The sequence below is a fragment of the Podarcis filfolensis genome, assembly GCF_964270895.1.
Source record: "Podarcis filfolensis genome assembly, chromosome: 13".
NCBI classification, from domain to species: Eukaryota; Metazoa; Chordata; class Lepidosauria; order Squamata; family Lacertidae; genus Podarcis; species Podarcis filfolensis.
The window spans coordinates 12,283,360-12,427,538 of record NC_139615.1 but is presented as its reverse complement, the minus strand read 5'-3'; the positions used below and the strand labels follow the sequence as shown (position 1 = coordinate 12,427,538).

At 43.0% G+C, this 144,179-nt stretch overlaps 7 protein-coding genes across 7 annotated transcripts; all 7 read left to right on the top strand.

Moving 5' to 3' along the window:
* Nucleotides 1–19,788: 19,788 nt before the first annotated feature.
* On the top strand, nucleotides 19,789–27,396 carry LOC310748543 (vomeronasal type-2 receptor 26-like; the record flags this gene model as incomplete). The annotated part of the gene is made up of 6 exons (XM_083584395.1): nucleotides 19,789–20,006; nucleotides 20,595–20,886; nucleotides 21,327–22,127; nucleotides 23,062–23,289; nucleotides 25,108–25,234; nucleotides 26,492–27,396. 6 exons carry the CDS (start codon nucleotides 19,789–19,791, stop codon nucleotides 27,394–27,396), a joined length of 2,571 nt encoding a protein of 856 aa, XP_083440521.1.
* A 44,612-nt stretch (nucleotides 27,397–72,008) lies between these two features.
* Nucleotides 72,009–72,908, top strand: LOC310748542 (vomeronasal type-2 receptor 26-like; the record flags this gene model as incomplete). Its single annotated transcript, XM_083584394.1, has 1 exon — nucleotides 72,009–72,908. The coding sequence occupies one exon, from the start codon at nucleotides 72,009–72,011 to the stop codon at nucleotides 72,906–72,908; it is 900 nt and encodes a 299-aa protein (XP_083440520.1).
* Nucleotides 72,909–81,797: 8,889 nt separating this feature from the next.
* LOC310748541 (olfactory receptor 4K15-like) lies at nucleotides 81,798–82,754 on the top strand (the record flags this gene model as incomplete). The annotated part of the gene is made up of 1 exon (XM_083584393.1): nucleotides 81,798–82,754. The coding sequence occupies one exon, from the start codon at nucleotides 81,798–81,800 to the stop codon at nucleotides 82,752–82,754; it is 957 nt and encodes a 318-aa protein (XP_083440519.1).
* Nucleotides 82,755–88,891: 6,137 nt separating this feature from the next.
* LOC310748356 (olfactory receptor 4K14-like) lies at nucleotides 88,892–89,759 on the top strand. Its single transcript, XM_083584079.1, has one exon. The coding sequence runs from the start codon at nucleotides 88,966–88,968 to the stop codon at nucleotides 89,740–89,742; it is 777 nt and encodes a 258-aa protein (XP_083440205.1). The 5' UTR covers nucleotides 88,892–88,965; the 3' UTR covers nucleotides 89,743–89,759.
* A 6,494-nt stretch (nucleotides 89,760–96,253) lies between these two features.
* Nucleotides 96,254–97,424, top strand: LOC310747136 (olfactory receptor 4K14-like). Its single transcript, XM_083581486.1, has one exon. The coding sequence runs from the start codon at nucleotides 96,403–96,405 to the stop codon at nucleotides 97,360–97,362; it is 960 nt and encodes a 319-aa protein (XP_083437612.1). The 5' UTR covers nucleotides 96,254–96,402; the 3' UTR covers nucleotides 97,363–97,424.
* Nucleotides 97,425–104,320: 6,896 nt separating this feature from the next.
* LOC310748540 (uncharacterized protein) lies at nucleotides 104,321–131,698 on the top strand. Its single transcript, XM_083584392.1, has 2 exons — nucleotides 104,321–105,290; nucleotides 130,101–131,698. Exons 1-2 carry the CDS (start codon nucleotides 104,378–104,380, stop codon nucleotides 131,066–131,068), a joined length of 1,881 nt encoding a protein of 626 aa, XP_083440518.1. The 5' UTR covers nucleotides 104,321–104,377; the 3' UTR covers nucleotides 131,069–131,698.
* On the top strand, nucleotides 112,051–130,131 carry LOC310747170 (olfactory receptor 4M1-like). Its single transcript, XM_083581526.1, has 3 exons — nucleotides 112,051–112,753; nucleotides 125,192–125,353; nucleotides 130,067–130,131. The coding sequence occupies exons 1-3, from the start codon at nucleotides 112,082–112,084 to the stop codon at nucleotides 130,085–130,087; spliced, it is 855 nt and encodes a 284-aa protein (XP_083437652.1). The 5' UTR covers nucleotides 112,051–112,081; the 3' UTR covers nucleotides 130,088–130,131.
* Nucleotides 131,699–144,179: the final 12,481 nt, after the last annotated feature.

Here is a 144,179-nt window from a genome sequence, read left to right as displayed (position 1 = left end):
CACCTACGCTCTGCTCATCTCCCTTTTGCTTTGCTTCCTTTCTGCATTACAATTCATTGGATATCCTGGCAAGGTGACGTGTCTCCTCCGACAAACTGTTTTTGGCATCGTCTTCTCAGTGGCTGTTTCTTGTGTGTTGGCAAAAACCATCACTGTGGTTCTGGCTTTCATGGCCACAAAACCAGGATCCAGGATGAGGAAGTGGGTGGGGAAAGGACTGGCAAACTCTATTGTCCTTTCCTGCTCCCTTATCCAAGCACTCATCTGCACTGTATGGCTGGTGATCTCTCCTCCATTCCCTAATGTTGATATGAAGTTGGTGGCTGAAGAAATTGTACTGGAGTGCAATGAGGGGACTGTGACCTTCTTTTACTGTGTCTTGGGCTACATGGGCTTCCTAGCTTTGCTCAGTTTCACCGCGGCTTTCCTTGCCCGGAAATTACCTGACAGTTTCAACGAAGCCAAGTTCATCACTTTCAGCATGTTGGTCTTTTGCAGTGTTTGGTTATCCTTTGTTCCTTCCTACATGAGCACAAAGGGGAAATACATGGTGGCTGTGGAGATCTTCTCTATCTTAGCCTCCAGTGCTGGCTTGCTGGGTTGCATCTTTTCCCCAAAATGTTACATCATTTTGCTGAGGCCTGAGCTGAACAGTAGGGAACACCTAATAAGAAAAACATCCTGAAGAAATGAAATGTCTGTGTCATTGGCTATAATATCTAGTAAAGCCATTTGTATGCATCTCTGAAAAGAAGCACCCAGAATGCTCTTCAGGCTACCACTCCACAGGATTTAACCCTCCTCTGGTGTCTCCTTTCCCTGCTTGCTCCCAACTCTAATTATTCTTAACACACCAATTAAATATTAGCCCTACCCCCAAATTGGTCTGAAGATGGATGAAAGGCAGGGCCATTGTTCCCTCAGCCAGCCCAATCCAGGGCCCCAGATTGCACCCCCAGGTCACATAGGCTATGCAGATGTCCACTGAGCATGCCTATTGCCTACAAATCCCCACTACTTGCCTTCTTTCAACACACTGTATTCTGCCCTGATGCTCTTTCCCACAACTTTCCCACACTAGAGATGAACAGTTTTACCCTGTCTAATCCCATATTATTTTTCTGCATGTGGCTGTGTTAATATATATCCTGCCCCACTCTGGTGGAGATTTTTAGGATAAGTCGGTGGATATCCCTTAAACTGCACATAAAAACCACCAGTACTATAAGGTTAATGAAGGACCTAGCGCTGTGATAATGAAGAAGTTCAGGAGATTCCAATGAACTCCACGTTTACATCTTCATGCATGGTAGTAGGATCCCTCTTGGAGAGTTTGGGGGTTACATTATAATACATCTAATGAAATAAAATTCCTATACAAGGATCTTCTACCATCAATTATTACTCTCTCTAATGGTATACAATCATTCATTGGACTTGAACAGCTTGTATTCTGCTATTTCTTGGTCTTGGTCTTGGTCTTGTGTATTTCAGCTTTTAATATTGTATCATTTTATACACTGTTATGAATTTGGGCTGGGACAATGGGAAGTAGGCTGCATGTAAGATCCTTCCATCACCTGGATCCAGCAAGTATTAAAATATATAAAATTTAAGCGAGGGTAGCTTCCTGTGTTGAGATGATTGCCTGGGTGATGGGCCATTAGGAGAACAAAAGAAAGGAGGCTGTATGAAAGACATGAAGTGGTTGGGTCTCCTATCTCAATTGGTTGGAAGGACAAAGCCTGGGTTTAGAGTTGGTAGTTTGCAGCAATGTGACATGGAAATAAAGCAGCAAGCTGGAGAAAGTGTCAGAGAGCAATGTTTGATATATGTTTTAATCCAAAGGCTACAGCTATGACAAAAACTACACCTTTAAGGGGTGCTAATGCTGTGAACACATCCATCATAGGCACAGGTCATATATATGTGGAAATAAACCATATATCCTAAAAACGCCACTGTCTCTGCTGTGCCTCATTCCAAAAAGAATCACAAAGGCTGGGTGAGCACCTGAAGCCCCAGGAATTTCACACCACATAGAGATCAGGGTGGTGTGCAAGAATAAGTATGTCTGCCATTAAATTGTATTCCTATTTGTAAAGCACAAAGGAAGGGAAAGGGAAAAAATAAACATGTATTTCTGGCACAACCATTTAAATTTTGGCAAGGAAAGAAATGACAAAATGAGATAAGAAAAATGAGACACAAGAACAGGTAATATTGAGCACTGCCAACGAATTAGAAATGTGTTTCTTTGTTGGTGGAGACATTACAAATACCTCATTTTAGTTTCTCCAGCATAAAAACTGGAGTTTTTCTCTCATTCATTGGCAACACAAGGAGACAAACTAATGAAGTTGCTGTACTTTCATGTGAACTTTGCATGCAATGTAAGTAAGTGGAAGAAACATCTCCGTAGGTTTCTTCTTACCAGGTCAGAATTTCAAGAGGCCAGTGCTGTGATCAAACATGTTCATTTTCTCCCTCTCTTGAGACTAAAGGGTTGTATTTCCAGCATTTTCTTTCTTATAGTTCATTACTGTAAGCCCAAATCGTACACAGCTATGAGGAAATTAAAACTTCTGTAAAGAAAGACACACAAGTGACTATCCTCCCTTCAATTATCAAAAGAACTGTAATTAATGTTCCCTCTTGTCTAACCACCCCATGGACTTGCACAGAACACTATCAAAGCTAATGAGAAAGTCTCTGAAAGGTACCATAATTGAGCCTTTCAAAGCCTGGTGCCCTTGGACAGTTTTGGATCACAACCCCATCACCTTTAGCCAGCTTTGAATGCTGTGAATTGTAGTCCAAAACATCTGAAGGATACAAGGTTGGAGAAGCCTGATAAATATAGATTACCTCCACCAATCACAGATAGACTTAGGAATCAGAAACCAGCAAGGATCCATCAGTGTCATCACTTTTCTCTCTCCAGTTTTCACAGTCTGGATTTCTGACATAAAAGCAGACTAAAAGGACAATTAGATGAGACTACTTCACTCTCAAAAGCTGTGATAGTACTAGGGGGATCTTAAGAGTATAGGGGGAAATTGTACTAAAGATGGTGGCATTATTGGTCTTACTTCTGTTTCTACCTCCTCATGTAATATGCAAACCTCAAATTCTTAAATGTCATGTCCATGATCCATATACTCCACTTCATCAGTATCATGAGGAAGGAGACCTCATCATTGGTGGCATAGTCTCTCAAAACATCATCGTCTCCAGTTCAGTACCCTTCGCTGAAAAACCCCTACCAACATTGTATGAAGGGCTAAAGTAAGAACTGAATAATTTCTCTTCTGTATTCTGATTACTTCTTTGGACACCGGAGCCATTAGTTTTAGGAGAACGGTAGCTAAACTGTGGCTCTGGACTCCATCAGTTCCCATCAACAGTGTCAATCAATAATAATGGGCATTGTAGTACCATTTTCCCCACTAAATCAAATATTCAGGTATTATATGAAGATATGTAATACTTTTGTGGAAATAACTGCATCACTTTTGCTTCCAGGTCCCAAGACAATGAAATAAGGGCAGGACTTCTACACAAATTATGAAGCCAGCCTTAAAAATGTAGACCAGGGACATTTTGAAGTCTGCATTCCCCACTCATAAAATTTCACTTCCATCTCTTTTCTACAATTGTAGGCAAGGAGGATGACTTGTAGTGATACCTGTTCAATAGTTTCCTCAACTTCGAAAATAGTTAAATAAATGCAGGAATAAATAATACTAATGAGGATTATGTGGAACTGTGTTGTGATAAATTTACAAAGTGCTACATGCCCTTCTGATAGAAAATGAAAATCTCTTTTTAGTGTGGTGGCAAAGAATTACCAGCACATCCTGGCTTTGCAATTTGCAGTGAAGGAGATAAATGAAAAGCCTCAGCTCTTACCCAATGTCACTTTAGGCTTCTGCATTTATGACAGTTATTTCAATGTGAAATGGACCTTTTATGCCACAATGTTACTCATATCCACACTGGAAACATTTGTCCCCAACTACATCTGTGACATCAACAAAAACTTGATAGCCATCATTGGGGGACTGGACTCCCAAACCTCTCTTCATGTGGCAACAATCTTGGATATCTATAAGGTTCCACAGGTAATATATATATACCTCTGTCAACTTAATTTGGATATAAACAGTTCTTTTTTTCTGGGTGGATGCAGGGGTACTCATACCCCTAAATATTTTGTGAATATTTGTACATTTGTCCATTTACTGTATTTATTGTTCTCGATTTGAAGTATAAAATAGTGATTTTCATGAGTCAAAATGACAGTAGCCATAAACTTTTCTTTTAAAAAAAGCACTGGATATATAAATGTGCACATTTCAAATAACCATGCTTATCCATGATTATCCAAGCTAAGAGATAAAGTCTTGATAGCACGTATTGTTTTGCTTCAGACGTTCCTTTTGGCCTAGCCATTGCCTGCTATATGATAACAGCTGATAGGCAGGTGAGTGTCACTTGGCTTAGCAAAAATAGCATGCACAGGCCAAATGGCGAGGATTAGAAGGCCCAGTTTGAAGTTGCCCCAATGTTCCTCTTAATACATAAATCTAAAAAATAAAAGCTATTTCTGCTTCTGTCTCTTTCTCCTACTATCACAACTATGTTTAGCTGATATATGGCTCTGCTCCAGTGATGAATGATAAAACCCCAGGCCTTTTCTTCTACCAGATGATGCCCAAGGAAGACCACCAGTATAAGGGGATCCTGTCTTTGCTTCTGCATTTCAGGTGGATATGGATTGGGATCCTTACTTTCTATGATGAGAATGCAGAAAGATTTGTGCAAACTGTAGTTCCACTTTATTCCCAGAGTGGCATCTGTTTTGCCTTCATAGAAAGAAGTGACAAATTTACTTATCTCACGGAAATGAATGATATGTTTAAACTGGGGGCAAAAATACTTGACAAAATAAATGATAGCAAAGCCAATGTGGTGTTGGTTTATGGAGAATCATATGCTCTGGCCTATTTTAGATGGTTGCCTTACCTATCAGAACTGGAACAAAGTTCAAATAAGCCAAAAGCTAAAGTGTGGATTATGACAGCCCAGGTGGAGCTCACTTCTTTTGTCTATCAACGGACTTGGGATACAGAAATACTCCATGGGGTTCTCTCATTCACAACTCACTCAAATGATCCACCAGGATTTCATCAATTTGTCAAGAGCAAAACCCCTTCCAACCCAAAAGGAGATGGCTTCATTTTGGACTTCTGGCAACAGGCATTTGGCTGTGTATTTCCAAATCAAGTTGTTGGCAGTGTGGAGGGGGATATTTGCACTGGGCAAGAGAAGCTGGAGAATCTTCCAGGTCCTTTCTTTGAAATGAGCATGACCAGCCACAGCTACATCTACAATGCTGTCTATGCTGTGGCCCATGCTTTACATGCCATGTCTACATCCCGAGGCAAACACAGACCAGTAATGATCAGGGGAGGAGTGAAGTTTCAGAATCAACCGCTGTGGCAGGTACTGGGATGAACATCCTTCCTGAAAGAGGTTCAAAAGCCTTTGGTTTTATACCTTTGCTAATTGTCATTTTTCCTAAGCAACCACAGCAGGGGTCAGCAATGTGGGTGCAGCAATGCTCTTGAAATCTTCCCCAAGTGCCCCCAAACCACTTCCTCTGTTCACTGCCCTTTGGCCATGAGATGGCTGCTTTATCTCTCTTGAAAGGCATATAAAGCCAAATGGGAACTTCTCCACCTGCTTTTCTAGGTTCAAGTTCAGCCTACTGGACTTCCCTGCCTATTGACATCAGACAGACACCTTCACTGTATTCATTTAGGGGCCTGCTTGAAATATTTTTTGCTTAGGCAAGGCACATATTTTACATTCACATATTTTAATCTCCTTGCATTTTAAGGACTATAGAGAGCAAAGTGATATATTTTAGACAACAAAATGAACAGAGCACCCACTTTCCTGTTAATAAAGTTTTTAATCGCTGTGTGTGCATTTGCTACTGGAGATCTTAAAAATCTGTATTTGAAATGAACTTCCAAATGTGATAAATTCCTGGCTTAAATCTTATATGTTGTTGCTGTTGTTGTTGTTTAGTCATTTAGTCGTGTCCGACTCTTCTTGACACCATGGACCAGAGCACACCAGGCACTCCTGTCTTCCACTGCCTCCCGCAGTTTGGTCAAACTCATGCTGGTAGCTTCGAGAACACTGTCCATCCATCTCGTCCTCTGTCGTGGCCTTCTCTTTGTGCCTTCCATCTTTCCCAACATCAGGGTCTTTTCCAGGGAGTCTTCTCTTATCGTGATGTGGCCAAAGTATTGGAGCCTCAGCTTCAGGATCTGTCCTTGCAGTGAGCACTCAGGGCTGATTTCCTTAAGAATGGATCGGTTTGATCTTCTTGCAGTCCATGGGACTCTCCAGAGTCTCCTCCTGCACCATAATTCAAAAGCTTCAATTCTTCAGTGAGCAGCCTTCTTTCTCGTCCAGCTCTCACTTCCATACATCACTACTGGGAAAACCATAGCTTTAACTATATGGACCTTTGTTGGCAAGGTGATGTCTCTGCTTTTTAGGATGCTGTCTAGGTTTGTCGGGATGTGGGTGGCGCTGTGGGTAAAACCTCAGTGCCTAGGACTTGCCGATCGTATGGTCGGCGGTTCGAATCCCCGCGGCGGGGTGAGCTCCCGTCGTTCAGTCCCAGCTCCTGCCCACCTAGCAGTTCGAAAGCACCCCTAAATGGAAGTAGATAAATAGGTACCACTTTATAGCGGGAAGGTAAATGGCGTTTCCGTGTGCTGCACTGGTGCTGGCTCGCCAGAGCAGCTTCGTCACGCTGGCCACGTGACCCGGAAGTGTCTTCGGACAGCGCTGGCTCCCGGCCTTTTAAGTGAGATGAGCGCACAACCCTAGAGTCGGACACGACTGGCTCGTACAGGCAGGAGTACCTTTACCTTTACCTTTACTAGGTTTGTCATTGCTTTTCTCCCAAGAAGCAGGTGTCTTTTAATTTTGTGGCTGCTGTCACCATCTGCAGTGATCATGGAGCACAAGAAAATCTCTCACTGCCTCCATTTCTTCCCCTTCTATTTGCCAGGAGGTGATGGGACCAGTGTCCATGATCTTCATTTTTTTTTTTTTTTTGATGTTGAGCTTGAGACCATATTTTGCGCTCTCCTCTTTTACCCTCATTAAAAGGTTCTTTAATTCCTCCTAACTTTCTGCCATCAAGGTTGTGTCATCTGCATATCTGAGGTTGTTGATATTTCTTCCAGCAATCTTAATTCCAGTTTGGGATTCATCCAGCCCAGCCTTTTGCATGATGAATTCTGCATATAAGTTAAATAAGCAGGGAGACAATATACAGCCTTGTCGTACTCCTTTCCCAATTTTGAACCAATCAGTTGTTCCATATCCAGTTCTAACTTTAGCTTCTTGTCCCACATAGAAATTTCTCAGGAGACAGATGAGGTGATCAGGCACTCCCATTTCTTTAAGAACTTGCCATAGTTTGCTGTGGTCAACACAATCAAAGGCTTTTGCATAGTCAATGAAGCAGAAGTAGATGTCTTTCTGAAACTCTCTAGCTTTCTCCATGATCCAGCACATGTTTGCAATTTGGTCTCTGATTCCTCTGCCCCTTCGAAATCCAGCTTACACTTCTGGGAGTTCTCGATCCACATACTGCTTAAGCCTGCCTTGTAGAAGTTTAAGCATAACCTTAGCATGTGAAATGCGTGCAATTGTGTGATAGTTGGAGCATTCTTTGACACTGCCCTTCTTTGGAATTGGGATGTAGACTGATCTTCTCCAATCCTCTGGCTTCTGCTGGGTTTTCCAAATTTGCTGGCATATTGAATGTAGCATCTTAACAGCATCATCTTATAAAAATTTAAATAGTTCAGCTGGAATATCATCACTTCCACTGGCCTTGTTATTAGGAGTGAATTCTAAGGCCCATTTGACTTCACTCTCCAGGATGTCTGGCTCAAGGTCAGCAACCACACTACCTGGGGTGTACGAGCCATCCATATCTTTTTGGTATAATTCCTCTGTGTATTCTTGCCACCTCTTCTTGATGTCTTCTGCTTCTGTTAGGTCCTTACCACTTTTGTCCTTTATTATGGTAATCTTTGTACGAAATGTTCCTTTCATATCTCCAATTTTCTTCAACAGATCTCTGGTTTTTCCCATTTTACTGTTTTCCTCTATTTCTTTGCATTGCTTGTTTAAGAAGGCCTTCTTGTCTCTCCTTGCTGTTTTTTGGAAATCTGCATTCAATTTCCTGTATCTTTCACTATCTCCCTCGCATTTTGCTTGCCTTCTCTCCCCCGCTATTTGTAAGGCCTCGTTGGACAGCCACTTTGCTTTCTTGCATTTCCTTTTCATTGGGATGGTTTTCGTTGCTGCCTCCTGTATAATCTTACGAGCCTCCATAGTTCTTCAGGCACTCTGTCCACCAAATCTAAATCCTTAAATTTCTTCCTCACTTCCACTGTGTATTCATAGGGGAGATGATTTAGATTGCATTTTACCAGCCCAGTGGTTTTTCCTACTTTCTTCAATTTAAGCTTGAATTTTGCTATAAGAAACTGATGATTTGAGCCACAGTCAGCTCCAGGTCTTGTTTTTGGTGACTCTATCTTATATAATATATATAAATAAAAAGATCAAAAGAAAACTGCTTTCCTCCAAGGTGGGTATTTGGAAACATGACATGAAAGTGAACATCATGATTGTCTCTTGCTGAATTGAAGCCTTTTCTATACTATCTCTTTCTTTTTCTATCAAGCTCCATTATTTTCTGAAGGGTATCTCATTTAACAACAGCGCTGGGGATAAGATTTCCTTGGACCAGAATGGGGAGATATTGGCTGGATTTGATATTACCAATTGGATTGTTTCCTCCAACCAGTCCTTTCAGAGAGTGAAGGTAGGAGGGGTGGATTCCCTGGCTCCTCCACAGCAAGCGTTGACCATCAATGAGGGAGCCATAAAATGGCACCATTGGTTTAACCAGGTAGGATGCGAACATCAGCCCTTTGTAACATTGAACACATTAACATAACAAAAAAGATAATTTCATTGTACATTGTTCAACCTTTATAACATTGGATTAAAGGTAGAACAAGCTATGAATTAATGTTATAAACTAAATGCACAGTCTCTGTACTGGTTCCAGTTACACTGAAAGTAAATATGTTAACTGACAACTTGAAGAAGTGAATCCTGAATAGATTTTGATGATATCAAATATATTGTTATGCATTTGGAGGATCAGTCTGGATGAAACCCTGGTTCACATTACAATTCTGGGGTCCTGCACCAGTGAGGGGAGAATACATAAAGGGAAGTTTGCTGGACTAGTTCCTTTGACAAGGTAATGTCTTTGACTGGCTAGTTAAGACCTATGGATTGCAGATATAAATATTTCAGTTTAAAAAGGGTCCATATGTCAATTTTCAGAACTTTCTCCACTGTGGCTCTTTTTACAAAATTGGTTTAAAGTTTTGACACATTTGAACACCTCACAAGTCAGATTATGCATGCCATGTTACAAGGTTTAAGAATGAGCACTCACACGTTACATTGTGGGTGCCCTTTGCGGGATCACATGAGGTGGTACAGTTCCCAGGGAATTTACTGGCAAACAGGGACTGGCCTGCCTCTCAGTGTTCATTTTTAGAGGTTCATGCCCAGCCTCAGTAGTCAAGTCTCATTGCCGGGAGGTGGGGCCAGTCCTATATATATAAGGGGGTGGAGCCGACAGTATCCAGGCAGTCGGCTCAGGAGCTTCACCCATGCAACCCTCCCTTAGTTTAATGTTTTATTGTTTGCTGGTTAACTTTTTCTTCCTGTTTAGTGGGTGCTGATGCAGTCTATGTCTGGTTGCTGTTGAAGGACCAGGAATAAATTTTCCTGCATTGGCAGGTTTTGTCTTCCCCGTAGCAATTAGTCACAACTTTGGAGGTTATGGCCTTGGGTGGAATCCTTTAGTCTTTTCTTCCCTATATGGCGGGGCGGGGGGCTGAAGTGGTGAGTCACACCCCTGCAGTGGCGATTCCAGGGTCCCCCTCTTAAAGGGGTTTTATATGTGGGTGTCATTGGCCATACATTGAAAGGTTGTCAGTGAACTACCCTGCGTGTGGGGATATGGGCTTGGCTGCCTGCTACACTTACATCTCGCAGAGCATCCCCATATCCCATTTACCCTGATGTGCCCCAGTTCCCCCAGCTGGGGGGCTGGGAGGGATACATGCCCAAGGTCTAAGCTAAGGTCTTTCTACATTTGGAAGTTTAATAAAGTTGTGGCCTAATTTTAATTCCATATAACAATGTCAGAGTCTTTATTCCTTCCTTATGAGCCCTGGGGGCTGGGGCTGTCGCTGCTTGGTCATACCATAGCGAGTGTGTAACACTGAGGCTTTACATTTGTAGACGTCACAAGTCAGATTATGCATGCCATGTTTCAAGGTTTGGAATAACAGGTGTATAACTCTGAGGCTTAATTTGCATTAAGTGACACCACCACAACCCATTAATGCCACTTTGGCAGAAAGAGCCCTGACTATAGAGGATATTAAAAACATTACTATCCACAACAGTAACTGCAAAAAAAAAAAACCCCACCAATTTAGTGGAGTTTGCACATTGAGTCACTGGAAAATGCCAGAAAATGAGTCAAAATGGAATTGAAACAACCTATTAAATGAATTCCTGAAATAAATGTTGTTGTTCTTTTTGCAAATCCCTTTTAAGGAAGAGCTTAGCTTCCCCTTTTAGCTTTTCTTTGAGTCCACTTATTTTAAACATCTCTCTCTTTCATTTGTGTATTAGACACAGCCTATGTCTGTATGTACTGAGAGCTGCCGCCCTGGTTTTTGCAGGAAAGTGAAGGAGGGGGAAGCATTTTGCTGCTATGATTGCATCCCATGTCCAGAAGGGAAGATTTCTGACCAGGAGGGTAAGAAATTCAGTATATATAACATGCATTCATCAAGATTCCTTTTTACTGTTCATGAAATATTGAAAAATCTTGCTGAAAGAGACCTAAGGAAAGTGTGTGTGTGATAATTTGTGATTGTAGTTGTTGAATGTTATTATTAAGTAAGAATCCTATAGCAAGATCCACCAGGTTGCACAGGATAAGTATAAAGTGGATTTTCAGATGAGCCAGGAGGTTTGTGTAACAGCTGGAAATTTGTCCTTATATCTCCCTCATGCAGGCTGAGCTGAGTGATATGCTTCTTAAACTGGTGTCAGCTTTGAAAGGGGAATATTACAGGGGTTGAAATGGGGGGGGTGCTTAGGATACAATGCATGAAGCCCATTCAACTTGGTCACTTGACCTAGAAACCCAGCATAAATTAAGCCAGTAAAACACTATTTTAAAAGCTTGTTTTCCCTCTCACAAGCTTTGGCTCACTAAACCATGCACCTGAACGGATTTTGGATCTGGTGTACTTTATGCCAGGGGTCAGCAACCTTTTTCAGCCATGGGCCAGTCCACTGTCCCTCAGACCATGTGGTGGGATAGACTATATTTTGAAAAAACAGTAATGAATGAATTCCTATGCCCCACAAATAACCCAGAGATGCATTTTAAATAAAAGAACACATTCTGCTCATGTAAAAACACAATGATTCCTGGACCGTACGCAGGCCGGATTGAGAAGGCGATTGGGCCACATCCGGCCACCAGGCCTTAGTTTGCCCACCCCTGCTTTATGCCATCTTAATTTCTGCCAGGCTTGCATTGTGTCATATTCTTGGCATGGAATTTCTCCCTAAATGTGATACGTTCTTCTACAGCAGATCTTGAAATCTGTTTTGACACTTTGGCTAGAGTTGACTCAATCCCTGTTACTTTCACAATTTTTTGTCCATGATTTGTTTGATTGATTACATACTTAATCATGCATTTTCTATCAAAATGTGTGTAGGCATGTATATTTTTCTTCACAAATAATATTTGAATGTGTATTTACGTTTGGTAGCATATTTAAATATGTATTTTGATGCCCTTAAACGTCAGAGAATTGTGCTGTAATGTTTGGATAAGTTTGAAATACATAAATCCAGGAAACAGTTGAAGGGTGTAGATTAAATCATCAAATGTAGAAATTTGCAAAGTCTCAATTACACAATCACTCCTTAACGAAGGAGTAACTAAATGTGAGCAACTTGAACAGTGATAGGAAAATTTGAGTTGGCTTCTAGTCGGAGATCAGGAAGGGTCTTTGTGGTCCTACCTCTTGCATTTTGCCTGAATCAGTATTACACATCGGATAGGTGAGAAGGGAACGGTTCCATCAGTTGTGTTTTTATTGTTTGAAACTCCTTGTACACTTTTAAAATCATTTTAATTATGTATTTACAGGCAGTGGCATGTTGCTCATATTTTTGGGATTAAGGACCATGTTTTTCTTTCACAGACATGAATGACTGCTATGAATGTGAAGATGAAAAGTATCCAAACAGAGATAAGAATATATGTATTCCCAAACGTGCAACCTTCTTGTCCTTTAAAGAACCTCTGGGCCTCAGCTTAGCCTCTTCTGCTCTTTCCTTTGCTTTCATTACAGCACTGGTATTGAAAATATTTGTGAAGCACAGGGACACTCCTGTTGTGAGAGCCAACAACCGGGACCTCACCTACGCTCTGCTCATCTCCCTCTTGCTTTGCTTCCTTTCTGCATTACTGTTCATTGGATATCCGGACAAGGTGACATGTCACCTCCGACAAACTGCTTTTGGCATCATCTTCTCAGTGGCTGTTTCTTGTGTGCTGGCAAAAACTATCACTGTGGTTCTGGCTTTCATGGCCACAAAACCAGGATCCAGAATGAGGAAGTGGGTGGGGAAAGGACTGGCAAACTCTATTGTCCTCTCCTGCTCCCTTATCCAAGCAGTCATCTGCACTCTGTGGCTGGTGATCTCTCCTCCATTCCCTAATCTTGACATGAAGTCAGTGACTGAAGAAATTATACTAGAGTGCAATGAGGGGACTGCAACCTTCTTTTACTGTGTCTTGGGCTACATGGGCTTCCTAGCTTTGGTCAGTTTCACTGTGGCTTTCCTTGCCCGGAAATTACCTGATAGTTTCAACGAAGCCAAGTTCATCACTTTCAGCATGCTGGTCTTTTGCAGTGTTTGGTTATCCTTTGTTCCTTCCTACATGAGCACAAAGGGGAAATACATGGTGGCTGTGGAGATCTTCTCTATCTTAGCCTCCAGTGGTGGGTTGTTGGGTTGCATCTTTTCCCCAAAATGTTACATTATTTTGCTGAGGCCTGAGCTGAACAATAGGGAACACCTAATAAGAAGAAAATGATGAAGAAATCAAGGGTCTGTGTCAGTGGATATAATATTTAGTTCAGGGATTTGTATGCATCCCTTAAAAGAAGCACCCAGAATCCTCTTCAGGCAACCACTCCACAGGATTTAACCCTCCTCTGCTGTCAGTCAAAAAGTGGGAAGGAGATGGTGTGTCTTCTTTCCCTGTCCACTCCCAACTTTAATCAGAATTTTAAAAATACCAATTAAATATTAGGCCTGCCCCCAAATTGCTCTAAGGATGAATACAGGGCAGGGCAGTTGTTCCCTCGGTCTGCCCAATCCAGGACCCTAGATTTCACCCCAAGATCAAGTAGGGTGTGCAGATGCGCACTGAGCATATCTATTGCCTACATATCTCCACTACTTGCCCTCTTTCACCGCACTGATGCCCCCATATTCAGTAATTCCAGACCTGATTTAACTTTTCCTCTGCTGACTATGAACTCTGCATTTGTTATCATTAGGTCATGGCAGTGTATTATTCTGCCCTTGGGCTCTGTCCCACAACTATTCAGCAGTAGAGCTGAACAATTTTGCACTGTCTAATCCCATCTTATTTTTCTGCATGTGGCTGTGTTAATGCACATCCTGCCCCATTGTAGTGGAACACACAATATGGTTACCACCTGTATACATAATTGCAACCAGCAATGACTTCGGCTGCCAGGCACTCATTAAGGCCTCGTGGGTTGGTTGCTAATATGCATGGTTTGCTGGTAAGTTGACAGGATACCAACATAAGTGACATAAGAGGTCGGGCTTTTTTTCAGCCAGAACTCACTGGAACTTAGTTCTGGCACCTCTCAGGTGGGTGCCATTGCCATTATAAGAGAACAAGGGAGGCGTTCATGCAGAGTTTGGGCAATTCTTTTTCTAGAAAAATAGCACTGAGAAGGGGCATTCGGATGGATCCTTGGTGGCAATGGGCAGGAAGAGGGGCCCCCTCCTAGTGATCCTGTGGGGTTCCCCAGGAGTGGTTCACACCATAGGGGCTTCCGTAACTAAGGGTTATGTTTCACCACTTTCTTTTCCACATTGAAGGAACTTTTATCTCTTCAGATTAAGAAGTATGAATGAATTAGAATATTAGAATTAAAATGCACCCATGTAAGTATTGTATTGCATTGATTATAACATAGTGCCTGAAATCTCATTTGCGTGGACAGGCGGAGTCCCCAGATCCCGCGCGGTCCCCCCGTCATGTGGAATAACGACTCAAGACAACGTGCTATGGGATTAAATTGGCCACAACTTTATTAAATTTCAAATGTGGGTAGACCTTGGCTCAGGCATTGGGCGTTCTCCCTCCCCAGTCCCCAGCCGGGGACCTAGGGAGCATCAGGGTTATCCAGTGTGTGTGGGGGGGATGGGCCGGCTCTGGAGAACATATGTTCAAGCAGAGATAGCCGCCCCCGTAACGCCGCCGCCGCAGGGGAGAGCAATGACGACCTTTCGGCGTACGGTCAAAGCCTCCCTTCAGAAAACCCCTTTAACGGGGAACCCTGGTATCGCCGCCGCAAAGAGGAAGATGGACAAAAGGATTCCGCCCAAGGCCTGATACCGCCAAAGTTGTGACGTTTTGCTACGGGAAAGGCGAAACCTGCCAATGCAGGGAAATTCCTTTCCGGCCCTTTAACAGCGACCTTAACGTAGCAGCGCCCGCATACCTGTGGAGAAAAGTTAACCTGCAAAACCTGTGAAGAAAAATTAACCTGTAAAATAAGACATTAACTGAGGGTAGGTAGGGTGGGAGAAGCTCTGGAGCCAAGTGAGGATTCCCAGGTAAGATCCTCCCTCTATTGTGTGGGCAGGTAATCCCTCCCCTACCTGGCCTGGTCTCCTTGGCAACGCTTCCCCCAGGTGGGATTGGACGACTGACTGAGGTAGGCGGAGACCTCCAGGCATCCCACCTGAGGGAAGGCAAAGCCAAGCCTATGTTGTTGGAGCCGCTCCAGATCTAGGGGCTGCACGCGTCCACGCAAAGGGCGCCCCCAGTTTTAAGCGGGGAGCGGTCATTGCGTGGACAGGCGGAGTCCCCAGATCCCGCGCGGTCCCCCCGTCATGTGGAATAACGACTCAAGACAACGTGCTATGGGATTAAATTGGCCACAACTTTATTAAATTTCAAATGTGGGTAGACCTTGGCTCAGGCATTGGGCGTTCTCCCTCCCCAGTCCCCAGCCGGGGACCTAGGGAGCATCAGGGTTATCCAGTGTGGGGGGGGGGGTTGGGCCGGCTCTGGAGAACATATGTTCAAGCAGAGATAGCCGCCCCCGTAACGCCGCCGCCGCAGGGGAGAGCAATGATGACCTTTCGGCGTACGGTCAAAGCCTCCCTTCAGAAAACCCCTTTAACGGGGAACCCTGGTATCGCCGCCGCAAAGAGGAAGATGGACAAAAGGATTCCGCCCAAGGCCTGATACCGCCACCCGAGACCGCAAAGATTGCGGTCTCGCCGCCAAGACTACCTACATCTGAAAAACGCCTTTGCCATCCTCCAACCAGTCAATCAGGCCATGCCTGATGTCGCTCAGCCAACGCTCATTACCAAGGTCCGATAGGTGCACGCCATCGGGCCGAAATAGCTCCTGCATGTAAACTTTAATGTTGGGGTGTTTCACGACCCGACCTTCCATGCGGGTGGTCGCAGAGCGCACTGCCCTATTGATTTTTTCCACGGTGTAATTAAGTCTAGTGGGTTTGATGTTGCCACGCCAATGCAAGCGTGGCAGAAGCTCGGACCAGAAAATCGTGATACTGGGGTGAGTGGCGTGTACGCTTTCCAGGTCTGCGATCGCTGTTTTGATCAGAATTATGCTTTTACGCACGACCAAGTCATTTTCGCCGAGGTGGAGCACAACCGCGCTTGGCGGGTGGCGGAACGCAAGTTCGTGACGCAACCGAGGGAGCAGGGCATCCCACCGCATTCCACGTTGTCCGAACCAGGAAATGGAGATCTTCGGCTGCAGACCCAGATGTTCTCCGTCTGGACCAGTAGTGGCATGGATGGCCGCCCAATGCACTATGCTGTGGCCGAAGATCCACACATGTTTGGGGGTTGAGCCTGAAAGAAAGGGTTATATGGTATCTGTCAGTGCCTGCTGGTTGTATCTAATGTAGCCTTTGAAGGCAGCTGAACGCCACCGCCCCATTGTTTTTATGTGTTCGGCCGGGAGGCCGCTCGCAGCTGCCGTGGTTGCTGCACCAATACGAAAGGAATGCCCGGAAAATTGTGCCGGGTCGCCTCCACAAGCATGTATGGCCTTACGCAGTATTGAGACAAATTGGCAACGGGTCATGGGGCGGCCTGATGCATGAATGAGGAGGGGGCCTGGTCCCGGAGGACGTACCTTCAGGAATTTGCGTGTGTCCACGACAGGGCATGGCCAAGTGAGGATTCCCAGGTAAGATCCTCCCTCTATTGTGTGGGCAGGTAATCCCTCCCCTACCTGGCCTGGTCTCCTTGGCAACGCTTCCCCCAGGTGGGATTGGACGACTGACTGAGGTAGGCGGAGACCTCCAGGCATCCCACCTGAGGGAAGGCAAAGCCAAGCCTATGTTGTTGGAGCCGCTCCAGATCTAGGGGCTGCACGCGTCCACGCAAAGGGCGCCCCCAGTTTTAAGCGGGGAGCGGTCATTCCCCAAACCGATCTGTAATAAAAGTTTGCTCTTGAAATTATCTGTGTTGTGAATTTCTGGGTTTAGAACTGTTTAGGCACATTTTCAGGGCACCATGTGTTTGACTCTCAAAACAGATCCACCTCTCATACATGCATGTTTTTAGAGGTTCATGGGTAAATTATGTGTACATGCATCTCCCAACACTTCCTGGGTATCTGCATAATAGCATAGCCAGAACTCCTCCCCCCCCCCGCCTTCTATATTGGTACATCTAGATCAAGGAAAGTAATAGTGCCACTGTATTCTGCTCTGGTCAGACCTCACCTGGAGTACTGTGTCCAGTTCTGGGCACCACAGTTCAAGAAGGACACTGACAAACTGGAACGTGTCCAGAGGAGGGCAACCAAAATGGTCAAAGGCCTGGAAACGATGCCTTATGAGGAACGGCTAAGGGAGCTGGGCATGTTTAGCCTGGAGAAGAGGAGGTTAAGGGGTGATATGATAGCCATGTTCAAATATATAAAAGGATGTCATATAGAGGAGGGAGAAAGGTTGCTTTCTGCTGCTCCAGAGAAGCGGACACGGAGCAATGGATCCAAACTACAAGAAAGAAGATTCCACCTAAACATTAGGAAGAACTTCCTGACAGTAAGAGCTGTTCGACAGTGGAATTTGCTGCCAAGGAGTGTGGTGGAGTCTCCTTCTTTGAAGGTCTTTAAGCAGAGGCTTGACAACCATATGTCAGGAGTGCTCTGATGGTGTTTCCTGCTTGGCAGGGGGTTGGACTTGATGGCCCTTGTGGTCTATTCCAACTCTATGATTCTATGATTCTATGATCTAACAACATTATTTTGTTGAGACCAGAACTGAATGATAGGGATCTATTAGTTAGAAGGAGGCCTTGAAAAAAATCACATTAGTATTTCTTTGCTTCAGTATACAGGCTGGGAATTTGAGTCCATCCATCACATTATCACAAATGTCGAGATGAGGAATGGTGGCGGGGGCTTGTATAAGACCACACTCGCTGATCAAATTTGCTGATCAAGCTGGAACAGCATGACAAGGAATTGAGCACAAAGTTATCAATGAAAAACAGAGAAAGATCTGGGGAACCAATTAGGAAAAGGCACCTCATGTGAGTTAGCAATAGGTAAAGAGAAGTCCAGAGTATCCATCACTGTTTGATGCAGAAGGTCAGGGGATTCCAATGAACTCCACATTTACACCTTCATGCATGGTAGTAGGATCCCTCTTGGAGAGTTTTGGGGCTGCATTATGATACATTTAATGAAACAAAATTCCTATACAGGGATCTGCTATCTTCAAATATTACTCTTTCTAATGGTATAAAATCATTCATCATACATGAATTACCCATATTCTGCTATTTCTTCTTCTTGCTGATGTGCAGTTTAGATTTTAATATTATATCATTTTATATACTGTTATGAATTTGGACTGGGACAGGAAGAAGTAGGCTGCATGTCAAATCCTTCTAACCCCAGGAACCAGCAAGTGTTGAAATATAAGCCAGGCTACCTTCCTGTGTTGAGGTGATTGCCAGGCAGATGGGCCATTAGTAGAACAAAGGAAAGGGGGCTCTATGTGAGACAGGAAATGGTTGGGACCCTCCCTCAATAGGTTGAAAGGAAAAAGCCCGGGTTTAGAGTTGAAAGTTTGCACTGATGCGACCCAGAAATAAAGCAGCAATCAGGAGAAAGGGTCAGAGAGCAATGTTTGAATGTCTGTTTGAATCCAAGGCTACAGCTAAGAGAGAAAAAACTAAAGACTTTAGGGGTGTTAATGCTGTGAACCACCCCACCCCCCCCCCATCATAGGTTCAGGACGTATATAATGTGTAAATAAACCATATATCCTAAAAATGCCAAACTCTCTGCTGTGCCTCATTCCAAAAGTAAACACAAATCCTGGCTGAGTGCCTCAAGTCCCATGAATCTACCACCACTTAGAGATTGGGGTGGTGGGCAAGAATCAGTATGTCCGCCCTTAAATTATATTCCTATTTGTAAAGCACAAAGAAAGGGAAAGGGGGAAATAATAATGTATTTGTGGCACAACTGTTTAAATTTTGGCAAGGAAAAAAAGTGTCAAAAGGAGAGAAGGAACGGGAGATACAAGAATAACAAGAGGTAAAATTGCGCACTGCCAACGAATTAAAAATTTGTTCCATGTTGGAGAAGACAGAATTTCAAGAGGCCAGTGTTATGATCAAACATGTTCATTTCCTCCCTCTCTTGAGACCAAAGGGTTACATTTCCAGTATTTTCTTCTTCTTCTTCAAAATCTTATGCAGCTAAGTGGAAATAAAAACGTCCATAAAGAAAGACACACAAGTTACTATCTACCCTTCAATTATCAAAAGCACTATAATTAAAGTTTCCATTTATCAAACCACCTCATGGACTTGCACAGTACACTATCAAAGTTACTGAGAAAGTCTGTGAGAGGTACTGTAATTGAGCCTTTCAAAGTCTGGTGCCCTTGGACTTTTCTGGATCACAACCTCATCACCTGTAGCCAGCTTTGAATGCTGTGAATTGTAGCCCAAAACATCTGAGGGATATAAGGTTAGAGGAGGCTGATAAAAATATATTACCTCCAGCAATCACGGCTAGACTTAGGAATCAGAAACCATCAGCAAGGATCCATCAGCGCTATCAATATTTTATTTTTTCCAGTTTTCACAGTCTAGATTTCAGACATATGAGCAGGCTAAAAGGACAATTGGGTCAAATTAATTCCATCTGAAAAGAAGTAATATTACAAGGGGGATTTTTGATTATACGGAGCAATTGTACCAAGAATGGTGGCATTGTTCCTCTTGCTGCTGATTCTACTGCCTCATGCAATATGCAAGCCTCCCATTGTTAAATGCCATGTCCATGACCCATGCACTCCACTTCATCAGTATCATCAGGAAGGAGATCTCATCATTGGTGGCATAGCCTCTCACAGCATCATCGTCTCCAGTTCAATAGCATTCACTGAAAACCCCCCACCAACATTGCTTGAAGAGATAGAGTAAGAACTGAATAATTTCTCTTCTGTATTCTGATTCCTTCTTTGGGCACTGGAGTGATCAGTTTTAGAGGGGGGGGTGGCTAAACTTTGGCCCTGCAGTGGTTGTTGGACTCCATCAGTTCCATCAATAATAATGGACATAGTAGAACAACAACATCTGGAGGGCCACGGTTCTCCGTCCTTGACCTAGAGGCAGAACTAATGTTTGGGTCGAAGGAGATATGTTATAAGAGAAATGTGATCAGGACGAATTTCCACAAATTTGAAGAAAATGTTGCCACTTCCCCCACTGATTTAAACATTCAGGTATCATATGAAGACATGTAATATTGTTCTGTAAATAACTGTATCACTTTTGCGTCAGGGCTCCAAGACAATGAAATAAGGGTAGGACTTCTACACAGATGATGAAGCCAGCATTAAAAAATGTGTATCAGGGACATTTTAAAGGCAATTTCTTCCCCTTTAAAAAAAAGTTAAATAAATGCTGTAAAATATAATACTAATGAGGATGATGTAGAACCGTGTTGTGATAAATTTACAAGGTGTTACATGCTCTTCTGATGGAAAATGAAACTCTCTTTTTAGAGTGGTGACTAAGAATTACCAGCACATCCTGGCCTTGCAATTTGCAGTGAAAGAGATCAACGAAAACCCTCAGCTCTTACCCAATGTCACCTTAGGTTTCCGCATCTATGACAGCTATTTCAATGCCAAATGGACCTCTCATGCCACAATGTTACTCATATCCACACTGGAAACATTTGTCCCCAACTACATCTGTGACATCAAGAAAAACTTGATAGCCATCATTGGAGGACTCGACTCCCAAACTTCCCTTCATGTGGCAACAATCTTGGATATCTATAAGGTTCCACAGGTGAGATATGCATCTCTTTGTCAACTTACAGGAATTTAACACATCTAGATATATTCTGATAAATGAACGCACACATTTCAAATAATCACGTGGGCCACGCTAATGGCAGATCCAAGTTAAGAAATCAAGTATAGATAGCACATATATTATTGCTTCAGACATCCCTTTTGGCCTAGCCAGTTCCTGATAAATGATAACAGCTCATTGGCAGGTGAGTATCACTTGGCTTAGCAGAAAGGGCTTAGCATGGGCAACCCAAAGGGCAAGGATTAGAAGGCCCAATTGGAAAATGCCCCAACAGTGCTCTTAATACACAAATCTAATATAAAAAAGTTATTGTTGCTTCTGTCTCTTTCTCCTACTCTCACAACTATGTTTAGCTCATATATGGCCCTGCTCCAGTGATGAATGAAAAACCCCCAGACCTTTTCTTCTACCAGATGGTGCCCAAGGAAACCCACCAGTATAAGGGAATCCTGTCTTTGCTTCTGCATTACAGGTGGATATGGATTGGGATCCTAACTTTCTATGATGAGAATGCAGAAAGATTTGTGCAAACTGTGGTTCCCCTTTTTTCCCAGAGTGGCATCTGTTTTGCCTTCATAGAAAGAAGTCACAAATCTACTTATGTCACTGAAATTAACGATATGTTTAAACTGGGGGCAAAAATAAATGACAGAATAAATGATAGCAAAGCCAATGTAGTGTTGGTTTATGGAGAATCATATGCGCTGGCATTTTTTAGATGGTTGCCTTACCTATCAGAACTGGAACAAAGTTCAAATAAGCCAAAAGGTAAAGTGTGGATTATGACAGCCCAGGTAGAGCTCACTTCTTTTGTCTATCAACGGACTTGGGATACAGAAATACTCCATGGGGTTCTCTCATTCACAACTCACTCTAATGAACCACCAGGATTTTGTCAGTTTGTCAAGAGCAAAACCCCTTCCAACCCGAAAGGAGATGGCTTCATTTTGGACTTCTGGCAACAGGCATTTGGCTGTGTATTTCCAAATCGAGTGGTTGGCAGTGTGGAGGGGGATATTTGCACTGGGCAAGAGAAGCTGGAGAATCTTCCTGGTCTTTTCTTTGAAATGAGCATGACCAGCCACAGCTACAACATCTACAATGCTGTCTATGCTGTGGCCCATGCTTTACATGTCATGTCTACATCCCGAGGCAAACTCAGACCAGTAATGATCAGGGGAGGAGTGAAGTTTCCAAATCAGCTGCTGTGGCAGGTACTGGGCTGAACACACTTCCTCACAGAGGTTCAAAACATGTTCTGTTTGCCTTTTCTATCTGTCCATTTGGTTAACTGTCATTATCCCTATGCAACCACAGCAGGGGTCAGCAACGTGAGTGCAGCAATGGTCTTGAAATCTTCTCCAGATGCCCTCAAAACCACTTCCTCTATTCACTGCCCTTTGGCCATGAGATGCACATAGAGCCAGATGGGAACTTCTTCACATGCTTTTCTAGCTTCACTTTCAGCCCACTGGACTTCGCTGCCTATTAATATCAGACAGAGACCTTCACTGTATTCATTTAGGCACCTGCTTAAAACATTTTTGTTTAGGCAAGTCACATGGGTGTTGACGTATTTTAATCTGCTTACATTATACTGCTAATTTATATTATTTTAAATATTTTAAATTTCTTCTTTTAATTGGTTTCAGCTTAAAGTAGAAATACTGAAAGAGAACTAAAGAAAATGAATTCCATCCAAGCATGATATAGCCAATTTCTAGACTTTGCCTTTATCACCATCACTTCTTTAACCTGTTTCTTCAACTATTAATAGTAACCTCTTAGATGAGCATGGGATTGTTTTCCCATTTACCTCTGAAGTCAGTGTATAAAAGGAATGATATATCACGTAGCATAGCATATAGTGTCTATAGAGAGCAACGTGATGTATTTTAGACAACAAAATGGACAGAGCACCCACTTTCCACTAATAAACTATTTAGGGCTGTGTGTGCATTTGCTGCAGGAGATCTTAAAAATCTGTAATTTGAAATGAACTTCCAAAAGTGAGAAATACCTGGCTATATATGAAAATAAATCTGCTTTTCTCCAAGATTGATATTTGGAAACCTGCCATAAAAAGTGAACATCATGGTTATCTCTTGCTAAATTGAAGCCTTTTCTATACTTTCTCTTTCTATCCAGCTCCATCATTATCTGAGGAGTATCTCATTTAACAACAGTGCTGGGGATAAGATTTCCTTGGACCAGAATGGGGAGATACTAGCTGGATTTGATATTACCAATTGGATCGTTTCCTCCAACCAATCCTTTCAGAGAGTGAAGGTAGGAGGGGTGGATTCCCTGGCTCCTCCACATCAAGCGTTGACCATCAATGAGGGAGCCATAAAATGGCACAATTGGTTTAACCAGGTAGGATGTGAACATCAGCCAATTGTGACTTTAAACACTTTAACATAACATACAAAGATAATTTCATTATACATTCTTCAGCCTTTATAAAATTGGATTGGAGTAAAGATTAAAGATAGAACAAGCTATGTATTAATGTTATAAGCTGAATGCACAGCCTCTATACTGGTTCTTTTAACACTGGAAATGAATGTATTAATTGACAATTTAAAGAAGTGAATTCTATTGAATTCTATTGAATATATTGTTATGAGTTTGGAGGATCAGTCTGGATTCAATCCTGGTTCCCATTCCGTTTCTGGGATCCTGCATCAGTGAGAGGAGAACACATAAAGGGAAGCTTGCAGAACTAGTTTAAATAAAGCCATATGTTTAAATGTTTAAATAAAGCCATATATGCTCAAGACTCTGTGGTCTCCACTGAGCTTACTTAAAAGGAAATCTAAGTCCTGATTCTCTCATTGCTCAGAGCCTGGTGTAGCATATAACAATATAAATGCAAATTACACTCAATGGGCCAACCTAGATAGTATCTCAAATACTTGGGCTGCCACACATCTGTGCCTATATTTATAACAATGCTGAGAGAAGGAAGAAACATGATGTGACATCAGCTTTTACATAACCCCCGTAACAAAAACCTAATCCCTATAACTTCTGGTTGTTATATTGCTAGACAGAACAAAAGAACAATGTAAAGTCATTGGTGTTTAATATAGTCTGTTCAATATCAACCACAAGGAAGTCCTTACCCACTTCTGTACCTCAGTACCCCTTGGCTGTCACTATGAATCATTCTCTGGGGCATCTGAATGCTCCTCCTTCGATACTGATATTAAGCCCACAAATGAATAGCTGAGTGGAGAATTAGATGCCACCATCTCCTGGATAGAGAGCAATGTCTCTCTATTGTGGCTTTGCTAAAAGACCCAAGGCAAGAATGTGGGATGCTATAATACACATTGCACAAAAACACTTTTGATCAGACCACATGGATTGAATTTTAAACAAAATATTTCGTTTAATTAAAAAGATCTTTTAAAAAATAGATGATCGCTTCTAGCTCCCATATTCTTTAATGGGCAAGGAAATCATTAATCATGTAGTTGAACTGTTCCTTTGCAGAATTCACAAATAAAAATAATAAAAAATTAAAACATTAGTCATGTTTGAACCACTCTGACCTTTGCCAAGCCAATGAAAGCGTGTCATTTTTGAGAAGCCTGAATAAATTGCATCAGTGGTTTTCACCAAAATTAGAAAGCAAACCTATGGCTTGCTGGTATAAATATTACACTAAAATAAACATTTCAGTAAAAAAAGGGGGTCCATATGTCAATTTTCAACACTTTCTAAACTGTTGCGCATTTTTAAAAATTCGTATGAATTTTTGACACATTTGTAGACCTCACAAGGCAGATTATGCATCCCACAATTCAAGATTTTAGAATAGCAGGTGTATAACTCTATCTGATGTCAGCTTTGCATTAAGCGACACCACCACAACCCTTTAATGTCACTGTGGCAGAAGAGGTGTGCATACCTAGTCAGAGCCCTGATTAAAGAGGATGTTAAAAACATTACTATCCACAACAGTAACTGCAAAAAACAACGATTTATTGGAGTTTGCACATTGTGTCAATGGGAAATGTCAGAAAATGAGTCCAATTTGGAATTGAAAAACCTATTAAGTGAATTGCTGAAATGAATGTTGTTGCTGTTTTGTAAACCCCTTTTAAGGAAGAGCTTAACTTCCCCTTTTAGCTTTTCTTTGAGTCCACTTATTTTATACATCTCTCTCTTTCATTTGTGTAATAGACACAGCCTAACTCTGTATGTACTGAGAGCTGCCGCCCTGGTTTTTGCAGGAAAGTGAAGGAGGGGGAAGCATTTTGCTGCTACGATTGCATCCCATGTCCAGAAGGGAAGATTTCAGACCAGGAGGGTAACAAATTTACTGTCTATATTTATACCTTGTTGCCTCTAATCGAGAACATGCATATAAAATTATGCAATCACCAGGGTTCCTTTTTACAGCTTATGAAATATTTAGAAATCTAGCAGAAGAGGGACCTAATGAAAGTATGTGTGTGTGTGATAATTTGTGATCTTGAATGCTATTATTAAGGAAGAATCCTATAGCAAACTCCAGCAGCTTGAACAGGATTAGTATAAAGTTGATTTTCAGATGAGCCAGAATGAGCATTCTGTAACAGTTGGATATATCATATAGGGTTGAGACCAGGGTGGGGGATGTACTTAGCATACAACACATGAAGGCTATTCAGCATGGTCACGTGATTTGGAAACCCAACCTAAATTAAGCTAATGAAAAGGGTGGTGTAACCCCAACACTATTTTAAAAGTTTGTTTTCTATCTGACAAGCTTTGGGTAGCTCAAGCAGTGGCAGCCCTGATCCTGAATGCATTTTGCATCTGGTACACTTTATGCTGTCTTAATTTATCCCAGGATTACATTTCATCATCATCTTGGCATAGTATTTGTCCTTATTTGTGAAATCATCTTCTACAGCAGTCCTTGAAATCTGTTTTGACACTTTGACTAGAGATGGCAGAATACCTTTTACTTTCACATATTTTTGCCCATTATTCGGTTGATTTAGTAAATACTTAATTCCTGCATTTTCTCTTGAAATGTGCTTAGACATTTCTTTTTCCCTTACAAACAATATTTCAATGTCCACTTACTTTCTGGTAACATATTTAAACATTTATTTTGATGCCTTGAAACTTCAGAGAATTGTGCCGTAATGTTTGGAGAAGTGTGAAATACTTAAATCCAGAAAACAGTTGAAAGGTGTTGAAAGGTCATAGAATGTTGAAATTTGCAAAAACTGAATTACACAATCACTCCTTAATGAAGGAGTAAGTAAGTGGGAGCAACAAAAACAGTGAGAGGAAAATTTGAGTTGGCTTCTGTATGTAGATCAGGAAGTGGATCTGTGCCCCCCCCCCTTGAATTTTAACACCATCAGTATTCAACATGGTTTCATCATTTTCAATATTAATTGTTTTGAACTCCTTATATGCTTTTGTATTCACAAGATCAAACCTTAATTTTTAAAAACCGGTTCAAAATATTGAAAGAAAGAAACAATAGAGGAAGCGGAGTGGCATGTTGGTCGTTTTTTTTTTTTTTGTGTTTTTTTTTTGATTGAAGAACCATGTTTTTCTTTCTCAGACATGAATGACTGCTATGAATGTGAAGATGAAAAGTATCCAAACAAACATAAGACTATATGTATTCCTAAGCATACAACATTCTTGTCCTTTGAAGAACCTCTGGGCCTCAGCTTAGCCTCTTCTGCTCTTTCTTTTGCTTTCATTACAGCACTGGTACTGGAAATATTTGTGAAGCACAGGGACACTCCCATTGTGAAAGCCAACAACCGGGACCTCACCTACACTCTGCTCATCTCCCTTTTGCTTTGCTTCCTTTCTGCATTACTGTTCATCGGATATCCGGACAAGGTGACATGTCACCTCCGACAAACTGCTTTTGGCATCATCTTCTCAGTGGCTGTTTCTTGTGTGCTGGCAAAAACCATCACTGTGGTTCTGGCTTTCATGGCCACAAAACCAGGATCCCGGATGAGGAAGTGGGTGGGGAAGGGACTGGCGAACTCTATTGTCCTTTCCTGCTCCCTTCTCCAAGCACTCATCTGCACTCTGTGGCTGGTGATCTCTCCTCCATTCCCTAATGCTGACATGAAGTCAGTGGCTGAAGAAATTATACTAGAGTGCAATGAGGGGACGGTGACCTTCTTTTACTGTGTCTTGGGCTACATGGGCTTCCTAGCTTTGGTCAGTTTCACTGTGGCTTTCCTTGCCCGGAAATTACCTGATAGTTTCAACGAAGCCAAGTTCATCACTTTCAGCATGTTGGTCTTTTGCAGTGTTTGGTTATCCTTTGTTCCTTCCTACATGAGCACAAAGGGCAAATACATGGTGGCTGTGGAGATCTTCTCTATCTTAGCCTCCAGTGCTGGGTTGTTGGGTTGCATCTTTTCCCCAAAATGTTACATTATTTTGCTGAAGCCTGAGCTGAACAGTAAGGAGCAACTAATAAGAAGAAAATTTTCTTAAACTGAACATAATACATAGATTAGTTTATATCAGAAGAGAAATTCCAATTCACATATCGAACCAATTCTTTCTCAAAAATCAACTCTTTGTTTAGAAAATGCCTTTGGGTCTCTTCAGTTCCAAGAATATCTATGCAAAAAAATGCAAATATGGATAAAATGAGGAGGATTTGGGATCCGAGTCTTAGAATTTTATCACCAAGCATATTTACTCTCAGGTACACAATTCTGGAGACCCATAACTGAAAGCAACTGTCCAAATTGGGCTGCTTTGGAATATTCCTTTCTAGCACCTCTAGAAAGATGGGCAGGACTTGAGTCTAAATACATTAATACTCGATATTCTATTGAAACAATAACTTCAATTCTAACGAAATGGCACCACATGTCCCCAAAATATACATTTTACCCTTTCTTCCACAACAAAATGCCTTTTGGGGAAACCCATCTTTAGAAATCAGGGGGGAAATGGTTGTATGGAGGAGGTGGATCAATTTGGGTATATTAACATTGTGGATCAATCTGGGTATATTAACATTAGACCTGCTAATAAATGAAGAGGATGAATTTTATACATATTCCATATTAAGAAACAAATACAGATTGCCTACAAATGCTCAATGCAATTATCTCCAGATAAAACACTTGCTAACTGCCATCTATCAACAAGCAGCTTTTACAGCCTCAGAGACCCCAGAGATATTGAAGTAGTTGATGGTTTCTTATGCAATAAAAAAAGCGGCCTTTGACTTATATAAATCTTTGTTACTAGCAAACTAATTTGATATACAGGTATTGAGGGAGGATTGGAATAAGGAATTAGAGATCTCAATTTTGATCACACAGTTGGAAACTGTTTTTACTGCTTTAACAAGGGTGTCCCTGGATGCTGAAGAAATCAAAAGTATGTGTCATTGGTTATAATATTTAGTTCAGAGATTTGTGTGCATCTCTGAAAAGAAGCACCCAGAATCCTCTGCTGGCTAACACTTTACAGGATTTAACCCTCCTCTGCTGTTAGTCAGTGGGAAATAGGTGGTGTGTCTCCTTTCCGTGCCTGCTTCCAACTTTAATCAAGATTTTTAAAACACCAATTAAACATTAACCCTGCCCCCAAATTGCTCTTTGGATGGATGCAGTGCAGGGCCGTTGTTCCCTTCGCCAGCCCAATCCAGGGCCACAGATTTCACACCCAGATCAGGTTGGCTGTGCAGATGCCAACTGAGCATATCTATCACCTGCAAATATCCACTACTTGCCCTCTTTCAACATACTGAGTCCACCATCTTCAGCAATTCCAGATCTACTGTAGCTGCTCACTGTGAACTCTGTGTTTGTTGTTCATAGGCCTTGGCACTGTACTATTCTGCCCTGATAGTCTTCCCCACAAGTATTCCACACTAGAGATGAACAATTTTACCATGTCTAATCCCATCTTACTTTTCTGCTGTGTTAATGTATATCTTGCCCCATTTTAGTGTAGATTTTTTAGGATAAGTTTGTGGAAATCTTTTAAAAACTGCACATAAAAACAGTCACAAAAGATAACACACTGAGTACTATAAGGTTTATGAAGGACCTACTCTATCTCCCCCCCCCCACTTGCTTTCTTCAAAACTGTAAATCTGACAGATAATCTGGGTAAAAATGTTTTGCCATCAGTCTCAAACCAAGGAAGACTCAAGACACCACTTTAAGTTGGGGGAAGGGGCAATGGGCTGGATCCGTGGTGGCAATGGGCTTGAAGAAGGGCCCACTTCTAGTGATCCCATGGGGTTTCCCTGGAATTGTTGAAACCATAGGAGCTTCCATAACTAGGGGTTATGTTTCACCACTTTCTTTTCCCCTTTGAATGAACTCTTATCTCTTGAGATTATGGAGTATGAATGAATTAGAATATTAGAATTAAAATACACCCATGAAAGCATTACATTGCAATGATAATAGCATAGTGGCTGAAACCTCATTACCCACCACCCTACTGTAATTAAAGGTTGCTTTTGAAATTGTCTGTGTTGTGAATTTCTGGGTTTAGAAATGTTTAGGCACCATGTGTTTGACTCACAAAACAGAGCCACCTCTCATACATGCATGTTTAGAGATTCATAGGTAGATTACATGTACATGCATCTCCCAACACCTCCTGGGCACCAGGAAAAAAGCAAAGCCATAATTCTTCTTGTTATTAACTGAGTATCCTCTCCCTCCCTCCCTTCCATATTGGTACATCTCTACTACATTATTTGGTGAAACCTGAACTGAACGATAGGGATCGTTTAATTAGAAGGACGTCTTGAAGAATGCATGAGTTTTGCTTTCCTATATTGTATTGGCCATCCATGACATTGCCACATTGTCTAAATGAGGAATCTGAGGGCGGGGGGTCATTTTATGATACCAAACTCATGGATCAAATTTGCTGATGAAGCTGAAACAGCAAGACAAGGAACTGAACACGAGGTTATCAATGAGAAACAAAGAAAGACCAAGACATACTCAAAGTGAGTTGGAGATAGTGAAAGAGTAGTCCAGCGCATCTATCACTGTTGATGCAGAAGGTCAGGAGACTCCAAAGAACTCCATATTGAAACCTTCATGCATGGCAGTAGGATCCCTGTTGGAGAGCTTTGGGGTCACATTATGATACATCTAATGAAATAAAATTACAATACAGGGATCTGCTACCTTCAAATATTACTCTTTCACCCTGTTACGCCTCTGTTCCACATCCTTTCAGGGCCAAAATGATGTGAGCATCGGCAGTCAAAAGTCCATCAGGCACACACAACATGCTCGTCGCCTGTACACTTAATTGCAACCGGCAATGACTTGGGCTGGGAGGGACTCATAAAGGCCTGGTGGGCTGATTGCTGATGTTCTAGGTTTGGTAGTAAGTTGACAGTGTACCAAATAACCACAGAAGAGACCAATACCAACTTATCACATTGACAGAAGCGTCTGGGCTTTTCTTCAGCCAGACCTCAGTTCTGCCACCTCTCAGATTGAGGTATTCATGCGGAGTTCCGCCACCTCTTTTTCTTGAAAAATAGCACTGAAAAGGAGCACTGGGCTGCGTCCTTGGTGGCACATTATTTTGTTAACAACTGAACTGAACAATAGGGATAGGAATTGAGCACTAGGTTATCAGTGAAAAGGAGATGCAGATCTTTTGAACCAATAAGAATGAGAAACCTCAAGTGAGTTGGAAACAGGGAAAGAGGCGTCCAGCACATCTTTCACTGTAGATGAGAATGTCAGGAGACTCCAATGAACTCCACATTTACTCCTTCATGCATGGTAGTAGGATCCCTCTTGGAGAGCTTTGGGGTCACATTGTCATACATTTAATGAAACAAAATTCTTATACAGGGATCTGCTACCTTCAAATATTATTTATTCTAATGGTATACAATCATTCATTGTACATAAACAGCTCATAGTCTGCTATTTCATGTTTTTGTTGTATATTTTACCATTCAATATTACATCATTTTACATACACTTATGAATTTGGGCTGGGACAGGGGAAAGTAGGCTGCATGTCAGATCATTCTAACCCCTGGATTCAGCAAGTGTTAAAATATAAGCCAGGCTACCTTTCTGTGTTGAGGTGACTGCCTGGGTGATGAGCCATTGCGAGAACAAAGGAAAGGGGGCACTATGTGGGAGAAGAAATGGTTGGAGCCCATCCATCATTTGGGTGGAAGGACAAAGCCTGGGTTTAGAGTTGAGAGTGTGCAGTGATGTGACCTAGAAAGCAGCAAGCTTTCTTTTATTTTATTTTAAAACAGAAATGTTTGATTTCTGTTTGAATCCAAAGGCTACAGCTATGAGAAAAACTAGACCCTACAGGGGTATTAATGCTGTGAATAACACCATCATAGGCTCAGGTCATATAATATTGTAACATTTATAACATTTATTAATATTATAACTTTCCAGGTCAGAATTTTAAGAGGCCAGTGCTATCATCAAACATATTCATTTCCTCCCTCTCTTGAGACCAAAGGGTTGTATTTTCAGTATTTTTTCCCATCTTGTTTATTACTGTAAGGCAAAAGCATATGCAGCTAAGAGGAAATGAAAACTTCTGTTCAGAAAAACACACAAGTGACTATCTTCACTTTAATTATCCAAAGAACTATAATTAATGTTTCCTTGTGTCAGAGCACCTCATGGACTTGCAAAGTACACTATCCAAGCTAATGATAAAGACTGTGAAAGGTATTATAACTGAGCCTTTCAAAGTCTGGTGCCCTTGAACTGTTCTGGTTTACAACCCCATCACCTGCAGCCAGGTTTGAATGTTGTGACTTGTGGTGCAAAACATCTGAAGAAGCCTTACAAAAATATACTACCTCCAGCAATCACAGCTAGGCTTAGGAATCAGAAACCTTCAAGGATCCATCAGTATCATAACTATTTTTTTCATCAGTTTTCACTGTATGGATTTCAGACATATGAACAGACTAAAAGGTCAATCAAGTCAGACTACTTCAGTCACAAAAGCTGTAATAGTTGTAGGGGCATCTTAGTGTATAGGAGAATATTGTACCAAGGATGGTGGCATTATTGGTCTTGCTGCTGATTCTACTTCCTCATGCAATATGCAAATCTCCCATTGTTAAATGCCACATCCATGATCCATACACTCCACTTCATCAGTATCACCAGGAAGGAGACCTCATCCTTGGTGGCATAGCCTCTCACAGCATCATCATCTCCATTGCAATAGCCTTCACCGAAAACCCCCCACCAACATTGCTGGAAGAACTAAAGTAAGAACTGGATAGTTTCACTTCTACATTTTGATTCCTTCTTTGCATACTGCAGAGATTAATTTTAGAGGAAGGGTGGATAAACTGTGGGTGTGCAGTGGTTGCTCGACTCCATCAGTTGCATTAATAATAATGGACATTGTTGGACAGCAACATCTGGAGGGGCACAGTTCTCCACCCTTGTCCTAGAGGCAAAACTACTATTTAGGTCGAAATATATGTGATGTGTGAGAAATGTGGTCTGGAGGATATCCACTAGAAATTGTTTCCACTTTCCACACTAAATTAAACATTCAGGTATCATATGAAGACATGTAATATTGTTGTGGAAATAACTGCATCACTTTTACTTCAGGGCCCTGAGAGAAAGAAATAAGGACAGAACTTCTACACAGATGATAAAGCCAGCATTTAAAATCTACATTAGGGACATTTTAAAATCTGTGATCCCCTCCCATAGAATTTCCCCCTATATTCCTTTTCTACCATTGTAGGCAAGGCAGAGGATCACTTGTAGTGATTCACGTTCAAGAGCTTCCTCCCCTGCAAAAATAAAAAAACCTTAAATAATTACAGTAATAAATACTACTAATGAGGATGGTGTAGAACTAAGCAGTGATAAATTTACAAAGTGTTACAAGCCCTTCTGATAGAAAATGAAACTCTCTTTTTAGTGTGGTACCTAAGAACTACCAGCACATCCTGGCCTTGCAGTTTGCAGTGAAGGTGATCAACGAAAACCGTCAGCTCTTACCCAATGTCACTTTAGGCTTCCGCATCTATGACAGCTATTTCAATGCCAAATGGACCTCACATGCCACAATGTTGCTCATATCCACACTGGAAACATTTGTCCCCAACTACATCTGTGACATCAAGAACAACTTGATAGCCATCATTGGGGGACTGGACTCCCAAACTTCCCTTCATGTGGCAACAATCTTGGATATCTATAAGGTTCCACAGGTGAGAGAGAGATATCGCTGACATGCAATGGAGAGATTTGGGTAAATAAATGAGCAGATTTCATATAATCAGGTGGGCCATACTAATGAGAGATCCAAGCTAAGAAATAAAGTCTAGGTAGCACATATGTTTTTGCTTCAGATATCCCTTTTGGCCTTGTCATTTCCTGATATATGATAAGAACTGACTGGCATCTGAGTGTAGTTTGTCTTAACAAAATAGCATGTGCAGCCAAAAATAAAGGAATGGAATCCCCAAGTGGAAATCGCCCGAGTGATGCTTATAATACACAAATCGAATATCTAAAAGTTATTGTTGCTTCTGTCTCTTTCTCCTCTTATCAAAACTATGTTTAGCTCATATATGGCCCTGCTCCAGTGATGAATGATAAAACCCCAGGCCTTTTCTTCTACCAGATGACGCCCAAGGAAGCCCACCAGTATAAGGGGATCCTGTCTTTGCTTCTGCATTTCCGGTGGATATGGATTGGAATCCTTACTTTCTATGATGAGAATGCAGAAAGATTTGTGCAAACTGTGGTTCCTTTTTTTTCGGAGAATGGCATCTGTTTTGCCTTCATAGAAAGAAGCCACAAATTTACTTATGTCACAGAAATTAACAATATGTTTAAACTGGGGGCAAAAATAAATGACAAAATAAATGATAGCAAAGCCAATGTGGTGTTGGCTTATGGAGAATCATATGCTCTGGCACTTTTTAGGTGGTTGCCTTACCTATCAGAACTGGAACAAAGTTCAAATACCCCAAAAGGTAAAGTGTGGATCATGACAGCCCAGGTGGAGCTCACCTCTTTCGTCTTTCAACGGACTTGGGATACAGAAATACTCCATGGGGTTCTCTCTTTCACAACTCACTCAAATGATCCACCAGGATTTCGTCAGTTTGTCAAGAGCAAAACCCCTTCCAGTCCAAAAGGAGATGGCTTCATCTTGGACTTCTGGCAAAAGGCATTTGGCTGTGTATTTCCAAATCAAGTTGTTGGCAGTGTGAGGGGAGATATTTGCACTGGGCAAGAGAAGCTGGAGAATCTTCCTGGTCCTTTCTTTGAAATGAGCATGACCAGCCACAGCTACAACATCTACAATGCTGTCTATGCTGTGGCCCATGCTTTACATGCCATGTCTACATCCCAAGGCAAACACAGACCAGTAATGATCAGGGGAGGAATGAAGTTTCACAAAAAACCGCTGTGGCAGGTACTGGACTGCACACCCTTCCTCAAAGAGGTTCAAAAGCCGTTCATTTTATCCCTTTGGTAATAGTCACTTTTTCTATGCAACCACAGCAGGGGTCAGCAATGTGGGTGCAGTAATGCTCTTGAAATCTTCTCCAGCTTCCCCCAAAGCCACTTCCTCAATTCACTGCCCTTTGGCCATGAGATAGTTGCTTTATCTCTCTTGAAATGCACAAATGGGACAAATGGGACAAATGGGAACTTCTCCACATGCTTTTCTATGTTCAAATTCAGCCTACTGGACTTCCCTTCCTATTGACATCCGACGGACACCATCACTATATTCATTTACACACCTGTTTAAAACCTAATTGTTTGGGAAAGCCTACGCAGTCACATGGGTGTTGATGTATTTTATTCTCCTTTCATTTCTTGCAAATTTTAATTATTTTAAAAGTTTCCTTCAACTATTCATACCAACCTCTGAGATGAGCATGGGGCTGATTTCCCATTTTTCTCTTAAGTTGGAGTAGCAAAGGAATAATATGTCGCATAGCATAGCATATAAAGTCTATAGAGAGCAAAGTGATATATTTTAGACAACAAAATGAAGAGAGCACCCAGTTTTTCATGGCTGTGTGTGCATTTCCTGCGGGAGATCTTAAGAATCTGTAATTTGAAATGAACTTCCAAATGTGATAAATTCTTGGCTTAAATCTCATATATATATAAAAAAAAGATGAAAAGAAAACTGCTTTCCTCCAAGCATGCCATGAAAGTGAACATCATTATTTTCTCTTGCTGAATTGAAGCCTTTTCTATACTTTCTCTTTCTATCCAGCTCCATCATTTTTTGAGGGGTATCTCATTTAACAACAGTGCTGGGGATAAGATTTCCTTGGACCAGAATGGGGAGATATTGGCTAGATTTGATATTACCAATTGGATCGTTTTCTCCAACCAATCCTTTCAGAGAGTGAAGGTTGGAGGAGTGGATTCCCTGGCTCCTCCACAGCAAGCATTGACCATCAATGAGGGAGCCATAAAATGGCACTATTGGTTTAACCAGGTAGGATGCAACCATCAGCCATTTGTGATTTTGAAGACTTTAACATAAGGTACAAAGATATATGCAGATATATTTTCACTGTACATTCTTCAGCCTTATAAAATTGGATTAAAGATAGCACAACCTATGAATTAATGTTATAAGCTAAATGCACAGTCTCTATACTGGTTCCAGGACTCACTCAAAGTGAGTCCAAATAGAATTGAAACAATCTATTAAATGAATTCCTGAAATGAATACTGTTGTTCTTTTGCAAATCCATTTAAGGAGGAGCTTAATTGCCACTTTTAGCTTTTCTTTCAGTCCACTTATTTTATATAATTTCATTTGTGTATTAGACACAGCCGAAGTCTGTATGTACTGAAAGCTGCCAACCTGGTTTTTGCAGGAAGGTGAAGGAGGGGGAAGCATTTTGCTGCTACGATTGCATCCCATGTCCAGAAGGGAAGATTTCAGACAAAGAGGGTAAGAAATTTACTGTCTTTATAGCTTGTTGCCTCTAATCGAGAACATGCATATGAAATCATGCATTCACCAGGGTTCCATTTGACAGTTCATGAAATATTGAGAAATCTTGCTGAAGAGGGACATAATGAAAGTGTGTGTGCGTGTGTGTGTGTGTGTGTGTGTGTGTGTGAGAGAGAGAGAGAGAGAGAGAGAGAGAGAGAGAGAGAGAGAGAATTTGTAATTGATTCCAGTTACACTCAAAGTGAATACGTTAAATGACAAATTGAAGAAGAGAATGCTAAATAGATTTTGATGATACTGAATATATTGTTATGAGTTTGGAGGATCAATGTGGATGAAACTCTGGTTCACACTACAATTCTGAGAACCCAGCCAGATGGGAGAACTATAAATAAATTATTATTATCATTTTCATTTTCATTATCATTATTATTAGTGATTGTGGGTGTTGAATGCTGTTATAAGGAAGAATCCTATAGCAAGATCCACCAGCTTGAACAGGATTAGTATAAAGTAGATTTTCAGATGAGCCAGGAGGTTTCTGTAGCAGCTGGAAATATGCCATTATATCAGGGTTGAGACCAGGGTGGGGTTAGAATACAATGCATGAAGGCTATTCAGCTTGGTCACAATACCTGGAAACCCAGCCTAAATTAAGCTAATGAAAAGGGTGGTGTAACCCCAACACTATTTTAAAAGCTTGTTTTCTCTCTGATAGCCTTTAAGTTGCTCAACCAGTGGCATCCCTGCTTCAGAATGGATTTTAGATCTGCTGTACTTTATGCCGTCATAATTTATGCCCGGCTTGAATTATGTCATCATCTTGGCATAGTATGGCTACCTAAATGTGATATCTTCCTCTACAGCAGACCTTGAAATCAGTTTTGACACTTTGGCTACAGATGGCTGAATCTGTTTCTAGTTTTTGATACTTTCACATATTTTTGCCCATAATTAATTTGTTTAATTATATACTTATTCCTGCATTTTCTCTCAAAATGTCTTTAGGAATATATTTTTTTTCTTACAAATATTTGAATTTGTGTTTATTTTCTGGTAACATATTTAAACATGTATTTTTATGCCCTTATACTTCAGAAAATTGTGTCGTAATGTTTGGAGAAGGGTGAAATACTTAAATCCAGGAACTAATTGAAAGGTGTTGATTAAGTTTTCAAATGTTGAAATTTGCAAAGACTGAATTACACAAATACAGTGGTACCTCTGGTTACGTCTGCTTCATGTTATGTTCAGGGTTACTTCCAAATTCGCCACTCACGCATGCGCAGAAGCGTGTGCTTCTACCGACCCGTGCGTGTGCAGACGCGCTGCTGCGGGTTGCACTCTTTTCATGTTGCAAACGGGCCTGCGGAACGGATCCCATTCGCAACCAGAGGTACCACTGTACTCCTTAATTAGGGAGTAAGTAAGTGTTAGCAACTAGATCTGTGACAGGTTAATTTGAGTTGGCTTCTAGCCAGAGAACAGGAAGCGTCTCTATGGCCTTGCATTTTGCCTCAATCAGTATTTTACATTTGATATGTGAGAAGGACAAGGTTCCATCATTTTCAGTTTCCATTGTTCAGAACTCCTTGTATCCTTTTTTAATCATTTTAATTATGTATTTACAAGCAGTGGCATGTTGCTCATATTTTTCAGATTAAGAACCATGCTTTTCTTTCTCAGATGTGAATGACTGCTACGAATGTGAAGATGAAAACTATCCAAGCAAAAATAAGACTATATGTATTCCTAAGCATACAACATTCTTGTCCTTTGAAGAACCTCTGGGCCTCAGCTTAGCCTGTTCTGCTCTTTCCTTTGCTTTAATTACAGCACTAGTATTTGAAATATTTGTGAAACACAGGGACACTCCTGTTGTGAAAGCCAACAACCGGGACCTCACCTACGCTCTGCTCCTCTCCCTCCTGCTTTGCTTCCTTTCTGCATTACTGTTCATTGGCTATCCTGACAAGGTGACGTGTCTCCTCCGACAAACTGCTTTTGGCATCATCTTCTCAGTGGCTGTTTCTTGTGTGCTGGCAAAAACCATCACTGTGGTTCTGGCTTTCATGGCCACAAAACCAGGATCCAGTATGAGGAAGTGGGTGGGGAAAGGACTGGCAAACTCTATTGTCCTTTCCTGCTCCTTTATCCAAGCACTCATCTGCACTGTATGGCTGGTGATCTCTCCTCCATTCCCTAATGCTGACATGAAGTCAGTGGCTGAAGAAATTGTACTGGAGTGCAATGAGGGGACGGTGACTTTCTTTTACTGTGTCTTGGGCTACATGGGCTTCCTAGCTTTGCTCAGTTTCACTGTGGCTTTCCTTGCCCGGAAATTACCTGACAGTTTCAACGAAGCCAAGTTCATCACTTTCAGCATGCTGGTTTTTTGTAGTGTTTGGTTATCTTTTGTTCCTTCTTACATGAGCACAAAGGGGAAATACATGGTGGCTGTGGAGATCTTCTCTATCTTAGCCTCCAGTGCTGGCTTGTTGGGTTGCATCTTTTCCCCAAAATGTTACATTATTTTGCTGAGGCCTGAGCTGAACAATAGGGATCACCTAATAAGAAGAAAATGCTAAAGAAATCAAAAACTCTGTCACTGGTTATAATATCTAAAAGAGCAATTTATATGTATCCCTGAAAAGAAGCACCCAGAATCCTTTTCAGCTACCACCCCATAGGATTTAAGCCGAATTTTTAAAACACCAATTAAATATTAGCCCTGCTGCCTAATTGCTCTGAGGATGGATGCAAAGGAAGGGCAGTTGTTCCCTCAGCCAGCGCAATCCAGGGCCCCAGATTTCACCCCCAGATAAGGTAGGCTGTGCAGATGCCCACTGAGCATATATATTGCCTGAAAATCTCCACTCCCTGAACTGTTTCAAAGCACTGAGTCCCCAGCAAGTCCAGATCTACTTTATATTTTCCTCTGCTCACTGTGAACTCTGCATTTGTTGTTCTTAGGCCTCGTCACTGTACTATTCTGCTCTCATGCTCTTCCCTGCAACTAATTCGCACTAGAGATGAACAGTTTTACACTGTCTAATCCCGTTTTATTTTTCTGTGTGTGGCTGTGTTAATGTACATCCCTGCATCATTCCAGTGGGAGATTTCGTAGGATTGGTCTGTAGAAATCCTTTAAAACTGAACATAAAAACAGTCACAAAATATAAACACTAAGTGCTATAAAGTTTATGAAGGACCAGCTCTGTCTCTCCTCTACCCCTCCCCCCTTGCTTTCTTCAAAACTGTAAATCTGACCGTTAGTCTGGGTAAAAATGCTTTGCCGTCACACCCACACCAAGGAAGACTCAAAACACCAATTTAAATTGGAGAAAAGGTTATATTCTTTAAATATAACATTAGGGGAAACATAACCATTTGCCCTTAGCAGCAGTGAAAGGCAATTACCATAAGTTGGCAGGATAGTAACAAAATGACAGAAGAGCCTGGGCTAGTTCCTATTCTTGCTGTTGTGTATTTTAGCTTTTAATATTTTGTATACTGTTACGAATTTGGGGTAGAACAGAGGGAAGTAGGCTGCATATCAGATCCTTCTAATCCCTGGATCCAGAATGTGTTAAAATATAAGCCAAGCTGGAGGGAATCAAAGAACAAAGAAGTTTGTAGTTGGCTCAACAAACTCAATTAAGACTTTAAGGAGCAGTTTGCAAGTATCCTGACTTTGCACCCCTCTGAGACATTTTGGAAAGTGGACAAGTGGTTTTAATACGCTTTCCATGGAAAAATACTGGATCTCCCCAGTATTTACTGGGAAACTGTACTGAATGTCCTTGGACCTAATCAGAAGTGAAAGGGGAAACTGGCTGTTCTGGAAACAATGGAAGGTTGGGGGGCAGAGATGAGCTCAGACGCTGAGACTATGGCATTTTTGTATCAATGGAAAAGAGAATTTATGGAAAGTATGGCTAAGATATCAGAGACCATCACTACCAGATTGGATCCATATAATAACACAGTGGAAGAACCAGAAACAAGAAGAATAAACTCAGGGGAGACTCTTGGGCAAAGACAGGAGGAAAAGTTTGTAAAGGGGGAAAGCCTAATGGTTATGAAGAAAACCCAAAAGGAAAGAGAAGGGGAATCTGAAGGGCAGTATACACAGAAAGCATTTGAGGAAGTATTGGTAAAATCACCATAACTTTGCTTCAGGATGAGAACAGAAATTGTGCTCTGGCGGCGCAGCAGCAGCAGGAGGCCCCATTAGCTAAAGTGGTGCTTCAGGTTAAGAACAGTTTCAGGTTAAGTACGGACCTCCGGAATGAATTAAGCACTTAACCCGAGGTACCACTGTACAGGCAGGAAATAGCTAGAGAAATTTTGGTGAAATCACAACCATGGAGGCAGAAAGAAACTTGGAAGGAAGGAAGGCTGAAATTGGGAATTGCCCTAATAGGAAGCCCCTTCCAGAGGAGATTTAAATATGCCAAAGTAAGAAAAAAGAATGGGTAAAATCTGGGGATTTTTATTTATTTATTTATTTATTAGATGCTAGCTGTTGTAAATAAATCGGGATATCAGCAGACATGGATTAAAAACTTGCAAAAAGCAACGATAAGGATAATTTTAAAAGGGGAAATAGTCTGTAAGCATAGATGTGCAATATATAAAGCAGTCTGAATGTTTAAAATATCTGTGCAGTATATCATAAGTTTAATTGTTTCGTAGTGGGGAAATTAGGTAAAAGGATCTGGAATGTAAGATGATTTGGTTTATTTAAAGAAACAGAAGAGGGGGTGGAGGGAAGTCTGGGGATTTGGGAGGAGGGAATAAAAACATTTTCTTTTTGGTTATTTTTTAATGTTACTGTGAAATGTGCAGAGTAACTTCGTATTGATATAATGTGGCATATACTGGATTTTTGTAACTGAAAATAAATAAAAATTATTTTACAAAAAAAAAAGCCAGGCTACCTTCCTGTGTTAAGGTGATTGCCTGGGTGATGAGCCATTAGGAGAATAAAGGAAAGGGGGCTCTATATGAGACACAAAATGGTTGGGGCACTTCCCTCAATAGGTTGGAAGGCCAAAGCCTGGGTTTATAATTGAGAGTTTGAAGCGATGTGACCTAGAAATAAAGCAGCAAACTGGAGAAAGTGTCCAAGAGCAATGTTTTATGTCTGTCTGAATGCAAAGGCTCCAAGTATGAGAAAAACTTAACATTTAAGGGGTGCTAATGCTGTGAACCCCTCCATCGTGGGCTCAGATCGTTAAGTACTTAATTCGTTCTGGAGGTCTGTTCTTAACCTGAAACTGTTCTTAACCTGAAGCAACACTTTAGCTAATGGGGCCTCCTGCTGCTGCTGTGCCGCCACGTGATTTCTGTTCTCATCCTGAAGCAAAGTTCTTAACCCGAGGTACTATTTCTGGGTTAGCGGAATCTGTAACCTGAAGCTTCTGTAACTTGGAGCATCTGTAACCCAAGGTACCACTGTATGTGTAAATAAACCATATATACTAAAAACGCCACAGTCTCTGCTGTGCCTCATTGCAAAATGAAACGCAAACCTGGCTGAGCGCCTGAAGACCTGGGAATCTAACACCACTTAGAGATTGGGGTGGAGTACAAGAAAAATATGTCTGTCCTTAAATTATATTCCCATTTGTAGAGCACAAAGAAAGGGAAGGGGAAATATAATTACCTAATTCTGGCACAACTTTTTATATTTTGGCAAGGAAAATAGTGACAAAATGAGTTAGGAAAATAGAGACACAAGAATAAAAAGAGGTAATATTGAGCACTGCCAATGAACTAGAAATGTCTTTTCATGCTGGCAGAGACATTACCAATGTCTGTTTTTAGTTTCTCCTGCATAAAAGCTGGTGCCATCTGTTGGCAAGACAAGGAGACCAACTAATGCAATTGTTGTTCATTCATGTGAACTTTGAATGCCATGTAAGTAGTTGAAAGCTCCTCCTCTCCCTAGGTTTCTTCTTTCCATGTCAGAATTTCAAGAAGCTGGTGCTATGATTTCCAGTGTTTTTTTCCTCTTGTTTATCATTGTAAGTCAAAATCTCATGCAGCTAAGAGGAACTAAAAACTTCTGTTAAGAAAGATACACAAGTGTCTACCTTCCCATTAATTATCAAAAGAACTGTAATTAAAGTTCCCACTTGTCAAAGCACCTCACGGTCTTGCACAGAACACTATCAAAGCTAATGAGAAAGTCTCTGAAAGGTACTGTAATTGAGCCTTTAAAAGCCTGGAGCCCTTGGACTGTTTGGGATTACAACCCCAGCACCTGCAGCCAGCTTTGAATGCTGTGAATTGTAGTCAAAACATCTGAAGGATACAAGGTTGGAGGAGGCTGATAAAAATATATTACCTCCAGAAATCACAGCTAGAGGTGGGAATCAGAAACCAGCAAAGATCCATCAGTGTCATCACTATCCCCCCCCCACCTCCCCCAGTTTTCACAGTCTGGATTTCAGATATATGAGCAGACTAAAAGGCCAACTAAGTCAGACTACTTCAGTCTCGTAAGGTGTAATAGTACTAGGGGGATCGTAGTTTATAGGGGGGAATTGTACCAAGGATGGTGGCATTAATGGTCTTGCTGCTGATTCTACTTCCTCATGCAATATGCAAACCTGCCATTGTTAAATGCCATGTCCATGATCCATACACTCCACTTCATCAGTATCATCAGGAAGGAGACCTCATCATTGGTGGCATAGCCTCTCACAGCATCATCGTCTCCATTTCAATAGCATTCACTGAAAACCCCCCACCAACATTGCTTGAAGAGCTAAAGTAAGAACTGGATAATATCTTTTCTACATTTTGATTGCTTATTTGGACACTGGAGTTATGAGATTTAGAGGAAGGGTGACTAAACTGTGGGCTTACACTGGTTATTGGACTCCATCAGTTCCAGCCAGCAATGTCCATCAATAATAATAGACACTGTAGTAGAGCAACATATGGAGGGCCACAGTTCTCCACCCTTGCCCTAGAGGCAGAACTACTGTTTGGGTCAAAAGAGATGTGATGTGGGAGAAATGTAAAATGCCAGGGACATTTTAAAGTCTGCACTCCCCTCCCATAGAATTTTCTCCTACATCCCTTATGAGCAAGTAGGAGGATTCCTTGTAGTGATATCTGTTCAACAGTTTCCTTCCCTGTAAAAAAAAGAAGAAGTTAATTAATAATAAATAATATTAATGAGGATGAGGTGTAACTGAGGTGTAAAACTCTCTCTTTAGTGTGGTGCCTAAGAATTACCAGCACATCCTGGCTTTAGAATTTGCAGTGAAGGAGATCAACGAAAACCCTCAGCTCTTACCCAATGTCACTTTAGGCTTCCACATCTATGACAGCTATTTCAATGCCAAATGGACCTCTCATGCCACAATGTTACTCATATCCACGCTGGAAACATTTGTCCCTAACTATATCTGTGATTTCAAGAAAAACATAATAGCCATCATTGGGGCACTGGATGCCCAAACTTCTCTTCATGTGGCAACAATCTTGGATATCTATAAGGTTCCACAGGTGAGATATATATATATATCTGTCAACTTATGGGAACATCCAGGTAAATTTTGATTAATAAATGTGCACATTTCAAATAATCAGATGGGCCCTTCAATTGGTAGATCCAAGCTAAGAAATAAAGTATTTATAGCACATAAGTTATTGTTTGAGATGTCCCTTCAGGTCTAGCCAATGCCTGATATATGATAACAGCTGACTGGCAGGTGGCTAAGCAGAAATATCATGAGCAGTCCAAATGGCAAGGATTGGAAGGCCCAAATGGAAATCAACCCAGTGATGCTTGTAGTACACAAATCTAATATTTAAAAGTTATTGTTGCTTCTGTCTCTTTCTCCTACTCTCACAACTATGTTTAGCTCATATATGGCCCTGCTCCAGTGATGAATGAAAAAACCCCAGGTCTTTTCTTCTACCAGATGGTGCCCAAGGAAACCTGCCAGTATAAGGGGATCCTATCTTTGCTTCTGCATTTCAGGTGGATATGGATTGGGATCCTTACTTTCTATGATGAGAATGCAGAAAGATTTGTGCAAACTGTGGTTCCACTATTTTCCCAGAGTGGCATCTGTTTTGCCTTCATAGAAAGAAGTCACAAACCTACTTATATCACTGAAATTAACGATATGTTTAAACTGGGGGCAAAAATACATGACAAAATAAATGACAGCAAAGCCAATGTAGTCTTGTTTTATGGAGAATCATATGCTCTGGCATTTTTTAGATGGTTGCCTTACCTATCAGAACTGGAACAAAGTTCAAATACACCAAAAGGTAAAGTGTGGATTATGACAGCGCAGGTGGAGCTCACTTCTTTTGTCTATCAACAGACTTGGGATACAGAAATACTCCATGGGGTTCTCTCATTCACAACTCACTCTAATGATCCACCAGGATTTCATCCATTTGTCCAGAGCAAAACCCCTTCCAGCCCAAAAGGAGATGGCTTCATTTTGGACTTCTGGCAACAGGCCTTTGGCTGTGTATTTCCAAATCGAGTTGTTAGCAGTGTGAAGGGGGATGTTTGCACTGGGCAAGAGAAGCTGGAGAATCTTCCTGGTCCTTTCTTTGAAATGAGCATGACCAGCCACAGCTACAACATCTACAATGCTGTCTATGCTGTGGCCCATGCTTTACATGCCATGTCTACATCCCGAGGCAAACACAGACCAGTAATGATCAGGGAAGGAATGGAATTTCAGAATCAACATCTGTGGCAGGTACTGGGTTGAATACCCTTGATGAAAGAGTTTCAAAAGCCTTTGATTTTATACATTTGCAAACTTTGGTTTTATACCTTTCCTATGCAACCACAGCAGGGGTCAACAATGTGGGTGCAGCAATGCTCTTGAAATCTTCCCCAGCTGCCCCCAAACCACTTCCTCTATTCACTACCCTTTGGGCATGAGATGGTTGCTTTATCTCTCTTGAAATGCATATAAAGCCAAATGGGAACTCCTCCACCTGCTTTTCTAGGTTCTAGTTCAGCCTACTGGACTTCCCTGCCTATTGACATCAGAAAGACACCTTCACTGTATTCATTTAGGCACCTGCTTAAAACATGGTTTCTTTCCGGCGTGCCTACCTAGACAAATGGGTATTGATGTACTTTAATCTCCTTTCATTTTACTGCTATTTAAATGTTTTAGATTTCTTCTTTTAAACTGTTTGAACTTAAGGTAGAAATACTGAAAGAGAACAAAAAGAAATGAATTCTATCCAAGCATGATATAGCCAACTTGTAGATTTTGCCTTTATCACTATTCCTTCTTCAACCTGTTGCTTCAACCATTCATACCAACCTCTTAGATGAGCATGGGGCTGATTCCCCATTTACCTCTGAAATTGGCATATAAATGGAATAATATATCACATAGCATAGCATATAGAGTCTATAGAGAGCAAGGTTACATATTTTAGACAACAAAATGAACAGATCTCCTACTTTTTGTTAATAAAGTTTTTATGACTGTGTGCATTTGCTTCTGGAGATCTTAAAATCTTTAATTTGAAATGAACTTCAAAATGTGAATAAAGCTTTGCTTACATCTTATATATATAAAAATAAAAATATGAAAAGAAAACTGCTTTCCTCCAAGGTGGATATTGGGAAACGTGCCATGATAGTAAAAATCATGATTGTCCTTTGCTGAATTGAAGCCTTTTCTATACTTTCTCTTTCAATCCAGCTCCATCATTTTCTGAGGGGTTTCACATTTAACAACAGCGCTGGGGATAAGATTTCCTTGGACCAGAACGGGGAGATACTAGCTGGATTTGATATTACCAATTGGATTCTTTCCTCTAACCAATCCTTTCGGAGAGTGAAGGTAGGAGGGGTGGATTCCCTGGCTCCTCCACAGCAAATGTTGACCATCAATGAGGGAGCCATAAAATGGCACCATTGGTTTAACCAGGTAGGATGTTACCATTAGCCATTTGTGACTTTGAACACTTGAACATAACATACAAAAATATTTTCATTGTACATTGGTCAGTCTTCATAAAATTGGATGAAAGATAGCACAAGCTATAAATTAATGTTATAAGCTGAATGCACAGCCCGTATACTGGTTCTTGTTTCACTGATAGTGAATGTATAAATTGACAACTTGAAGAAGGGAATTCTAAATAGATTTTGATGGTACTGAATATATTGTTATGAGTTTGGAGGATCAGTCTGGATGAAATCCTGGTTCCCTGTCCAATCCTGGGATCTTGCATCAGTGAGAGGAGAACACATAAAGGGAAGCTTGCAGAACAATAAAGCTATATATTTAAATGTTTAATAAAAGCCATGTATACTAAAGACTGTGCTCTCCACTGGCCTTCCTTAAAAGAAAATCAAACTGCTGGGAAAACCACCCCATATTTTCTCACTTCTCGGAGACTGGTGTGGCATATAACAATATAAATACAAATTACACCCAAAGGGCCAACCTAGATAGTACTTGAAATATTTGGGCCCCCACACATCTGTGCCTGTATCCCAAATTTACGACTATGCTTTAACAAGGAAGAAAAATGATGTGACATTGACTTTTACATAAGCCCCATAAAAAAAGCCTAATCCCTATAACCTCTGGTTGTTATATTCCTAGATAGAACTATGCCCTGCAGGTATAAATATTTCAGTAAAAGAGGTAAGAGCTCAACTTCCCTTGTTAGCTTTTCTTTGAGTCCACTTATTTTATACATCTCTCTCTTTCATTTGTGTTTTAGACACAGCCTAATTCTGTATGTACTGAGAGCTGCCGCCCTGGTTTTTGCAGGAAAGTGAAGGAGGGGGAAGCATTTTGCTGCTATGATTGCATCCCATGTCCAGAAGGGAAGATTTCTGACCAGGAGGGTAAGAAATTTACTGTATATATTTATACCTTCTTGCCTCTAATCGAAAACATGCATATAAAATTATGCATTCATCAAGGTTCCTTTTTACAGCTTATGAAATATTTAGAAATCCAGCAGAACAGGGACCTAATGAAAGTATGTGTGTGATAATTTGTGATGTTGAATCCTATTATTAAGGAAGAATCCTATAGCAAGCTCCACCAGGGTGAACAGGATTAGTATAAAGTGCATTTTCAGATGAGCCAGAATGAGCATTCTGTAACAGCTGGAAATATCATATAGGGTTGAGACCAGGGTGGGGGATGTACTTAGAATACAATGCATAAAGGCTATTCAGCTTGGTCACATGATCTGGAAATCCAGCCTAAATTAAGCTAAAGAAAAGGGTGGTGTAACCCTATTTAAAAAGCTTCTTTACTCTCTGACACTCTTTAGCTAGCTCAAGCAGTGGCAGCGCTCCTCCTGAATGGATTTTGCATCTGGTGCACTTTATGCTGTCTTAATTTACTCCCGGATTTAATTACACCATCACCTTGGCATAGTATTTCTGGTAACATATTTAAGCAGGTATTTTGATGCCCTTAAACTTTGGGGAAGAAGGTTTGGAGAAATATGAAATACTTAAATCCAGAAAACAGCTGAAAGGTGTTGAATTGGTTATCTAATGTAGAAATTTGCAAAGTCTGAATTACACAATCACTACTTAATGAAGGAGTAAGTAAGTGTGAGCAACTAGTGACAGGTTAATTTGAGTTGGCTTATGGCTGCAGATCAGGAAGGGTCTTTGTGGCCCTCCCTTTTGCATTTTGCCTCAATCAGTATTCTATATCAGATAGGATAAAGGGGCATGGTTCCATCATTTTCAGTCTCTATTGTTTGGAACTCCTTGTGTGCTTTTTAAATCACTTTTATTATGTATTCAAATTATCATACTTCAATTTTTTAAAAAACTGGTCCAAATCTTGAAATGAAAAAAATAGAGGAAGAGTAGTTGCATGCTGGTCATATTTTTGGGATTAAGAACCATGTTTTTCTTTCTCAGACATGAATGACTGCTATGAATGTGAAGATGAAAAATATCCAAATGAAAATAAGACTTTATGTATTCCCAAGCGTGCAACTTTCTTGTCCTTTGAAGAACCTCTGGGCCTCAGCTTAGCCTCTTCTGCTCTTTTCTTTGCTTTCATTACAGCACTGGTATTGGAAATATTTGTGAAGCACAGGGACACTCCCGTTGTGAAAGCCAACAACCGGGACCTCACCTACGCTCTGCTAATCTCCCTTTTGCTTTGCTTCCTTTCTGCATTACTGTTCATCGGATATCCTGACAAAGTGACATGTCTCCTCCGCCAAACTGCTTTTGGCATCATCTTCTCAGTGGCTGTTTCTTGTGTGCTGGCAAAAACCATCACTGTGGTTCTGGCTTTCATGGCCACAAAACCAGGATCCAGGATGAGGAAGTGGGTGGGGAAGGGATTGGCAAACTCTATTGTCCTCACTTGCTCCTTTATCCAAGCACTCATCTGCACTGCATGGCTGGTGATATCTACTCCGTTCCCTAATGCTGACATGAAGTCAGTGGCTGAAGAAATTGTACTGGAGTGCAATGAGGGGACTGTGACTTTCTTTTACTGTGTCTTGGGCTACATGGGCTTCCTAGCTTTGCTCAGTTTCACTGTGGCTTTCCTTGCCCGGAAATTACCTGACAGTTTCAACGAAGCCAAGTTCATCACTTTCAGCATGTTGGTCTTTTGCAGTGTTTGGTTATCCTTTGTTCCTTCCTACCTGAGCACAAAGGGGAAATACATGGTGGCTGTGGAGATCTTCTCTATCTTAGCCTCCAGTGCTGGCTTGTTGGGTTGCATCTTTTCCCCAAAATGTTACATTATTTTGTTGAAGCCTGAGCTGAACAGTAGGGATCACCTAATAAGAAAAAAAATCCTGAAGCAATCAAATGTCTGTGTCATTGGCCATAATATCTAGTAAAGCCATTTCTATTTATCCCTGAAAAGAAGCATCCAGAATCCTTTTCAGGCTACCACCCCACAGGATTTATCCCTCCTCTGCTGTCAGCTGGAAAGTGGGAAGGAGATGGCGTGTCTCCTTTCCCTGCCCGCTCCCAACTTTAATTAGAATTTTTAAAACATCAATTAAATATTAGCCCTACGCCCAAATTGCTCTGAGGATGGATGCAAGGCAGGGCAGTTGTTTCCCTCAGCCAGCCCAATTCAGGGCCCCAGATTGCACCCCCAGATCAGGTAGGCTGTGCAGATGTCTATTACCTGCAAATCTCCACTACTTGCACTGTTTCAATGTACTGAGTCCCCCATATCTTTTTTCCCACTTGCTTTCTTCAAAACTGTAAATCTGACAGTTAATCTGAGTAGCATTGCTTTGCCATCACACCCACACCAAGGAAGATTCATGACACCACTTTAAGTTGGGGGGGGGGGGAGTTTATATACATTAAATAACTTTAGGGGCAACTTGTTATAGTCATTTGCCCTTAGCAGCAGAGATAGACAATTACCACGACCACATTAAAGAAAGGGAAAGAGCTAAATAAATTACCAACTAATTTAAAGAGAGAGAAATATGCCAAGCACCCAAAATGTAGTTATTTAAGATTCCAATCATTTTGGTTTGGCAGGATATCACTTTTTAGCCCAACAATTATATCTGCTTCTTGACAATATGCTCCAAATGCAAATAAAAATAAAAAGAGAAAAACAAATGATAAAGCTGGAGAATTGCACGAGGAAGGAGGGGAGAATGGGAAGCTTTTTGGGGTTGTTCCCCCCCCCCCCCGCCCCGCCCAATGCCAGCTGGCTTCAAAACATTCTTAGTGTTACTTGTTTGAATCTTCAGGTTGCTTGCTTCTCTGTAGTCAGAGCCTGGATGAATGCTTCTGTGTTGCTGGGATTTTCAAACACACCCAGATAGAAGCACCCAGCACGATTAAATCCTCCTCCTCTCAGTTGGTGGTGGAGGAAGAAGATGCAGTATCTCCATTTTTTAGCAGTGAAATAAAAAATGTGTGCAGCCCAGCAACTCTCCGTTTGTGTGGAGACTGTCATTACATGAATCATGTAAGCCTGTTCCACCCCTGTTCCACCCCCTTCTGGGGCCAAAAATGACATGTGCATCAGCAGTCACACGTTCATTGGGTGCATGCAAAATGGTCGCCGCCTGTGCATGTAATTGCAACTGACAATAACTTAGACTGGCATGCAGGCCTTGTGGGTTGGTTGCTGATGTCCTAGGCTTGTTGGTAAGTTGGCAGGATATCAACATACCACAAAAGAGAACAATACCAACTTACCACAGTGAGAACAGAGGCTGGGCTTTCCTTCAGACAGAACTCACCAAAACTCAGTTCTTGCACCCCTCACATGGGTGCCATTGCCATTATAAGAAAACAAGGGAGGCATTCATGTTGAGTTTCTAAAAAATATAGCACTGAGAAGGAGCACTGGGCTGCATCCTTGGTGGCAATGTACAAGAAGGGGGCCCCTCCTAATGATCCCTTGGGGTTCCCCAGAAGTGGTTCATACTGAGATTAAGGAGTAGGAATGAATTAGAATATTAGAATTAAAATGCACGCATGAAAGTATTGCATTGCATTGATTATAAAATAGGGGCTGAAACCTCATTTCCCCACACCCAACTGTAATAAAAGGTTGCTTTTGAAATTGTCTGTGTTGTGAATTTCTGGGTTTAGAACTGTTTAGGCACATTTTCAGGGCAGCATGTGTCTTAACTCACAAAACAGATCCACTTCTCATATGTGCATGTTTTTAGAGGTTGAGGGGTAGATTATGTGTACATGCATCTCCCAACACTTCCTGCACATATGGAAAATAGAATGGCCAGAAATCTCCTCCAACCACTTCCATATTGGTACATTTGGACTTCATTATTTTGTTGAGACCAGAACTGAATGATAGGGATCTATTAATTAGAAGGAGGTCTTGAAAAAAAGCACAAGAGTATTTGTTTTCAGTATTTCAGTGTTCAGGCTGGGAATTTGTGTCCATCCATCACATTGTCACATTTACGAGATGAGGAATGGGTGGGTTCATTGTATAAGACCAAACTCGCTGTTCAAATTTACTGATCAATCTGGAACAGCATGACAAGGAATTGAGCACAAAGTTATCAATGAGAAACAGAGAAAGAGCTGGGGAGCCAATTAGGAAGAGACACCTCAAGTAAGTTAGAGATAGGGAAAGAGAATTCCAGTGCATCTATTTGATGTAGAAGGTCAGGAGACTCCAATGAACTCCAAATTTACACCTTCATGCATGGTAGCAGAATCTCTTTTGGAAAGCTTTGGAGTCACAATATGAAACATCTAACGAAACAAAATTCTTATACAGGGATCTGCTACCTTCAAATATTATCTTTCTAAAGGTATAAAATCATTCATCGTACAGCAATAACCTATATTCTGCAACTTCTTCTTCTTGCTGATGTGCAATTTAGCTTTTAACATTATATCATTTTATATACTGTTATGAATTTGGGCTTGGATAGGGGGAAGTTGGCTGCATGTCAGAACCTTCTAACCCCAGGATCGAGCAAGTGTTAAAATATAAGCCAAGCTACCTTCCTGTGTTGAGGTGACTGCCAGGGTGATGGGCCATTAGGAGAACAAAGGAAAAGGGGCTCTATGTGAGACAGGAAATGGTTGAGGCCCCTCCCTCAATTAGTTGGAAAGACAAAGCCTGGGTTTAGAGTTGAGAGTTTGCAGTGATGCAACCTAGAAATAAATCAGAAAGAGTCATAGAGCAATGTTTGATGTCTTTTTTAATCCAAGGGTACAGCTAAGAGAAAAATTAGACCCTTTAGGGGTCTTAATGCTGTGAACCCCTCCATCATAGGCTTAGATCTCATTAATATATATATAGATATATAGATATATATGCGTAAATAAACCATATATTCTAAAAACGCCAGAATCTCTGCTGTGCCTCATTCCAAAAGGATACACAAAGTGTGGGTGAGCACCTGAAGCACCGGGAATCACAAACCACTTAGAGAATGGGGTGGAGTGCAAGAATAAGTATGTCTGCCCTTAAGTTATTTTCCCATTTGTAAAGCACAAAGAAAGGGAAGGGGAAATATAATAACCTATTTCTGGCACAACTTTTTACATTTTGGCAAAGAAAGCAGTGACAAAATAAGATAAGGAAAGGGAGATGCAAGAATAACAAGAGGTAATATTGAGCCCTGCCAACAAATTAGAAATGTGTTTCCGTGTTGGCAGAGACATTACCCATGTCTCATTTTAGTTTCTCCAGCAAAAAAGCTGGTGCTTTCCCCCCATCCATTAGCAAGACAAGGACTGCATCCTTGGTGGCAATGGACAAGACAAGGACACCAACTAATGCCATTGTTATTTCATGTGAACTTTGAATGCAATGTAAGTAGTGGAAGACTCCAACTCTCCGTACTTTTCTTCTTTCCGGGTCAGAATTTCAAGAGGCTAGTGCTATGATCAAACATGTTCATTTCATCCCTAAGAGACCAAAGGGTTGTATTTCCAGGGGGGTTTTTTCTGATTGTTTATCATTGTAAATCAAAACCTCATGAAGTGTTGTTGTTGTTTTTTAAAAAAAGAAACACAAGTGACTATCTTCCCATTAATTATCAAAAGAACTATAATTAAAGTTCCTGCTTGTCAAATCGCTTCCTAGACTTGCACAGTACACTATCAAAACAAATGAAAAAGTCTGTGAAAGGTACTATAATTTAGCCTTTAAAAGACTGTTGCACTTGGACTATTCTGGATCACAACCCCATCACCTGTTTTAAATGCTGTGAACTGTAGCCCAAAACATCTGAGGGATACTAGGTTGGAGACGGCAGAGAGAGAGAGAGAGAGAGAGAGATTACCTCCAGTAATCACAGCTAGATGTGGCAATCAGAAACAAGCAAGGATCCATCAGCACCATCTCTATTCCCCCCCCCCCCCCAGTTTTCATAGTCAGGATTTCATACCTATCATCAGACTAAAAGGCCAACAAGTTAAACTACTTCAGTTTCAAAAGCTGTAATAGTGCTAGAGGAATTTTAGTGTGTATGGAAAAATTGTTCCAAAGATGGTGGGATTGTTCTTCTTGCTGCTGATTCTACTTCCTCATGCAATAAGCAAATCTCCCGTTGTTAAATGTCATGTCCTTGATCCATACATTCCACTTCATCAATATCATCAGGAAGGAGACCTCATCATTGGTGGCATAGCCTCTCACAGCATCATCATCTCCATTTCAATAGCCTTCACCGGAAAACCCCTACCAACATTGCATGAAGAGCTAAAGTAAGACCTGGGTAATTTCATTTCTGCATTTTAATTCCTTCTTTGGACACTGGAGTGATCAGTTTTAGAGGAAGTGTGACTAAACTGTGGCCCTGCAGTGGTCGTTGGACTCCATCAGTTCCATCAATAATAATGGAAATTGTTGGAGAACAGCATCTGGAGGGCCACAGTTCTCCAACCTTGTCCTAGAGGCAGAACTACTGTTTGGGTCGAAGGAGATGTGAGGTGGAAGAAATGTGGTCAGGAGGGTCTCCTCTAGTTTGAAAGATATGTTGCCACTTTCCCCATTGAATTAAATATTCAGGTATCATATGAAGACATGTAACATTGTTGTGGAAATATCTGCATCAGTACTGCTTCAGGGCCCAGGGGAGTGAAATAAGTACAGGATTTCTACACAGATTATGAAGCCAGCATTAAAAATGTACATCGGGGACATTTTAAAGTCTGCGCTCCCCTCCCATAGAATTTCCCCCTTCTTCCCTTTTCAACCTTGTAGGCAAGGAGGAGGATCACTTGTAGTGATAACTGTTCAAGAGTTTCCTCCCCTGCAAAAAAAGAAGTAATAATTAAATGAACACAGTAATAAATAATACTAATGAGGATGATGAAGAACAGAGTTATGATAAATTTAGAAAGTGTTACATGCCCTTCTGATGGAAAATGAAACTCTTTTAGTGTGGTGCCAAAGAATTACCAGCACATCCTGGCCTTGCAATTTGCAGTGGAGGAGATCAACGAAAACCCTCAGCTCTTACCTAATGTCACTTTAGGCTTCCACATCTATGACAGCTATTTCAATGCCAAATGGACCTCTCATGCCACAATGTTGCTCAAATCCACACTGGAAACATTTGTCCCCAACTACATCTGTGACATCAAAAAAAACTTGATAGCCATCATTGGGGGACTGGACTCCCAAACTTCTCTTCATGTGGCAACAATCTTGGATATCTATAAGGTTCCACAGGTGAGATATATATCTCTCTGACGTGTCATGGAAACTAGGCATATTCAGATAGATTTGGATAATAAAATGTGCACATTTCAAATAATCTGCTAATGGCAGATCCAAACTAAGAAATGAAGTATGGTTAGCACATAAGTTATTGCTTCTGGTGTACCTTTTGGCCTAGCCAGTTCCTGATACAGTGGGACCTCGGGTTGCAGACGCTTCAGGTTACAGACACTGCTAACCCAGAAATAGTAGCTCGGGATAAGAACTTTGCTTCAGGATGAGTACAGAAATTGTGCGGTGGAGGCCCCATTGGCTAAAGTGGTACCTCAGGTTAAGAACAGTTTCAGGTTAACAACGGACCTCAAAAACGATTAAGTTCTTAACCCGAGGTACCACTGTATATGATAACAGCTGATTGGCACGTGAGAATCACTTGACTTAGCAAAAATAGCATGCACAGGCCAAATGGCAAGGATTGGAAGGTCCAAATGGAAATTGCCACAGTGATGCTTGTAATACCCAAATCTAATATTTAAAAGTTATTGTTGCTTCTGTTTCTTTCTCCTCCTACCACAACTACGTTTAGCTGATATATGGCCCTGCTCCAGTGATGAATGATAAAACCCCAGGCCTTTTCTTCTACCAGATGACGCCCAAGGAAGACCACCAGTATAAGGGGATCCTGTCTTTGCTTCTGCATTTCAGGTGGATATGGATTGGGATCCTTACTTTCTATGATGAGAATGCAGAAAGATTTGTGCAAACTGTGGTTCCACTATTTTCCCAGAGTGGCGTGTGTTTCGCCTTCATAGAAAGAAGTCACAAATTTACTTATGTCACTGAAATTAATGATATGTTTAAACTGGGGGCAAAAATACATGACAAAATAAATGATAGCAAAGCCAATGTGGTGTTGGCTTATGGAGAATCATATGCTCTGGCATTTTTTAGATGGTTGCCTTACCTATCAGAACTGGAAAAAAGTTCAAATACGCCAAAAGGTAAAGTATGGATTATGACAGCTCAGGTAGAGCTCACTTCTTTTGTCTATCAACGGACTTGGGATACAGAAATACTCCATGGGGTTCTCTCATTCACAACTCACTCAAATGATTCGCCAGGATTTCATCAATTTGTCAAGAGCAAAAACCCTTCCAGTCCAAAAGGAGATGGCTTCATTTTGGACTTCTGGCAACAGGCATTTGGCTGTGTGTTTCCAGAACGATTTGTTGGCAGTGTGAAGGGGGATATTTGCACTGGGCAAGAGAAGCTGGAGAATCTTCCTGGTCCTTTCTTTGAAATGAGCATGACCAGCCACAGCTACAACATCTACAATGCTGTCTATGCTGTGGCCCATTCTTTACATGCTATGTCTTCATCCCGAGGCAAACACAGACGAGTAGTGATCAATGGAGGAATGAAGTTTGATAAACAACCGCTGTGGCAGGTAATGGGCTGAACCCCGTTCCTCAAAGAGGTTCAAAAGCCTTTGGTTTTATACAATTGCTAACTGTCATTTTCCCTATGCAACCACAGCTTGGGGCACCAATGTGGGTGCGGCCATGCTCTTGAAATCTTCCCCATGTGCCGCCAAACCACTTCTTCAATTCACTGCCCTTTGGCCAAGGGATAGTTGCTTTATGTCTCTCGAAATTGCAAATAGAGCCAAATGGGTTCTCCATTTGCTTTTCTAGCTTCAATTTCAACCTACTAGACATCCCTGCCTATTGACATCAGACAGACACCTTCACTGTATTCATTTAGGCACATGCTTAAAATATTTTTGTTTACACAAGGCACGTGAGTGTTCTCGTATTTTAATCTCCTTGCATTTTACTTCTAATTTTAAACCTTTTAAATGTCTTCTTTTAAACTGTTGGAACTTAAAGTAGAAATATTGAAAGAGAACAAAAGGAATGAATTCTATCCAAGCATGATTTAGCCAACTTCTAGACTTTCCCTTTATCACCATTCCTTCTTCAACCTGTTCCTTCAACTATTTATATCAACCTCTTAGATCAGCATGAGGCTGATTCCCCATTTACCTCTGAAGTTGGCATATAAAAGGAATAATATATCACCTACCAAAGCATATAGAGTCTATAGAGAGCAAAGTGATATAACCTGGAGAGGTACCTATTTATCTACTTGCACTTTGATGTGCTTTCAAACTGCTAGGTTGGCAGGAGCAGGGACTGAGCAACAGGAGCTCACCCCGTCGCGGGGATTCGAACCACTGAACTTCTGATAGGCAAGCCCTAGGCTCTGTGGTTTAACCCACAGCTCCACCCGCATCCCTAAATTACACACACACACACACACACACACACACACACAAAATGTGAAAAGAAAACTGCTTTCCTTCAAGGTTTATATTTGGAATCCTGACACGAAAGTGAACATCATGATCATCTTTTGCTGAATTGAAACCTTTTCTATGCTTTCTCTTTCTTTTTCAATCCAGCTCCACCATTTTGTGAGGGGTATCTCATTCAACAACAGTGCTGGGGATAAGATTTCCTTGGACCAGAATGGGGAGATACTAGCTGGATTTGATATTACCAATTGGATTCTTTCCTCCAACCAGTCCTTTCAGAGACTGAAGGTAGGAGGGGTGGATTCCCTGGCTCCTCCACAGCAAATGTTGACCATCAATGAGGGAGCCATAAAATGGCACCATTGGTTTAACCAGGTAGGATGCGAACATCAGCCATTTGTGAACATAACATACAAACATATTTTCATTGCGCGGTGTTCAGCCTTTTGAAAAATGGATTAAGGGTAGCATAAGCTATGAATTAATGTTATAAACTGAATGCACAGCCTGTATAGTGGTTCTTGTTTCACTGAAAGTGAATATATAAATTGACAACTTGAAGAAATGAATTCTAAATAGATTTTAATGGTATTGAATATTGCAATATCAGTCTGGATGAAACCCTGGTTCCCCTTCCAGTCATGGGATTCTGCATCAGTGAGGGGAGAACACAGAAGGGGAGCTTGCTGAACTAAATGTTTAAATAAAGTCATATATACTCAAGACTGTGGTCTCCGGCAATCATTAAAAGAAAATCAAACTCCTGGGTAAACCACCACAGATTCTCTCTCTACTTGGAGACTGGTGTGGCATATAACAATGTAAATTGAAATTACACTCAATGGGCCAACCTAGATAGTATCTGGAATACTTGGGCTCCCACACATCTGTGCCTCTATCCCAAATTTATGAGAATACTTTGACAAGGAAGAAACATGAAATGACATCAAATTTTACATAAGCCCCATAACAAAAGCCTAATCCCTATAGCCTCTGGCTGTTATATTCCTAGACAGAACTAAAGAGCAAAGTAAGGTCTTCAGTGTTTAAAATATTCTGTACAATGTCATCAACAAGGAAGTCCTTGCCCCCTCTGTACCTTGGTACACCCTGACAGTCACTAAGAATCATACTCTAGGACATCTGAATGCTCCACCTTAGATGAGGATATTAAACCCACAAATGAATAGCTCAGTGGAGATTTAACTGCCATCACCTGCTGGATATAAAGCAGTGGCTCTCTATTATGGCTTTGCTAAAAGGCACAAGGCAAGGATGTTGGATGATATAATGCAGATTACACAAAAACACATTGGATGAACTTTAAACAAAATTTTTTTAAAATAGATTTTGCTTTAATGGGCAAGGAAAACATTAAACATGTTGTTCAATTTTTCATTTTTCAAAATTCATAAATTAAAATTATTTAAAAAGTGAAATATTAATCATGTTTTAACCACTCTGATGTTTGTCAACCATTGAAAGTGTGTCATTCTTGACAAGCATGATTAGAGTGTATCAGTGGTTTTCACCAAAATTAGAAAGAAACCTATCTATGGCTGGCATGTATAAATATTTCAGTTTTAAAAAAGGATCCATATGCCAATATTCAGCACTTTCTAAACTGTGGATCCTTTTATAAATGACCTCACAAGGTAGATGAAACATGGAGTGCTTCAAGGTTTTAAAATAGCAGGTGTGTAACTTTGAGGCTTAATTTGCATTAAGGGACACCACCACAACCCCTTAATGTCACTCTGACAGAAAGAGGTGTGCATACCTAGTCCGAGCCCTGACTATACAGGATATTAAAAATATTACTATCCGCAACAGTAACGGCAAAAATAACAATTTATTAGAGTTTGCATGTTGAGTCAATGGGAAATGTCAGAAAATGAGTCATAATGGAATGAAAACAACCTATTAGGTGAATCGCTGTTGTTCTTTTGCAAGTTCCTTTTAATGAAGAGCTCAAATTTGAGTGGACTTTGAGTCCACTTTTTAAATACATCTCTCTCTTTCATTTGTGTATTAGACAAAGCCTGACTCTGTATGCACTGAGAGCTGCCGCCCTGGTTTTTACAGGAAAGTAAAGGAGGGAGAAGCATTTTGCTGCTACGATTGCATCCCATGTCCAGAAGGGAAGATTTCAGATCAGAAGGGTAAGAAATTTATTGTATATATTTAAAGCCTGTTGCCTCTAATCGAGAACATGCATATGAAATCATACATTCACCAAGATTCCTTTGACAGTTCAGGAAATATTGAGAAACCTTGCTGAAGAGGGACATAATGAAAGTGTGTGTGTGTGTGTGAGAGAGAGAGAGAGAGAGAGAGAGAGAGAGAATTTGTGATTGTGGATGTTGAATGTTGTTATTAAGGAAGAATCCTATAGCAAGATCCACCACATTGAACAGGATTAGGATAAAGTGGATTTTCAGATGAGCCAGGAGGTTTCTATAAGAGCTGGAAATATGCCATCATATCTGCTTGATATGATATAATAAACAAAGATTAAGCAGGCGGAGGTGAACGTGATGCTTCTTAAACTGATGTAAGCCTTGGACCCTTTTTAAATCTCTTTTTAAATCATTTTAATAATGTATTCAAAAGATTATACTTTAATTGTTTAAAAAAATGGTCCAAATGTTGAAATGAAAAAAAAAATAGAAGAATAAACGCATGTTGCTCATATTTTTGGGATTAAGAACCATGTTTTTCTTTCTCAGACATGAATGACTGCTATGAATGTGAAGATGAAAAATATCCAAATGAAAATAAGACTTTATGTATTCCCAAGCGTGCAACTTTCTTGTCCTTTGAAGAACCTCTGGGCCTCAGCTTAGCCTGTTCTGCTCTTTCCTTTGCTTTCATTACAGCACTGGTATTGGAAATATTTGTGAAGCACAGGGACACTCCCGTTGTGAAAGCCAACAACCAGGACCTCACCTACACTCTGCTCATCTCCCTCTTGCTTTGCTTCCTTTCTGCATTACTGTTCATCGGATATCCTAACAAAGTGGCATGTCTCCTCCGCCAAACTGCTTTTGGCATCATCTTCTCAGTGGCTGTTTCTTGTGTGCTGGCAAAAACCATCACTGTGGTCCTGGCTTTCATGGCCACAAAACCGGGATCCAGGATGAGGAAATGGGTGGGGAAGGGACTGGCAAACTCTATTGTCCTCTCCTGTTCGCTTATCCAAGCACTCATCTGCACTCTGTGGCTGGTGATCTCTCCTCCATTCCCTAATGCTGATATGAAGTCAATGGCTGAAGAAATTGTACTGGAGTGCAATGAGGGGACGGTGACTTTTTTTTACTGTGTCTTGGGCTACATGGGCTTCCTAGCTTTGGTCAGTTTCACTGTGGCTTTCCTTGCCCGGAAATTACCTGACAGTTTCAACGAAGCCAAGTTCATCACTTTCAGCATTTTGGTCTTTTGCAGTGTTTGGTTGTCCTTTGTTCCTTCCTACTTGAGCACAAAGGGGAAATACATGGTGGCTGTGGAGATCTTCTCTATCTTAGCGTCCAGTGCTGGCTTGTTGGGTTGCATCTTTTCCCCAAAATGTTACATTATTTTGCTGAAGCCAGAGCTGAACAGTAGGGAACACCTAATAAGAAGAAAATGATGAAGAAATCAAAGGTCTGTGTCATTGGCTATAATATCTAGTTCAGGGATTTGTATGTATCCTTGAAAAGAAGCACCCAGAAACCTCCTCAATCTCCCATATTCAGCTATTCCAGATCCACTGTATCTTTTCCTCTGCTCACTCTGAAGTCTGCATTTGTCGTTCTTAGGCCTCGGCACTGTACTATTCTGCTCTGATGCTCTTTCCCGCAACTTTCCCCACTAGAGATTGACGATCCTACCCTGTCTAATCCCATTTTATTTTTCTGCATGTGGCTGTGTTAATGTACATCCTGCTCCATTCCAGTGGAGATTTCTTAGGATAGGTCTGTAGAAATCCTTTAAAAACTGAACATAGAAACAGTCACAAAATATAAGCACTGAGTACTAAAAGGTTTATGAAGGACCTGCCCTATCTTTTTTCTTTCCCCTTGCTTTCTTCAAAACTGTAAATGTGACCGTTAGTCTGGGTAAAAATGATTTGCCGTCACACCCACACCAAGGAAGACTCAAAACACCAATTTAAACTTAAATTGCCAGCTAATTTAAAGGGAAATAAATATTCCAAACACCCAAAATGTAGTTATTTCAGATTCCACTGGGTTTGGCTGGATTTCAATGGTTTTTAGTCCAGTAATGATATATCGTGTCCTCCCTAAAAAAGGGCACGTGTTGTGGTGAGACCTGGAGACTGACCTCCTGGTTGTGGGTGGGTATATTTGACAGCTGCAACACCCAGTTGGTAGGTCCCTCATGGCTGGGTTTAATCTGGCCAGTTGGGTGCTGTCTAAATGGACTGAGGGACCTATATATACCTATGCACGTAACCCAGAACTTTCTCTTTCAGCTCGTTCATTGGAACACCCGCCCACCTCTCATTGTCATTGGGAGAGGGACACAGCAGGAATTCCCCCCACTTGGCTGATTGGCTCTTGCCATTTGGGTTTCGCTTGCCATGCAGCAAATCGTCACAACTTGTAAGGTTGTAGATAGGCTCTGGTTCAGGTGATCGCCATCCCTATGTGAAGGGTATTCCTTTAAAGGAATCCAGGGACTCAACTTGGTTTGGTCAACCCCAGAGAGGGTGTTGTGCCTGTGCCTGAGTCCAGGGAGCATCTGGGGAGTGAACAGAGTCTGTTTCACCTACCTCAGGTGTTCACCCTTGGCTGACCTATGATGAAGCTCTGCAAGGGTGCAGGGAGCTAGTCAAACCAGAGCCTATGCAACCACTCACTTTTCTGTAATCAATAAAGTTGTGGCCTAAATTCTGCAAAAAAACAAAACTAAAATTTGAGTCAATTGTGTGTTTATTTAGGGGGGAGGTCTCTGGGTCTGAACACGCAACTGCGTCTTCGCAATATGTTCAAAAAGCAAATAATAATAAAAAGAGAAGAAACAAAAGATAAAACTGGAGAATTGCACGAGGAAGGAGGGGATAATGGGAAGCTTTTGGGGGTTGTTTCCCCCCAATGCCAGCTGGCTTCAAACCATTCTTGCTGTTGCTTGTTTGAATTTTCAGGTTGCTTGCCTCTCTGTAGTCAGATCCTGGATAAATGCTTCTGTGTTGTTGCATTTTCAAACATGTTTTAGTGGTGAAATAATAGATGTGTACAGGTCAGATGGAATACCAGCAATTATCCGTTTGTGTGGAGTATGTTTTCCGGGTGATTACATGAATCAGTAGTCTCACGTAAACCTGTTCTGCCCCTGTTCCACACCCTTTCAGGGCCGAAAATGATGCGTGTATTGACAATCACAGGTCCATCAGGCACAAACAAAATGCTCACCGCCTGTATACTTAATTGCAACCAATTAAGGCAGCCACGCATAAAGGCCTTGTGGGTTGGTTGCTGATGTGCTAGATTTGGTGGTAAGTTGGCAGGATACTAACGCAAGTGAAAGAAGAGGCTGAGCTTTTTTTCCAGCCAGAACTCACCGAAAGTCAGTTCTGGTACCTCTCAGGTGGCTGACATTGCTGTTTTAAGAGAACAAAACAGGTGTTCATGAAGAGCTCTGACACCTCTTTTTTTTAAAAAAAAAAAAGTACTGAGAATGGGCTTTGGGCTGGATCCTTGGTGGCAATGGGCAGGAAGAGGGGCCCCCTCCTAGTGATCCTGTGGGATTCCCCAGGAATGGTTCACAACATGGGGGCTTCCGTAACTAAGGGTTATGTTTCACCACTTTCTTTTCCACTTTGAAAGAACTCTTGTCTCTTCAGATTAAGGAGTATGAATGAATTTGAATATTAGAATTAAAATTCACTAATGAAAGTACTATATTGCATTGATCATGACGTAGTGGCTGAAACCTCATTTTCCCGCACCCAACGTTTAAAAAAAGTTTGCTTTTGAAATTGTCTGTGTTGTGTTGTGATTTTCTGGGTTAAAAACTGTTTAGGCAGATTTTCAGGGCCCCATATGTTTGACTCACAAAAGAGATCCGCCTCTCGTACGTGCATGTTTTTAGAGATCCATGGGTGTACATGAATCAACTTACACTTCCTGGGCATCAAAATAATAGCATAGCCAAAAATCTTGCTGCTATTAGTTATGTATCCTTTCCCTCCCTCCTTCCCTCCATTCCATATTGGTACATCTGGACTACATTATGATGTGGAGGCCTGAATTAAATGATAGGGGTCTGTTAATAGGAAGGAAATTAAATAAAGGGGAAGGCTGCATGTGAGATCCTTCTAATTCCTGTATCCAGTAAGTGTTAAAATATAAACCAGGCTAGCTTCCTGTGTAGAGGTGATTGCCTCGGTGATGGGCCATTAGGAGAACAAAGGAAAGGGGGCTCTGTGCGAGACAGGAAATGGTTGGACCCTTCCTTCAGTTGGTTGGAAGGACAAAGCCTGGGTTTAGTTTGCAGAGATGTGACCTAGAAATATATCAGCAAGCTGGAGAAAGTGTCAGAGAGCAATGTTTGATGTCTTTTTTTAATCCAAGGCTAAAGCTAAGAGAAAAATTAGGCTCTTTAGGGGTGTAAATGCTGTGAACCCCTCCATCGTAGGCTCAGGTAGTATACAGTATATGTGTAAATAAACCATATATCTTAAAACAGCCCTTCATCCGGTGGCAGGATCGGACCTACAGGCCTTTTATTGGGCCACAGGGCAGCCTTCTGCCCCCCCCCCCCCCGCCTCTGGCTTCAGGCCTTCTTAGTTCTCCTGTGGCTACAGCCATTTTCCCCAAGTATCAGGTATGAATTGGGGCCACACGGCCTACTTCTGGGCTGCTTGGCAGCCTGCTTAGGCCTTCTACAACTGGCACTGCTTGCGAGAGTGTGTTTTTTTTTATTATTCGGAGGGTTCGCTGGGTTCTCCTCCCAGCGCCAGGGCAGTCCCTTCCCTCCCACCCTTGGCCTACTGTTTATACATTTGGCTTTGGGGGTGCAATTCTTGCTGCTAACTTATTGCACTACGTAGGTTACTGGTTGCTGTCTCTTAATTAATAGGATAGTGCCTCGTGTGGAGTGTTGGGAGTTTAACAACAGTTCCTGTACACGGGACAGGTGCCGTTTTTCCCATTGTGTGAGCACTGCAGTGGCTCGCATCCCCAGACTAAATGTTCTCGGGCAAGGCCCTCTTTTCGCAGCTTTCACAGCACAGGAGGTAAAAATGGATGGAAGGATCCAGAAGTGGCAAAGGAGTGTCGAAGGCAGGAGCCCAGTACTCAAGAAGCGCCATGCAGAAGTAACCCCCTTTTCCTCCCTAGCCCCCTCCCCTGTTTCTCTTGCAGCCATGCTGTCCCTGGGGGAAGCTTATCCCAAAAGGGAGGCAGAAAAATACCTTGAGGCAGGATTTCACAACGATTGCCGCTTTCCTGTTCCTATTCGCCTGTTTCTAGAAAAAAAACACCACCACCACCCCATCAAAAGCCGTTGCACTTCACATCTGGGGAAACCATTCCAGAAATTCCAGGGTTTGTTTCTGGTGGACAATAAAGCAGTGATGGAGTGGTTCCGCGAACTGGCACCCAAGGCAGCGCAGACACCAGATGCCTTGCCCTTTGACTTTTGTTGCAGGTGTGCCCGGCATAGAAGTCTGGGTTGTGGGGCATAGCATCTCTCAATGGGCCACGATCCTCGTTGCCTCGCATATGTGGGGACCTAAGCTTGACATCCACCCTAAGGTCCACATACATTGGATGGGACAACAATGCAAGTGTTGGGATGCGCTGGTGCCGATGTTGCGCAGATCTGCAAAGGTGGACCTAGATAGCGTATGCCCTATGCTTGGCAATGACCATCCTATGGTTTGAACTCCTCCCGCACCAGTGCTGGAGAGGGGCCACTAAAGTTTTACAGTGCAAAAAATTTAAAGGGCGATGCATGACACGAGGCACCAAATCGACGGTGTCTTCATTCAAGTGGCAATTCTGAGCTGTTTTTTGGTGGATGGAGTACATTTGACCCCCAATTGCAACAGACTTTGTTTGAGCAATGTGTGCCAGGGCCTCAGGGATTGGTGAGTGGCAGGGTCTAGTCCTTCTTGGTAGGAGAGGGTGTTCAGCTGTAGGTATCATGGTGGGGAGACCCCAGTTGGGGTCTCGGGTGGCGGTTTTAGGCCTTGGTTGGTATTCTATAGTCTATCTGTGAGTCGGGGGCAGCATATTGATGCACCCCCATGTGGCGGCATTTGAAGGGCCCATTAAAGGGTTGATGGTGGGAGTCACTGGCCCTAGAGCAGTGGTATATAGGTCAAACTCCTGGCTTTGGCAAAGTGGGAGGGCATGCTGCATTAGTTAATGCTTTACAGTCCCCTCCCACAACCTGACAGCCCTGCACATCCTCAGCCCCTGTTGGGTATGAGAGGGGAAACTTCCAAGGCCTAAGCCAAGGTTCCTACACCTGAATTCAATAAAGTTGTGGTTATAATTTCAAGAGGCCAGTGCTATGATAAACATGTTCCTTTCCTCCCTCTCTTGAGACCAAAGGGTTGTATTTCCAGCATTTCTTCCTCCTTCTTTATTATTGTTAGGCAAAACGACATGCAACTAAGAGGAAATGAAAACTTCTGTTAAGAAAGACACACAAGTGTCTTCCCTTTAATTATGAAAAGAACTGTAATTAATGTTCCCGCTGATCAAAGCACCTCATGGATTTGCACAGTACACTTTTGAAGCTAATGAGAAAGTCTCTGAAAGGTACTATAATTGAGCCTTTAAAAGCCTGGTGCCCTTGGACTGTTTGGGATTACAACTCCAGCACCTGCAGCCAGCTTTGAATGCTGTGAATTGTAGTCAAAAACATCTGAAGGATACAAGGTTGGAGAAACCTGATAAAAAAATATATCACCTCCAGCCATCATAGCTAGACTTGGGAATCAGAAACCAGCAAGGATCCATCAGTGTCATCACCTTTTTCTTTCCAGTTTTCACAGTCTGCATTTCAGACATATGAGCAGACTAAAAGGCCAATTAGGTCAGACTACTTCAGTCACAAAAGCTGTAATACTCATAGGGGCATCTTAGTGTATAGGGAAAAATTGTACCAAGGATGGTGGGATTATTGGTCTTGCTACTGATTCTACTTCCTAATACTATATGCAAACCTCCCATTGTTAAATGCCATGTCCATGATCCTCACACTCCACTTCATCAGTATCATCAGGAAGGAGATCTCATCATTGGTGGCATAGCCTCTCACAGCATCATCGTCTCCAGTTCAATAGCCTTCACCGAAAAACCCCTACCAACATTGCTTGAAGAGCTAAAGTAAGAACTGGATAATTTCTCTTTTGTATTTTGATTCCTTCTTTGGACCCTGGAGAGATCAGTTTTAGAGGAGTGGTAGTTAAACTGTGGCCCTGCAGTGGTTGTTGGACTCTATCAGTTCCCTCAATAATAATGTACATAGTAGTACAACAACATCAGGTGGGCCACAGTTCTCCACCATTGTCCTAGAGGCAGAACTACTGTTTGGATGGAAGGAGATGTGTTGTAAGAGAAATGTGGTCAGGAGGCTCTCCACTATTTCCCCCCACTGAATTAAACATTCAGGTATGATATGAAGACATGTAATATTGTTGTGGAAATAATTGCATCAGTTTTGCTTCAGAGCCTCGAGAGAATGAAATAAGGAAAGGACTTCTATACAGATTATGAAACCAGAATTAAAAATATAGATCAGGGACATTTAAAAGTCTGCACTCCCCTCCCATAGAATTGTCCCCTACATCCCCTTTCTACCATTGTAGGCAAGGAGGAGGATCACTTGTAGTGATATCTGTTCAAGAGTTTCCTGCCCTGCAAAAAAAATGAAGGAAATAATAAAGAATACTAATCAGGATGACGTAGAACTGAGTTGTGATAAATTTACGAAGTGTTACGTGCCCTTCTGATAGAAAATGAAAATCTCTTTTTAGAGTGGTGCCAAAGAATTACCAGCACATCCTGGCCTTGCAATTTGCAGTGAAGGAGATCAACGAAAACCCTCAGCTCTTACCCAATGTCACTTTAGGCTTCCGCATCTATGACAGCTATTTCAATGCCAAATGGACCTCTCATGCCACAATGTTACTCATATCCACACTGGAAACATTTGTCCCCAACTACATCTGTGACATCAAGAAAAACTTGATAGCCATCATTGGGGGACTGGACTCCCAAATTTCCCTTCATGTGGCAACAATCTTGGATATCTATAAGGTTCCACAGGTGAGATATGTATATCTCTGTCAAGTTATGGGAATTTAACACATCCAGATAGATTTGGATAAACCAATGTGCACATTTCAAATAATCAGGTAGGCCATGCTAATGGCAGATCCAAGCTAAGAAATAAAGTCTTGATAACACATAAGTTATTGCATCAGATGTCCCTGATATATGATGACAGCTAACTGGCAGGTAAGTGTCGCTTGGCTTAGCAAAAATAGCATGCACAGGTGAAATGGTGAGGATTGGAAGGCCCAATTTATAATTGCCCCAGTGGTGCTCATAATACACAAGTCTAATATATTACTGTTGCTTCTGTCTCTTTCTCCTACTCTCACAAATACATTTAGCTCATATACGGCCCTGCTCCAGTGATGAATGATAAAACTCCAGGCCTTTTCTTCTACCAGATGACGCCCAAGGAAACCCACGAGTATAAGGGGATCCTGTCTTTGCTTCTGCATTTTAAGTGGATATGGATTGGGATCCTTACTTTCTATGATGAGAATGCAGAAAGATTTGTGCAAACTGTGGTCCCACTTTATTCCCAGAATGGCATTTGTTTTGCCTTCATAGAAAGAAGTCACAAATTTACTTACGTCTCTGAAATTGACGATATGTTCAAACTGGGTGCAAAAATACATGACAAAATAAATGATAGCAAAGCCAATGTAGTCTTGTTTTATGGAGAATCATATGCTGTGGCCTTTTTTAGATGGTATCCTTACCTATCAGAACTGGAACAAAGTTCAAATAAGCCAAAAGGTAAAGTGTGGATCATGACAGCCCAGGTAGAGCTCACTTCTTTTGTCTATCAACAGACTTGGGATACAGAAATACTCCATGGGGTTCTCTCATTCACAACTCACTCAAATGACCCACCAGGATTTCATCAATTTGTCCAGAGCAAAACCCCTACCAGCCCGAAAGGAGATGGCTTCATCTTGGACTTCTGGCAACAGGCATTTGGCTGTGTATTTCCAAATCGAGTGGTTGGCAGTGTGGAGGGGGATATTTGCACTGGGCAAGAGAAGCTGGAGAATCTTCCTGGTCCTTTCTTTGAAATGAGCATGACCAGCCACAGCTACAACATCTACAATGCTGTCTATGCTGTGGCCCATGCTTTACATGCCATGTCTACACCCCAAGTCAAACACAGACCAGTAATGATCAATGGAGGAATGAGGTTTGACAAACAACCACTGCGGCAGGTAATGGGCTGAACACCCTTCCTGAAAGAGGTTCAAAACATGTTCTGTTTCCTTTTCTATCTATCACTTTGGTAATTGTCACTTTGCTATGTAACCACTGCAGGAGTCACCAATGTGGGTGCAGCAATGCCCTTGAAATCTTCCCCAGCTGCCCAAAGCCACTTCCTCAATTCACTGCCCTTTGGCCATGAGATAGTTCCTTTATGTCTCTTGAAATGCAAATAGAGCTACTAGACTTCCCTGCCTATTGACATCAGACAGACAACTTCACTGTATTCATTTAGGCACCTGCTTAAAACTTTTTTTTTAGGCAAGTCTACCCAGAGACATGGGTCTTGATGGATTTTAATCTCTTTTCATTTTACTGCTAATTTTAATTGTTTTAAATCTTTTAAATTTCTTCTTTTATGCTGCTTGAACTTAAAGTAGCAATACTGAAAGAGAACAAAAGAAAATGAATTCTATCCAAGCATGATATAGCCAACTTCTAGACTTTGCTTTCATCACCATTCCTTCCTCAACCTGTTTCTTCAACTATTTACACCATAGCTGTCAACTTTTCCCTTTTCTTGCAAGGAATCGTATTCGGAATAAGGGAATTTCCCTTTAAAAAAGGGAAATGTTGACAGCTATGATTTACACCAACCTTTTAGACGAGCATGGGGCTGATTCCCCATTTACCTCTGAAGTTGGTGCATAAAAGGAGTAATATATCACATAGCATTGCGTATAGAGAAAATGATATATTTTAGATAACAAAACAAACAGAGCACCCACTTTCTGTTAATAAAGTTTTTATGGCTGTGTGGGCATTTGCTGCGGGAGATGTTAAGATGTTAAGAATCTGTAATTCAAAATGAACTTCCAAATGTAAGAAAATCTTTCTATATATATAAATAAAAATATAAAAAGAAAACTGCTTTCCTTCAAGGAGTATATTTGGAAACCTGCCATGAAAGTGAACATCATGATTGTCCTTTGCCTTTTCTATACTTTCTCTTTCTTTTTCAATCCAGTTCCATCATTTTCTGAGGCGTATCTCATTTAACAACAGCGCTGGGGATAAGATTTCCTTGGACCAGAATGGGGAGATATTGGCTGGATTTGATATTACCAATTGGATCGTTTTCTCCAACCAATCCTTTCGGAGAGTGAAGGTAGGAGGAGTGGATTCCCTGGCTCCTCCACAGCAAGCGTTGACCATCAATGAGGGAGCCATAAAATGGCACCATTGGTTTAACCAGGTAGGATGTTACCATTAGCCATTTGTGACTTTGAAGACTTGTACATAACATACAAAAATATTTTCATTGTACATTTTTCAGTCTTTGTAAAATTGTATTATAGATGGCACAAGCTAAGAATTAATTTTATAAGCTGAATTCACAGCCTGTATACTGGTTCTTGTTTAACTGAAAGTGAATATAAGGACTGAAAACTTGAAGATAGATTTTGGTGATATTGAATATATTGTTTTGAGCTAGGAGAATCATTCTGGATTAAACCCTGGTTCCCCTTGCAATCCTGAGATCCTGAATCCTTGAGGGGTGAAGGGAAGATTGTTGAAATAGTTCCTTTGTCAAGGTAATGGCTTTGACTGGCTAGTTAAGTCTTGTGGCTTGCAGTTATAAATACAGGGGTACCTCGGGTTACAAACACTTCAGGTTACAGGCGCTTCAGGTTACAGGCTCCGCTAACCCAGAAATTGTGGGACGCGGTGGCGCTGTGGGTAAAACCTCAGCGCCTAGGACTTGCCGATCGCATGGTCGGCGTTTCGAATCCCCGCGGCGGGGTGAGCTCCCGTCGTTCGGTCCCAGCTCCTGCCCACCTAGCAGTTCGAAAGCACCCTTAAGTGCAAGTAGATAAATAGGTCCCGCTTTATAGCGGGAAGGTAAACGGCGTTTCCGTGTGCTGCTCTGGTGCCAGTTTGCCAAAGCAGCTTCATCACGCTGGCCACGTGACCCGGAAGTGTCTGCAGACAGCGCTGGCTCCCGGCCTCTAGAGTGAGATGAGTGCACAACCCTAGAGTCTGTCAAGACTGGCCCGTACGGGCAGGGGTACCTTTACCTGACCCAGAAATAGTACCTTGGGTTAAGAACTTTGCTTCAGGATGAAAACAGAAATTGTGCAACAGCGGCGCAGCGGCAGCAGGAGGCCCCATTAGCTAAAGTGGTGCTTCAGGTTAAGAACAGTTTCAGGTTAAGAACGGACCTCCAGAACGAATTCAGTTCTTAACCCGAGGTACCACTGTATTTCAGCCAAAAAAGTGTCCATGTTTCAGTTTTCAGCACTTTCTAAACTGTGGCTCCTTTTACAAAATTACTATAAAGTTTTGACACATTTGTACATCTCACAAGGCAGATTACGCATGCTGTGTTTCAAGGATTTAGAATAGCAGGTGTATAACTCTGAAGCTTAATTTGCATTAAGGACACCACCACAACCCGTTAATGTCACTGTGGAAGATGGGATCCTTATTATAGAGCATATTAAAAACTTTACTGTATAAACTGCAAAAAACAATAATTTATTGGAGTTTCCACTATGAGTCAATGGGAGATGTCGGGAAATGTTTCAAAATGGAATTGAAACAGGCTAGTAAGTGAATTTCTGAAATGAATGTTGTTGTTCTTTTGCAAATTCCTTTTAAGGAATAGCTTTCTTTGAGTCCAGTTATTATATTTATATACATATACATATATATATATATATATATATATATATATATATATATATATGTCTTTTATTTGTGTAATAGACACAGCCTAAGTCTGTATGTACTGAGAGCTGCCGCCCTGGTTTTTGCAGGAAGGTGAAGGAGGGGGAAGCATTTTGCTGCTACGATTGCATCCCATGTCCAGAAGGGAAGATTTCAGACCAGGAGGGTAAGAAATTGAATGTATATAGATATAGCTTGTTGCCTTTAATTGAAAACATGAATATAAAAAAAAAATGCAATCACCAAGGTTCCTTTTTACAGCTTATAAAATATTGAGAAATTTAGCTGAAGAGGGACCTAATGAAAGTGTGTGTGTGATAATTTGTGATTGTGGGTGTTGAATGCTGTTATTAAGGAAGAATCCTATAGCAAGATTCACCAGGTTGGACAGGATTAGTATAAAGTGGATTTTTCAGATGAACCAGGAGGTTTCTCTAACAGCTGCAAATATGCCAACGTATCTCCTTCATCCAGGCTGAGCTGAGTGCAATGCTTCTTAAATTGATAGAAACGTTGAAAGGCGAGTGTTACGGGGGTGAAATGGGGCAGGGGGGATTTGGATACAATGCATGAAGGCTATTCAGCTGGAATCTCAGCCTAAATTAAGTCAATGAAAAGGGTGGTGTAACCCTAACACTATTTTAAAAGCTTGTTTTCTCTCCAATAGCCTTTGGCTGGCTCAACCAACGACATCCCTGCTTTAGAATGGATTTTGGATCTGGTGCACTTTATGCCGTCTTAATTTATTCCAGGCTTGTTTTACTCCATCCTCTTGCCATAGTATTTCTCCATAAATGTGATATCTTCTTCTACAGCAGTCCTTGAAATCTGTTTTAACACTTTGGCTAGAGATGGCTGAATCTATTTCAAGACCTTGATACATAATTTTGCCCATAATTTGTTTGATTTATTTCATACTTAATCCTACATTTTCTATCAAAATCTGTTTAGGCATATATATTTTTCCTTACAAATAATGTTTGAATGTGCATTTTCTTTCTGGTAACGTATTGAAACATGTATTTTGATGCCCTTAAACTTCAGAAAATTGTGCGGTAATGTTTGGAGAAGTGTGAAATACTTAAATCCAGAAAACAGTTGAAAGGTATTGATTAGGTTATCTAATGAAGAAATTTACAAAGTCTCAATTACACAATCACTCATTAATGAAGGAATAAATAAGTGTGAGCAACCAGAACAGTGACAGGAAAATCTGATTTGGCTTCTGATTGTAGATCAGGAAGGGTCTCTGTGGCCTTGCATTTTGCATTTTGCCTCAGTCGGTATTCTACATCGGATAGGTGAGAAGGGCATGGTTCCATAATTTTAGTCTTTATTGTTTGAAACTCCTTGTACACTTTTTAAATCATTTTAATTATGTATTTTCAAGTAGTGGCATGTTGTTCATATTTTTGGGATTAAGAACTATGTTTTTTTTTCTCAGACATGAATGACTGCCATGAATGTGAAGATGAAAAGTATCCAAACACAAATAGGACTATATGTATTCCCAAGCATGTGACTTTCTTGTCCTTTGAAGAACCTCTGGGCCTCAGCTTAGCCTCTTCTGCTCTTTCCTTTGCTTTCATTACAGCACTGGTATTAGAAATATTTGTGAAGCACAGGGACACTCCCATTGTGAAAGCCAACAACCGGGACCTCACCTACGCTCTGCTCATCTCCCTCTTGCTTTGCTTCCTTTCCGCAATACTATTCATCGGATATCCTGACAAAGTGATGTGTCTCCTCCGACAAACTGCTTTTGGCATCATCTTCTCAGTGGCTGTTTCTTGTGTGCTGGCAAAAACCATCACTGTCGTTCTGGCTTTCATGGCCACAAAACCAGGATCCAGGATGAGGAAGTGGGTGGGGAAGGGACTGGCAAACTCTATTGTCCTCTCTTGCTCCCTTATCCAAGCACTCATCTGCACTGTATGGCTGGTGATCTCTCCTCCATTCCCTAATGCTGACATGAAGTCAGTGACTGAAGAAATTGTAATGGGGTGCAATGAGGGGACTGTGACTTTCTTTTACTGTGTCTTGGGCTACATGGGCTTCCTATCTTTGGTCAGTTTCACTGTGGCTTTCCTTGCCCGGAAATTACCTGACAGTTTCAACGAAGCCAAGTTCATCACTTTCAGCATGCTGGTTTTTTGTAGTGTTTGGTTATCCTTTGTTCCTTCCTACATGAGCACAAAGGGGAAATACATGGTGGCTGTGGAGATCTTCTCTATCTTAGCCTCCAGTGGTGGGTTGTTGGGTTGCATCTTTTCCCCAAAATGTTACATTATTTTGTTGAGACCTGAGCTGAACAATAGGGATCACCTAATAAGAAGAAAATGCTAAAGAAATCAAAATCTGTGTCACTGGTTATATTATCTAGAAGAGCAATTTGTATGTATACCTGAAAAGAAGCACCCAGAATCCTCTGTAGGCTACCAACCAACTGGATTTAACCATCCTCTGCTGTCAGTCGGAATGTGGGAAGGAGATGGTGTATCTCCTTTCCTTGCCTGCCTCCAACCTTTATCAGCATTTTAAAAATAACATTTAAATATTAGTCCTGCCACCAATTTGCTCTGAGGATGCATATAGGGCATGGCTGTTTTTCCCTCAGCTGGCCCAATCCAGGGCCCAAAATTGCACCCCAGATCACATAGGCTGTGCAGATGCCCATTTCTCATTACTATTGCCTGAAAATCTCCACTGTTGTTGTTTAGTCGTTCAGTCGTGTCCAACTCTTCGTGACCCCATGGACCAGAGCACGCCAGGCACTCCTGTCTTCGAAAATCTCCACTACTTGCCCTGTTTCAACACACTGAGTCCCCCATATTCAGCAATCCCAGATCTACTGCATCTTTTCCTCTGCTCAGTTTCAACTCTGTATCTCTTATTCTTAGGCCTCGGTACTGTACTATTCTGCTCTGATGCTGTTTCTCACAACTTTTTCACACTACAGATAAACAATTTCACCCTTTCTAATCCCATCTTATTTTTCTGCATTTGGCTGTGTTAATGTACGTCCTGCTCCACTCTAGTGGAAATTTCATAGGACAGGTCTGTAGAAATCCTTTAAAAACTGGACATGAAAACAGTCACAAAATATAAGCACTGAGGACTAAAAGGTTTATTAAGGACATGCTCTGTCTCCCCCCCCCCTTGCTTTCTTCAAATCTTTAAATCTGAGAATTAATCTGAGTAAAAATGTTTTGCCATTACAGCCACACCAAGGAGGACTCAAGACGTCACTTTAAATTGAGGGAAAGGTTGCATTCATTAAATATAACATTAAGAAAAACTTAATGAGGAAGGGAGGGGAGAAAAAAGGGAAAGAGCCAAATAAATTACGAGCTAATTTAAAGGGAAAGAAATATGCCAAACACTCAAAATGTAGTTATTTCAGATCCCAATCCTTTTGGGTTTGGCTGGATTTCACTGGTTTTTAGTCCAATAATGATATCTGCTTTTTGGCAATATGCTCCAAATGCAAATAAACATCAAAAGAGAAGAAACAAAAAATTAAACCTGAAGAATTTCATGAGGAAGGAGAGGAGATTAGGATATTTTGGGGTAATTTTTTTTTTCCAGTGCCGAGTGGCTTCAAAACATTCTTGCCGTTGCTTGTTTGAATCTTCAGGTTGCTTGCCTCTCTGTAGTCAGAGCCCAGATAAATGATTCTGTGTTATTGGGATTCTCAAACTTTTGTGTTTGATAGAAGCACCTGGCAAGATTAAACCCTCCATCTCTCAGTTGTTGGTGGTGGAGGAAGAAGTTGTAGCATCTCCTTTTTTTAGCTGTGAAATAAAAAATGTGTACAGGCCGGATGGAGTGCCAGCAACTCTCCGTTTGTGTGGAGTTTGTGTTGCGAGTCATTACACAAATAAGTGGTCTCACGTAAGCCTGTTCCACCTCTGTTCCACCCCCTTCCTGGGCCACAAATTGACACGTTCATCATCAGTCATGGGTCCATCAGGAGCACGTAAAATGCTCCCCGCCTACACATATAATTGCAACCAGCAAAGACTTAGGATGGCAGGCATTCATAATGGCCTCATGTCTTGGTTGCTAATATGGTTGGTTTGGTTGCAAGTTGGCAGGATACTCATGTAAATGACAGAAGAGGCTTGGCATTTTTTTCAGCCAGAACTCACCAGAACTCAGTTCAGGAAGCTTTCGTGTGGGCGCCATTGCCATTATAAGAGAACAAGGGAGGCGTTCATGCAGAGTTTTGGCATCTCTTTTTCTAGGAAAATAGCACTGAGAAGGGGCAATGGGCAGGAAGATCCTGTGGAGTTTCCCAGGAGTGGTTCACACCATAGGGGCTTCCGTAACTAAGGGTTATGTTAAGGTTACCAGATTTTTTTCAATGAATCCGGGGACACTTTTCAACTTCAATGGATTTTGTATGGGGGCTGATTTGCAAATCCAGGGACTGTCCCCGGGAAACGGGGACGTCTGGTAACCTTAGGTTATGTTTCACCACTTTCTTTTCCACTTTGAAGAAACTCTTATCTCTTCAGATTAAGGAGTATAAATGAATGCTGCTAACAATCCAGGAGACGGAAACCCCCCCTCCCACAGCTAGACAATTAAAGAGGCAAAGTGAACAAAGAAGTGGAAAGCATTTATTTCTTCCCTCACCGGTGAAAAAAAGAGAGGGAAGGGTTTGTATTTTTATTTTCTGGTGGTGTTTATGTTGTTGGTGCCCCCTAAATAGCTTTCCTCCATAGTAAAAAGGAAGGGTATTGATTGATTGATTGATTGATTGATTGATTGATTGATTGGAAACTATCTTTTTGCTTGCTTGCCCTCCCTCCCTTTGATAAAAAAGGAAAGATTGGTGGGATGTGGGTTGGGGTGGACTTCTGGGGGTGGGGATGGATGGAAGGAGATTTAGCTGGTGGCCTTATGCTGAATTGGGAGGTTGTGTATTCTGTGAGAATGATGGGGAGGGTGTTTTTCAGTAAGCAGTGAAAGCAAAAGTATGCCTACTCCCAAGCAAGCCCTACTGAATTCAGTAAGGCTTACTCCCAGGAAAGTAAGTTTAGTTGAACTCAGTGGTGCTTATGCATGCACAGATTCTACTTAGACCTCTGAGTGGGGAAACAGATGCAGCTTGACTAGTAAATCACTTAAACTACTCTTAAATTAGTTGAAAATATATTAAATATAATATATGGAAATTTATTTAATATTTTTATTAAATCTTCATTACATTTTAAGACCTTCCACCACTGCAGGGAGCCTCGTCAAGGCTCTTGGCTGCTGCAGGGAAGCACAGCGCACCTCTGCTGCCATGGGGAGGTACAGTGGGGCCCCCTGCTGCCATGGGGAGGTGAGGCAAGGCCCTCTGCTGCTGCACCAAAGCATGGCACACCCTCTATCACCACAGATATGTATTGTAGTATATCAAGATATCATGACATTTAGCTGGTGATATATTGTGATGTTGAAAATCAGATATCGCCAAGCCCTAATCTGGATAATATTCCATTGATTGAAGTAGTAAAATCACACTCCAGTTTTCCCCATCTTTCTTGATCCTGTGTCATTTACCCAGGAAACCAAATTAGAAGTCAAACTAACACAGAATGTACCCTTGAGGACAGCTCTGTAACACTTGCTTCACAAAGTTTTACTTTTTAAACTAGCTCCCCGGGACCAGATAAGGCACCAGCAAATGCAATCCCCATTGGAGGGGAAATGAGCAATTAATTACTTCCACTCTCTCTCTATCTATTTACTCTTGATTTACTGATCATCCTGCTTTTTAGGTAGATCTCATCCTCGCAACACACACAGACAGCAGATGGAACTCAACCAAACTGACGCTGAGCTGAACAGAGGTTGCTGCAGAAAACCTTAAGAAATATCTGCTTGGGTTTGCAGGTGAGTGAAAATATAGTTGAGGGTGTATTAGATTTTTCCAAAGGGCAGGTCAAGGCTCTGGGGTGAATGAAATTTTGCAGACTTCTCCAAGGAGCTGTCCAGCAGTTTCTATCTGCTGATCTGCTCTCTCCCCTTCTCTATCTCCAGCGCTCCACATGGCTTCTGGTGGCTAGATTGCTTCTGGACATAGGGGTAGCATAGAGACTGGTTATCATTGTAATTCTCCATCCAAAGCAACTGGAGACTATGTATAGTACCTCCAGGATCAGAGCTGGCATGCCTCTCTATGCTGGAGAACAAAAGTGGAAGATGGCTGCTGCTCTCAAATTCTTTTTGTGGGTTTCTCATGGGCATCTGTCAGAAGACAGAACACTCAGCTAGATTACCGCAGCCTGATCTGGAATGAATCCATCCCAGCATGTTGTTAGAATACGGAGGTTAGGGAAGTGGTGTTCCTTTCTAAGGGAGGATATAAGAAGTTGAGCAATAGAACTACCCCTCCAGATCAGACTGTGGCTCATATACACATTACAGTTCATTCCATTTTCTCACTATTTCCTGACCATCCATTTTCAAATTACATTGGATCTTTTAAGAACTAAGGAGGAAAACAGTGTAAGTTTAGCCCCATTTCCATAATATTTGCAAATGATTTTTCTGGCAGCAAATAACATGGAAATTAGCACTAAAGCTACGTTATATTCCACTATAGTTCTGGAAGTTGTTGTGTGAAAGATCAAATATAGTGTGGAAATTAACAGTTACATAAACAATGTGTGGATGCAGCCTGTGCCATCTAGCTGAGCACTCTGTCTTCAGACAGTGCCAGATGTTCTTTGGAAGGGAATCTCAAAATAGGGCATGATAGTGTCATCTGACTGTTCATAATTCTGTCAGTTATTTCCTCTGCTTCTGAACACACTATCATGCACAGGAGGCATTGAGATATCCTTGTGTGTTCACACATTTATTTCTGTAATTTATTCTTACTGAGTATCACAATGTGCTGGGGCATCAAATTTCACAGGCTACCCATGAGATGTCCAGCTGGTTCATTTCACTTTGCACAATAGAAAATCATGGGCGTTACATCTAAAGTGCCATCTACAGTAATACTGATATTGGCACCAAATGGGCTGCAACCAAAACAGGGCTGAGAAACAAGAGGGAAGAGCCAGCATCCTCAGTAGAACCTCGATAAGTCCCCCCAAAATGTTTGTTTCTAGAAAATGGCTTTGGTGGGTGTTACAATGGATTGGACAAAGTGAATACTGTTTTTATATAGCAGACAGATGAATCAGAAGTTAGTTATTTTCTAAATCTTATTTTTCTGTCTTTCTCTTTTAACCTCTTTTCCACTCTTACTCTTTCTTTCTTTCTTTCTGTCTTTCTGTTTGTCTTTCTGTCTGTCTTTCTGTCTTTCTTTCTTATTTCTCTTTCTCTATTTCCTTCTACACCCCCACCCTTTTTGTGTTTTTATCTAGATACAGTGGTACCTCTGGTTACATACGCTTCAGGTTACATACACTTCAGGTTACAGACTCTGCTAACCCAGAAATAGTACCTCAGGTTAAGAAGTTTGCTTCAGGATGAGAACAGAAATCATGCTCCGGCAGCGTGGCAGCAGCAGGAGGCCCCATTAGCTAAAGTGGTTTTCAGGTTAAGAACAGTTTCAGGTTAAGAACGGACCTCCGGAACGAATTAAGTACTTAACCCGAGGTACCACTGTAAAAGTATTGGTTTGGTGTTTTATTAAAGGGGGAGAATATTAAGTTTTGAATTTTTCTCTATTAACCTTAATAAAAACTTTTTTAAATAAAGTAAGAAAGTAATTTATTTATTTTTAATTTAGAAAACAGCAAGGAAGCTGAATGTTGGAAGATTCAGGGCAGATGAAATCATAACTTTAAAAGAGGTTTAGACATATTAATGGAAGACAAGGTCACCAATCACTACCAGCAGCAATGGCTATGTTCTGCCTCCACAGTCACAGGCAGTGATGCTTCTGAACACCCGTTGCTGAAAACCTTAGGAAGTGAAATTGCTCTTGTGCTCAGGTCCTGCTTTCCATGTTTGCCACAGGCATCTGGTTGGCTACTGTGAGAACAGGATGCTGGACTAGATGGGCTATTGGCCTGATCCGGCAAGATTTTATTACGTTCTTACAGGGGGAGAATCCTACCTCAAAACAGCCCAGTGAGGACTGAACCTGCTCAGAGTGCCAGCAGCCTGTTAATGTTTCTTCAGGGTGGCAGTGGAGAGATGGGAAGCTAGGAGATGGGGAACCGAGAGGGGGAGTACCCAGGAAGAGGAGATGGCTAGCTGGGACACTCCACAGAGCACCACTCTATGATTAGACCTTAGTGCTACTAAGAAACTCTACTTTCACTACCAGCAACCCATTATATGCAGGGAACAATGGGAACTGGGTGCAAACAATTTTGAGGAGAAAAACCAGGGCTCCTGCCCACCCCTCATTTCTTGGAAGAGATGGGTGGACAATGTATTGGAAGGGGAGAATGGAACCAAGGCCTGGGATGTATTTAAGAGAGATGTGAAAAGGAAGACCATTTTAGGGTGTTGATAAGGTGGGGAAGGGTCATAGCTCATTGGCAGAGCAATTGCTCTTCATGCAGACGGTTCCAGGTTTAATCCTCAGCATCTCAAAGTAAGGTTGTGAATTCTCTCCTGGTTGTAAACTCTGGAAAACCACTGCAAGTCAGTGTAAACAGCATTGAGGTAAATGGACTAATGGACTGCCTCAATAAAAAGCAAATTCCTATCTTAGGAAAAGACACCAAAAAAATATTAATTTCTGAAGAAAAATAAGATCTGCTTTTTCTTTCTCAACAATCTTTCTTACCTACACCTTTTATTAGGCGAATTAAACCCTTTTGTATACCCCCCTCCCAGTAATTTCATTAATTTAGATAATGTATAGTTTCTACACCTCAAAATAAAGGAAAGACCTGAAAACTTTTTTTAAAAAAAAAAGTGGAGAGAGGATGGATAAAGAAAGAGAAAAGAAAGTAAAAAATAGACAGTCTGTTGGGAAATTACTTCACTCCAAAAACTCCTGTTGTCATTTTTATCTCTGTATCTCAGTTTGGTTTTTTGTGGTGGTGTTTTCCAAAGTTCTGATAAACACTTTTGTATTGTCATGTAGTCCAGACATCTTAGCGCCATATCATCCTTGTGTTTTTTTTAACATTACGGGGCGGGGCTGGCAATAAAACGTTGAAAGTGAATGGGAAGAAAAGCAACACATATCATCATCATCTATGACCACACACTCAACCACCCTGTCCCATCCATTAGAAACTACACTAGCATAATTAAATACAAAAGACACACAAACAAAAGGGAAATCAGTAGAGAGAGGTGCACTGAAACAAAAGCAATAGTAATAACGATAATTTATCTCTGCTTTTATTATGATTATTGTCTCTGTGCCTCAGTTTTTTGTGTTTAACTTTTATATTTCAACTCCTTTTTGAACCTGCACTAGTTTCATTTGTTCATATACTTTCTGCAACATAATTTTTCTACTTCTCAAATATTGATTTTTTCTTTTTTGCTCCATAGATGTAACAAGACCTGGTCCAGAGTCCCTTCTCATTTCCCTTTGTATGCTAATAGCTCTGAATCTAAATCAGAACAAGAGAGGGAATGGAACAAGCCTCAACAGAGAGGCCTGGAGGGCTGGATTTGGTCCCTGAACCTGATATTCCTCATCCATGCTCTAACCCAGCACTCTTAACAAACTATTGTTCCCAGTATTCCCATGGTGTGTCATTTTCTGGTTCACCTCAGGCAGCAAGTTACCTTGGGCTGGTCCTGCTTTCTATAAGATTGGGAGCCTATGACCCTTCAGATATTTGTTTGGACTCTTGACTCCCATCATCCTGAGCCAGCATGCTCAGGGATGACAGGAGATGGAGTCTGACAGCATCTGAATGGCTACAGATGATACTGATTTGGATGGAGCAATAGTACGATGCAGCATATGTCACCCTATGATGTTTTTGTGGACATTGTATGAATCACTAGGACAGTAGCCTCAGGACCCAGCCAAGAATAAAAGCAGCTGATGGGGGCCACTAGGGGCGCATCGGAAGATGGCTGACAATAACATCTCTCCGACCCACATGAGGTAATTAAGAGGCTGTGATAGGAGTAAACAGCCTCCCGCCCGCCCCCAAGTGTGTGGGGGGGACTGCCCTTGCCTGCTGTGCCCTACACCACCCCCGAATTTGAGGTGGTGGGGGCCCTAGGCAGAAAGCCCTTGTGTGGATTTCGGCGCTCCTGGACGCTGTTTCTGGTTCGCGCCTCTAGCTGCAGCAACTTCAAAAGAAACAATTAGGAGGAAGCTAATACACATATTTCAATGATGAATGGGGAGTAAAGACTGCTAACCGAAGAGATCTCTGAGAAACAAGACGGGTCGGAGGAACAGGAATAAATCATGAGAAGACACACCAAGGCTCGGTATGTTCAGCAACGGGACTGGATGGGGGAGGAGAAAAAACTTTCCTTTCTTTTCTCTATGTGATTAACCAAGAATCACCCCCCCACACACACAAGTTACAAGTCAGAAATGCCGTTTAAACAACTTAAGCTGAGGATTTAAGACTGTGTGGAGATAATTTTCTAACCAAAGCATGTTTTAAGGAGACTGTGGAATGTATAAGAGCTTTGGAATGACGCAGTAAAAAAATACCGTCGCCATTTTGGCAAGCTCTGTCGAAAGACTTATGTCTGAGAGGAGGAGTAGATTTGTTTTCATATTGTGAGTGGCCTCCTCAGAGGGACTAAAGAAGGCGACAGTTTTACGAGACTGATGATGGAAAGAGAGCTTTTATTTACGAAAGTGATGATATATGGAAACCATCTCGACATGATGATTGGAAGAACGGAAAATTCACACAGGATTACAACTGGTGTTTACCTGCTTAAGGAGGTTATCAGAAGAGATCATAAAGTAAAAAAGAAAAATATACGAACAAGATGAGATGTGAGAACAGCAAGAGAGGACTGGTTAGAATTATGAACATTATTTGGACAGATTTGTGGATATTAATGCAGCAGCAAGAAGATGATTGGAATCCCCTTCGGAAATTGAAATATGGGTCCTCCCAACAAAAAATTTAAAATTCGGCTTTGTAATTCGGAATTTATGTGATGTGATGTGATTTGATTGGTCGGTTAATAAAAATTATTTTTTTAAAAAAAGCTGACAAACAGATACATCATTTGCTGATTTTACCTAAAGCTTTGATGGAATCATCTCATTACCCTTGCCTTTCTCCCTTTCCTATTTTTACAGAGATATGCACGAAGGGAATGATGTCGGCAAACCAGACAGTGGTGACCGAGTTTGCCCTACTGGGCCTCTCTGAAACATGGGAAGTCCAGCTCATCTTATTTGTTGTCTTCCTCCTTCTCTACATTGGTACACTCTTCAGCAACATCCTCATATTCTCAGCAATTTTCAGGGATCAGCGCCTTTCAGATTCACCCATGTTCTTTCTGCTAGGTCAGCTGGCTTTCCAGGACCTCTGCCTGTCCTCCTTTGCCATCCCAAGATCCCTCTTTGATTATGTTGCCAAATGCCATGTCATCTCCTTTGATGGCTGCATGGCACAAATCTTCTTTGTCCATGTCTTTACAGGCAGCGAGATGCTCCTATTGGTGGCCATGGCCTATGACCGCTACGTAGCCATCTGTCATCCTCTCCATTATATTTCACTCATGAGCCGGCATCATTGCATTGGGCTTGTGCTTGCCTCCTGGGCTGGTGGGCTCCTCCATGGCACTGTGCAACTGTGTTTCATCATTAATGTGCCTTTCTGTGGGCCCAATCAGGTGGACAGTTTCTTCTGTGACCTCCCTTTGGTCATCAAGTTGGCTTGCATTGACACCTACCCCCTGGAGGTCATGATGGTCACCAACAGTGGCATTTTATCACTGGTGTCTTTTGTTGGCCTGCTCATCTCGTACGGATTCATCCTCTACACAGTCCGCTCCCGGGGTCCCTCTGAAGGGACCACCAAGGCTGCCTCCACATGCACCTCTCACCTTATTGTGGTCACCATGTACTTTGGGCCCTGTTTGTTCATTTACCTGCGTCCATCTGCCCGGTTCATGATTGATAAAGTTCTCTGTGTCTTCTACACCTGTGTCACCCCCTTGCTGAACCCAGCTATCTATGCTTTGAAGAACAAGGAGATGAAAGCGGCCATTGGAAGCCTGTTGGCCAGGCTTTCTGGGCAGGTTTCTGCACAGGGCCGTTCCCACCATTAGGCAACCTGAGTCAGCCACATCCAGCAGCAGGTCACAAAAGGCAACAAATCATTGGTTATTTAATTTATTGTTCTCTTATGTTTATACAAGGTACAGAGAAAGTGGATAGGGAGATTTTCTCCTTTCCTAGTCCTAAAACCCAGGCTCATCCAGTGGAGCTGAGAAGGAACTATTTATTTAGAGATGGACACAGTTGAACAATGAAATTTCCTACCACAAGGGATGGCACCATCTTCAACATCTTTAGCAGATTAAACAAATTCATGGAGTATAAAGTTTATGATGGCTAATATCAGAACCAGTAAACCCGCAGTGGCTTGGGGAACAAGAGTGCTGTTGATCTCATCCGGCATGGCTGTTCTCATGACTGCTAGGGAAGGAAAATTGAGAGCTATCGAGGTCTCTTCCAACTGTACAATTCTGACTAGATTTGTCCTGGATTTAGCTGAAGGCTCAATGAAACTGGGCCAAAATGGCATTGGGCCAAGTTGGATTCAGACAGCACTGGATGGGCCCATGCTGGGCTGGGCCCCCAAGAGTCATCTAGAGTTGTGATGGGTGGGGTGGAGGGTGGGAATATTTCAAAGGACCGTTTCACCCTCCTACTCAGTTGCGGGTGGGAAAAGGCAAAGCAGCATCTCCTTTTTTTAACAATGAAATAAAAAATATTTTTAATAAATAAAATACGGATTGCTCTGCTGCAGATTTTTTATTTTTTTTATTATTTTTTTTAGAATAAATGTGTGTTATGCTATAATGACATGTTCCCGATTTCTGAATGCGGTTATCTCACACTCAAAAACCACCAAAAACCAACAACAACATCAAAACTAATCGAACTGTTATGATGAGAGTGCATGTCGGAGTTCGTCTTCAGTTTTCCTTTTCTGTGATCTGTCCCTTGGAGCTCTCCTGGCCCCAAGCTGTCACTTGGCTCTGCTTAATGACCCACCCTCGCACCGTGGTGTTCACCTCCTGTTGTCGGATATATCTGTTTTTATGTCCCTGTGTTTTTATGTTTGTACATATTTTATGGGCTAATAGCCGTAAATAAATAAATTGAATTAAATTGAATTGACATGTTCCCTTTATTCAAAAACAGTGGTGGAATTTTCTATCACAAGGGGCACTGTTCCCCATAATTGCAATGACTGGTTGGGTACAGAAGGGATGAGACAATTTTTCGGGCATCCATGTCCCAGGCTGTACGGAGCTTTGGGCACCAACAGCAGGTCAAACCATTTGGGTAGCTGAAGCAGAAAACTGCACAAATTCAAGGGCTGTGCATTTTCATTACCCCAACCTGTGTCAACCCAGGGAAAACACATCAAGGATCCAGACTCTGATCAAATTGGGGGGAGGGGTTTGTGCTAATATTGAATTAGTTTACACACACACACACACACACACACTATATGGTCAGCTATAGTAACAAACCAAGATGTATTTGTGTTTTCTTCTTATGGCAGTTAGAATGTTAATTAATAGTCCAACCTTGGAAAGACTCAAAATGGCTTACTCTGGATTACTGGGACAAGAAAGTATGGGATGTAGCCTTAATGAAAAAGCTAACTCAGCCACTACACCTGGCAATGAGTAGAAGAAAACAGACTCTTTTGCTGAAAACTACTGGAGCTTTATAACCTTCCTTAATAAAGAAAAAGCAGGCCAGCTAGTGCCTATGGCTTTTCAAAATATACGGCGTATTTAATAGACATGTGCAAGGGTGCCAGCTTGAATAAAATATTGGGAGGCAGGTAAGCCCCACCCCACATAATTGATCACAAGACACGGCGTGCACACACAATTTGAATCTAATCAATACAAATTAAATGTCCATCAACTGGGGGGAGGGGCGCCCCCCTCAAATCTTTTACTTTTGTAAGGGGCAAAGGGACCTTGGCCCCTAGGAGTTGGATCCTATCGACATGTGAATTGACTCCTTTCCAAGGATATCCATTTTAGCTTTCTTCCATGTTGCCAACACAAATTGTTAATTTATAGTTATTGTTTGCTTACATTATGTGTTTGGTCAGTGCTTAATTGAAAGCCCGTCTAGAGAGAGTAGGGGTGGAGGAAGGAGGAGGGGTGGGTGTGTGAAAAAGAAAGTTCAAGAATACGTTTTATGGATCCACATGGTTTTTCTTTATTTTCAAAGCACTCACTGTTAATGAAGCAGCTTTCATCCCCCTCTTCCACAATGTACCTCTCTCATCTTGTCATAATATTCTCCACCCGTTACTCAGGAGGAAAGATTTGCTCACCTTCAGACAACAAGAGCAGGGCACTGTGGCCCTCTAAATGTTGCTGGACCACAGCTCCCATCATGCCTCACCATTGGTCAAGCCAGCTAAGGCTGATAGGAATTGAAGTACAAAAACATATGGAACTGAAATCTGGAAGGCATCAAAGCGACATATCCACATGACCTCAGTATATTCCCATGACGCTGTTCAGAAAGCATCAATGCCAGCCTACCTGCTGGGTGACCTTGGGCTAGTCACACTTCTTTGAAGTCTCTCAGCCCAACTCCCCTCACAGAGTGTTTGTTGTGGGGGAGGAAGGGAAAGGAGAATGTTAGCCGCTTTGAGACTCCTTCGGGTAGTGATAAAGCGGGATATCAAATCCAAACTCCTCCTCCTCCTCTTCTTCTTCTTCTTCTTCTTCTTCCTCTTCCTCCTCCTCCTCCTCCTCCTAGTGGCCATTCAGTCCCATTTATTTCAGTAAGTAAATTTACTAAAATTTGTTCCTCCACATATTGCTCATGTACATTATCTCTGTTGTCTTTGCAACACCTTTGTCAAAGAATCAGCAGTATTATACTGATTTGGGGTTCGCAGATAAGCCATGTGTGCACTTATGTTCCTAAATGGACACCTGGTAAATGGAATAACCCAAAATGTTCTTGCTAATCTTATTATCCACTTCATATCTTGCACACCCTTCCTTCCTTCTGATTGGTATAGTTGGATATCATTTAATTGATGGAGGTGGTGAGCTCACACATTCGGAAAAAGGAGAGAAAATCATCCCACAGTTTCTCCCCATCTTTTTTGATCCCTTGCAATGTACCCAGGAAACCAAATTAGAACTCAAACTTAGCACATAATGTGCCCTTGAGATCAGCTGTGTAACACTTACCTGAAAAGTATTGCTTTTCTAATTAGCTGCAGAGAAGCAGATAAGGCAGCAGCAAATGCAGCCCCCATCAGAAGAAAATGAGCAATTAATTACAATTACCAACACATACGCGCGCACACACACGCTATTTACACCTGATTTGCTTGTTCATCCTGCCTTTTAAGCAAAGATCTCATCCACACAGGGATCTTATCCCCATACCACTCACAGGCAGCAGAAGGAACTGGATCAAGCAGCTCCATGCTGATACTGAACTGAACAGAAGCTGCTGCAGAAAACCTCAGTGGATATCTGCTGGGATTGGCAGGTGGGTGAAGAAACAGTTGAGAGTGTATTAGATTTTTCAAAAATGCTTATTTAGTATTTCAGTATTTAAAACGGGACTTGTTTATTCTAATAGGAGTTCTGATTTTTCAATAAGGTTTTGCAACTAAATAAGATGGATAACAATGTGTAATAGAAAAAGAAGCATGAAATTAGGTTAAAGGTGTGTGAAAGAAAGTAATAGAAGTGGAAAGAAATTGCAATTGAGTAGATTGGAAGTCTAACACAAAGGTGGGGTGAGGGGTGGTGGATGGTGATGGGAAAAGGAATTATCTGTGGGACTGAATGTAGGTATGTCTGAATATTTTTAAGGATTGTATGAAATGTATGTTTGTATGCTTGTATATTCGCAATATGTGTGTATTAATGCTGAATTATTTTAACAATAAAAACTTTTTTAAAAAAAGATTTTTCAAAAATGCAAGTGTGAAACTCTGGGAAGAATGGCATACTACAGCTCCTCCAAGAGCTCCTCAGCAGTTTCCATCTGCTGGTGTTCTCTTTTTCTCTCTCTTACTCCAGTGAGTTACATGCCTTTTGGTGGCTGGATTACAGATGGATACAGGGGTAGCATGGGGAATGGTTAGTATTATTAGGATGTAATTGTCCATTCAAAACCGCCAGTACCATAGGTGGAATACCTCTGAATACCAGGGCAAAGCAGCGGGAGAGAACTACTGTATCCATGCTCTGTGAGTTTCTTCTAGGTATCTGATTGACCACTGCCAGAAGACAGAATATTGTGCTAGATGGTCAAAGCCTGCTCTAGAATGGTTCAGTCCCAGCATGCTGTTGGAATACTGAGGTTAGGGAAGTGGAGTCCTTTGCTAAGGCAGATTGTAAGAAACTGGGAAATCAGGTATCATTCCAGATCAGGCTGTGGCTTGTATACACGTATCAATTTATTCTATTTTCCTTGTGTTTTCCTTATCATTATTAAATTTCACATTACATTGGAGCTTTCACATGATGGAAAATACACTTTTCAAATGACAAATATAGTGTGGGTTCAGTCCTCAATTCCATAGTTTGCAACTGATTTTTTTCTGGCAGCAAATAACATGGAAATTAGCACTAAAATTGTTCTATTGGCGGTGGAATAAGCTGCCATGAGAGTACATCCTCTGGCCAATTATTTGAGCAATCTGTCTTCTGACAGTGCCCCAAAAGGTGCTTCTTTGGATAGGAGTCACAAAACAGGACATGATAATGTATCTGGCCTGTTAATAATTCTGTTGAATTTTTTCTTCTGCCTCTGAACATGTTATCATGGGCAGAAGTTACTGAGAGATCTGTGTGTCTTTGTGTGTGTCTATAATTTATTCTTACTGGTTTTCATAATACAAAGAAGCAATCAATCTCACAGGCTACCCCAGAGCTGTCTAGCTAGTTCTTTTCACTTTGCACAACACACCGTCATAGTTGTAAGTTCTACAGTGCTGTCTAATAGTGATCTTGGCACCAACAGAACTGTAGCCAAAACAGGAACCCTGAGAAATACCAAATTATTAATAATAATAATCTTTCAGAAAACACCAATGAAGTTCATTCAGGGCAGATGAAAGTACTTCAGGAGTCAGTGATTGCCGCTAAGTTGAATGGTTTTTAAAGGTAAACCTTTGAACAACACAATAAGAGCAGATGCAGTTCAATTATGAAGATGACCAAAGGGGTACATTCAAAGCATCTCAGGTCTGAAACCAGAATCCTGACATGCGGTCTCTGTCACACCCACCCTAGCAGTGGAGCTGCCACTAAGTCAAGAGCTGTGTGAGAGCACTAGGCAGCTCAGGCTTTCTTCTCCGCAGTCATCTGTGGATGGTAATGCTCCTGAGAATCTCCCCCAATCTCTTCTATAGAAGCTCTGAAGAGTCCCAAAAACTTAAACTCCAGACATTACCCAGGGTTACGTTGCATTTTGGAAAGTGGTCTACTTCTTATGAAGGTGGGTCGTTGCTGAGTTGGAGGTGCGTGAATGTACAAAACATTGGGCAAAAGGTCAGTATATTTTAGGGGAACTGAAAAGATGGAGAAGGGTAATAAATCACTGGTAGAGCATAGCTTTACATTGAAAAGGTCCCAGATAGGTTTGTGAATGTTCATGTGCCTTAAGATCTGAACAGCCCCTGCCAGACAGTGTAGACTAGACTGAGCTAAATGGACCAATGTTCTGACTCAACGTACGTGTGTGTGTGTGTGTGTATGTATAGACCACTTCCAAGTGTTTTTCTGCTTCTCCCATGCTTTTTAGGCATTTGTCTAAGTGGTTTTGCCTTTGTCTGCTGCTATCCTCCAGAAAACCCACTCTTTAGCGCCAAATTGCAACAAATAGCAATCCACAGAAAACCCTATCGCTGTTTGTCACGGTTCAGTGCTAAAATACGGGTTTTCCCAGGTAAAATGGCAGGGGAAATGGAAGTGTGCATGAGCACTCAGACCCCAGCCAAGAATAACAGCAGCTAACACACGGATACACCCTTTCCTGATTTAACATAAGGCTGCGATGGAAGTATCTCATTACTGTCTCCTTTCTTCCTTCCCAGTCTACACAGTGATATGCAAGAAGGGAATGATGTGGGAAAACCAGACAATGGTGACTGAGTTTGTTCTGCTGGGCCTCTATGAAACATGGGAAGCCCAACTTTTCATATTTATCCTCTTCCTTGTCCTTTATGTGGCTACTCTCTTCAGCAACATTCTTATTTCCTCAGCAATTTTCAGGGATCACCAACTTTCAGATTCACCCATGTTCTTTCTGCTGGGTCAACTGGCTTTCCTGGACCTCTGCCTGTCCTCCTTTGCCATCCCAAAATCTCTCTTTGATTACATTGCTCAACACCAAGCCATCTCCTTTGATGGCTGCATGGCACAAATCTTCTTCATCCATTTCTTTGGAGGCAGTGAGATGCTTTTGCTGATAGTCATGGCCTATGACCGGTATGTGGCCATCTCCCATCCTCTCCGTTATGCCTCACTCATGAACCGACACCATTGCATGGCATTTATCCTTGCCTCCTGGGCTGGTGGGTTCCTCCATGCTACTGTGCAACTGGGTTTCATCATTAATGTGCCTTTTTGTGGACCCAATCGAGTGGACAGCTTCTTCTGTGACCTCCCCTTGGTCATCAAGTTGGCCTGCACTGACACCTACCCCCTGGAGGTCATGATGGTCACCAACAGTGGCATTTTGTCACTGGTGTGTTTTATTGGCCTGCTTCTCTCGTATGGATTCATTTTCTACACAATCCGATCCCGGTCCTCTTCTGAAAGAACCACCAAGGCTACCTCCACATGTACATCTCACCTCATTGTGGTCACTATGTACTTTGGGCCCATTATGTTCATTTACTTACGTCCATCCACCCAGTTCATGATTGATAAAATGCTCTCTGTCTTCTATACCTCCATTACCCCCTTGCTGAACCCAGCTATCTATGCTTTGAAGAACAAGAAGATGAAGGCTGCCATTGGACGTCTGCTCTCAAGGTTTTCTAGGCAGGTTTCCTCTCAGGGCCAGCCCTGATGTTAGGTAGCATGAGGTGCTCCTCTCTGTGTCACAAAAGAGCAGAACATTGTTAGTTATTTAATTTACTGCATCTCTAGCATTTTGTACACAGTGTTCAGAAAGTGGATGAGAGGTGGTTCTCCTCTTCATCCAGTGGAGCTGAAAAGGACATTCTTTTTTTAGACAACACACACCTGAACAACACAATTTGCTAGCACAAGTGAGGGCCATCAACTTGGAGGTCTTGTTTAGACAAGTTAATGGAGGTTAAGTATATCAATGGCTACTACTCCTGATGGCTATGCTACTACCAGTATCAGAGGCCATATGCCCTAGAATACCAATTACTTGGGGAACATGAGTGGGAGAATGCTGTTCAGCTCATGTTGTGTTTGTAGGTTTCTCCTAGACATGGCTGGCCACTGTAAAATCAGGATGTTGGACTAGATGGCTAGTGATGCGTAAGGGTACAGTAGACATCTCTGTTAGGGCTTTGCCCTGGATTTGACTGAAGGCTGAACCAGACTGGGCCAATCTGGGTTTAGGCTGTATCTGGATGAGATAGTCTCAGATTGCCCTGTATTGGGTTGGACCACCACAAGTCATCAGGAGTTGTGAGGGTTAAGGTTATATATAGGTGGGTAAGCTGCAGGGGTGTGTTCCCTGTGCAGAATGCCATGGTGAATCAGAACACTCGGCATTCATTCCAGCTGGTTTCAGGATGTTCCTATGCAAGCACCTTCCAGAAGGTAAGCAGTACGTAACAGAATTAAACTTTCCTGTTCTCAGATGAATGCTCTGCCACAGATAGCTTTTTAGAATATAAGTGTGATATGCAGTGATTTATTTTGTATCCACTGGGATCTTCACTCTGCTGTTATAGCAAATGAATCTCATGTAGTCTCCAGAGCACTGTGTAGTCCTGTTGCGTTGGACGAGTTTTAGTTAGTAAGGCTGTAGACGTGGACAAGATGCTTGGATCAGTCAGGACGACCACTTGTATTCTGGATCCTTGCTCTTCATGGATGATAAAAACTAGCAAGGAGGGGATAGCTGGCTGAGCCAGGGAGATAATAAATGCCTCCTTGTGAGAGGGGATGGTCCCTGCCTACTTGGAGAGGCAGTAGTAATACCACTCTTCAAGAAACCCTCATTGGATTCAGAAAATCTACTGGCCAGTTCTAATCTCCCCTTCCAGGGCAAGGTTTTTGACTGGGTGGTCATAGACCAGATCCAGGAAACTGATTGTCTAAATCCGTTTTACAAAAAATGATAAATCTTCAATAAAACTGTTACAACCGTAATTTAAAACAAACAGAAGGTTTAAACCACAATAGAATAGAGTCCAGGGGTCAGCAGGGGGCCGGCCCACTGTCCCTCAGACCTTGTGGGGGACTGGACTATATTTTAGAAGAAGAAAAAATGAACAAATTCCTATGCCCCACAAATAACCCAGAGATGCATTTTAAATAAAAGCATACATTCTACTCATGTAAAAACACCAGGCAGGCCCTACAAATAACCCAGAGATGCATTTTAAATAAAAGGACACATTCTATCCATGTAAAAACATGCTGATTCCCGGACCATCCGCGGACCAGATTGAGACGGAGATTGGGCCGGATCCTGCCCCCGGGCCTTAGTTTGCCTACCCATGGAATAGACTAAAACAAATTACAACTCATACAAACTTTCTATACATCTGTATAGCTTTGTCTAAATAAAAATGTCTGCACAGACAAGAGACTCTTCATATTTAAGTAGAATTTTCTATCTCAAGGGCCACAATGACCTGCAATGACCAGTTGGTACAGAAGGAATAAGATTATCAATCAGGTATCCAGGTCCCAGTCTGTACGGAGCTATGGATACCAGTGACTTTATTTTGGTACCTAAGGCAAGAAATTGCACGAATTCTAGGGCTGTGCTCAATTCTGCCCTCATCCCCCCACCTGGGAAGATCCAGAAGAAAGCCAGCCAGTATACAGACCCAAATCAACATATGGTGCAGTGGGGTTAATATTGAATTAGTCTTAATTTAGAGTCCAAGTAAATATATGGTCAGATATAGGAACAAACCAAGATGCTACTAACAAGAAATTAATTGTTTCAATACACATTGAAACAGACTTGAAGCCCATACTGAAGGGAGGTTTCAACCTTGTGGACTTTTCTCCACTCTTAGAAGGATGGATGGGGAAGTCCAAATTTGACTTCTCCATACTTATACCTCTGTAAGTCCAATACAGGTCACTGGATTCTATTCTAATTTCTTGGGGTTCCTATAACTAAGGGTTATGCACATTCGTTTTGTTTTGTCCTTTTAAATGACTCTTATTTCTTTAGATTTAGGAGTGTGCATGTATTAGGATACTAGGATTAAAAGAAACCTGTGACTGTACTGCACTGATTAGATTGTAACAACTGAGATCTCTTTTTTCCAAGACCACAGTGTAATAAAAGTTTGCTTTTGAAATTCTCTGTGTTGTGAATTTCTTGGTTTGGAATTGTTTAGGCACACATTCAAGGCATCATGTGTTTGACTCCCACAACATATCCACCTCTCACACGTGTGTGTTTTGGGGTTCATGGGTGAATCATGTATGCACATATGTTCCTAAAGGCACATGTAATATTGGTGGTGGACTGCCTGAGCACTTGGGAAATAGGATGGCCACAAATTATCTTGCTAATCTTGTCATCCACTTAATAACATGTCCTTCCTTCCTTCTTTCCTGATAGGTACAGTTGGATATTAGTCAATTGCTGGAGGTGGTGAGATCACACATTTGGAAAATTTGTGGGGGAATCAAACCCTTGCTTCTTACCACCTTTTTTGATCCCTTGCCATCTACCCAGGAAACCAAACCAGAAGTCAAACGAACACACAGTGCACCCCTGTGGACTGCTGTGTACCATGTTCCTTAGTGACAAATAATTACTTTTTTCTTTACCTCCCCAAGAGCAGAAAGTGCAGATAAGGCACCAACGAATGCAGTCCCCTTTCAAAAAGAATGAGCAATTAATCGCGCGCGCACACACACACACACACACACACACACACAATTTACTCTTGACTTGCTGTTCAGCCTTTGGAGCAGATAGATCATTACCAGAGATGTCTCATGTGCATAGCACTCACAGGCAACAGATGGAACCGGATCAATCAGCTCCAAACTGATGCTGATCCTGAGTAGAAGAAATTGCTGCTGAAAACCTCAAGAAATATCTGCTGGGGTTTGCAGGTGGGTGAAAAAATAGTTGAGGGTGTATTAGATTTTTCCAAAATGCGGGTGCGAAACTCAGCAGAAGATGACATATTGCAGACTCCTCCAAGGAGCTGTCCAGCAGTTTCTATCTGCTGATCTGCTTTCTCCCCCTCTCTGTCTCCAGCGCTCCACATGCCTCCTATTGGTGGCTAGATTGTTTATGGGCATAGAGGCAGCATAGAGACTGGTCATCATTGTTAGGATGTGGTTCTCCATCCAGAACACTGGAAACTATATATAATACCTCCAGTATCGAAGGTGGCATGTGTCTCAATGCTGGAGAACAGTGGAAGATGGCTGTTGCTGCTTTCAAGTTCTGTTCCTGGGTTTCTCATAGGCATCTGTTTGACTGCTGTCAGAAGACAGAACACTCAGCTTACCACAGCCTGATCTGGAATGGATTCGTCCCAGCATACTGTTGGAATACTGAGGTTAGGGAAGTGGTTTCCTTTCTAAGGGAGAATATAAGGACATGAGAACTCAGAACTACCTTTCCAGATCAGACACTGGCTATTATACACATAGCAGTTCATTCCATTTCCCCAGTGTTTCCCTGACTGTTAATTTTCACATTCCATTATACAATGTAAAAACCACATCCAGAACTATAGAAGGGTATAGCAGATGTTTAGCCCTCGTTTCCATATTATTTGCAAAGTTTTTTGGGGGGGGGCAGCAAACAGCACAGAAATTAGCACCAAGGTTTTGCTATGTTCAACTATAGTTCTGGAAGTAGCTTTTATGTCGTGTGAAAGCTCAAATATAATGTGGAAATGAACAGTTAGAGAAATGTCAGAGAAATGGAATAAACTGACATGTGAATGCAACTTATGACCAACTAGCTGAGTACTCTTTCAGCTGCAGGAAAATGCAGGAGGGGGGGAGAGTGCTTTTCTATGCATGTCTCCTTTGTGGGTTTCCCAAAAGAGTTTGTTTGGGCACTGTGAGAGTAGTACACTGGATTAGATGAGTCATTGACCTGATCCAAGAGGGTTCCCTGGTCTTCTTAAAGAGGGGAAACAAAATCCACCTCAAAACAGCCCAGTGAGGTCTGAACATGCCCAGTGGTCACAAGAGTTCTAACATCCTTTTCTGGGATTGTGTGGTGGCAGTGGGGAGATGGAAAACTGGGAGGGGGTGAATGGAGGGGAGAGATGGGTAGCTGGGTAGCTAAGACACTGAGATACTCCACAGAGCAACATTTTCTTCTCTTCTCTTCTATTAACGTCTACAAAATTAGATCCGTCAGAGTGTCACCAAGAATAGATAACTGTGGTAACTCTACTTTCATTTCCAACAACCTTTTATGTGCAGGGAACAAGGGGAGCAGGATTCAAACAACTGTGAGGAGGAAAAAGATCTGGGTTCAAACTCACCACCCCACATTTATTGAAATATACCTTATTAGAAAGGGGGGGTGGAACCAAGGTCAAGGATAGATGTGAAAAGGGAGGAGGAAGCAAAAGTTAAACCTCAGTTGGGCGTACAATTTTAAGGCCAATCTTTAAACAGCACAATAGGAGTGGATGCAGTTTAGTAATGAAGGTAGACAAAGGGGTACATTCAACATCTGTCATATCTTCTTCTCACAGTGCTGAGATCCACTTTTTCACCTGACCCAGTAGTGGTGGAGGTGGTGCTAAATAAAAGCTGCATTGTGAGGGCACAGCTCCTGCTTTCATCTTCATGGTCTCCTCCAGAGGCTAACATCCCCCTAGAATCTTATTCAATCTCCTCCTTCAGGAGCTCTGAAGAGTTCCAATGGCCTTTCTGTGCTCCAGGCACCCCATAGGGTTATATTGCCTTTTGGGAAATGGTCTGTTTCTTAGGAAAATGTATAGTTGGTGTGCAGACAAAACTTTAGGAAGGACAGTATATTTTAGAGGAATTGATAAGATGGAGAAGGGGCCTAGCTCAGTGATGAACCATCTGATCTGCACTCGGAAGGTCCCAGGTTTGATCCCCAGAATCTCCAAGTAGAGTTGTGAATTTTCTCTTGTCTGAATCCCTGAAAAGCCGCTTCCTGTCAATGTAGACAAGTACTAAGCTAAATGGACACTATCTGATCCAATATATGGCAGCTTCTGATCTTTCTAAAAGACAAAAAAAAACCTACACTAGTTTTCTGAAGAAATATAAAATTGACTTTCTCCTTTCTCAATGAACTTGCATTCCCACACATTTTATTATCGTAATTTCACCCTTTGGTATTTACAGGGGCAGGAATTCAATTCATTCTGTTATTGGCATACAAAAGATGAGGTGAAGTCTGTATAGTTCAACTACCCTGAGATCTTTGAATGAACGGTAGTATATAAATTTAAATATAAAGAGGGGGGAAATAAAGAAAAGACCTCAAAAGGAAAAAAAAAGAAAAGGAATAAAAGGAAAGTCAGTGGGCATGGGAGAAAGTAAAGAAATAAAAAAAATCTGTTGGGAAGTTACTTCATTCCCATGACTCCTATTACTATCTCTCTATTTCAGTTTGGTTGTTTATGTTTAACCTTTGTAATTCACCTCCTTTCGGAACCTGCACTAGTTTTATTTGTTCATCTATTCTCTGCAACATTCTTTCTCTATTTCTCAAGCATTGATTTGACATACTTCTTTTTTTACTCTAATAATGTTACAAAATGTGGTCCAGAGTGCCGTCTTTTATTCAATTCCCTTCTTTTATTCAAAACATGAGGGAGTATGATTGCAAGTTTCTCAATATGGTGTCCATTTCTAAGCAATTTCTCACTTGTCCAGTACCTAAGCCTGATGGTTTCTTTGACACACAACTGATGGACTTGAGCAAACTGCACCTTGGATAGTCAGCCTTTCTTTTTTGTGGCATGTATGATTTATTCATTGCTCCAACTATGATTCAATGTAAGGCAGTAACATATAAATAAATCAAAGACAGGAAACCTATGACCCTTCAGATATTGGTAGGACTCATCCACCGCCAGCCTTGTCAGTGGTCAAAGAGAAAGGAAGTTGGAGTTCCGCAACACCTGAAAAGCCACATATTCTCCATCCCTGGTTCCACATACAAACAATAGTAAGTTAGATCAGGGAACAGTCTGAATCACTATAAGTCCTGCAATAATGTGCTTTACATTTACACATGTACACATGTTAATGTGTTATACATTTGATGTTAGCCGCTCTGAGCCCGGCTTCGGCTGGGGAGGGCGGGATATAAATTAAAATTATTATTATTTATTATTATTATTATTATTATTATTATTATTATTATTATTATTTATTAATGTATGGAACACTCAGACTGGAGTCTCAGCACCCAGCTGAGAAGAATGACACACAAGACACACCCTTTGCTGATTTCACCTAAAACTGTGAAGCAAGTATCTCATTACTCTCTCCTTTCTGCCCAATTTCCACAGTGATACACAAGGAGGGAATGCTGTGGTCAAACCAGACCCTGACGACCGAGTTTGTCCTACTGGGCCTCTCTGAAACCAGGGAATTCCAACTCATCTTATTTGTCTTCTTCCTCTTCCTCTACATTGGTACTCTCTTCAGCAACACTCTTATCATCTTCGCGATTTTCAGAGATCACCGTCTTTCAGACTCACCCATGTTCTTTCTGCTGGCTCATTTGGCTTTCCTGGACCTCTGCCTGTGCTCCTTTGCCACTCCAAGATCTCTCTTTGATTACCTTGCCCAGCACCATGTCATCTCCTTCCATGGCTGCATGACACAAATCTTCTGCCTCCACTTCTTTGGAGGCATTGAGATGCTCCTGCTGATTGTTATGGCCTATGACCGGTATGTGGCCATCTCCCATCCTCTCCGCTATGCCTTACTCATGAACCGACGCCATTGCATGGCACTTCTCCTTGCCTCCTGGGCTGGTGGGCTCCTTCATGCTACTGTGCAATTGGCTTTCATCATTAATGTGCCTTTCTGTGGACCCAATCAGGTGGACAGCTTCTATTGTGACCTCCCCTTGGTCATCAAGTTGGCCTGCACTGACACCTACCCCCTGGAGGTCATGATGGTCACCAACAGTGGCATTTTGTCACTGGTGTGTTTCATTGGCTTGCTTCTCTCGTATGGATTCATTCTCTACACAGTCTGCTCCCGGGCCTCTTCTGAAAGGACCACCAAGGCTGCCTCCACATGTACCTCTCACCTCATTGTGGTCACCATGTACTTTGGACCTATTATGTTTATTTACTTGCGTCCGTACACCCGGTTCATGATTGATAAGGTACTCTCTGTCTTCTACACTTCCATCACCCCCTTGCTGAACCCAGCTATCTATGCTTTGAAGAACAAAGAGATGAAGGCTGCCTTGGGAAGTCTTTTGTCAAGGCTTTCTGGGCGGGTTTCCACTCAAGGCCAGGCCTGCCGTTAGGCAGCTTGCAGAGGCCCCCTGTGATGGCTGACACAAAAAAGCAGCAAACTTTTATTTTATTTACAGTTCCCCTTGCACACAAGGTGTGGGTAAAGTGGACAGGGATAAGTTTTCCTCCTTCTCTCCTAATTCCAGAACCCAGGCTCATCCAATGGAGCTGAAAAGGAAGCACTTCTTTACACAGCACACTGCTGAACAATCGAACTTACTACCACAAGTGAAAAATACACATGGACTTATAAAATTAGCATTTACTTCCATCAACCTCTCTGAACGGCCCTGCGCCCTAATGGTGATGCAAATCACCCCCTCCTTGCTGATCAGTTTGACCATCGGCAGGGAAGCTGCATGGCTGTGGAGAGGGAGAGAGTTGAAGTGACCATAGCCCCTGGTCAGTTGGCAAAGGATGAATATGGCCTTCAGGACAAAAAAGAGTCAGCTTTTTATATTTAGGCCATCTCAGTCTTTCAGTCTGCCAAGCACATCAGCTGTTTTGAAATAGGCAGTTTTAATAAATATATTATTCCTTGACTGCATTACATTGCATTGCATTTATACACCATCTTTCTGCCCAAACACCAAAAGTGGTTTGATATTTTATATAAACCATTGGTTTATTACTTAGGCATTTCAGTAGTTTGGGTTACTTATTGCAAGTACTGTTGTTTTTACTCCTAGAAGATATAATATGCTGTCACAACACAGCAGACAGCCCTAGCTGTACACAAACTCTCTTTTCATGGGTGAACATGCACTTTGACAGCATTCCCAAGGGAAAATTCACCAGTATTTTCTTTTGTGTCTGTAGGAGTAGATTTTTAAAAGAAAATTCTACCTGGACATGGAGAGCCTATTGTTTGTGAAGACAGGGAACGTTTTATCATAGATTCTTAAAATGAAATAAGGAATGTGTGGCAGTACAATCTCTCTTGTTATGAAATATTTTTTATTTTATAGTTTACAAAAAAAAAAAATAGGAGGGGTGTAACAAAACAAAGGGCCAGAAGGTTTTAATTGGTCCATTAGGTTTTTTTTATTTTTAAAGCATTTTTAATGTAACAAATATCAGCACCCTTCCATAATATACCCTCTCTTGTTTTCTCCTTTGTCATATTCTACACTCACTATTAGCGAGGAAATGCCCTTTAAGAATTGCTTGCCTTCAGGCAAGAGCAAGGAACCTGTGACCCTCCAAATATTGCTAGACCACAACTCCCATCATCTCTGATAATTGGTCATGCTGCCTGGGGCTGATGAGGCTTGAAGTCCAACAGAATCTGGAGAGTTACAGGTTCCCTGTGCCAGCCTTAGGTTACCTTCCACACCTCTGTGTTTAATGCTGGGCACAGCACTTAACAGCCAGTCAAAACCTTCTTTCCTTCACAGCCACTAGCCCAGGGGTAGGCAACCTGAGGCCCATGGGCCAGATGCAGCCCAATCGCCTTCTCAGTCTGGGCCACAGACGGTCTGGGAATCAGCATGTTTTTACGTGAGTAGAATGTATCCTTTTATTTAAAATGCATCTCTGGGTTATTTGTGGGGCGTGCCTTGTGTTTTTACATGAGTAGAATGTGTGCTTTTATTTAAAATGCATATCTGGGTTATTTGTGGGGCATAGAAATTTGTTCATTCCCCCACCCCCCCAAAAAATATATATAGTCTGGCCCATCACATGGTCTGAGGGACAATGGACTGGCCCATGGCTGGAAAAGGTTGCTGCACTAGCCTACCTAAATGGAAGTGAAATCTTTAAAAAACAGCAGCATATTCAAAGCCTTCTGACCGGCTTCTTTGTATTCCAATCTGGCCATTTACGAAGCATCAATGCCTCCTAGTGGCCATTTAGTCTCATTTATTTTTGGTCATTCCTTTGCATGAAGCTCACAAACGTTATCTCAGTTGTTTCTGCAACTGCCTTGTAAGATGGATCATTATTGTGACATTTGCGCTAAGTTTGTGAGCATGATGCTTTGAATAAAATCACTATGGTGATTTTTTGTGGATAGGCCATCAAATTCACTCCCCCAAGATGGTTATCAACCTGGATGACTTTAAAAGAGGATTATACAAATTCATGGAGGTTAAGGCTATCAGTGGCTACTAACCCTAACAAGTATGTTCTACCTCCACAGATGGAGGAAGTATGCCTCTGACCAGTTAATGGAAATAGCAAGTTGGAAGAAGGCTATTGCACCCAGGTCCTGTGCAATAATCACAGGCATCTGGTGGGCCACTGTGAGAGCAGGAAGCTTTGGGCTCATTCAGCGGGCACTTACTCCTTTTGTTCTTTAAGGGGGGGAATAACCCGATGAGGACTGAACATGCCATCAGCCACAGAATGCCAGCTGCCTGTTATTGTCAGCTAAGAGACATCACCTTGCCAATAAAGGTCCGTATAGTAAAAGCTATGGTTTTCCCAGTAGTGATGTATGGAAGTGAGAGCTGGACCATAAAGAAGGCTGATCGCCAAAGAATTGATGCTTTTGAATTACGGTGCTGGAGGAGACTCTTGAGAGTCCCATGGACTGCAAGAAGATCAAACCTCTCCATTCTTAAGGAAATCAGCCCTGAGTGCTCACTGGAAGGACAGATCGTGAAGCTGAGGCTCCAATACTTTGGCCACCTCATGAGAAGAGAAGACTCCCTGGAAAAGACCCTGATGTTGGGAAAGATGGAGGGCACAAGGAGAAGGGGATGACAGAGGATGAGATGGTTGGATGGTGTTCTTGAAGCTACCAGCATGAGTTTGATCAAACTGCGGGAGGCAGTGGAGGACAGAAGTGCCTGGCGTGCTCTGGTCCATGGGGTCACGAAGAGTCGGACACGACTAAACGACTAAACAACAACAACAACAAGCAAATGAAAGAACAGCAGACCAAACAAGACAGAAGTCAGCTCACCTATAGCCTAAGCTAAGAGTTTCCTAACTTAGAGCAAAGTCACGCTGGTAAATTTGGAAGCCCTTGGCAGGAATGGACTTTGATAGGATGGTTGTCACAGTCTGGTTCACGGGCGATCTAAGTCCCGGCTGGAGAAGTCAGGACCAGGGGCAAGATGGCAGGGTGGGAGCAGGAACGGGAGTCCAGAAGCCAGGAAGCTAAGAGTCAGAGGATCAGGAAGCAAGGAGTCACAAAGTCGGGGGTCCAAGGATCAAGAAGCAAGGAGTCAAGGAGCAAAACGCAGCAAGGCAGGGAACGTGTTGCTGTGGCAAAGAGCCAAAGGGAAATGCTGACCATATATCCCTTCCTGGCTCTTGCCACCAGGTGCTGTGAGTTACCAATTGGCTTCACCTGTGCGGCCACGCCTTGCCTCTTCAGAACAAACTTAGGAAGGCCCCAGTCCTGCAAAGTCCTACTGGTCACAGGGCCTGGCTCCTACATGTGCTCCTGACAATGGTGCCCTGAGCAATGACAAAATTTGGCGCCCCCTCTAAATATTTCTTATTTTCACAATAATTCCTTTCGGTAGAGTTGCTTTTTTGTGGATCTACTCAATAGGCTGACAAAAACAGAAGTTGTTGTTTTTGCAATGCACCCTCTTGGCTCAGCACCCTGTGCAGGGGGACTACCTACACCGCCCAAAATCCAGCACTGCCCTTGGCCTCATTTGTTTCCCTGCTCAGTTTTTCCCTCCCTTGGGATAAAAGAAGGGCATAGGAGGCGCAGATGCAATTTCTCAAGCTGATTTCTAGTTTTTAACAAGGTCCCCAAGGTATGGAGCTGGGCTCGCCTCCAGGGCCATCATGAGAACAAGTCCTGTTCTTCCTTCAGTGAGCAACATACCTCCTGGGCTCAGAGAAGATAAAGATGTGAGCAGTGATACAGACCTGAGAACGGGGCGGGGGGGATACCTTCCCTATCCCACCGAAGAATGTGGATGCTACGTTGCTTTCAAGAAACCTTCGTTCTCCAGTTCCCTTCTACTTTTCCTAATGCTTCCCATTCTCCCTTTATCAATGGGAACCAGGTAAGTGTCTGAGCTAGTTCTTGGCTTTGGTAATATTTTTAATCTCAGAAATCCCTCTGTCTGTGAACAACACCCATTATTCCAGAACACCAAACCTGTTCCCAACTGTATGTGTTTGCTGTCAAACCTGTTCCCAACTGTATGTGTTTGCTCCAATCTCTTGAGTATTTGGGCTCCTCCAGATTCCTCATTCATCTTGATTTGCTTGCACAAAGCTTATGCAGAAATTAGATTGAGCATTTTTCCTGATTTGTTGTGGGGCAGTTATATAACCACAAGCAATCTAACTTCATTTGTCTTAATTTTCTTGTGGGGCTTTCATGCATCTTCATGTTAATCATTTGTTCACCCCACACTTTTGAATGCAATTCCACACCACTTTCCAAACTGCAAACAGTCCGATTCTTTTTTTAAACTGGATTTGTTGCGCTAGGACGACAGAGCCCTTAAGTCAACTTTAGTTGTGCAAACTTAAAGTTCTGTTTTGTGTTTGTCAAAATGCTGACATTTTGGAAGTGTCATTTGTTTGGAGTGTGCAAAACAGACCTAAGCAATAAGAATGGGGAGGGAGGAAGGAAGTATTCCTCTACTCAACTCTAGTAAGTATCATGTTTGCTATGAAGATCCTGGTTTCCTGCAGCAATGGTGTAAAAGGTGGGCACATCTTAAACATGGAAGAAGAAGGCAAGGCAGAAAGAATATGATCTATTCTAGAAATGAATAGCATAAAAAACTGCTTTGACCTAATGGTTTAGTGTAAATTAATGCTTTGATACAGCCTCCTTGCTTCCTTAAAGGCTGACAGCTGAGGAGTTTTAGTGCATCTCTATCAAAAGATTTGCTTGACATCCCGACCAAAGAACAATGGCAAAATAATTTGACAGAATACGCAGAGCTAGCATACATGACAGTGAAAATAAGAAATAAAGATGAAACTCTGATAAAGGATGAATGGAAATACTTGGGAGAATATTTAAAAGATATAATATTTAAATTAACTTACAAGTAGGAATAACAGTAAGAGCAGCAGTGACCAACAATAAAGGCTATTTATAGGATAAAATGGGACATGGGTGGCGCTGTGGTTTAAACCACTGTACCGCTTGGACTTGCCAATCGGAAGGTCGGCAGTTCGAACCCCGTGACGGGGTGAACTCCCATTGTTCAGTCCCAGCTCCTGCCAACCTAGCAGTTCGAAAGCATGTCAAAATGCAATTAGATAAATAGGTACCACACTCCAGCGGGAAGGTAAATGGCATTTCCATGCGCTGCTCTGGTTTTGCCAGAAGCAGCTTAGTCATGCTGGCCACATAACCCAGAAAAACTGCCTGCGGAAGCAGACAAACGCCGGCTCCCTTGGTCTATAAAGCGAGATGAGCACCGCAACCCCAGAGTCGTTCGTGACTGGACTTAACTGCCAGGGGTCCCTTTACCTTTACCTATAGAATAAAATAGGATGGAAGAAAAGGATATGAAGCAAAATAAAGTTTGATTAGAATGCCATGGGGGGTGGACTGGGAAGTCCTGAGAAAAGAGGGGTCTTGTTTAGTTTTGTTTTGGAAAATGCATGATGTATATTCAAAGTCTTAGAAATGTATAAAATAAATAAGGAATCAATTCCAAAAAAGACTTGCTTGTCTGAAATTCAGTTTATTGAACATTCACCCTGATTGGTTTGTACAAAGCTTATGCAGAGGTTAGACTACATCCGGTCTTGATTGAGTATTCATTCTGATTTGCTTGTGGGGTGTCCTCCCTTAATTATTTGTTCATCCCACACTTTTCATGCGTTTCCATTTCACTTTCCAAATTGCAAAAAGTCTGTTGTTCAAAATGGATTTGTTGTGCAAGGGCAACAGAGCCCTTTATTCCACTTCAACTGCACAGACCTAAACTTCCAGTATGCACTTGAATCCATCCCTTAAAATACTAACAGTCCACTCATATAGTAACCTTCTCATGTTAGTTTTACATACAAAGAGACAAGCAGAACACAGTGCATACAAGTGCACAGAACCAAGCGGGCAGCTCAGACTGCATCAGGCATTCAGAGAGCGGCTAGGGCAGCCCATCACTAAATTTGCACCACACTTTAGCAAGCTATTCCTAAACTCCTAACCCACACTCCTTTTCTCTGTCTTTATCCCTGTTTCTTCAACACTGCTAAAGAAAAAAGAAACCTCACACACTATACATTTTCCCCCTTTTCAACCAAACTGTTTAGTATTTCATCCGTAGATATGGAGGAATCTGTTAATTTTGGTTTCTCATTTTTCCAATTACAAATTCTGTTCTCCATATTTCCGCAGCAATTCACACATTTAAAAAAAAAATCCTCATGAAAATTTGTCAGCTTTTCAGTGCAAATTTCTCCTAATAAACACATTTTTTGCATGTAGTTTTGAAAAACATACACATTTTTGAAGAAATTTTCCCCAATATAATGCATTTTGGTATATTTCCCACAGAGATAATCAGCTGACCATTCTGAACCACCAACCAGAGAAATGGTTGGCCAAAAGTCATAGTGTTTCGAAAAACTTAAGCTGCCACTCTGGGCAGCTTCCAACATAATAAAAACACAGCAAAGCATCAAACATTAAAAACTTTCCTATACAGGGCTGCCTTCCAATGTCTTCAGAAAGTTGTGTAGTGCTTTATCTCCTTGTCATCTGTTGGAGGGTGCCACTGCCAAGAAGGCCCTCTGCCTGGTTCCCTGTAACTTTACTTCTCTCAGTGAGGAAACCACCAGAAAGCCCTTGGAAGTGGACCTCAGTGTCCGGGCTGAACAATGGGGGTGGAGACGCTCCTTCAGGTATACAGGGCCAAGACAATTTAGGGCTTTAAAGGTCACCACAAGGACTTTGAATTGTGCTCGGAAATGTACTGGAGTGCCACTGACCTTTCCCCTGTTTTTTGTTTTTAAAAAACCAAGAAAGTGGATAATGAGTGCCTTTTAAAAATTGCAAGATTCACTCTGATTTTGCTCATATTTACTCCTTGTATCCCCCCATCCCAACTCTTGGTTGCAGCAGGTGGAAGCCGCAATATGGAACATGGGAACCAGTCCATGGTGACAGAGTTTGTGCTGCTGGGACTCTCACAGGCACGAGAGGCACAGCTCTTCCTCTTCTTCCTCTTCCTTCTATTCTACTCTCTGATCCTGCCCGGAAATATCCTTATCATTGTGACTATCCAGAGTGACCCACGACTGAGCTCCCCCATGTATTTCTTCTTGGCCAACCTGGCATTCCTGGATATCTGCTACTGTTCCGTCACCCCACCCAAGATGCTCTCTGACTTCTTCTACAACAGCAACACAATCTCCTACAGGGGCTGCATGGCCCAGCTCTTCTTTCTCCACTGGCTGGGGGGAACCGAGGTCTTCCTCCTCCTTGGTATGGCCATTGACCGCTATGTGGCCATTTGCCACCCTTTGCATTATGCCAGCCTGGTGAGCATTCCAATCTGTGGGGCCATGGTAGTGGTATTCTGGTGCTTAGGGTTTGTTCACTCCATCATCCAGGTGGCTCTCATCATCCCACTCCCCTTCTGTGGCCCCAACAAGCTGGACAATTTCTTCTGCGACATCACCCAGATTGTCAAATTGGCTTGCACCAACACCTATGATTTGGAGTTCTTTATGTTCATCAACAGTGGCCTTTCAGCTCTCATCAGTTTCACCCTCCTCATCATCTCCTACGTGGTCCTGCTCTTCAAGGTGAGGATGGGCTCCACCGAAGGGAAGAGCAAAGCTGCATCCACCTGCATCACCCACATCATCATCGTGGTTGTCATGTTTGGCCCTGCCATCTTCATGTACTGCCGCCCATTCCAGGACTCCCCTCTGGACAAGCTGGTTGCTATTTTCCACAGCACGGTCTTTCCCTTGCTGAACCCCATGATCTACACACTGAGGAACAAGGAAATCAAGCATGCCATGTGGAGGTTGTTGGGCAAACGTTGGCCTGTGGATTGGCCAGGATCAGTATAAATTCCAGGAGGATTCTGGGATCCTGGCCTATGCTCTTGCCAGGTGCACAGAGCAATGGTTCTGTTCCCCAACTCAAGCAACTGACTTGAGCATCACAAACTCATTTGGGATTCAGCATGGCCACCAAACCCCAGCATAGCCATGAGGGGTTCTCAGGGAGATGACTTATCAACAGTGAGGCCAACCTCAGTCTGCTCTCAGCCAGCCCCCACTTGCTCACTTGCAACCAGCCTACAGGGACTGACCCTTCCTAGAAGATTCATCCTCCTTAGTCTCAGTGTTACCATTGTAGATCACAAAAGGGATGAGGATGAGGACAAAACTAGAAATACAGCAGTTGGTTCTGCCTCAGCCAATCATTGGCTCTGAGTCAACGTACGCTTGGCCTCCCTGCCTTCTATCCTACCAGTTCCAGTGAGCACCAGCGGCAACTGCTTACAAAGTCCTATCCTTAAATTGGAGATACTTGAATTGTGGACATCAAAGACTTGAAATAGCACCATGACTGCTGGTGGTGGTGGTCAAGGGCCATTTTTACCAGCTGATCCAATGAGAAGTCTTCCTCTATTTTCTGAACCTACCCAGCCTCATTTTCTTTACCACGTTGCAAATGCTGAGCATCATGACGCAGACAAGGAATGGAAATTCATTTTATTTATTTTTTAATTGAATTTGTATCTCACCTCTCCTCCAAGGAGCTCAGTGTTGCATACGTGGCTCTCCCCTTCCTTGTGTTATCCTCACAACGACCCTGTGAGGTAGGTTAGGCTGAGAGGCTGTGTGCTTCATGGCTGATTGGGGATTTGAACCCTAGGAGGCCAGGTCCTGGTCTGAGACTCTAACCAGTACAGCACACTGGCTTAATAAGGGAACATTCACACCAGACTCCTCATTATTGTGTGGCTTTTGCCTTATAAATCCTTAAGCATAGGGGCAGCTATTTTGAAGAATAGTCTTCAAAAAGCGTGAATTTCAGAACTGAGCTGTGTTTTGGTTTGCATATTATTTTGGAAAACATGGATTAGGCTAGCTTTGCATTAAAATCCAATGCAAATTGAATTTCTCCCCCATCCCTACAGCGCAGACTGCTTTGCAGAGGAAAGATTCACACTTATTCTTCATCCTCTTTTCCTTACAAAATAGTCCTGTGCAATCCTTATGCTTTAGGTTTTATCAGTCCCACATAACTGAGATGAACAGGGTTAATCTTTACCAAACATCTAGTGGCAACCAAAGATGGGGGTTGGGGTGCAGGTGGGGAGGGAATTGATGAAATGTCTCCCACTTTTTCAGTATGATCTATGTGTGTCGGCCTTTGTCCATGGAGTTTGGACAGTGTTCTCGAAGCTACAAACATGAGTCTGAGCAAACTGCGGGAGGAAGTGGAAGACAGGAGTGCCTGGCATGCTCTGGTCCATGGGGTCACGAAGAGTCGGACATGATTAAACAACTAAACAACAACATGTGTGTCAGCCAGAGGTTTGGGGAAGGGTTTTGGGTTCCCTCTGCACAAGATAAAACACACTGTGTATGGTCACTTCATTCTGCGCTTGGCACCATGACAGTTGCTGGCAAGCAGGCAAACATTTGTCGGTGCTGGAAACTGTGGTTTCTTCTAAGGGGGTGGTAGTATTTATTTGTTTTTCCCTTTCTGGTTTTGTGTGTGCTGACCAGGGTGCTGAAGGAGGGAGAAATGACCTTCAGTCACATACAGTTAATAAGGGGAAAGCAAGGCAGGTGGATCTGGGATCTCAAGCGCACATTTCAACAAAGCCTTTTTGGAAGGTAGCCAGCCAACAAAGTATTAGGGGAAGGGAGAGTGTTTTCCTGAGCCCTTTCCCCTGGAAATTCAAGGAAAAAGCAGCAGGGATTGATACTGCTGCTAGCTCTACTCTCCACCTTTATTAGGAAAAGTATTAAGCCAACATAGCTCAGCACCTAAGTTTGATATTAGTATATGTCTATCCCTGTTCTCTGTATTTTAGTTTGTTCATTCTCAAAGTGGTTATAGTCTCTATGTTCTCTATATTCTCTCTTTTCTTGGTTCTCTATTCTCTAATCATGATAGCATAAACCTTTGCAGACTAGAGTCTATCAGATGCATGAACAGTTATGTTGCCTTGTTTATATGATATGCATTGGGTGGGGCAGGTGTCCATTAGTTCAACGGCCTGAATCGAGATAATGGGTGTAGTTATATATGTATCAAAATCTCCCACTATAGGTATTAATTAGCTACCAATGCCAGGATTTGGGAGTTGGTATCAATACTACTTTGTGGATAGTCACTCTTCATGATTTCACATACATTTAAGTTTGTAACAGTCTTTGTTTCAAGTACACAATCTGTATTTCATCTGCCCACACAGTTCCACCACATGCATGCACACACACACACACACACACACACACACACACACACCACTAAGGCAGTGCACCAGATTCAGCCAAATCCTGATTTGGCCAATTTGGGCTGATTTGTGCCCTGTCTGGATCCAGTTGAAGCAAATTACAAATCACTAGAGAGAAGATCAGGTTGCCTCAAATCAATTTGCAATGATTTGTGCTGATTTGAACAGTCTCTCAGAAAGCCAGACGGATAATCTCCAAACTGTTGCAATTATTAATTACAACACCATATATGTTTTGATAATTTTACCAGGCCTACTGCTTTTTGAAATCCATTTCTATTGCTGTTTTTAAGGAATATTTTATATCACTGTATGTAAGCTACATAGGAATTTGTGATTTTTTAAAATTTTCGATGAAGTGGTGTATAATTCTTGCTAAGCAAATAAAATAAACAAATGCTGCTTCACTGAGCCCAAAGCTTTCTCTTTAAACCTCCTTAACAAAATTCAGATGAAAATCCTAGTGTGACTATCAGCTGATTGACTGATTCAACCCAATTGCTATCACAAATGCTAGGGGACCTTCCAGACTGGTGTTTTATTGCAGTTGCATTCTGCAACATATTCTTGACACTATAACAATGCATTGGTTGACATATTCTGCTTCACTAGCTGCTCTGTGATGCTTCTCCAGTGCTACTACATTATTGCTGTTCAGAGGGGCTATAGTGCAGCAAGGGACGGGGGGACAGGGCCGTCTTACCCATAGGTGCTAGGGGTGCAGGGCACCCAGGTGCCGGGCTCTTAGGGGCGCCAGGCTGAGAGTGCGGGACCTGAGAATTGAGTCCAGGGAAGAGCCTGCCTGTTGGTCAGAGTGCCGTGGTGGGCTCGTCTGCTGTGGGCGGCTCTGCACTGCCAGTTCAGGGGGGACCGAGCCAGTGAGACGCTGAGGCTGCTGACCGGCTCCGCCCTCCTGCACACCTGGGAATGGGCAACCGGGGGGGCACCAGGTGGATCTTTGCATCCCGGCACCGCATATGCTTAAGACAGCCCTGGGGGGACCACTATAATTTTAAACTGAGGAAAAAGCTGAGTTGGTTAGACTAGTGTGATACTGATAATGCCAAGATTGAAGGTTTAATCCCTGTACAGGCCGCCTGCATATTCCTAAATTACAGGGGGTTGGACTAGATATCCTCAGGATTCCTTCCAACTCTATAGTTCTGTCATTCTAAGCTCTTTATTCATGTGCAGAACATTTGTGGTACAAGAAGTTACAGGATTTCAGAAAATGAAATCAAATGAATGGAAACAAAGCAGTATGTTAGCCCCAAAACGTTTGCAAGCACTGATAGCATTGATAGCAGAGTCATGTCTGATCGACCCAATTGCATCATGGGCACAAATCACCACGAACACACAATTAAAAAGATGGGCAAGGGGGGCCTAATTGGTACTAACTTTGCGATTTATGGCTATTTCCATAGACTCACTTAATTCAGGACACAGGGGTGGTCAAAACTAGTGTTCAAATAGCACCTGGTTCATGAGCAACTTTGACAGCCTTGTATGGCTATTCCCATAGGAGCTGACTCAAGGAGGTGAGCCAAGCTTCAGACCATGGGAAGAGAAAAACCTAATTGTAATCTTGATTCATTTTCCTATCTCCCTTCCCAAGGGGGTGCTGCCATCTCTTGCAAAGGCAGCCACAAACTTGTTTGTTTGTTTCTTTTAACAAGGTCCCTGAGTTCTGATCTGGGCTTCCCTCCAGGGCTAGCCATTGATATGGTCTATTCTCCCATATAGGGGTTTCTCAAGTATAGAGAGCTGTCACTGACTGTGGTCTCTCTTTTCCCATCAAGGCACTGAATGGTAAGTCAGGAAGGCTGTCTTCCCACATTCCCTCTTCATATTTTGTGGCTGTTGTTATTATCTTAATGATGCCTGCCAAAGTCCACCAGAATATGGATGGATGACTCTGTCAGTTTCCGTTTCTTTCCATTTCTCGTTTTTCTAAACTAGAGCTCTGTTCTACACATTTCTGCATTGGTCTGTGATTTATTCATTTGCTTCAATCCAGGAAATTCTTCAGCATTTTAATATGAATTTCTCCTAATATGCACCTGTTGGTATGCAACATTGCCTAATATACAGATATTGGCAAAGCAATTTCCCCTATTAGAGTGCATTTCTGTACATCAGTGGTTCCCAATTAGTTAATTACTGAGGACCCCTGTTTTTTCAAAAGCCAAGCCACAGACCCCCTACTTTTGAAAATTTTGATAACTTTATGGTAGTTACCACTGCAAAGCAATTTTTTGAACAAAATGTGGGGTAGCCCCAAATAAGCAAAGGATTTTAGGTATACCAAAAAACAGACTAGAGCTGAGCGATATCTGGTTTCCAACATCATGATACAGTGGTACCTCTGGTTACATACTTAATTTGTTCCGGAGGTCCGTTCTTAACCTGAAACTGTTCTTAACCTGAAGCACCACTTTAGCTAATGGGGTCTCCCACTGCCGCCGCACAATTTCTGTTCTCATCCTGAAGCGTATGTAACCCGAGGTACCACTTTATATCAGCAGCTAAACATCACAATATTCCAATATATCATGATGTCAGAAATTGGAGATCGGGTGTGAAGGTGAGGGAAGAAGCAGCCGCAGAGACTGGAGGGAGGGAGGGAGAAGAAGCAGAGTCAACTCCATCACAAGGTTTGAGTGGGAGAGGATGTGGATGGGGGGTGTTTCAAGCTGCCATCAGTGGGGCAGCCAGCAAAGATGCATGCCCACTGTGGCTGCTGCTGCTTTCCTGCTGACTGAGAAAAGCTGCTCCACCTCTGTGCCAGGGGAAGGGAGTGCCACAGTGCCTTGAAGTGAGGGCAATCACTGCCTTCTTCTCGGCCAGAGTGAGGGGAAGGCAGCACCTCGCAATCAGCTGCCCTGGTCTCCCTCACGTGAGGAGCAAAATATTGCTGCATATTGATGGATCAAAACCGTTATGGCAGTGTGATTTCAAAACCAGTTTCGGCCAATATATTGACAAATCGCACAGCGCTACAACAGACCATAAAATCTGGGATATTACCATGCAAAAATGCCAAATACACTGGTACCTCGGTTGTCAAACGCTTCAGAAGCCGAACAATTCGGCTTTCAAACGCCGACAACCAGGAAGTAAACGCTTCTGTTTTCGAACGCGCCTCAGAAGCCGAACCGCTCCTGGGGCATTTATCTCAATTTTCTCAATGGGAATTGTCAACTGCCCTCGGTTGTCGAACGTTTCAGAAGTCAAACAGTCTTCCGGAACGTATTATGTTTGACAACCGAGGTACCACTGTATTTAGTTGAGGGGAGGCAAGGGATGAGGCCGCAGACCCCTAACTGGGAACCACTGCTGTACATGGTTTTCACTAAGGGCTTATTCACCCTTACCTTTTGCCCTGCACTTTCCAGGTCCACGCTTTAAAGTTCCACATTTGGGCACTCCTTTTTTCACCACAGAACTTTCCCCATGAAAACCCACTGAAGTGCAACAAATGCAATTTGGGTTTTGTGTAGATTGCGGTTTGCTCCAATTCAGCGTTAAAGAAGGGATTTTCACAGGGAAATCTCCAGAGTGCTTGAACACAGAGCTTTAAAGCATGGACTGTGCCTAGGAAAATGCAGGTGTTGGATGGACAAAGCAAACTGCTTCTTTACACGGCTCATAGCCTAACATTTGCTCCCACAAGATAAAGCGGTGGTCCCCAACTTGGACAGCTTTAGATGACAAATAGCATAATTCATGGAGGATAAGGCTAGCAGTGGCTACAAGCCATGATGGTCAGATGCCTCCAACAAGTAGGGAGAGTTGCTGCATCAGGCTGGTCCCTGTGCAAACAAGATGCTGTTGGACCAGATGTTCCATTGGCCTGATGTAGCAGAGCTCTTCTTATGTTCTTACATGTCATAAGATCAGCACTGGCTTTGTAAATGACTTGTTTAGCACAGAATGTGGTGCATACAGAGGGATGCTCAGGCTGTCATTTCGTAATTAATAGAACCCATTGTTCCCTGAGCATATCCTCTTAGCATGAGAGGTGTTTTGCAGAGAAAAGCTGCAACCTGATTGCACCATGCCCACCCTACCGTTCTGCCATGCCCAAACATTTCCCCACAGTGCTGCATATATGACTCCAGAACCCTGCTTTGGCAGGAAATTGTTGTGAAGAAGGGATGTAGGAATGTAAGCAACAAGTTATGGGGGCAAAGCTCCCACCCATCCCTTCTCCACAGCAAATTGCTTCCTCATCCCCATTGCTTTGTAACTTGGAGTTCCACAAGTTCTAGTGTCAGGAGAGAAGGAGAAAAGTATTTTCTCTGTCGGCTGTCTCTATGCCCTAACGTTATAGGCTTCTGGAAGGATGCTGCAAGGGAATCATTCCATGGTGAAAGAGTTCGTTCTGCTGGGTCTCTCCCAGGCACGAGGGGCCCAGCTCTTCCTGTTCTTCCTCTTCCTTCTCTTCTACTGTCTGATCCTGCCAGGAAACATCCTCATCATCATGACCATCCGCAGCGACACCCGATTGGGGTCCCCCATGTACTTCTTCTTGGCCAACCTGGCATTTCTGGACATCTGCTACTGCTCCGTCACCCCTCCCAAGATGCTTGCTGATTTCTTCTCCAGCCGCAAGGCCATCTCCTACAAGGCTTGCATGGCCCAGATCTTCTTCCTCCACTTGCTGGGAGGATCAGAGGTCTTTCTTCTCATTGCCATGGCCATTGACCGCTATGTGGCCATTTGCCACCCATTGCATTATGCCACCATAGTAAGCAGGCCAGTCTGCAGTGCCATGGTGGTGGGATGCTGGTGCTTAGGTTTTCTCCACTCCATCATGCAAGTTCTCCTCATTGTCCCACTCCCTTTCTGTGGCCCCAATGAACTGGACAACTTCTTCTGTGACATCACTCAGGTCGTCAAGTTGGCTTGCACAGACACCTATGCACTGGAGTTCTTCATGTTTGTGAACAGTGGTGTCTCCACCCTCATTTGTTTCATCCTCCTCCTCATCTCCTATGTGATCCTGCTGTTCAAGGTCAGAATGGGTTCTGTCGAGGGGAAGAACAAAGCTACTTCCACATGCATCACCCACATCATCATTGTCATTGTCATGTTTGGTCCCGCCATCTACATCTACGGTCACCCTTTCCAGGAGTTTTCTTTTGACAAGGTGGTGGCTGTTTTCCACACTGTGGTCTTCCCCTTGATGAACCCCATCATCTACACTCTGAGGAACAAGGAGATTAAGCATGCCATAAGGAGACTGTTAAGCAAAAATGGCCCTCTGGTTTGACAAGGACTCATATAAATTCTAGGACAGGTATCAAAAACCTGTGACACTCCAGATGTTGTTGGACTCCATTTCCCATTAGCCTCAGCAGCAAGGCCAATTGTCATGGCTGATGGGATGTTAGTATGACAGCATCTGGAAGGCTGAATGCTTTCCATCTCTCCTCTAAGAGCAGCACTTACCATAGTTAAGAACCACCCTTCCTGACTTACCATTCAGTGCCTTGATGGGAAAAGAGAGACCTCAGTCAGTGACAGCTCTCCATACTTGAGAAACCCCTATATGGGAGAAGAGACCATCTCAATGCCTAGCCCTGGAGGGAAGCCCAGATCAGAACTCAGGGACCTTGTTAAAACAAACAAACAAACAAGCAAACAAGTTTGTGGCTGCCTTTGCAAGAGATGGCAGCATCCCCTTGGGAAGGGAGATAGGAAAATGAATCAAGATTACAATTAGGTTGTAATCAAAATTACAATTCTGTGCATATCCTGAACCTTCCATGCTGAAATCCTGTAAGTACTTGTACCACAAATGTTCTGCACATGAATAAATAGCTTAGAATGACAGAACTGTTGAGTTGGAAGGAATCCTGAGGATATCTAGTCCAACCCCCTGTAATGCAGGAATATGCAGCTGGCCTGTACAGGGATTAAACCTGCAATCTTGGCATTATCAGTATCATACTCTAACCAACTCAGCTGTTTCCTCAGCTCTTCCCCAGACTCAACTCTCAGGCCCCGCATTCTCAGCCTGGTGCCCCTAAGAGCCCAGCAGCTGGGTACCCTGCACCCCTAGCACCTATGGGTAAGACGACCCTGTCCCCCCCTCCCTTGCTGCACTATAGCCCCTCTGAACAGCAATAATGTAGTAGCACTGGAGAAGCATCACAGAGCAGCTAGTGTCAAGAATATGTTGCAGAATGCAATTGCAATAAAACACCAGTCTGGAAGGTCCCCTAGCATTTGTGATAGCAATTGGGTTGAATCAGTCAATCAGCTGATAGTCACACTAGGATTTTCATCTGACTTTTGTTAATGAGGATTAAAGAGAAAGCTTTGGGCTCAGTGAAGCAGCATTTGTTTATTTTATTTGCTTAGCAAGAATTATACACCACTTCATCGAAAATTTAAAAGAACCACAAATTCCTAAGTAGCTCACATACAATGATATAAAATATTCCTTAAAAACAGCAATTATCAAAACATACCGGTATATGGTCTTGTAATTAATAATAGCAGCTACATTAATAAAGATACAGAATTTGAATTCGCTGTAAACATGCAACACCAGATGGCGCCAGAGAGCAGGAAATTTTAAAGTACGGTTTTCCGTAGAGATTTTTTTCTTTTTTTATATAATGATATTATTTCTGAATTATTTAGAGCGCTTTTTTCCCTGTGTCTAGATCCATCTCCTGTTAATTATTCATTTGCAGCACACTTTTTAAGTGCCTGAAGAATACTGACTGCCTGGAGCTAACACAACACTTTATTGACTGCAATTCATGCCAAATATGATTGTGAAAATCTCCAGCACTTCTGGAACCCAGGGCAGCTGATATGCTATCCGGCTTCCCCATCTGCAGGCTCTTTACTGTAGTTCACATCACTTTTTTTTTTTAACATACTGTGGCCTGGATGATTGGATGTGTTGAATACTGCAACATTTATTCATTTTAAAGGGATATAGCTTCATCCTTCATTGGTGCCAATACTATGGCAAGATGCAACATAAAACCTCATTGATAAAACAGTTAACAGTTAACAGTTTAGGTCCCATGGGCACATTTGGAGTTCTGGCCATAGCTGCTGAGACCTGACGTCACTGACAGAGCATCACTTGAGTGTCTTTGCTCTGATTTGTTCTTGTACTGGAGGCTCTTGAACTGAGAAACCAGGGGCTGAGGTCACCTTCAGACTGTCAGTGTTTTGTGGGAGGGAATTCAAGTCAGGAATTTGGATTTTCTCCATTAAAGTGGATTGGTTTAATGGTGGGGTCTAATGAAACAAATCCACCTCTTTGGGACAGGGGGACCAGGTTTTTGCAGTTAGGGAAATGCACTGAAAAGTGTGTTAAATGAATGATAAATGGGAAGGCACAAACATCAGAATGAATCCAGGATGGATGCTCAACGCCTTCATAACCTCCCCACAAACAAATCAACGGAGAAGCTTTATAAAGGTCAGACAAGGTCATACTTCCACATAAACGTTGTGATAAGCCAATCAGGATGAATGCTCAATAAACAGGTCATCTAGGATCTTCCCTCTCATTCAAACACACAACTATAGCGTAGCTTCCTATGACTTCATTATCAGAATGGACCCATTGGAATTAATGGACCAAAGTTAGATATGCCCATTATATTCAATAGGTTTACTCTGAGTATGTTTAATGTTGGCTACTACCCCATGTCCACAAAATGGCGTTCCAGCGACCTCTCCAAAACCAGGAAACTCTCTTCTACTGGAAACTCACCAAATGTTGGAGCAAGATCATTTTGATTCTGAAACACCCAAAGCCTTTCTTGGTCAGGTTGGTCCTTCATAGATAGCATTTGAGCTAGTATGGTGTAAATTAAAATTTGAGGTTCATATTACAGTATTTTGACATTAAAAATAATGCTCTAGGTTTTTTTTCTGTCTTGTTCAGCTCAGTTTTAAGTGTTGTTGCCCACTCCAAAGCCTTCAAAGCAGAATGAGCTTTTAAAAATAAATCAGAATACAGACATTAATTACTTCATGTAATGCATATTTAGTGCACAGGGACTTCTGGCTAAGCACATTTCCAAGTGGCTGGCAGACCATGCAGCAGTGCAACATATAACTGTGAAAGTAATGTAAATTATACCAGAAATACAATTTCACAGCAGTTGACCAGAACTCCAAATGTGCCCATGGAACCATAGAGGAGTGACAACCCTCAGTTTACTGTTTTATCAAGGAGGTTTTGTGTTGCAACTTGCCGGAGTGGCTGGGGAGGCCTGGCCAGGTGAGCGGGGTATAAGTAATACATTATTATTATTATTATTATTATTATTATTATTATTATTATTATCATCATCATCATCAAATCATGTACAATTTTCAAGGGCATGGATGCATGTCACATAAACTTTTTCTTGAGCAGGTAAGCCAAGCAACATACCACTGGGATGGACAAAACTAAATGAAGTGCATCTTTCAGTCACTCTCCTATATTTCCCCATCTTCCACCCAGGATACAGCTCCATCACACGTGTGATGGGATGGTGAGCTGCTTGTGCGTAAAATCCTGATCCCTCAGAGTTTGGCTAAGTTCCCAAACCTCTGTCTGTGATGGAGCTCCTTAAGCATGGCTCCATCAATCGCTCGTTGAATCGGACAGTGGGCGTTTACGGAACTTCTTCCAGCATAAAAGCTCCTTGACGGAAACGCGTCTTCTGGACTCTCGGCGTGACAGTTTCCGCCGAGGAGTGGGTGTGCCTACGGGAGGTCCTGAAACCTCTCCACTGTTCCCGCTTGAAGTATCTCTGAGCTCTCCCTCCGACTCACTTTCCCTTGTAACTCCACTTCTCCCCCTGCTGGTCCCCTCCTCCGCTGAGTGGTCTCTCTCACCCTCCATGAGCCCTTTCACCTCCTTCGTCTCAGATGACAGTTCCCTGACATCCACCTCCCCTCTAGGGCCCCCTTCACCCCCTTCCCTCCCCTCCTCTGCGGGAGGCGAGGGAGCAAAACCCCTGAAGGAACCTCCCTCATCTTCCGAAGTTTCGAACACTTCCCTCCACCTTTTGCTGTTCCCGGTTTCCAAGTACTCCTCCTCCTCGGAGTCTGTACCCTCTTCCAACTCCGATTCCCTGAATCCCTCCAGTTCCTCCTCATCGTCGGTGGTGCCAAAGTACTCCCTCCGGAACCTCGCTACTGGTTGAGGTTTCCTGGGGAACCTTTGGTGGAACGTTTCGATCAAGACCTCGTCATGGACCTCCTCTGCCTTCACCCAGGTGTTTTCCGACTCCGGTTCCCCTTCCCACGCGACCAAATACTCCACCTGATTACCCTTCCACCTGGAGTCGATGATTTCCGCCACATAGTTGCGGCTTTCCCTTTCTTCTATGGCTGGCCCCCGTGTGGATACCCCTTCACCTTCCCCCCTGTATGGTGACAGTAATGACCTGTGGAATACTGGGTGCAGTTTCATGTGGTTCGGTAACCGGAGTCTGAAAGCCACTGGGTTGACCTGTTGGATGACCTCAAATGGTCCCAATCTTTTGGGTCTCAATTTCTTGCAACTACCCTTGAACGGCAACCCTTGGGTTGATAGCCAGACCCAACTCCCCACCCTAATCGTTTCACCTTCCCTTCTGCTCTTGTCTGCCTGCCTCTTATATTCTTCTTTGGCCCTTTCTAAGTTGTGTTGGAGTTGACGATGGATCGCTTCCATTTCTTCTACAAACAGTTCAGCGGCCGGAACACTCCATCTCTCTCCTCCTTCCCCTGGAAACGCCCTGGGGTGGCACCCATAATTAGCCAAAAAGGGGCTCATCCCGGTGGATACATTCTCTGCATTATTGTAAGCAAATTCCGCTAGTGCCAACTTTTCGACCCAATCGTTTTCTCTGTCATTGACATAACACCTCAGGTATTGTTGAAGGATACCGTTTGCCCTCTCCGCCTGCCCATTGGTCTCAGGGTGCCTGGCAGTCGAAAAGTTGACCTCTACGTGCAACAAGCTCATAAGCTTCCTCCAGAATCTGGACGTGAACTGTTTCCCTCTGTCGGAAACCAGCCTCAAGGGGGCGCCATGCAGCCTAAAAATATGTTCTACAAACAATTTTGCTGTCTCTTCCGCCGTGACTGCATGTGAGCAAGCTACAAAGTGACCCATCTTAGTTAACTGGTCTACTACGACTAGTATGGCGGTTTTCCCCTGGGATTTGGGCAGATCAGTCATAAAATCTATCGACACCGCCTCCCACGGTCGTTCTGGTGTGGGTAATGGTTCTAAATACCCCGCTGGTGCCCGCCTTTCTCCTTTGGCTCTCTGGCATTGGTCACACCTTCTCACATACTCCCGTACATCCTCCCTCACCTTGGGCCACCAAAACTCCCTGGTCACCAACCACATGGTCTTGTGTTGCCCAAAATGCCCCGCTGTGGGATTGTCGTGCAGCTGTTTGAGTACTCTCCCCCTCAATTCCCCTTCTGGTATATATAGCGCCCCTTTGTAATACAATGCCCCGTTTCTTTCTTCAAAACCTCCGGGGTCTTCTCCCTCTCCCCTTAAACCTCTGAGCTTATCCTGGGCGTACTCATCATTTACCGTTCCCTCTACCAGTTCTCTTTGCCCCACCCAGGCCGCACCACACACCCAGTGGTCCTCTGGAATAATATGTCTCTCTTCTGGCGCTCCCTCCCCCTCCAAATATTCAGGTTTGCGAGAGAGAGCGTCCGCTCTGATGTTTTCCGGACCTGGCACATAGCAGATTTCAAAATGGAATTTGGAGAACTCCTGGGCCCATCTCACTTGTCGTTGGTTGAGCACTCGTGCCGTTCTCCAATACTCCAAATTCTTGTGGTCCGTACATACTTGTACCTTATGCTGTGCACCAATTAGTAAGTGTCTCCATCTCCGGAACGCTTCGTGAATGGCGAGTAGTTCTCGGTCATATACCGTGTAGTTCCTCTCGGATTTGTTCAGCTTACGCGAAAAGAAGGCACACGGTCTCCATTCCGACTTATTGCTCCCTGGCTGAAGTAGCACCGCCCCCACCACGCGGTCTGAGGCATCAGTTTCCACTCTCATGGGTTTTTGTAAATCCACATGCAGGAGCTGTTCTTCCGAAGCGAATGCCTTTTTCAATTCCTCAAAAGCGTGCTCCGCCTCCGCCGTCCAAACGAATTTCTTCTTGCTGCTCAGACAGTCCGTGATGGGAGCCGTTAAGTGGGCAAAGTTCTTGATGAATTTACGGTAAAAGTTCCCAAACCCTAAGAACCTTTGTACATCTTTTTTCGTTTTCGGTGTCTTCCATTCCAGCACCGCCTGTACCTTGCCTGGATCCATGGCTAATCCCTTGTCTGATAGGCGGTACCCCAGGAATTCCACCTCCTTGGCGTGGAACTGACACTTCTCCAATTTCACCCACAACTGGTTTGCTTGCAGCTGGCTCAGCACTTCCCTGACATCCTTTACATGCTGCTCCTCATTCTCTGAATATATCAGCACGTCATCGAGAAAGGCCACGCAATTCTTGTAGAGCAAAGGTCCCAGTACATGGTTCATGAGCGATTGAAAACAGGCGGAGCCTGCTTGTAATCCAAAGGGCATAACGAGATATTCGAAAGCCCCTAGGGGGGTGAACATCGTTGTCTTCCATTCATCCCCCTTCTTTATTCGTATCAGGTTGTACGCTCCTCTCAGGTCCAGTTTCGTGAATATCTTTCCCTTCCTCACCCTGGTCAAAATGTCATCAATTCTGGGCATGGGGAAAGTCACTGGTTCTGACACGGCATTTAGCCGCCGGTAGTCCACGATCAATCTCGGTTTATCCGTGTTTTTTTTTGTCCACAAAAAACACTGGGCTGCCCCCCACCGCTCTGGACTCTCTGATGAAACCTCTCTTCAGGTTTTTGTCAATAAACTCCCTCAACTCCTGCATTTCCCTGTCTGACATGGCGTACAGCTTGCCCACGGGGAGCTGGGCCCCAGGGACCAGGTTAATTTGGCAGTCAAAGTCTCTATGCGGTGGTAGTTTATCTGCTTCCCTTTCGCTGAAGACCTTGCTCAGGTCAGCGTATTGTTTGGGCACCTTCCCTTTGTCCGCCACTTCCATCCCTGCTAGGGAGGCTTTTGCCCCTTCTGGCACCTTTCCCTCTTTGCAGTGTTCCAAGCAATGTGCTGACCCAAAGGAGACCACTCTCTGATGCCAGCCCACTAGCGGGTCATGCAACGCTAGCCAGCTCATTCCCAAAATGACTGGCGCCCCTCCCAGGGTGGCTACATTGAACGCTATCCTTTCAGTGTGCCTTGCCACCCTCATAACCATTGGGACGGTCTGTAGGCTAACTTCTCCCCCCAACAGCTCCCTCCCATCGATCGTGGTGACCTGCAGGGGGTTGCTTAAAGGGAGTGTCTGTATCTGGTGTTCAGCTGCAAACTCCTTGCTCATAAAATTACAGGAGCTGCCTGAGTCCAACAGCGCCTTGGTCTTTAGTGGGTATCCGTTTGCCAGCTCTAGCAGCACCTCTATTACTAGAGCTGGTCTTGGAGGTTCCGGAGTGGGCACTTTTACTGCTCCTTGGCCTGTCTGCAGTGCCCTGACAGCGGCAGACAGGCCTTGGCTTTTACTGGCTCCTGGACTTCCTCCTCCTTCCCCCCAACAGCTCCCGCCATCCCTTGCCATTCCTTTCTTTGTGGGCAGACTCTGGCAAAGTGACCTGGCTGCTGGCAGAGGTGACATTTCTTGGCGCTCTTTCCCTCCTTCTTCCTCCCTTCACTGGGATTTGAAACTGCGCGCGCGCTGTTCCAACTTCCATCGGCTCTCCGGGCGGGAAACTGGGTTCTGGAATCTCTGGAATGCGGAAATCCCTCCAACGCTCTCCTTTCCCCTCCCGCTTCTCCAAGGCTCTTGGCGCGCTCCAATGGTCAGCGCTGATTTGGTCAGCTGGTCCATAGACTCCGCCCTGGGCGCCCGGGAAAGTTCGTCTTTCACCGCCGAAGAAAGCCCCTCTTCAAAGAGCATTTGAATGGGTTCCACCGATAGGTCCCACCCCAATCTATGTATCAACATTGTAAACTCAGTCCAGTACTCACGAACCGATTGGCTCCCCTGTTTGCAAGCCATCAATTGTCTGCGCACCAGTCCCTGTTCAATCTCGCTGGAAAACATCAAATCCATGGCGCGGAAAAACTTCCTCGCGTCCTTCAGCATGTCACTATTCCCTGCCATCAGGGGCCGGACCCAGTCTCTCGCCCCCCCTTCGAGATGGCCAATCACAAACGCCACTCGCGATGCCTCATCGGGAAAGTCGTTAAACTGCAGTTCAAGAGCATACTGCATCTCTGTCCTAAAGGCTTGGTAGTTCCTGGGGTCCCCCCCAAACTTCTGCACCATTCCTGGCATCTTTCTTGCTAGTGTAGCGCCTTTTGCCTTTTCTGCATCCTGCGCCCTCCTTTCTTCTAGCCTCGCCGTTTGCATTGCTAGCTGGAGTTCCAAAACTCTGCACCTTTCTTCCAGAGTTGGACCTTCTCCAGCTCCTGCTGCTCCTCCGGCTCCAGCTGGGTTGCTCATGATGCCTCTCTGCACAAGCTGCTTTCAGGGACTGTCCGATTGCTGTGATGGGATGGTGAGCTGCTTGTGCGTAAAATCCTGATCCCTCAGAGTTTGGCTAAGTTCCCAAACCTCTGTCTGTGATGGAGCTCCTTAAGCATGGCTCCATCAATCGCTCGTTGAATCGGACAGTGGGCGTTTACGGAACTTCTTCCAGCATAAAAGCTCCTTGACGGAAACGCGTCTTCTGGACTCTCGGCGTGACAGTTTCCGCCGAGGAGTGGGTGTGCCTACGGGAGGTCCTGAAACCTCTCCACTGTTCCCGCTTGAAGTATCTCTGAGCTCTCCCTCCGACTCACTTTCCCTTGTAACTCCACTTCTCCCCCTGCTGGTCCCCTCCTCCGCTGAGTGGTCTCTCTCACCCTCCATGAGCCCTTTCACCTCCTTCGTCTCAGATGACAGTTCCCTGACAACACACAAACTTCAGCTACTAACTTTTTAACAAGTTCCCTGGTCACTGGACTGGGCTTGATTCCAGAGTAAGCTCTGAACAGGTCCCATCATCATCAATTCTCCTTATTAGGCTAGATGGGATTTTAGGGTTGCGGCACATGGAAAACACAGCATCTGACAGGCCGCAGGTCTTCCTTTTCTCAACAAAGCAGGAAACGGTGAGTTATTTTTATTTTATTTTTGTCATTCAATGTTTCCCCTCTTCATTTATTGTCCTTCTTGTTGAGCATCTGAAGTCCCCCTTGCAACATAAGAGTGGCTGGTTTCAACCTAGAGGTTCAGGATTTGGAGGTTCAGGAAAGGGCAACCAATATGATCCAAGGATTGGAGCAACTCACATGTGGTTAAAACATTGGGGACTTTTCAGTTCATAAGATAAGATGAAGGGCAAGGGATGGGGTGACAGGGGTGTAGAAGATTATGTACAGTGTGGAGAAAGCAGATATGAATAATATTGTCTCCCTTTCTCACAATAGAAGAATGCAGGGCTATCCAATGAAGAGAAATGTTAGGAGATCCAGGACAGGCAAAAGAGAGCTCCTCTTTACACAGCTCATAGTTAAACTATGAACTTGGCTCTTACAAGATATAGTGATGGTTGCCACCTGGAATGGATTTAGAAGAGGATTAGACACATTCATGGATGCAACCAGGAATGGCCCAAAGCCACAAAGGCTATGCACTTCCTCCACTGTCAGAGGCAGCTGCTGAAGCCAATAGGAAGGGAGCGAGTAGTGGTACTCAGGTCCTGCTTATTGGCTTCCCATGAACATCTTGTTGATGACTGTGAGAAGAGGATACTGCACCAGGTGGAGCTTTGGTCAGATCTGGTAGGGCTTTCTTTTTAGTCTCATGGACAGAATAGGCATTATTTGCTCTCTAACGCTTTCAGAAAGGGGGTGATAGCATATGAACAGCCTCCTAGAGATTGGGTAACCACTCTTGGGATGCCTCAAGTTTCTGTGATACTTCCTACACTGGGTTGTGGCAATGAGGCTGCTTCATGATGGGGGGGGGGGGTTGTAAAAATATTATTTTCTCAATCATCATCATTCACCACGGGACAAAGGTCCCCATAATTTGCTCCCATTTCATTTTTTGATGATTTGATGCCCCCTAAATAACAGAAGTCTGTGCTGCAGCATTTTGTGGCAGGTCCTTCAAGTCATAGTTAATGTAACAGACATAATATCTTAAGCTTTTCTTTCTTTACATGGGTACATAGGAAACTATGTTCTACTGAGTCATTGGAACATCTAGTTCAGGCATCCCCAAACTCAGCCCTCCAGATGTTTTGGGACTACAGTTCCCATCATCCCTGACCACTGGTCCTATTAGCTAGGGATGATGGAAGTTGTAGTCCCAAAACATCTGGAGGGCCGAGTTTGGGGGGTGTCTGATCTAGTTCAATATTTTCCACCCTGATTGGCTGTGCTCTCCTGAGTTTTAGACAGGATGCTTGCTGATTTCTTCTCCTACCACAAGCCAATCTCCTACAAGGCTTTCATGGCCCAGATCTTCTTCCTCCATTTTCTCAGAGGATCCGAGGCCTTCCTTATCATTGCCATGGCCATTGACCACTATGTGGCTTTTGTCACCTGCTGCACTACACCAGTCTAGTCGCCAGAGCAGTCTACTGCATTTCGGCCCTAGCATCACGGTGTCTAGCATTTGTGGACTCCGTCATCCAAATTATCCTTATCGTGCCACTCCCCCTTTGTGACCCCAATGAGCTAGACAACTTATTCTGTGACATTAACTCGTCAGGCTGGCCTGCACAGGTACCTACATCCTGGAGTTCATCATGTTCTTCAGCAGTGGTCTGGCCAACTTGATGTGTTTCATCCTTCTCCTCATCTCCTATAGAGCCCTTCTGGTCAAGGTGAGGATAGGATCTGACCAAGAGAAGAGCAAAGCTGCCTCCATCTGCATCACCACATCATCTTCATCTTCATCATGTTCATCATCTACCTCTACTGCTGTCCCTTCCAGGACTATCCCTTCGACAAGATGGTGGCACTTTACCATACTGTAGTCTTCCCCCTAATGAATCCCATGATCTACACACTGAGGAACATGGAGATCAAACAAGCCATGTGGAAGCTGATGGGCAAACACAGATTTTGGGGTACAAAATGAAAGAAAGTAAATAGCGATGGGGTTTGAAGAAGTGGGTTTGCCAATGCATAATCCCTGCAACAGGGTGAGCTCCCGTTGCTCGGTCCCTGCTCCTGCCAACCTAGCAGTTCAAAAGCACGACAAAGTGCAAGTAGATAAAAAGGTACCGCTCTGGCAGGAAGGTAAACGGCATTTCCGTGCGCTGCTCTGGTTCACCAGAAGCCGCTTAGTCATGCTGGCCACATGACCCGGAAGCTGTACGCCGACTCCCTCAGCCAATAAAGCAAGATGAGCGCCACCACCCCAGAGTCGGCCACGACTGGACCTAATGGTCAGGGGTCCCTTTACCCTTTACCTTTACCTTTAAGCCTAGGTGGACAATCTCTCTCAGGCTGAGGGCTACATTAGCTTCTGTGCAACCTTCTGGGGGCCACACACTAGTGGTGGGCAGAGCCAGAAGCAAAAGTGGGCAAAGGAATAAATATGAATTCAACTTTTGTACAATAGGCTAGTTTACACACTCACACAACCTTCTCTATTCTCCATCCAGGCATCGAAAGATCAAGGATTCATTCCAGTTAGGCAAAACTCAAGATGGGTCCAAAGCAGGGTTCGTGGTGCATGTGACCTGGGAAGAGTCCTGAGGGTCAGATCAAGAGGCCTGGAGGTCTGCATTTGGATCCCGAGCCTGAGGTTGCTATAATGGATGCATATGAGATTTTTTAATATGCTGCTCTTTCACAAAAATGGCATCTCTCATTATGCTCATCCATGAACTGAAACAACTTTTCATGTAAATTTAAAAACTGTGCAATTTTTTTGAAATTCTATATATCTGCAAGTCTTGCTAATAAATTTGACATAATTAATTTTGTTTGTTTTAATGTAGCTGCATGTTAATTTTGTTTGTTTTAATGTAGCTGCATGTATGGGTCAGAAATGCAACAAAAGGGGTCATTAAGTAGACAACTTGATTCTGGCAGTGTTAAAGAGCGAGGTGGGTGGAGCTATTGCTTAGCAACTAGGCAGATTGGCATGATCTTTAATGCTGTAGCACGTGCCCTAATTGAATGTGTCCTTTCACTAGCCTCTAAACCTCATAGCTGCATGATCATAGGACTGAAAGGGAACCACAAATGTCACCCAGACTGACCCTCCAATCCTATAACATTGTACACTGCTGCGGAAGTGAAGTCTCATTCCAATCTGGATTCATTCTTGATTCATCTCCCACCTTCCCATCCTGGGGGATGCTGCCATCACTTGCAAACCCAGCCACGATCTTTTTTCTTTTTCTTTTTAACAAGCTCCCTGAACTCCAAGTTGGGCTTCCTTCCAGGTCTAAACATGGAGCAGATCTGTTCTCCCACTCAAGGGATTCTCATGGGGCAGGAGCTGATTTAGTATTGGGAGGTGTGAAGACCTGTGGCCAACTAAGGGCATCTCTTGTCGCACCAAGATCCTGCATGGTAAGTCATTCCTGACGCTCCTCTTCCGCCTTTCCCCCATTGATTCTCTCTCTCTTTCTCTTTCTCTCTCTCTCTCTTTCTGTTCACATCCTATTCTGCTAACCAACCATGCCTCCAGTGTCTACCTGTGTCTTATTTGAACCTAAGATTGTTTGAGCTTTAAACTATTTTGAAAGGGCCAAGACTATGTCACAGCAGCCTTGTGGAAAGCAGGTCTAGGTCTGGTGCAGGAGACCCGGTGAAAATTCAGGATGGGGCTCCTGCTCCTCTAATAGGTCATAGAACAGCAGTGACGTAGCGTGGGTTGTCAGCACCCGGGGCAAGGCAAGTAATTTGCGCCCCCTAACCTGTGGATTTGCGCCCCCTAACCCTTGGATTTGCGCCCCCTTACCCTACCCCCCAGATGTTGCGCCCGGTGCGGCCGGGCCCCCCTGCACCCCCCACGCTACGCCACTGTATAACAGAGAATTTCAGCTACATATATATATATATATATATATATATATACACACACACACACACACACACACACACACATATACATATATGTATATTAAATTTTTAACATATCATTTCCAACAGTCTTTAACAAAACTTCTTATCTTATACAATATTTTAGACTTCCGTCAACAACCTCTGAAGATTTTCCGTTCTTTATCGCTTATTCTGCATTTCTTAATTTCTCTATTACTTTTAATTGCCATTAACTAATAATTCTCTTCATAGTCTTCCTTGCAATATTTCATATAATCCTCCTTACAGAACTTTCTGCAGTCCTGCTAGCGTAATCTGCTCATTACAATTGCTTTTCAAATAGTTCAGATATTTACTCCAGTCTTCTAAGAATCTCTGGTCCCACAGGTTTCAAATCCTTCCTGTTAATTTGTCTAATTCTGCATAGTCCATTAATTTCATTTGCCATTCTTTCGTCGGTAATGAGAATTTCAGCTTCTCATTCCTGCTATACCTGCTGAAATTCCCTCACCTAGGCAACTGTTAAAGATGCAAAAGCCCTGGCTTCTTTTCTTTTCCCAGATGCCCATGAGAAGGTCATAAGCTAGCTATTTATTTCTTTATTTATCTATCTATCCATCCATCCATCCATCCATGGGAGGATAAGGCTCACCCTGATGGCTGTGTTCCACTGCTGGAGACTGAATACCAGTTGCTGGAAACCACAGAAGGGGGGGGTGCTGGACTCAGGTCTTCCCTTAGACATCCACTTGAGCACTGTGAGAACAGGGTGCTGGGCTAGATATACCACTTGCCTGATCCAGCAGGACTCATCTTATGTTCATCCATCACACAATGAATAGAAGGCAAAACAATCTCCCCTCTTTGCTAGGAAGTTCATCAGACATAGGAAGATTGCGCTATATGCCCAGACAGCTCAGTTGGTTTGAGCAAACTGCTGATAATGCCAAGGTTGCTAGTTTGATCCCTGTGTGGGACAGCTGCATATTCCTGTATTGCAGGGATTGGATTAGATGATCCTTGCGGTCTCTTCCAATTCTATGATTCTATTATTTCTTTTTCTTTTTTTAATAAATATTTATTAGGATTTTACAACACATAAAAATCAAACAAAAACATATCAACACAAAAAACAAAAAATACACACTTAATAAAAAGCAAGAAAAAGAAAAAGAATCCACTTTTAAATTTCAAGGTTCTATATCCCTCTTTCCTGACCTCCTCACATCTCCCTTTTTTGTGTTCCTCTTTATTCCGTCAAATTCAGCAATTTCTAACCCTCTTTCACATCTCATTTGTAATTGTGTACTCCCACTTGTTATATCTCTAATTTCCCCTCTTTTTTAAACCCCCTTTTTTTTATACCTCTTTTAACCATGTCCCAAATGCCGTGTTACCTTTACATCCCACAGCATTCTAACATTCAAACAATTTGCTATATTTCTGTAGATAATCCTTGAACTTTTTCCAGTCCTCTTCCATCAACTCTTCTCCCAGGTCTCGGATTCTGCCGGTCATTTCTGCTATCTCCATATAGTCTATCACTTGCATCTGCCATTCTTCCACGGTGGGCAAATCTTGTGTCTTCCAATATTTAGCGAGAAGTATTCTTGCTGCTGTTGTTGCGTACATAAAAAATGTTCTGTCTTTCTTTGGCACCAATTGGCCGACTATGCCCAAAAGGAAGGCCTCTGGTTCCTTAGGAAAGGTAAATTTAAATACCTTCTTCAGTTCATTATAGATCATTTCCCAGTAAGCCTTAACCTTTGGGCACGTCCACCAAAGATGAAAGAATGTTCCCTCAGCTTCTTTACAGATAGAGTGCAAGATTGGCTTCATTACTATCAAATAAGAGAGGCCTATAATTTGGATAAAAAAATTGGTTTCCAGGTGGAAAAATCAAAGTTGGAAATAGAATTGCTAGAACCGAAAACTAAGATCTTGTCAAGAATGTATAACTTGCTGTTAAAATGGAATACACAGGATGAAACGGTCAAATCAGCTATGATCAAATGGGCGCAAGACGTAGGTCATAATATTATGTTTGCTGACTGGGAACAGTTGTGGACCACCGGTATGAAGTTTACGGCATGTAATGCCTTAAAGGAGAATATTATGAAAATGATTTACAGGTGGTACATGACCCCAGTTAAGCTTGCAAAAATTTATCACCTGCCTGATAACAAGTGTTGGAAATATGATTCTATTATTTCAATGCAACTCTTGCAAATGGAGGTTGTCAGCACGTTGCTCCTGCAATGCTCTACTGCGCATGCTGTAGCTCAATGGTTGGAGCTCATTTGAATAGGATTAAATGAAGCTCTCTTATAGTGAGAGCATTTATCCATCTGGCCTAGTGATGTCTGTTCTGGTAGGCAGTGACTCTTGGCTTCCTACAAGGGGTCCTTATCACCACTTACTACTTTACATTCCTTAAATATGCTGGGGATTGAATTCTGGGACTTTCTGCATGGGAAGCATATTGTTACACTCACCCCCCTGTCTCTGGGTGGTGAAATGTTCTCAAGGTGCTACACTTAACCTGGATTTGCTTCCCTTTAGAAGGAGGTTACTGCAGGTTTGTGGGCATTTGGTAAATATTTACAGACGTACAAGTTGCCCATAGAACCTAAGTACTTTTGAGAGCCAGTGTGGTGTAGTGGTTAAGAGCGGTGGGCTCGTAATCTGGGGAACCGGGTTCGCGTCTCCGCTCCTCCACATGCAGCTGCTGGGTGACCTTGGACCAGTCACACTTCTCTGAAGTCTCTCAGCCCCACTCACCTCACAGAGTGTTTGTTGTGGGGGAGGAAGGGAAAGGAGAATGTTAGCCGCTTTGAGACTCCTTAAAGGGAGTGAAAGGCGGGATATCAAATCCAAACTCTTCTACTTTTCACACGGCTCCCACATCCAGATCTCTAGAGCGACAGCCAAGCCCCTGAGATGCTTTCCAAACCCAGGCTGAGCTCTCTGTGCCTTTCTCTCTCATACAAATGCACTCTGTTCTGCTCGTTTCATTCGCAAACACATATCCACCCCCATCTTGAGCTGGGCGCAGGGTCTTCTCCCTTCACTGCTTGTTCTTTACAGAACACTCCCCCCACCCAATCATCCTGCATCAAGAGACAATTGCTTAACTATTTAGTTCCCACATTAATACATTTCCTGCATTTTACATCACAAATGGATATGCCTGACCAACATGCTTCAGTGGCAACTGTGGGCAAGATTCCTGTATTGCCAGGATGACCCTTGGTGCATAGCTGTCAACTTTTCACTTTTCTTGCGAGGAATCCTATTCGGAATAAGGGAATTTCCCTTTTAAAAAGGGAAACGTTGACAGCTATGCCCTTGGTGTCTCTTCCAACTCTACAGTTCTATGATTCTATGTTTGACCAACTTTAAGCAGTCCATCGAGCCCGTTAAACCTCTCCTGCCAAGCCCTCCAATCTTACAACAGATTCCATTAACAAATTCCCCCCTCTATTTTTGTCCCACTGTTGTCTGTGGTCAAACAAACCTGGCAGACAATACGGCTTGTTCTTAGCTGAAAGGAGGAGAAGTGCTAGGTGCCTGGGAAGAGGGATTGATTGTTAAACCACTCTGAGAATTGTACTGTAGCTGTGTGAAGGGAGAGGGGATAAACTCTCAGCTCCTTTAACAAACCACAGTTCTCAGGATATTGGGGTAGGGGAGTCATGGCTGTTTAAAGTGGTTTGATGTTGCTTTAAATATATACTTAAGTGGTATAATACTGCTTTAAATGATGGGTCCTGAGACTGAAGAGGAAGAAGCTGACAGCCAAGTCCATCTACTTAGTTGGTTGTAGGTAAGAAAGAAAGCAGGTGAGGGCTGGCTGAAAGCAGATTAAGGTTGGTAGGTCAATGCCCCATTCAGCCTGATGGACCAGCCATAACTGCTCAATGTGTCACTGGACTCTAACTCCCATCATCCCCAGTCAGTATGGTCCATTGTGAGGGGAAATGGGAGCTGTTGTCCAAGAACATCTTGAGACCACCAGGTTGGGGGAGCCTGGTCTACTGTTTCAAGACCAGTCAACCAGCAGAGAATTCCAAGGGCCAGATAGCGAGGCCTTGGGGTCACATTCAGTCCCCAAGCCTGAAGCTTTCCACCCTTTTTAGTTAAATTCAAAGTAAATCCCTCAAGTCTGCACCTTGTCCTCTCTAGCGGATCCAGGTTTTAGAAGCTGTTTCATGTTGGTGATTTCCGATTCGTGTACAGCTTGCAGTCCTTCCAGTGTGAGGATGTGTGTGAGTGTTTGTTGCAGGAGGCAACCCCAAGAGGATGGAGCGGGGCAACCGCACCACGATGGTGAAGGAGTTTGTGCTGCTGGGTCTCTCTCAGAGAAGGGAGGTCCAGCTCTTTCTCTTTGTCCTCTTCCTCTTCTTTGACACCCTCATCTTGCCTGTGAACATCCTCATCATCGTGACCATCTTGAGCAACCCCCGCCTCAGCTCCCCCATGTTCTTCTTCCTGGGCAACCTGGCCTTCCTAGACCTCTGCTACTGCTCAGTCACCCCGCCAAAGATGTTGTCTGACCTGTACTCACAGCGGAAAGCCATCTCATATTGGGGCTGCATGTCCCAGATCTTCTTCCTCCACTGGCTGGGGGCAGCTGAATTCCTCCTCCTCATTGGCATGGCCTTTGACCGGTACGTGGCCATCTGCCACCCTCTGCGTTATGGCAACGTGGTGAGCAAAGCTGTCTGCTGGGGACTGGTTGCAACCGTGTGGCTCCTTGGCTTAATGCATTCCCTGATCCAGTTCATTCCCATCATCCAGCTCCCCTTCTGCGGCCCAAACAAGCTGGACAACTTCTTCTGCGACATCAACCAGATCATCAAGCTGGCCTGCACCGACACATACAACCTGGAGTTTGTCATGTTCTTCAACAGCGGCTTGGCCACTTTGATATGTTTCATTCTCCTCCTCATCTCCTATGGGGCCCTTCTGTCCAAGGTGAGGTCCAGCTCCACCAAAGGGAAGGGCAAGACAGCCTCCACGTGCGTCACCCACATCATCATCGTCTTCATCATGTTCGCTCCCGCAATCTACATGTACTGCCGCCCCTTCCAGGCCTTCGCTCTCGACAAGTTGGTCGCCATCTTCCACACCGTGGTCTTCCCCTTAATGAACCCCATGATCTACACCCTGAGGAACAACGAAATCAAAGTTGCCATATGGAAGATGGTCACCAAAACCAAGGTCTGGGGTGGGAAGTGATACCGCAGGAGCAGAGCATGATCCGTCGCCTATATTAACTCTCTGTTTTTCACTGCATTGTCAGGGCCAGTCATGTGCATGTAGGGATGGGGAAGGAACTCAATTCAGTTCACATTTAAAAGTGAATCTTCCAGGGCACCTTCTATCATATGTGGTGGAACTGTAAAACAATAAAGGAATTCTGGGAAACGATATATAATAAACTTTTTAAATGTTTAGAATAACTTTTGTTTAAAAACCAGAAGCCCTTTTGTTAGGAATTGTAGGTGCAGAGATACCGAAGGAATTGAAAAGACTGTTTATGTACAGCTGCAAGGATGCTGCTTGCTCAGAGTTGGAAAACTGATAAGATACCTATGAAAGCGGACTGGCAGATGAAAATATTAGACTATGCAAAGATGGCAAGACTGACTGGGAAAATCAGAAATTGGGAGGATCAAAACTTCAATAGAGAATGGGACAAATATAGACTGTATCTAAAAGAACACTGTAAACACTTGAACTCTTTGACAGGCTTTAAATAACTCTTGCAAGGTCACAAAGACTTTGGATATAATGGAGGACTGTAATTTGGATGAGTTTATCATATGCAGTTGGCAAAGGTATTTAAATAACCCACGGAGAGGAGGAGAGAAGTCCTAAGATTCAGAAGAATCTTGTTCTAATTTTAAAAATTGCAAGAATTTTATTTGTGTGAATGAACTTGTAAAACCAAATAAAACTTTATGAAAAAATATAAATAAATAAAATTGAATCTACCAGATTTACACCTTCAGAAGCAATATGGTAATCGAAACACAGCCATCCTTCGAAATTCACACTTCTCTGAACTTTCGCAATGCAGTTCTCTGACAGACCAGGGCTTGCAAAAATGCATACACTAGGGTAAAGAATGCCTACTAATTAATGCACTAATGAAAACGACACACAAAAATTCATTGTTAGGAAACTTTGCTCGCAAAAATGTGTTCTTTAGTCAAAACTACATACAGAAGTGTGTTTATTGGGAGAAATTAGCACAGAAATGCTGGTGAATTTTCATGAGGATTTCCCACACACACACTGATCTGCAGAACTGGCACTTTTCCGGGTACTCCTTAATACCCATTCTGCATTCATAAGAAATCAATCTTTCAGTGTGACACCACCTACACTGTGGAACTCCCTGCCTGTTGACATCAAGTAGGTGCCTTCACTGTGCTCTGTTCAGCCCTTGTTAAAAACACTGTTGTTTAGACAAGCCTACCCAGACATGTAGGGATGCGAGTGGCGCTGTGGGTTAAACCACATAGCCTAGGACTTGATGATCGGAAGGTCGGCGGTTCGAATCCCCACGATGCGGTGAGCTCCCGTTGCTCAGTCCCTGCTCCTGCCAACCTAGCAGTTCAAAAGCATGTCAAAGAGGAAGTAGATAAATAGGTACCATTCCGGCAGGAAGGTAAACGGCGTTTCCGTGCGCTGCTCTGGTTCGCCAGAAGCGGCTTAGTCATGCTGGCCACATGACCTGGAAGCTGTACGCCGGCTCCCTCGGCCAATAAAGCGAGATGAGCGCCGCAACCCCAGAGTCAGCCACGACTGGGCCTAATGGTCAGGGGTCCCTTTACCTTTACCTTACTCAGACATGTAGTATGTTTTAATCCATTTTTCGTTTACTGCTGATTTTGCCTTTTGAAAGCTTTAAAGGGTTGTTTTTGCTTATATTTCTATTGTTTTATTGTCTTTCTAAACTGTTTTGAGGAGTTTTAACAACAATCAAGCCGTCTGTGGATTTTATGAAACAAATGTAATATTGAGAGGGGGTGTTCTTGTCCCAGTTCCATTGTGCTGTAGAACAACAGTGCCCTCCAGTGGTTACACTGTAGAAGCATCACAGAACAACTAATAAAGCAGAATTGTTGTGGAAGGACAGCCTTCTATGACTTGCGCAATATTATTGCATCAATGACATGATGCAAAACACATCCCAGGGAGTGGAGTGGGGAGATAGCAGACAGGAGGAGCTCCCATAGCACCAGGGAGTTTGGGAAAGAGGGCAGGACATAACTGCCAGTCCCTAGCATTCCCCCTTTGTTGCTGCCAGCATCTTTTTGGAGGAATAACAAGCATCATGCTGCAGGTAGGGGCTGGAGCTCAGGTATAAAGCCCAGAGCCCTGCAGTCAGGGGCAAATTACCAGCTAGAGAGCAGCTGATGATGGGGACTAGGAATTGGAGAGGGCTGAGGTTCAGTTAGCATTTAAAAGCAGGCCTATCTAATCCACAGTTGCCAAAGCGATACGCAAAGCGAAACATTTGAAAGGAAAGAAAGCCACCCACTCCTCCCAATTTTGCAGGACACTTCTGATGAGCTCAGAAATGTATATATTAGGGCAGGGGTCAGCAAACTTTTTTCAGCAGGGGGCTGGTCCACTGTCCCTCAGACCTTGTGGGGGGACGGACTATATTTTGAAAGGGGGGAAATGAAAGAATTCCTATGCCCCACAAATAACCCAGAGATGCATTTTAAATAAAAGGACGCATTCATTCTACATTCACATTCTGATTCCCGGACCATCCATGGGCCAGATTTAGAAGGCAATTGGGCTGGATCCAGACCCCAGGCCTTAGTTTGCCTACCCATGCATTAGGGTGTGCTTAAAGATGCCTGTGTGGGTGAAAATAGCATACCAAAATGCATTAGATCACGAAGAAAGTGTATATATGTTTGAGAAAATTGAATTTAAAAATCGGTATTTTCAGGGGGAAATTTGCACCTAGATGCTTGGTACATTTTCATGAGGAGATGTTTTAAAAAAACAAAAAACCTTGGCAAACTGATGTGGAAATGAGAAGAAATGAACTTAAGATGGAAAAATGAGAAACTGAAATTGATAGATTTGCCTGGCCTTAATGGAGCAAGCAGCCGTCCCAATCTTCCTTCCAATCAGGCAAAAAGCATTTTTGGGAGTCCAAGGACACATAACAGCTAGGGAGAAACATTCAGGGTGCAAAGTTGGGGGGAGCAGTGAGGCATTTGACTTGGGGAGTGTTCTGAGGGCCAGATGGAGAGGGCTGGGGGGCCATATTCAATACTCATGCCTCAAGTTCCTCACCTCTGGTTCAAAATGTTGGAAAGAAGAAGAGGTTCCAACAAAGGAAGATTGGCTTTTGAAAACAATGGAGTATGTAGAACTGGCAGGATTAACAGCAAAGATTAGAGACCAAAATGTTGAAAAGTTCCTTGAGTACTAGAGACTTTTAATTGAGACTTTTTACTATAACGAGATGAAAATATGAGTAGGACTTGGAATATTAACAGAGTTAATTGTAAAGATCAATAGGTTAACATGGATGTATTGGATATTATATGTGAAATATACAGCATTTAGGGGTAAATATGGAAACCATGGAAGCGGGGACGGGAAGCCAATGGATAAAGCAATTTATGATCCATGCTGAAATCTGTAAAGTTTTTTTGTGAAAAATCACTAAATAATATTTTTTTAACAATCCAGTCCTAAGGACTATTAAACAAAGAGAGACGGAAACTTTCTCTCAAGTCCACTTGCTCTACTGGGACTTGTGTTCTGTCGATTTCTGAGCAGAAACCTTATCGGGAAAAGAAAAAGGAAAGAAATGGAGAGGTGGTGGTGTTGCTTGGGATAAGGAGGTTGTGAAACAGGAAATTATTGAATTTGACATTGCCAAATTTCTGCTTTGAAGCAAAACGGAAGCCAGCAGAAAAGCCAGCAGAAAAGATTCAAAACAGTCTCGACACAAATTGCTCTTGATCCCTGCAATATTTCAAAGGTGCAGGGATCGATTCACAGTTGGTATAAAAAGATACATTAGCAACCATTATGGTAACAGTAGCGAAGGAAGAGGGGGGAGAGATGTAAGCAGCAATGGCATATTATGGACACCAGAGGGCAGCAAAACCCAGACTTTTGGACATTAACATTGCATGCTGAATGTTCAGAAAACTTTCCTGGTTCACAAACACACACACACACACAACTCCACCATGGGAGCAGCCAGGATTTTTGTTGGAGAGGGCCCGGAGTTTGTCAGGGGGCATAACGGAAGTGATTGGTCAGTTAGTTAAGTACAGTGGTACCTCGGGTTAAGTACTTAATTCGTTCTGGAGGTCCGTACTTAACCTGAAACTGTTCTTAACCTGAAGCACCACTTTAGCTAATGAGGCCTCCTGCTGCCGCCGCACCACTGGAGCACGATTTCTGAAGCGTATGTAACCCGAGGTACCACTGTATTTCTATTGTTCTACTTCATGGGGGGCAACTTGGCCTTGGCTAGGCTTATGAGCTACCCCTCCCCATTTATCCATTTACATGCATGTTTATTTTATTCAGACACTAACATTGCGATTTATCTATATGTAAGTTAGTGAGGAGTGCCTGGCACTGCCCAAGTATTTTTTTTAATGGATAGTGTAATTTGTGCGTCCCCAAAAACTGGGCGACATCACACCAGAGTCACATTTTGGTCTGCCATCTTGATTCAAAATGTCGCCTGTCTTCCAAACATCAATGAAGACCCCACCCCACCCCAATGTTGGGAACCGATGGCAATGATATCTCGAGAGGTGGCTAAACTAGTGCCAAAAAAGGGGGCGAAGTCACGCCAAAGTTAGGTATTTTCCCCCTGCCATCTTGAATCAAAATAACACCCAGTGTCCAAACGCCGGTGGAAAACTCCAACCAAAGGACTGTCATGCCAAAGTTGGTGACAGGATCTCAAGAGGCAGCTGGACCTAGGCCAGAAAACAGGCAGAGTCATGGCAGAGTTTTGTTTCAGTCTGACATCCTGTTTCAAAATGGTGGAACCTGAGGGACTCTTGTGCCGAGTTTAGTGACAATATCTTGAGACAAAATGGGCAAACCATTTCCCAACATATATACAGGCAGAGTGAAAGAAATAGACTGGAAAGAGAAGCTGCTGAATTGCAACTCATTACCAAACTTAAAACCATGGAGAGACCTGGTCTGAACAAAGACATTGGATTCTTATCTCATTACACATGACAAAGCCATTTTTCACCTTCTCACCCCTTGCTTTTTCCTGTAAGACCTATTGCAGTCGTTAAGAGTCATCAACAGGCTCATCACAGCTATCTGCCAATCACCCATTCCCACCACCCTTCTGAGTAATACCCCTCCCCACCTTCTCACTATATAGAAGGATCTGACAACTTCTGTTTCAGTGTATCTGAAGAAGTGTGCATGCACACGAAAGCTCATACCAAGAACTAACTTAGTTGGTCTTTAAGGTGCTATTGGAAGGAAAAAAAATTATTTTTTTGTTTTGACTATGACAGACCAACACGGCTACCTATCTGTAACTGAAAAATGTTTAGGGGTATGTGTACCCCTGCGTACCCCACAGAAAAAAGCACTGTGTAAAATCATAGAATTGTAGTGTTGGAAAGGACCCAAATGGTCATCTACTCCAACCCCTGGCAATTTCATTCCTGGTGAAACCGTAAATTTGTGGAACAAGACTCAGTTTGCTGGCTCAGTCCAGAGGCCCCTCAAGTCTGCCATGCTATTTCCAATAGTCCCCAGGCAGGGGTCTTCAGAAAACTCATGTGTCCTCAGCAACTAACATTCTGCGGTACACTGCTTCTGAGCATGGAGGGACAACTTTGTTATAACGGTTAATAATAATTGGAAGACCACACCCCTTCCTCGAAGCCACTTGTGGTGGTGCCTGTTAGGACTGATAGGGGGACCAGAAGTATGTAGATGCAGCCCATACCAATGGCGGGCAGATCCACCTCCTGATTGGTTGTAAGGAAGAAGGCAGGCCAACAGGGGCTGGTGGCTGAGGTTGGTGGGGCTGTCTGCCACTCACCTCTATGGGGCAACTTCCACAACTCAAAGCACCCAAAACATTTCTGGGTGGCTGTCAGAACTGCCTGGGCCTTGAAAGACGTAGATAGATTCGTGCCAAATGCACAGAATGGGTATTCTTCCAGGTTTCCCTGACTTCAGCCTCTGCCCGAGGGCACCCAAGGTGATTCCCTCGGCTGTAACCCAAGCCTCTGGGGTGATCGTGCTCACCTCGGCCCTGGGCTGCAAGCAGTCCCCATCCCCAGCACTCTGTTTATCAGAGAACCCAGCAAAGCCAAAGATAGATCTGGTGGGGGTCAAAGAAGGACAGGTGGAGAGGAAAACCAGGAGACTGGATTTCTCCCAGCTGGGCCCGGGATTCTTCTGAGGCCCAGAGCCAGGAATAAATATGACACTGCTGACATCTTCTCTTGTGGCTGGTTATACTCTCAGATGCCTTCCAGAAAGAGAGGCTGCATACCACACTATGCAGTTAAAGCACATCCCCCACCCCCGCTAAGAATCCTGGGAACTGTAGTTTGTTAGTCCACAAGTCATGAAATCATAGAGTTGGAAGGGGTTCCCCAAAGGTCATCTAGCCCAACCCGCTGCAATGCAGGAATCACAACTAAAGAATCCTTATCCATCCAAGTGTTTTCGCTTTTGTTTAGTATGAGGGAACCCAGACACCAGTGCCCACCCCCATCCTTATCTACAGTGGTACCTCAGGTTACATACGCTTCAGGTTACATACGCTTCAGGTTACAGACTCCGCTAACCCAGAAATAGTGCTTCAGGTTAAGAACTTTGCTTCAGGATGAGAACAGAAATCGTGCTTCGGCGGCGCAACAGCAGTAGGAGGCCCCATTAGCTAAAGTGGTGCTTCAGGTTAAGAACAGTTTCAGGTTAAGTATGGACCTCCAGAACAATTTAAGTACTTAATCTGAGGTACCACTGTATTTGCTTGCTTTATTTTATCCAGACCTTCCTCCAAAGAAATTAGGGTTTCCTCCATTTGCATTCCGTCTTCACAACAACCCTGAGAGGTAGGTTTGGTTGGGGGCTGAGTAACCAGCCTAGGACTATAGCTGAGGGGAAGATGTCAGCCTGAGTCCAAAGGTGCTTCCAGACTGTCACCATTTTCAAGTGCGATTCAGGTTGCACAGTTAAAGCCAATTACCTCAGTTTCCCCACTGGCACTATATGTATCCAGGACAGTGAATCTAACTAGGATAAACCAGCTGACGTGAAGGGTTGAAGATAAGGAGGACTTCCACCTTAGTCCTGGATATCACCCAGCAGGAAAAACTGGTCGGGCTGGTCAGTAGGAGCCAAAGTCCAACTGTGGAGTCATTTTCCTGCCCTGCCATTCCTCCTCCCTTGGTGCTTGTTTCCAAGCCCGAAACTCAGGCTTGGAACCTGTCAAGAACCCCAATAACAAACAGACCCTCTGAGCATGCACAGAGAGCCCTTGCTTTTATGCTAAGCCCTCCACGTTTCCAGAATTTCCCCCTTACGTTTTGAGTTTCTCTGTACAGCATTTGTTTAGAAAGCTGCTTTTTCTGTTTGAGGGAAGACATCTGACAGATCGAGGCTATTAGTTGGACACTAGTTTTTAAATTACCGGCAATTTATGTCTGTGGGATGGTGTGTTGCACGTGCCGTACATTGCTTTTTAAAAAAAAAAATAGGACACGCTTATGTCCCTTGAGCCTCCGGGGACAGAGTATTGTGGAAGCTGAGTTGAAGGAAGGAGCTTTTATTTATGATACTGAACCCTGTGACTAGGCAAGGAATGTGGCTTCAGTGAGGAATGAGGCAGGCCGGGATTCCTGGCTTCTCTGCCATTTACCTCTCCAAAGTACCACACAGCACAGTTTCTATTATGTTTCTGGGGGGAATCCAGCCTCAACATTTGGCAGCCACCAAGATGACGAAGGCTGTGGAAGACCATTCCGGCGAGGTATCATGGGCGCTTGTGGCATACGCAGTTAAAAGCTTTGCAAAGTCACCATATCTCACTAGTAGCTTGACCTATCGCTCAACATCCAAAAAACCAAAGTGCTGCACCAACAAGTACAAAATAACCCCTCTGCAGCACCACAAATCCAACTCAATGGTGTAACGTTGGAAAATGAATCACTTCTCCTACCTGGGCAGTTATCTTTCCACAAGCGCCGACACTGATGCTGAAATCCAGCATCGCCTGAGCTCTGCGAGTGCGGCTTTCTCCTGACTGAAGTGCAGAGTGTTTGAGGACAGGGACATTCGCAGGGAAACCAAAATGCTTGTTTACAAGGCTATTGTACTACCAACCTTATTGTATGCTTGTGAAACATGGACCACTTATAAACGCCATCTCCAGCTCCTCGAAAGATTCCCTCAGCGGTGTCTCCGAAAATTTTTACACATCACTTGGGAAGACAGGTGAACTTGAGAAACGTGCTCTAAGAGGAAGGCACGCTTGGCAAATCCACACTGTGATCAACTCCCACCGGGAAGCTGATGTCCCCACTGTGGAAGGACGTGTGGATCCAGACTTGGCCTCCACAGTCACTTACGGACTCACTGTTAAAACCGTGTTTATGGAAGACAATCTTACTCAGCTATGAGTGATCACCAAAGAAAGAAGAAGAAGAAGAGATACTTTCATAGGATCATAGCATGGGAAGCAACCTCAAAGGCCCTCTAGTCCAGCCCGCCCCGCCCTCGCCCCCCAGTGCAGGACATCTGCTGCTCCAGCATCCATGATCTGTAGCTGCTGTTTCATTGTTGAATAGCATCCATACTATACATTGAAAGCACATCACTCCCCCCACAAAAGGAGTCCTAGGAACTACTGTTGAAGCTACAGTTACCACCACCTTTAACATACTATAATTCCCAGGAGTATTTAGGTGGTGGTGGGGTCTATGTGCTTTAAAAGTGCACTCAGTGTGCTTTCAAATTTTGGTGTGGGTGGTGTTGACAATACCAAGCTGGTCTGACTCGGAGTACAGCTGCTTCCTCTAGGAATCTTCTGGAAGCTCGCTCTTAGGTTTAATTGAAACCTCCTTTATTGAAATTTGAACTCCACCCCCATTGTCCAGCCCAGACACTGAGATCCAGCTCCAGGGGCCTTCTGGTGGTTCCCTCATTGTGGAAACCAGGCAGACAGCTACAGGGAAACCAGGCAGAGGGCCTTCTCGGTAGTGGCGCCTGCCCTGTGGAACACCCTCCCATCAGATGTCAAGGAAATAAACAACTATCTGACTTTTAGAAGACACCTGAAGGCAGCCCTGCATCGGGAAGTTTTTAATGTTTGATATTTAACTGTGGTTTCATAACTGTTGGAAGCTGTCCAGCGTAGGAGCCAACTCCTAGGGGCTGTGGGGGCTTCGACCCCCACAATAAAATAGTTGAGGGGGCCAGGCCCCCAAAAGTTGATTCAAATGGTGTGTGTGCACTGCATCATGTGATCATTTATGTGGGGTGGGGATTACCTTGGGCCCCCACAATATTTTATTCAAGTTGGCACCCCTGCTGCCCAGAGTGGCTGGGAAAACCCTGTCAGATGAGTGGCATATTATTATTATTATTATTATTATTATTATTATTATTATGCTTCTGCAGAACCACAGAAAACACTTTTCCTTCATCATCTATCTGGCAGCCCTTCAGATATTTGAAGGTGGCTATGGAATTGTTTCTAAATCAGTGTTTCCCCAACCTCTAGTCATATATGTTGTTGGACTACAACAACTCCCATTCTCCCTGACCATTGGGCAAAGCTACCTTGGGTGATGGGATTTGTAGTCCAACAGCATCTGGGGACCCAGAGTTGAACAACGCTGCACTAATTCATCTCTTCGTCAGACTGAAAATACCCAACTCACAATTTAACACGTAAGTTCCTTTGCCATTTCTGGACACTTTCCAGTTTGCTAACATCCTTCTTAAATGACGGTGCCCACATCTAGACGCAGTGAGAGGTCTGACCAAAGCAGGATTGGTCAGCCCCATTACTTCTTGTGGGCCCGATACTTCCGCTGATGCATCCTAGAACTGCATTGGCCTCTTCTTTTTTTTTGCAAACACATCGCATCTGAGTCACGTTGCTTGAGCTTGTGGCCGGCTAAAACTCCTCAGGTCCTGTTCACGTGCACGGCTGCCAAGTCAGATTTCAGCAGTCCTGTACTCTGTGCCTCCAGTTCTTCCTGCCTAAATGCAGAAATTCATATTTATCTCTGCTGAAATTCAGGGGGTGTGTGGGGGGGTGTTTTACTCTTGTCCCAGCTCCTCGTCTTAGCTGTCAACATTTCCCTTTTTTTAAAGGGAAATTCCCTTATTCCGAATAGGATTCCTCGCAAGAAAAGGGAAAAGTTGACAGCTATGCTCCTCGTGCTGTCTGGGTCATCTCAAATCCTATTTCTGTCACGGGAACCCAGGAGCATACCTAACAGGGGCGTTTACATGACAATTAATGAGCCTGAGTTACTCATGTCCATTTATTTTAATGGGCCTGTTCTGAGTATGAGTATGCTGGATACATAATGACTGATCTCCAGGGTTTCAGGCAGGAAGTACTATTTCTCAGCCCTACCTGGAAACAGTCCAGGTATAGACTGGCAAAGCATGGGCTCTGTCACTGACCTGCAGTCATTTTCCTATCATCATCATCATCATCATCATCATCATCATCATCATTACTACTACTACTATTATTCCACCCCAGTTTGGTGGCACCTGCAGGCTTGATGAACTTCCCCTCTAATCCTCTGCCTAAGTCATTTCAGCACCTGCTAAAAGCATTCCTGTTTAGACAAGCCTACACAGATGCTTAGAAAGCTGGGGCAATTTTAATCCTTTCTTTTGTATTTTAATTTTTGAACGTTTTAAAATAGGGTAGTACATTTTTCTTGATTTTTACTGTTTTGAGGTTTGTTTGTTTTTGCAGTGTATAAATTTTATGAAATAATTAAATTCCAGGGTTCAATCTCAAGTGTCTGAGACTGAACACCCCATAATCTGGTAGCAGGTGATATGAAAGACAAATGGGACCTTAGGCCCCATCTGCACTGCACATTTAAAGCAGCATCAACCCACTTTAATCAGTCATGGCTTCTTCCCCCCAAAGTATCCTGGGAGCTATAGTTTGCTGAGGGCGCTGAGAGTTATTAGGAAGTCCTCTATTCCCCTCCTGCTAAGGAGTTACAATTCCTTAGCAATCAATCTCTCATTCCAGAGAATGCTCCAATTCAATCAGCACTCGCCACCTGAGTTTGCTATGACAGAGGGAGCAACAGTTACTGTGTGAACCATGGTTTGGTGCCATGTATTTCAGTCGTCGCTCACCACCTGAGCTCGCTATGACAGAAGAAGCAACAGTAACAAGGGAGGGTGTTGCAGACCCTCCAAGTGGGACTCCCACTTGGAGGGTCTGCAACTTTCCCACTTTCCAGGGACATCCCTGATTTAGAGAAGCTGTCCCGGTTTCTGATTTGATCCCAGAATGTCCCACTTTTCCTTAAAGGTAAAGGTAAAGGTACCCCTGCCCGTACGGGCCAGTCGTGTCCGACTCTAGGGTTGCACACCCATCTCACTTAAGAGGCCGGGGGCCAGCGCTGTCCGGAGACACTTCCGGGTCACGTGGCCAGCATGACGAAGCTGCTCTGGCAAGCCAGCACCAGCGCAGCACACGGAAACGCCGTTTACCTTCCCGCTATAAAGTGGTACCTATTTATCTACTTCCATTTAGGGGTGCTTTCGAACTGCTAGGTGGGCAGGAGCTGGGACTGAACGACAGGAGCTCACCCCGCCACAGGGATTCGAACCGCCGACCATACGATCGGCAAGTCCTAGGCACTGAGGTTTTACCCACAGCGCCACCCGCGTCCCCACTTTTCCTTAGGATGTCCCTATTTTCATCGGAGAAATGTTGGAGGGTAGGGAGTTATCCAAACCCCAAGCCATCTGAAGGCAATCCTGTACAGTGGTACCTCGGGTTAAGAACTTAAGTGGTTCTGGAGGTCCATTCTTAACCTGAAACTGTTCTTAACCTGAGGTACCACTTTAGCTAATAGGGCCTTCCACTGCTGCCGCCGCGCGATTTCTGTTCTCATCCTGAAGCAAAGGTCTTAACCCGAGGTACAATTTCTGGGTTAGCGGAGTCTGTAACCTGAAGTGTCTGTAACCTGAAGCGTCTGTAACCCAAGGTACCACTGTATAGGGAAGGGGTTTTTATGTTTAATGCTTTCTTGTTTTTTTATATATGTTGGAAGCTGCCCAGAGTGGCTGGGGCAACCCAATAAGATGTGTGAGGTATAAATAGCAAAATTATCATCATGGAATGGGACATCCCTATTTTCATCAAATAAATGTTGGGAAAGGGGTGAGGGGCTGCCGGTTCTGCAGGCAAGGGGTGACATAACTGGGTTCCTGAGGCTCAATGCAAGCTTCCCCACAGGGGAGCCGCAGAAAGAATGTAGTTTGTCAACAGAGCCATGGACTCAAAAAGGTTGAAAACCTCTGGCTTAGACTGAACTGCTTTGCATTTTCCTTTGGTCCCTGTTACTGGCTGTTTTGCTTTGCTTTTTAAAGACTTATTTATTAGCGCTTCCTCCAGGAACCTCAAAGTGGTTTCCCATCGGCCTCTGGTACTTACCAGCCTGTGGATCCTCTAAGTGTTAACGCATCAGCGGCATCGCATCCCCTCAGACCATTTCCTCAGCGGCCCCTTTTTACTGTTTTATTGATTGTACTATGCTCTCAGATCTGCAGGAGCAATGCATTATTATGGTGCCTTATGGCCTGGTGCCTGGGACAATATATTTCTCAGATCGTCATAGGGAAGATGTGATCTACATACAGTGGCGTAGCGTGGGGGGTGCAGGGGGGGCGGGCCGCACCGGGCGCAACATCTGGGGTTAGGGCAAATCCATGGGTTAGGGGGCGCAAATCCACGGGTTAGGGGGCGCAAATCCACGGGTTAGGGGGCGCAAATTACTTGCCTTGCCCCGGGAGCTGACAACCCACGCTACGCCACTGTCTACATATGCAGCAGAATCTGCATGTGAGGCCTGCTGGATCAGGCCCAAGCCCCATCTAGTCCAGCATCTTCTTCTCACAGTGGCCAATCAGATACCTGTGGGAAGCGGGACCTGAGCACAGCAGCACTCACCTCACCTGTGATTCCTGGTGACTGGTACTCAGCGACAGGCTGGCCATTGTGACTAGTAGCCACATTTTCAAAAGGAGAGAGATAGAGAATATTTGGGATCATTTTTTGGAAATCACACCCCTTTGC

What these genes read in the sequence shown, in the direction of transcription:
- LOC310748356 (XM_083584079.1), top strand. Translation starts at nt 88,966, where the DNA reads ATGTTCTTTCTGCTGGGTCAACTGGCTTTCCTGGACCTCTGCCTGTCC.
- LOC310747136 (XM_083581486.1), top strand. Translation starts at nt 96,403, where the DNA reads ATGCTGTGGTCAAACCAGACCCTGACGACCGAGTTTGTCCTACTGGGC.
- LOC310748540 (XM_083584392.1), top strand. Translation starts at nt 104,378, where the DNA reads ATGGAACATGGGAACCAGTCCATGGTGACAGAGTTTGTGCTGCTGGGA. An exon ending in GTGGAGGTTGTTGGGCAAAC is followed by an intron (nt 105,291 to 130,100) that starts GTTGGCCTGTGG and finishes GATGTGTGTGAG; the next exon opens with TGTTTGTTGCAGGAGGCAAC.
- LOC310747170 (XM_083581526.1), top strand. Translation starts at nt 112,082, where the DNA reads ATGCTGCAAGGGAATCATTCCATGGTGAAAGAGTTCGTTCTGCTGGGT. An exon ending in ATGTGATCCTGCTGTTCAAG is followed by an intron (nt 112,754 to 125,191) that starts GTCAGAATGGGT and finishes CTTTTTAACAAG; the next exon opens with CTCCCTGAACTCCAAGTTGG. An exon ending in TCGCACCAAGATCCTGCATG is followed by an intron (nt 125,354 to 130,066) that starts GTAAGTCATTCC and finishes ATTCGTGTACAG; the next exon opens with CTTGCAGTCCTTCCAGTGTG.